We start from the raw sequence: 144,179 nt of genomic DNA, 5'->3' as shown, positions 1-144,179 counted from the left end.
AGAGAGAGAGAGAGAGAGAGAGAGAGAGAGAGAGAGAGAGAGAGAGAGAGAGAGAGAGAGCTAGGTGAAGATAGGGGAGGGGGGGGATATTAGGCGAGTGGTCCGCCAGGAAGAAAACAGGGGGGGAATAGTAAGGCCGAAAGGAGTGTGGACAGGGGGGGGTGTAGCGGCCTGTCAGGACTGGGGTGTGGGCAAACAGAGAGAGAGGGAGAATATTTGAAAGAGAGAGAGGGAGGATATACAATATCTATGGCGGCCCGTCGAAGGGTGTGACAGAGGCACCAAATGTCTTATGCGCCTATCGGGCCAAGTGATGCAATGGCAAAGTAGGAGAGAGAGAGAGAGAGAATATTGGCATAGTCGGCGGGCAGTAGGAGAGAGAGAGAGGGGTCCGTCTTCTGGCGATAATGGAGAGATGTGTGGCCAAACTGGCGGCGCCCCACTAGTGGTTAACCTTAGGGTGGGGGGTATGGGGAATGGTAAAGATCCTTTTTTGTTTTTTTTCTTTTCTCTTTTAGTAACAAGCCTTCCCTTCCTTACGGTGTGGTTCTCATGGTCACGGTTTCGAAAACGACCATCATTAGCCCTCCCATCTGGCTAGAGGCATTCATGCTTCTAGCCCTCCCTCTGCATCTTTAGTTGTGGAGTAAGAGGGTTCTCCCTCTTCTGGAATGTTTATCATGAACTCTAGATAAAACCTAAGAAAATACCTTTGCAGCCTCCATCCATTGACTCTAGTCTTGTGAATTCTCCTATCTGCTTCCATCAACTTATAAGTGCCGTTGTCATAGTGCCTTTTGACAATGAATGGTCCTTCCCATCCGGGTTGAAATTTCTTGTCCTTCCTGGTGTCAAATCTATTGTCGTATCTCGGCACTAACATACCCTTTTCCAAGCCCTTTTCTTTAAGCCCTTGATTGAAGGTGAGCTGGCGTCGTTTTGTCTGCACTGCATAGTGATTGATTGCTTCTTCCCTATGTAGTTGGAGCCTCTCCAGATCCAGGATGTGGTTTTGGAGATTTATAATTGGGCATTGTATCTGGCTAGCCAAGACTCGTAAGCTGGCTATCTGTACTTCCATTGGTAGAATTGCCTCCTTCCCATAAACTAGATGGAAAGGGGTGAAACCTAGTGATGTTCAGAACGTTGTTTTGTAGGCCCACAGAGCTGCCATGAGATGTTTATCCGAGTCTCTTGTGTGATTGTTCACTTGTTTTGTGATGATTTTGCAAATCATTCCGTTTACCTTTTCTACTAGGCCATTACACTGTGGATAGTATGGTGTGGAATGTCGGCGTGTGATGCCTAACTTCTTCATCAATTCTCCCACCAGATCGCCTCTCAAACCTAGTCCCCTATTTGATATTATCTCTAGAGGAGTGCCAAAACAGCAACAGATGTGATCAAAAATGAACTTTGCTACTTCTTGGGCTGTAATGCGGGTAGTGGCAGTTGCTTCTGCCCATCGAGTCATATAATCTACACCCACTATGATGTACAATTCACCTGATTGGGCCTTTGGTAAAGGACCAATTGCATCTATTCCCCATTTCTCAAATGGACCATATGAGATGATAGGAGTTTGTGGCTCATAGGTTAATGTGCGATCACTGGCCACACAAGCCTTGCATGTTTTACACCAATGGTGTACATCCCTGTTCAAGTTAGGCCAAGAATATCCTGCCTGTAGAATCTTCCTACTGGTGATATCTAGAGCAAAATGACCACCGTAGACACCATCATGGCAACTTGAAATTACCTCTGTGATCTCACTAGAGGTTGGCACTCTCCTGAGCATCTGATCCTTGCCCTTACAATACAAGTGGTTGTTTACAAGGTGGTATCTGGTAGCCTTCCTTACCAGCCACTGTTTCCGGCCTTTGGTGTACCCTTCCGGACATTCTCCTATATCTAGAAAGTTAATGACATCAAGCATAGCATCACTACCTTGAAAGAGGGGTAGTTTCAGTTTGATTGCTCCTACAGGAACGTCCTGTATTCTTTCTTTGGCTAGAGCATCTGCCTCCTGATTTTCTACTCTGGGGACATGAAATAGTTTCACTGCTTCAAAATTCCTTAGAAGATCCTTAACTTGGCGTAGTTGACCAAGTAAAACTCGATTTTTATAAACCCAAGTGCCGTATATCTGCTTTATCAAAAGCAAAGCATCGCCAAACACATTTAGGCGCTAAATTCCTTGTGAAATACATTGTTCCAACCCAAGAATTAGGGTTTCATATTCTGCTTCGTTGTTGGAGTGGGAGTGTAATAACTGCCCGATGGAGAATACTCTTTCTTGTTGTTCATTGAAAATGACAATGCCAGCTGCTGAAGACTGGTCCTTTGTATGCTCCGTCAAAGAATAGAGAGTGAGCTCTTCCTACCTTAGGAATTTCTACCATTGGTGTTTCTTCTTTTGGTTCCGTGTTGACCTTCAACTTCTTCTCATAATAGCAATGAGTAAGAATTCCCACTAAACTAGCCCTGGTGGAGTTTTCTACTTGCATGGTGTAGTCAAACTCTTTTAATCTCACTAGCCATTTAGAGATCCTAGATGAGACATCCATGTGTCGCATTACATATGAAAAAAATTCCTCCATTGTCAGGATTACAAAGGGTCTAGGCAGAAGATAGGAGCGGAACTTTGTGGTAGCAAACATTAGTGTAAGAACCATGTGCTCTAATTCGGTAAATCCCTTTTCTGACGGGGTCATGACACGACTAGATAAGTAAATAGGACGCATGAAAGAATTTTGGGGGTCCTTTTGCATTAGAACGACTCCGAGCGTATCACTTCCTACAGTAGGGTTCACATAAAATGGCTCGTACCACTTAGGGGGTGAAATGGTGGGAAGCTTAGCTAGGATTGCTTCACCTTGGTAAATTGCTGCTCATTTTCTTCACTCCATGAGAAGACATCCCTCTGGGTGACTTGTTGTAGAGGGAGGACCACTTGAGATAGCAAGTGAATGAACTTGCTTAAGTCTTACCTTCTGAAGGAAAGAAACCAACTGCTTAGCGGTGGTGGTCGATGACAAAGATACCAGAGCTTGAATCTTGCTAGGGTCAGCCTCAATCCCTTTTGCTGAAATTACATGGCCAAGGAGAGTGACCTTGCTTTCACCAATGTGACACTTATCCACGTTGAGCTATCCACCCAAGGTTTGCAAACTGGTTAATCCATCATAGACTCTGCTTAAATGGAGGGCTCGTGAACTATAGAGGAAAAAATCATCTATGAAAACCCATATTGACGTTCCAAAGTAGAGTTGGAAAACAAAGGTCACATAGCGCTGAAATGTGACTGGAGCGTTAGTGAAGCCCAAAGGCATCACTCTGTAAGCAAAGAATCCCCAAGGTGTGATGAAGGTTGTCTTCTTCAGATCTTCTCCCGCAATGCTAATCTAGAAGTATCCTGAGTAGCCATCGCACACTATGTATTGCTCGTGTCCCACCACTTCATTGAGAATTTCATCCTGGAATGGGAGGGAAAAGTGATCCCTCTTCGTGGCTACATCGAGAGGTTCTTTGGTGTGACTACTACTAGGGATACCCATTCTGAGTCTTCGACAGGGTAGATGAAACCTGCCTGTAGCAAACTCCTCACTTCTTTAAGTAGTGCCTCTTGTTGGATTACTCCAAGTCTTCTGAGCCTTTGCACCACGGGTTTACTATCTTCCTTGAGTTTTATGTGGTGTTGTACTACTGTGATTCGTGTGATCTTGTCATAGCCATCAATGAATAGTGTAGTGAAATTACTTAGCATGGAGACATATTCCTTCCTTTCTTCATCGGTTAACTCATTTGAGAGCATCCTCTGTAATTTACATGCATCCTCTAAGGACTGCGTACCTGATGGTTCCTCTTGGTTTGTCGGGGGTGTTTCAGATTGTGTCAATCTTTTTGGGTCTTTAAGAATGACCAATGCTACTGTCACTCCCGTCAGTGGTGGTTGTCTCTTCTTCTGAGGTAGACAAATAGTCGCTAGTGGACTCATCTTCTAAGGCCTCCAAGTTCATGTTGCGTTGCTTCCCAGTCCTCATATCATAGAATATGGACTTCCCTTTAGTGTCCTTCATCTCAATCATTCCGCTGCTCTAGTCTTGCTTAGGTTCCGTAGCCATGAGCCAGGGTCTCCCAAGAATGATAGGGTAGCCCTCCCCTTTGTGTGGCATGACAAATATGTCTACCTCCACTTATGTATTGACTGATTTTACTTTGACCGCATTCACAATGCCTACGCATTTCACTCTTACATTGTTTGCCATTTTGGCTCGGCAGGGTGCCGGTCTACTCACCTCTAGGCCTAGATGGTGCATGATTTTTCACTCATGATGCATATTTGCGTGCCACCATCTATGTATACGTTTGAGATTTGTTGCCCCTTGATGTGGGCATCCATAGTTGGTAGGATGTCGTCGAAATCCCTTCCAGAGATAGCCCCAACTATCCTTGGTCTTGATTTCTTGATACTCACCATCTTTGTTCATTGCCTCCTCATTCTTGGTGCAAGGTGGAGTAATTGGGTCCAAGTTATCTTTGGGCCCTGCATCAACACATCTTGAACTAATTCATAGGGTTTAGCATACTCACCTAGTGAGAAATCCATGATGTCTATCCTCTGTCGCGGTTTAGCTGCTTTCTTGGTAGACTCGGACTTCCCTTTCATTTTCTCTTCTCTTTGAGAGGCTTCCTTGTGCCTGGCACGCTTTACTCCCATAGCATCCACTTCTTCTACTTTTGCTTTCCCTTTGTGCTTCTCTTGAACTGATTCTTCTACCTTTTCCTTCCCTTTAGCCTCCAAGCTAATAACACTCACCGCTTGGTTAGCAGGTGGTGGGGGTAGTGCTGGAATGAGAGGTTGTGGTGGTGGTGGAGTTGTTGTGCAGGTGGTCGAAGGATCTGGACCGGTGGGATCGGCACTGGTTGCGTGGGTGGTGGTGTTCTTGCCCTTGGCGGAGAGATCTGATTCTGTCTCCCCCCTCCATTGAAATTCTACCTCCTTGGATGTGGGCAGTAGTATATACCATGGCCGTCTTCCCCGCAATTGTAGCAGTGGTACTCTTGGTTTTGCATTCTTTGTCCTCTTCCTTGTTCTAGATTTCTGACAGGTGCATGACCTTGCTGCACCAGATGCATTGATAAACTCTCTAGTTGGGTAGTGATGCGACTCAGCCGGTCTTGCTGCTCTTCTGATGCCTCTTGTGGTTGGGATCTATGATTGGCTGTTGCATTCACTGTTGAGAGAGAAGGAGAGAACACAGAAGTAGAACCCCAAAGTGTGTAGAATACACACATGAGATGATGTATATATAGAGGGGACCTGGGTGCCATATATAGAGAAGCCATATATTGAGTAGCTTCACATATAAGCTCAACACCCCCGCTCAAATAAGGGTCCCTAACTGTGGATGAAAAAACCCTTGGGGGATCAAGGAAAAAACCCATAGCTCTATATACACCCACCGTTATATTATAAAAATCATTGAATATACAAATGTTTACGAGGAGCTACATCACTCCTTTTACAATGAATGTTTTATGAGGAGTTACATTACTCCTATCAAATACAATAATGAATACAAAGGTTCAATAAAGAGGTGTAAAAGCTATCGATTAGCTTGTAATCAAAAGTGTCTCCGTGAATCTGCTGTGTAGCTTGTCATCAATATCGCATCACCAAACATGTCTTCATGTTGTCATCAATATGGCATCACCAAACATATCTTCATAAATCTTTTATTGTCACCAAGTTTGTCTTCATAAAATCAATTCTTTGATCAATCCTACATAGATCATAGACTCCAAAAAAATAAACATGTCATGAAAATTATTAGCATCGTTAATGAAATAATTACGTTCACAATGCCATAAGAGATGGTTCGCGACGCCACTCTTTTGACGACATATATACGCACAACAACATATGGTACATAAAGTATAAACGTAAAAGTACAAAATGTGTGATTACGTGATACAAATGATATGTGTATATACTACATAAAACAACATTTATCCATGTAGTGATCAATGAATACCATCAAAGTATTAACAAAATATCATCATTATGTCAATAAAAATGAATAAATGATCATGGTATCAACAAAAAGCATCATGATATCACCGAGAATACTCATTGTATCAACGAAACAACATCATGGCATCACCGAGAATAACCATGGTATCAACGAAATATCATCATGGCATCACCGAGAATAACCATGGTATCAACGAAACAACATCATGGTATCACCGAGAATAACCATGGTATCAACAAAACATCATCATGGTATCAATAAAAATCACCATGGAATCAACGAAATATCATCATGGAATCACCGAGAATAACCATGGTATCAACGAAATATCATCATGGCACCACCGAGAATAACCATGGTATCAATGACATATCATCATGGTATCAACGAAAATCACCATGACCAAAGTATTAACAAAACATTATCATGGTACCATCAAAATCACTATGGTATCAATGAGAAATTATCAATAAAACGACGTAAACTATATCTCTAAAAGAATAATTATACGAGAATCAATGAACGAGTATATCATATAACAAAAGATCATGTACCAACAGTAGCTCGATAGAATTTGGACGATCATCAACGGCTCGACTAAATCGGAACGATGTGTAACTGGCTTTTCTGCAAAGTTATAGACCACATCGATTCCAATCCCCATCGCGGGTAGTTTCTTCTGCAAAGTTGTAGAACACATCGATTCCGGTCTCTCACGCGGGTAGTTTCTGCAAAATCATTTTCAATAAGCAAAAAAATAAAAAACAAAAAACGGAAATTGCTTTTTAGGTATGTACGCAGTCCGCGAACGATAACTCAAAATCGATGCAGAATTTGAAAACACTTTCTTCTGCAAAGTTGTAGACCACATCGATTCCGATCTATTTCGTGGGTAGTTTCTGCAAAATCGTTTTCAATAAGCACAAAAATCAAAAACAAAAAGCGAAAATTTCTTTTCAGGTATGTACGCAGTCCACGAACGATAACTCAAAATCGGTGCAGAATTTGAAAACACTTTCTTCTGCAAAGTTGTAGACCACATTGATTCCAGTCTCTTTCGCGGGTAGTTTCTGCAAAATCGTTTTCAGTTAGCAGAAAAATGAAAAACAAAAAGCGGAAGTTGCTTTTCAAGTATGTACGCAGTCCGCGAACGATAACTCAAAATCGGTGCAGAATTTGAAAAAACTTCCTTCTGCAAAGTTGTAGACCACATCGGAATCTCACGCGGGTAGTTTCTGCAAAATCGTTTCCAATTAGTAGAAAAATCAAAAACAAAAAGCGGAAGTTGCTTTTCAGGTATGTACGAAGTCCGTGAACGATAACTCAAAATCGGTGCAGAATTTGAAAAAACTTCCTTCTGCAAAGTTGTAGACCACATTGATTCATGTCTCTTGCGCGACCATTACATGTCTTAACAAAGAAGAACATTAAGTATTTATGGATTGCTAAGGAACAAAATGCTTTTGACAAGCTCAAAGAGAAGCTTACCTCCCAACCGTGAACGATAACTCAAAATCGGTGCAGAATTTGAAGAAACTTCCTTCTGCAAAGTTGTAGACCACATCGATTCGGATCCCTATGGCAGATAGTTTTTGCAAAATCGATTTTGATCAGGAGAAAAATTGAAAACAAAAACGTTCTGCTCTGATACCATGTTGAGAGAGAAGGAGAGAACACAGAAGTAGAACCCCAAAGTGTGTAGAATACACACATGAGATGATGTATATATAGAGGGGACCTGGGTGCCATATATAGAGAAGCCATATATTGAGTAGCTTCACATATAAGCTCAACATTCACTGGGGTTGGTCGGACCGAGATTGTTTCCTCTGACTCGTTTACTCTTGCTTGCATGCGCAACTTCTTGTCTTTAAGGCGGGCTACTTCTACTGCCAACTCATATGTTGCAGGAAACCTTCCCTTCACCTTCTCTCTAAGCGACAACCACAGACCAGCAATGAAATGGTCCTTCTTTAGGAAATTTGGCGCTCCTTCGCCTTCCTCCAGTGAGGCAACCCATCTCTCCCATAAGTCCACAAACTTGGACTCGTAGGTGGCATACTCTAGCAGACCTCCCTGCTTCAATTCCATCATTAGCTGCCATAGCTTTTCTGAGGTTGTGCCTCCACCAAACCTCTTAACAAAGGAAGCCCGTAAAACATCCCATGCATTTTTGGTAGCTTGGGATAATGCATTGTGCCAGGACTTGGCCTCTACTTTCATCAGTAGAGAAAAATTTCGAAGTCGTGAAGCGTTGTCATCCTTGTTGGAAACCACGCAAGTAATGTCGAAATGATCCGAAAAGTCGGTGGTGATATCTTCTCCTTTCTTTGCACTAAACGTGGGAAAAGAAACACTTTCCATGGTAGTAACTCAGGAAATTACAAACCTTTTTCCTTTTTTTCTGTTTTTATATTATACTAACAATGGTAGCGGCTTTTTACAGAGTTGGGTGGATAGATTAAAACAAGATAAAGATAGAAAAATTAAAGGAATGGTGGTAATCCAATATGGGGAGAATGATAGGGTTTGGGGAATTAAGGATTTCTCCTAGCACCGCCGCACCGAATAGGTACACCATCTTCTGTTGGTATAATATTTTCTATCTACATAGATATTCACATGCATATGCTGCAGGAATCTGAATGGGAATGTTGTCGGCCTGTTTTTCATCATGCACAGAGGGTGGAGTACTTACTTATACTCTTACCGTGCCAGTGTTGATGAGTCGGTACATCCACAGGAGGTTGTCGCCTTTCATGGACTCTACCTTTCCTTCATTGGTCAGCACGTATGGGGTGATGGCAACGCGTATGACCACTCCCAGCCTTTTGGCTAGCAGCAACTGCAAATAATTACCTTACTCGGTGTGTTTCATGAATTCCACTCCATTCAACTGCAACTCATCTGCAGCCCACTGGGTTTCACCCGTGGTGGAGAGCTTCTTCAGGATAAGTTGTACAGGGAGAGGAGGAAGACCCTCTACCCGTCTTCCAAAACAGCGAGAGCAGTAGCCGAACTACTCTTCCTTGGGACATGGGACTCTTCTTACCACTTCTTCTTCAGGGTTGTCGAAGTGGATTGGTAGTACTTGCATGCGTCATGCAAATCGGTAGGCGACCTTCCGCCGCTTAGCTTCGGATGACTTCCTCTTTGGCAAGCTGGGTACGATCCGACTCTCTGAGCTTGAAGCACTTGCTTGGCCAGATGCTTCTCCCTTTGGGTTCATGTGTTTCGCGACAGGGTTAACCTTTTCTTACCTTTGGCTCGAGTAGCCCCTTTAGGCCATTTAGGAGTAGAGGTTATAACTTTGATTGCAGTTTCCTTAGAGAAGAGAGGCCTCACCGTTTTCTTTCCTCTTTTGATGTGGATGACTTCTTCATGAGAAATGTGGACATAGATGATTTCAGCCCCTTTGCTACCTTCGTTGTTGCTGGCACTCATTGACAATGTGTTTTGGTTGACAATAGTGATAGCACTTCATAGACCTCCAGCCTGATGCTCTCAATATGTGGTTAGAATGAGCAACACTAGATGGGGAACTTACCTCTTGAATAATGACAACACTACAACCTGGCAGTAGTACTTCAATGAAGGCGGCTAGTTCCTGCTTAGTCTCCTCCTCTTCCGTCCTCCAATTAGAAAACTTCTTCAGTCATTCGTCAATGATTGATGGCGTACGTCACTTTCAGCGTTGTAAACTGAAGGTTTCTTAGAATTCCTCCTTAGTGGGGACACCAAGTGACCGGAGCAAAGCGAGACACGAACCCCGATGGCCTCTAAAATGCCGGGAGCCGATGGCACGCCTCGAGCCGGTCACAGTAAAGCGAACACGGGGCACCACCTAGCTTTGAGCGGCTAGGACGCAGACCACGGTGATGTGGACATCGCAAACTTACACACACACACACACACACACACACACATAGAGAGAGAGAGAGAGAGAGAGAGAGAGAGAGAGAGAGAGAGAGAGAGAGATTGACAAATGACGAAAACCCTCGGGGGGGTGAGGGAGAATTATTTCTTGCAGTATTTACAATGACCTTCCTTCCGTTGAGGTGGCACACCGTGGTGATAGAGAGGTAGGGAGAAGAGATGGTGAATCTACTTGGTGCGTTCTCTAAAGACGACTCGATGATGTGAAACTTGCTACCAAGAAGGTGTGTGTGTGTGCATTGACCATTGGAGTCAAGAGGTGGACGTAGCTCTCTTCACATGGTGCGATTCCCAAAACTAACCATCACACATGGAGTCAAGAGGTGGACGTAGCTCTCTTCACATGGTGCGATTCCCAAAACTAACCATCACACAAGTCCCCTCCCCGTAATGCCAATAGTGTCCATTCCTCCCACTAAAGCTCTACCAAGTGCTAACCTCTCATGAACTGTCTCCCCCTCGATAGTGACCTCTCAGTGCCCTTTTATAGGTCTTGGTTGCTTGGAATAGGGTGCTCCGGATTTGATTAGGGTAATCTAATCGGGGAGACAAAGCAAGGCTGTGGGCCCAGTGTGGTTGACCCTTTCTTTGTCTTGGGAGTTATTAAAAATGAAAACCTCTAGGTGGGCCTTTGTGACCATCACCTAGAGAGAGGGAATTTACAAATTTGGAATTTTACAAGGCTTGGGTAAAAACTGAAAAATGATGATGATAACCTGCGGTTTACTAAAAATGGTGTCGTGGTCGAGTGTGCCAGTGAATGATAGCTTGCCGGTGCATCGGTGTAGTGCGTACGTCTTTTCGGGGTCGGTCGGGACATGCCTTCGGCGCCTTTGTTCTTTTCGTTGTTGGTGTTGCGTGATCCGGGTCGTCCTCCTTTCTTTCGTCGATGTCGATGACGTTTAGTTTCTTCTTCTTCTTTTGTATTTTTTTTCGGTGCGTGTGTATGTATGGGTGCATGTGGGCATGCATGTGTGCATATGTATGAGTGCGTAAGCGTGAGTGTGTGTGTGTGTGTATTTGTATATGTATGTGGATGCGCGAGCGTGCGTGGGAAGGGGGGGGGGTATATATGGTTATAGTATATATATATATATATATATAAATATATATTTTTTCTATTTTTTTCGGCGATGTTGTGGCGACGCAGAGACGGAGGGGGGGTGAGGTGAATGTGGTGAGAGAGAGGGACGCGTGCTCAGAGGTGTGTGTGGCGGTGTGAGCAGGATGGAAACACACAGAACCCTGGTACAGCCAAATGCTGTCAACGATAGCAGTGGACACAAGCGGGGCTATGTGGTCGAGCAGATGGAGGCCCAGGTGATAATGCAGCTGTGAAGTGCCACTGTGGTTACGTGGATCGGAAAATGTATGCATATGATCAATTTTTGGCCAAGAATGTGTTGCTAGACGCTAAATTGGATGGTGGCCTCATGTGTCCGAAGTGATGGTTTTGTGTGCCAAAATGTGGTGCTTGATGTGTTTTTCGAGTAGGTCCAGACGGCTCGTCAAACGGAGCCCGGATGCGCAAGATATGGCAAGTTGAAGTGGGATGCGTTTGTAAATCCTCGCCAGATTGGGCGGGCGCAAGTGGTTGGTCAAGGCGAGTGTGATATCATACACGAGAAGTGCTTGAGTTGTGGAGCACGCCGGTCTTTTCGGATTGAGAATTGGGCTTCTGGATGGAAAGTTATGGACAATCAAGTTTTGATAGGGGCCAGTTTCGAGGCGGTTGGGCCGCATTGGGAAACGTGCCATTTGGTGTTTTCTCGAGCTCACCAGGTGTCTGATGGATAGTATGCAGCATGTGATGCTAGTCGGAGTCGACGACACCTGAATCAAAGTCCAGAGCGTGTAGATATGCTTCGTCGAGGTCAGCAGTTCGTAGCGAATGTGGATGGTCGGAAGCTTTTTTTCCATGTTTGGGACATGCCATTTGAGGCCGTGAGGTGGTCTGAATGAAGTGGAGTTCGTGGGGTGTGGCTTGACAAGAAGAAGGTTCAACGAGTCTGTGCACGTGAAGCATCGGCACCATTGAAAATGAGTAAAAAAAAGAAGGAAAACCCATGAGCTATAAGTGTAAAAAAGGAAGGCTCTTGGAGTTTGGCTAGAAGGGATGCACAAAAAAAAAAAAAAAAAGAGGCCTTTTTTTGAAGATGAGCAATGGAGGCGTGCTGGTGCTAAAAAAAAAAGGTTTTAGAAAGTGGGAAAGGAAGGGAAAAAGAGAAAGAAGGTGAGGAGCAGCATTTTCGAAAGGGGCTTTTTTTTTTCTTCTAGGTTGGACTTGGAGAGGAAGAGAAGAAAAAAAGGGGTTTTTTTGGGTGCTCGCTCGTTTGTAGGCAAACAGGAGCTTGCGAGGAGTAGGAGCCATGGAGAACTCCGTGTAAGGCTTGAGCGGATCTCGCCCTTTTGTGATTTTTGACGATGAACGTCGATGAGCAGCGGTGGTTTTGTATAAGGCTTTTATGCGAATGAAGAAGGAGTCCCCCCCATATGAGAAATTGTGTCGTGCTTTCTCCTTCCTCCCTTTCTTCTCTGATCTACTGAGAGTGTGTGCGGTTGTGTGTGGCAGTGTGTCCCCCGACATAGCGTCTGCAAAGAGAGAGAGAGAGAGAGAGAGAGAGAGAGAGAGAGAGAGAGAGAGAGAGAGAGAGAGAGAGAGTGGTCTACGGGAGACAGCGATTGGCGTCATCTTGTGGGCATGGGTTGTGCGATGCCGTGTTAGTTTGTATGCATCTGTGTGAGCGCGTGTGCGCGTACGCTTTGGTGAGAAGTGCGAGTCGAAGGTGCTCGCCAAGTGGATTGGGGTGCTGTGTGTGCCGTGGGCTATAGGAGGCGTCGTGTTAGCGCACTGGGTGCGTCCCCCATTCCCCCTCTCCAACGCCTCTATAATGACCCGCCACACACTCTTGGAATGATACACGCACACACTATGGGGTACCACTCGGCTTACACAACCCACCTGGCCGAGACAGGGAACACACCGATGGAGTGAGAGGAGAGAGACTATCTGTTTACCCACTCCACACAGAGACACACACACACACACACCCAAAAGACCCAGCTCAAAAGAGAAGAATTTCTACTTTTTAGATACAACTGAGCTTGGGCCAACACCAGTGGGGCAAATAGCTCACACAATATGGGTAAAATATGCCAGATACAATCACAAATTGGAGCACAAGCTTTGCTCATAGGAGAAACTTACACAGCCAAAACAACAAAAAAAAGTAAGGAATTTGGCAAAATGGACAGTGCCATCACGTCCGGAACGACCCAAAACCCCAGTCTACAATGTCAAAGTGCTCAAATCCGACCTCGGATGAGCAATTTACGGCCTAAATAGGCTCCAAAATGGGCAAAACCACAATTGCAGCTGTTCCTCCTCTTCTCTCCATGTTTTTTCTAGTCTTCTCTCTGGTTTTTCAGTTCCCACACTTAGCTTTATTAGTTGTGTACCTTTGGCCTTTTAGTTGACCTCAAATGGACCCCGAACAGGCCAAAAACTGACCTCACAGTGCATAGTTGTCACCCTACTGTATCCATCCACACACCTAGCACTCAACTTTTTCCAATAATGCATCCCATCACCACGTGAAGCGGCCCCAAAAGATGGTCCTCATGATAAACTTTATGCATAATTATCACAAGAAAACAACCACGTTGTGTCCGTACTTATCCACATGCAAGTATTGACCCCATTCGGCCTCCTGGCACCACTTGATGCCACGTAATGCACCTACTTACCTCATGTCATCAGCCCGCGGATATCTTCCTCAATAAGTTTTACGCGCTACCAACTCCTCATTATTGTAGAAAAAACACACTAGTACTGGTGACGATGAAAATCCATGCACTATGTACATGTTGTACTACCTGTACACATGTGGGCCCCACGTAACCACCTGGCTTTGGAAAATGGGCAATCCTTTATTTGATGCACCATGCTTGGGTATGTACATATGCACAATCACTTCTTCCAAAAAACTCCTGACATAATTTGCCAATCCCCTAGCTTGCTAGAGCATTCGTGCTCAGCAATAGCAAAAAGAGATAGGAGACTCGCCGCGTCACAGGTCTCCTCATCCTTCACATACATTGCTTGCTCCACAAACAACTCATCTTGCTCCACCATCATTAACCTGGCATGATATAATTTAAGATGCAATCCATTTACCCTTGACTTATGTAGGATTCCATCCAAATTAGCCAACTGATATGTACCATTCGGAAAACACCCCACTACCTTGAAAGGGCCTTCCTACTTAATTTGAAACTTCTTTTGGAATGTGTTGTCCAGCTTACTGTTGTAGAGCAAAACCAAGTCATGCTTCTTGATACCCTTACTTTTGACCTTTTCATTTATCTTTGCCAAAGATTTATCCTGAATATGCCCATAATGTTCCAATGCACTCATCCTATCCAGCTGAAACTTCTTTTGGAATGTGTTGTCCAGCTTACTGTTGTAGCGCAAAACCAAGTCATGCTTCTTGATACCCTTACTTTTGACCTTTTCATTTATCTTTGCCAAAGATTTATCCTGAATATGCCCATAATGTTCCAATGCACTCATCCTATCCAGCTAAACCTCTTGTAACTATAAGAGCCTCTCTTTGAATGCATCACTAGGCGGCCCAAGCAACTTCTCTAACATCTTGACTGTAGGCAATTCTATCTCCACAGGCAATAGTGCTTCCTTTCCATATACCAAATGAAAGGGAGTAAACCCTGTACCTTTCTTCACCGAAGTACGGTAAGCCCATAATGCACTAGAAAATTCCAAATCCAAATTCTTTCCTTGATGCTCTATCACTTTTGAAAGAATTTGTACCAACTCACCATTGAATCTTTCATTCAAGCCATTACATTGCGGGTAATAAGGAGTGGTATGCTGATGCCTAATATTCATCTTCGCACATAAAAGGTCTAGCAGTTTAGCTCTAAATCCTGGCTCCTTATCCGAAAGAAGCTCTAATGGCACCCCAAACTTGCAACATATTTCATCGTACACAAATTTTGCCACATCCTTTGCAGTGATTTGTTTTACTGCTACAGCCTCTGCCCATCTAGAGAGATAGTCCACTGCAGTCAAAATAAAGCTTTTGCCCCTGCTTGTGATAGGTAATGGGCCTATTGCATCAATCACCCACTTTTCAAACACATCAAACACCATAATGGTTTTTCATAGCTCTGGCTTCAACACTCTCTTCCCAAATGCTTGACACCTATTGCAAGACCTACACCAATGGTGAACATTCTTGTGCAAATACATACGCCTCTTGCAGGATCTTATGCAAGGTGATCTTTAGAGCAAAATGGCCGCCACATACGCCTTCATGATTCTCTTCCAACACTCTGTAAAGCTCCTCCCGCAAGGTACACGTCTCAACACAAGATCAACCCCTTTTATGTACAAGACATCACCAATCAATTTGTACCTGTATGTTCTACGCACAAAACCATACTTCTTAGACTTCTGAATGTCCTTCGAAATGATTCCTATTAGAAAAAACTCCTCTTCTTGAGCCAAACTTTCCCGGACATGATAAAGAGGTAAATTGGTCCTCAACACAAATAGCACCCCAATCATGCTTTGAGATGCTTCATGTGCTTCTTCATTTAGAGCACATTGAATGTGTCTGATGCTCCATGCTTCAAACTTTTTTAATAGGCCTTTAATTGTGAAACACATTTCCTTCAATGAGGTGTTCTTGCTCTTCCACACACCCAGCACTTGCTTCACAACTAACAAGGCATCACCTTTTATGTTCAATCTTCTAATCCCATGCTTCAAACAAATGTGTAATCCGGCTTCCAATGTAGCATATTCAACCTCATTGTTACTATGCGCATCCAACTTGAACCCTCTCTTGCATACTAGTTTCCCCTCTTGATCATAAAGTGCTATACCCCCTGAACCTGCATCATGGCTCTTTCTGTATGAGCCATCAAAGAAAAACACATGTGCATTGCTGATCTATGGAACTTCTTCAACTACCTTTCTCACCACCGCTTCTTTAACAAGAGGATTCTCCTTGTAGGTCAACAAATCAGCTAGGGTGGCTGTCTTCCACTAGAAAAGAGAACTCAAACTCTTGCAGCTCAATTACCCATTTCTTGACCACATTTGACATGTTAGTGCCATTAATTGACTGTGGAAAAAAAGCGTAACTCGTCAAGAAAACAAAACTTCGTGGTAGCAAGTAATGACAAAATCGTCGACAAGAAAATACTACACTGGCCATCACTAGGTCTACTTCTAAGAACTTTCTCTCTGCTACCAACTTCACTCTGCTTGCACAATACACGTGCCTCATATAATGGCTACCCTTCCCATTTTGCAATAGCATGGCTCCAATGGAATCATTCCCCCTTGATGGATTTACATAAAACACTTTCTCCCAATCACGAGCCTGCATGGCTGACAACGCCCCTAACACCTCTTTCACCTCTTGAAACATGGTTTCACACTTGTCATCCCATTGCAATGGATGATACTTTGACAATTATTGTAATGGATAAAGGAGCTGTCAAGACAATGGAATAAACCGTGCCATGTACTTCAATTTGTGTATAAAGGTTGCCAATTTCTTTGTACTCGTAGGTGATGGAAGAAGAATAATAGACTTAACCTTGTCTGGATCAGCCTCAATGACATTTTCTGACACCATGTGGACCAATAACTTCACCCTTGGTTGTGCTAGGTGAAATTTCTTGGGATTTAGTTGTCCTCCACATTCATCATATCGAGCCAATACCATCTTCAGCTTCTCATGGTGTTCAGCCCTACTGCTATAGACACAGAAGTCGTCCATAAAAGCTTTTACACAACTACCAATGAATGGTTCCAATACCCAATTTGCTCTCTCTTGATAGAAAGATGGTCCATTTGACAACCCAAATGGCAATACCGTTGTCAGGAGTTTTTTGGAGGAAGGGATTGCGCATATGTACATATACATGCATGGTGCATCAAGTAAAGAATTGCCCATTTTTCAGAGCCAGGTGGTTACGTGGGGCCCACATGTGTACAGGTAGGACAGGGTGTACATAGTGCATCGATTTTCACTATTACCAGTACCACTGTGTTTTTTCTACAATAAGGAGGAGTTGGTAGCGCATAAAACTTCTCAAGGAAGCTATCCGCGGTCCCACGAAATGAGGTAAGCAGGTGCATCAGATGGCATCGAGTGGCGTCAGAAGGTCGAACGGGGTCAATACTTGCACGCGGAGAAGTATGGACACGACGTGGGCGTTTTCTTGTGATACTTCTGGAGAAAGGTCATCATGAGGACCTTTTTTTGGGGCCACTTCATGTGGTGGCGAGATGCAATATTGGAAAAAAGCTGAGTGCCAGGTGTGCGAATGATGCAAAAAGGTGACAACTATGTACTGCGAGGTCAGTTTTTGGCATGTTCGGGGTCCGTTTGAGGTCATCTAAAAAGCCAAGGGTGCCCAACTAATAAAGCTAAGTGTGGGAACTGAAAAAAAAGAGAGAAGACCAGCAAAAACGTGGAGAAGAGAGGAGGAACGGCCGCAGGTGTGTTTTTGGGGTTTTTGGAGCCTGTTTTGGCCGTAAACTGCTGATCCGAGGTCAGATTTGAGCACATTGACATTGTAGACTGGGGTTTTGGGTCGTTATGGACGCGATGGTGCTGTCCATTTTGCCAAATTCCTCCCTCTTTTTTTGTTGTTTTTACTGTGTAAGTTTCTCCTATCAGCGAAGTTTCTGCTCCAGTTTGTGATTGTATCTGGCTTATTTTACCCATATTGTGTGAACTATTTGCCCCATTGGTGTTGGACCAAGCTCATTTGTATCTAAACATCAGAACTTCTCCTCTTTTGAGCTGAGGTTTTTGGGTGTGTCTGTTTGTGTGTGTGTGTTTCTTTTGGCGCCCCCACGGAGGATCTTCTTCGAGTACCTTCTGCTTCGAGCTTACAGGTTACACGTTACAGGTTACAGGTTACAGGTTACGGGTTAGAGGCTACAGGTTACAGGTTACAGGTTACAGGGACAAGTACAAGTACAAGTACAGGTACATGTGATTCACATAGGTAGAGGTAGCTAGAGTACAGTGATATACTAGCAATGATGTCACTTGCAGCTGTTGTGGGTATGCATCAGTTTGAGCGCATTGTCTGTTGGATTGTACGTTACTTGTGGAAACTGTCATTGTACGCATTTGTGGAGCCATACTTGGTTGTATTTGGCAGTCCCAACCATTTCTCAGACTTGGTCTGGAAGATAGTCATTTCTGAGACTTGACTATACACGATTTGCATTAGCCTTCGTGTGAGGGTCGATAGCGTGAGGTTTTTATTGAGCTGGGGGATTCTCAAATGTGGAGATACTTTTGGTGATACAGGTAGCTGGAGCACCCTTTTTGTGACCTCGCCATAGGCTATGTACTAGTGAGTCCTATTTGATGCTCGGGTTCTATTGTTGACAATTTATGCATATATATACAGTCTATATTTTGGGTTCCTACTGCTCTACTTCTGGGGAAACTCTGTCAAAAAATTTCCAAGTTATGATGGCTAGTTTTTTGGTCTTTTGAGCCATTTATGCTGTTATGCTGGTGAAATTTTGGCAAAATCAGAGGTTAAGTCAGGTGTGCCTTCTTGGGAGCTTCATGGTTGGCTTTAATGGATGATCAAAATGGCCCTCAATTCACTCCATTTCATTTAACTCAAAGAATCCAGATAAGTGTTCATGTGTCCAGAAAGATTTTTTTCTAGCAGCGCATAGTCTTTATGTTCGGGCCAAGAAGATTACGAGAGATCTTGGAATGTCCTTTGCCTGTTGTAATTCCAATGATCAACTATGAAAACTCATTTGATGTGCATGTGTTTGTCCTTATCTAAAGTTGAGCTCCATTGAAGTTTCTGGGGATTGGGTAGTCAAAAGATTTGGGTTCTTGCACGTGTGCATTGTCTGTTGGATTGTACATTACTTGTGGAAACTGTCATTGTACGCATTTGTGGAGCCATACTTGGTTGTATTTGGCAGTCCCAACCATTTCTCAGACTTGGTCTGGAAGATAGTCATTTCTGAGACTTGACTATACGCGATTTGCATTAGCCTTCGTGTGAGGGTCGATAGCGTGAGGTTTTTATTGAGCTGGGGGATTCTCAAATGTGGAGATCCTTTTGGTGATACAGGTAGCTAGAGCACCCTTTTTGTGACCTCGCCATAGGTTATGTACTAGTGAGTCCTATTTGATGCTCGGGTTCTATTGTTGACAACTTATGCATATATATACAGTCTATATTTTGGGTTCCTACTGCTCTACTTCTGGGGAAACTCTGTCAAAAAATTTCCAAGTTATGATGGCTGGTTTTTTGGTCTTTTGAGCCATTTATGCTGTTATGCTGCTGAAATTTTGGCAAAATCAGAGGTTAAGTCAAGTGTGCCTTCTTGGGAGCTTCATGGTTGGCTTTAATGGATGATCAAAATGGCCCTCAATTCACTCCATTTCATTTAACTCAAAGAATCCAGATAAATGTTCATGTGTCCAGGAAGATTTTTTTCCAGGAGCGCATAGTCTTTATGTTCGGGCCAAGAAGATTACGAGAGATCTTCGAATGTCCTTTGCCTGTTGTAATTCCAATGATCAACTATGAAAACTCATTTGATGTGCATGTGTTTGTCCTTATCTAAAGTTGAGCTCCATTGAAGTTTCTGGGGATTGGGTAGTCAAAAGGTTTGGGTTCTTGCACGTGTGTTCGAAGGGGTTCTCAAAGCATTGTAACTTGGGTAGCCATGGCTTTCTCTTATCCGGAGTTTCATGGAAGAAGTGATGAAGATGTGGAAGATTTTTTGGAAAAGATGGAGGTTGCCTGCATTAGCAACCAGATTCATGACCTTGCGCATATGTTACGTCTTCCCCAAATTTGTTTGAAGAGTGATGCACGAGTCTGGTCCAAAACATTTGAAGAGGAGTTGCATGTGGCTGATCCACTTGTAAGATTGAGTTGGGACAATCTAAGGCATGGGTTGGAAGTGGAGTTTGTGAAGATAGAAGATCCTGACAAAGTGTGGCAAGAAGTACAAGGTTTGGTGCAAAAAGAAGGTGAGCCAGTAGATGCGTATGTACGTAAGTTCTCATTGGCATGGGAGCGGATGTGCAAGGCCTTAGCACCACAGGTACCCCCGCCTGACATGATGAAGAAGGACATGTTCTTGGCTGGTCTTTGGGAGAATATACGTTGGAGAGTGGAGCTAAAGAAGCCTAGGACATATGAAGATACACTAGAGGTAGCAAGGAACAAAGAGTGGAAGTTGAGGAAAATGAGCCAGTTAGGGGTGGATTCTTTGCCCATGAGGTTTGAATTTCAGCCTATAGAGTCTTTACAAGGTCGCATGTCAGGGTTTCATCATGAACCAGTGGTTCCTGTTACTACTCAAGTTATGCCAGCAGTGGTCACTACAGCAGTCCAAGATGATGGGCTAAGGAAAGACATGAGGCAAGTGGTAGATTTGATGAAGAATCTGAGTCTAAACATGCTAGGTCAAGTGGGAAATAATCGAGGTCGAGGGACGTTTGAAAATCAGCCAAGAGGTGAAGAACGTCCTAGGAATGGTGTTGGACAAAGCAATGGTAGGTACTGGAGGCAGACGCCCACATGTTATAATTGTGGAGAGTTGGGTCACATCAGCCCGCAATTTGATAAGCCACCAAGGATGGGGGGAGACATGTATCCATTGACAAGACAGGTGCTAACTAGGTCAAATGATTATGGCGTCGAAATTAAGGGAGACGAAGGAGCCAGTGGACTGACCCAGGAGGAAAAGGGAAAGACAAATGTGCTAAGTGTAGTCACCTTGGAGAAGGCATCAAAGCTAGAGGATATGTTAGTGATGCCTATTGGGAAGAGGACCACAGAGGATAAGGAAGGAAGAAGTGCCCCAGGTCCTAGTAAGAAGAAAGGAAACAACCATGAAGGCGAGGATGTCAAGGCCAAGAGGAAATGGAGAGCTCGTCGAAAGTTTCATGTTTTAGATTTTCCACTAGGGGATGGGCAATTAAGCTATGGCTTGAAGGAGGATCTGACGAGCAGGAAGTTAAATGTTACTTTTGGGCAGCTTATAGAGATGGTGCCTAAGCTAAAGCGACAGTGGAAGAGGATGGTTAACCCAATGGAGAAAGAGCCAGAGAGAGGTTCAGTAAAGGTGTTGGCAATGGATGAGCTACCAGACATTTGTCCAATAGTAGATGTGTGGCATAAAAGGAAAAATTTGGGACAAGGTTATGTGGATGGTGGAGCCCAAATATGTGTCATAACACACTCATGCGTTGAGAAGATGGGTCTCACAGTGGATTGGGTGTCAGGTTTTCGGATCCGATTGGCAAACCATCAAAAAGTAAAATGCTTGGGTGTTGTAAAGAGCTTAGAAGTGGAGGCACATGATGCAAAGGCAGTGGTTGATTTTCATGTGATGCCATCAGTGTTGGGAGCATATCCTATTATACTGGGCAGACCATGGTTATGTGTAGTGGGAGCTGTTCAAGATTGGCAACATGGTACAATTAGCCTGTATGGAAAGACAGGTACCAAGAAGCTATACAATATGGACACAAGGAAACGTTTAGAGGAGATTTATGAAGATGAGGATGGGTCTAGTGATGAAGACTATTCCACAGTGTCTGACGAGGACAATGATAGTACTACTAGCAGTGATGACACATATTCCCCAGTCACTCTAAGATCCATCATCTTGCACTGCTGTAGTGACCGCTGCCTTAGCCCATCATCTTGCACTGCTGTAGTGACGGCTGCTGGCATAACCTGAGCAGTAACAGGAACCAGTGTTTCATGATGAACCCCTGGCATGTAACCTTGCGAAGAGTCCATATGCTGAAATTAACACCTCATGGGCAAAGACTCTACCCCTAGCTGGCTCATTTTTATTAGCTTCCACTCTTTGTTCCTTGCCACCTCCAATGCATATTCATATGTCCTAGGCTTCTTTAGCTCCACTCTCCAATGCATATTCTTCCAAAGACCAGCCAAGAATCTGTCCTTCTTCATCATGTAAGGTGGGGGTAGTTGTGGTGCTAAGGCCTTGCACATCCTCTCCCATGCGAATAAAAACTTTCGTATGTACACATCTACTGGCTCACCTTCCTTTTGCACTAAAGGCTGCACTTCTTGCCACACTTTGTTAGGATCTTCTGTCTTCACAAACTTCACTTCCAATCGATGCCTTAGATTGTCCCAACTTAAGCTTACAGGTGGATCAGCCATACATAACTCCTCTTCAAATGCTTTGGACCAGACTCGTGTATCACTCTTCAAACAAATCTGGAGAAGACGTAACATCTGTGCCGAGTCATGAATCTGGTTGCTAATACAGGTAGCCTCCATCTTTTCCAAAAAGTCTTCCACATCTTCATCACTCCTTCCATGAAACTCCGGATAAGAGAAAGCCATGGCTACCCAAGTTACGATGCTTTGAGAACCCCTGCGAGCACACGTGCAAGAACCCAAAACCTTTGAGTGACTCAATCCCTAGAAACTTCAATGGAGCTTGTCTTTAGATAAGGACAAACACATGCACATCAAATGAGTTTTCATAGTTAATCATCGGAATTACAACAGGAAAAGGACATTCCAGTACCTCTCTTAATCTTCTTGGCTCGAACTTAAAGACTATTCGCTGCTGGAAACAAATCTTCTTGGACACATGAACATTTATCTGGATTCTTTGAGTTAAATGAAAAGGAGTGAATTGGGGGCCATTTTGATCATCCATTTACGTCAATCATGCAGCTCCCAAGAAAGCACACATGTCTTATCCTATGATTTTGCCAGAATTTCAGCAGCATAACAACATAAATGGCTCAAAAGACCAAAAAACCAACATAACTTGGAAAAATTTTGACAAAGTTTCCCCAGAAGTAGAGTAGCGAGAACCCAAAATATAGATTGTATATGTATGCATAAGCTGTCAACAATAGAACCCGAGCATCAATTAGGAATCACTAGTACTACATAGCCTATGGAGAGGTCACGAAAAGGGTGCTCCAGCTACTTGTATCACCGAAAGGATCTCCACATTTGAGAATCCCCTAGCTCAATAAAACCTCATGCTATCGATTCTCTCACGAAGGCTAATGAAAATCGCGTATAGTCAAGTCTCAAAAATGACTATGTTCTAGACCAAGTCTCAAGAATTGTTGGGACTACCAAATAAAACCAAGCATGGCTCCACAAAGGCATACAATGGTAGTTTCCACAAGTAACGTACAATACAAATAGACAATGCACTCAAACAGGCACCAAATGATGCATACCCATGGTGTCAGGATTTTTTTGGATCAAGGGATTGCGCATATGTACATACACATGCATGGTGCATCAAATAAAGAATTGCCCATTTTTCAGAGACAGGTGGTTACGTGGGGCCCACATGTGTACAGGTAGGACAGTGTGTACATAGTGCATCGATTTTCACTATCACCAGTACCAGTATGTTTTTTCTACAATAATGAGGAGTTAATAGCACGTAAAACTTCTCGAGGAAGCTATCCGCGGGACAACGACATGAGGTCAGCAGGTGCGTCAGATGGCATCTAGTGGCGTCAAGAGGGCAAACGACATCAATATCTGCACGCGGATGAGGACGGACACAACGTGGGTGTTTTCTTGTGAGAGTTATGCAGAAAGGTCATCATTAGGACCACTTTTTGGGGCCACTTCTCGTGGTGGCGAGATGCATTATTGGAAAAAAGTTGAGTGCCAGGTGTGCAAATGATGCAAAAAGGTGACAACTATGCACTGCGAGGTCAGTTTTTGGCCTGTTCGGGGTCCGTTTGAGGTCATCTAAAAGACCAAGGGTGCCCAACTAATAAAGCTAAGTGTGGGAACTGAAAAAACTGAGAGAAGACCTGAAAAAACGTGGAGAAGAGAGGAGGAATAGCCGCAGGTGTGTTTTTGCTCATTTTGGAGTCTGTTTTGGCCGTAAACTGCTCATTCGAGGTCGGATTTGAGCACTTTGACATTGTAAACTGGGGTTTTGGGCCGTTCCGGACGCGATGGCGCTGTCCATTTTGCCAAATTCCTCACTCTTTTTCTGCTATTTTTCTGTGTAATCTTCTCCGGTGAGTGAAGCTTCTTCTCCAATTTGTGATTGTATCTGGTATCTTTTACCCATATTGTGTGAGCTGTTTGCCCCATTGGTGTTGGCCCAAGCTCATTTGTATCTAAACATCAGAAGTTCTCCTCTTTTGAGCTGAGTTTTTGTGTGTGTGTGTGTGTGTGTGTCTGTGTGGAGTGGGCAAGTGGATAGTCTCTCTCCTCTCACTCCAGAGGTGTGTTCCCTGTCTCGACCAGGTTTGTTGTGTACGCCGAGTGGTTCCCCATAGTGTGTGTGTGTATCTTCCCAAGAGTGTGTGTCGGGTCGTTATAGAGGCGCTGTGTGTGTTTTCATCCCGCTCACATTCTTTTGGCGCCCCCATGGAGGATCTTCTTCGAGTACCTTCTGCTTCGAGCTTCGAGCTTCGGGATTACAGGTTGCAGGTTGTAGATTACAGGTTACAGGTTATAGGTTACATGGACAGGTACAGGTATAGGTGATTCACACAGGTACAAGTAGCTGGAGTACAGTGATATACTAGCAGTGATGTCACTTGCAGTTGTTGTGGGTATGCCTCACTTGGCGCCTGTTTGAGCGCATTGTCTGCTGGATTGTACGTTACTTGTGGAAACTGCCATTGTACGCATTTGTGGAGCCATACTTGGCTGTATTTGGCAGTACCAGCCATCTCTGAGACTTGGTCTGGAAGATAGTCATTTATGAGACTTGACTATACGCGATTTGCATTAGCCTTCGTGTGAGGGTTGATAGCGTGAGGTTTTTATTGAGCTGGGGGATTCTCAAATGTGGAGATACTTTTGGTGATACAGGTAGCTGGAGCACCCTTTTTGTGACCTCGCCATAGGCTATGTACTAGTGAGTCCTATTTGATGCTCGGGTTCTATTGTTGACAATTTATGCATATATATACAGTCTATATTTTGGGTTCCTACTGCTCTACTTCTGGGGAAACTCTGTCAAAAAATTTCCAAGTTATGATGGCTAGTTTTTTGGTCTTTTGAGCCATTTATGCTGTTATGCTGGTGAAATTTTGGCAAAATCAGAGGTTGAGTCAGGTGTGCCTTCTTGGGAGCTTCATGGTTGGCTTTAATGGATGATCAAAATGGCCCGCAGTTCACTCCTTTTCATTTAACTCAAAGAATTCAGATTAATGTTCATGTGTCCAGGAAGATCTTTTTCCAGCAGCGCATAGTCTTTATGTTTGGGCCAAGAAGATTGAGAGAGATCCTGGAATGTCCTTTGCCTGTTGTCATTCCGATGATCAACTATGAAAACTCATTTGATGTGCATGTGTTTGTTCTCATCTAAAGCTGAGCTCCATTGAAGTTTCTAGGGATTGGGTAGTAAAAAGTTTTGGGTTCTTGCACGTGTGTTTGAAGGGGTTCTCTATCCATGGCTTTCGCTTATCCGGAGTTTCATGGAAGAAGTGATGAAGATGTGGAAGAATTTCTGGAAAAGATGGAGGTTGCCTGCATTAGCAACCAGATTCATGACCCTGCGTAGATGTTACGCCTTCTCCAAATTTGTTTGATGAGTGATGAATGAGTTTGGTCTAAAGCATTTGAAGAGGAGTTGCGTGTGGCTGATCCACCTGTAAGGTTGAGTTGGGACAATCTACGACATGGGTTGGAAGTGGAGTTTGTGAAGATAGAAGATCCTGACAAAGTGTGGCAAGAAGTACAGGCTTTGGTGCAAAAGGAAGGTGAGCCAGTAGATGCCTACATACGTAAGTTTTCATTGGCATGGGAGCGAATGTGCAAGGCTTTAGCACCCGCCTGACATGATGAAGAAGGACAGGTTCTTAGCTGGTCTTTGGGAGAATATACGTTGGAGAGTGGAGCTAAAGAAGCCTAGGACATATGAGGATGCACTAGAGGTAGCAAGGTACAAAGAGTGGAAGCTGAGGAAAATGAGCCAGTTAGGGGTGGAGTCTTTGCCAATGAGGTCTGAATTTCAGCCTATAGAGTCTTTACAAGGGCGCATGTCATGGGTTCATCATGAACCAGTGGTTCCTGTTACTACTCAGGTTATACCAGCTGTGGTCACTACAGCAGTGGTCACTACAGTAGTGCAAGATGATGGGCTAAGGCAAGACATGAGGCAAATGGTAGATTTGATGAAGAATCTGAGCCTAAACATGCTAGGTCAAGTGGGAAATAATCAAGGTCGAGGGAGGTTTGCAAATCAGCCATGAGGTGAAGAAAGGCCTAGGAATGGTGTTGGACAAAGCAATGGTAGGTTTTGGACGCAAACGCCCACATGTTATAATTGTGGAGAGTTGGGTCACATCAGCCCGCAATGTGATAAGCCACCAAGGATGGGGGGAGACATGTATCCATTGCCAAAACAGGTGCTAACTAGGTCAAATGATTATGGCATCGAAATTAAGGGAGACGAAGGAACCAATGGACTGACCCAGGAGGAAAAGGGAAAGACAAAAGTGCTAACTGTAGTCACTTTGGAGAAGGCATCAAAGCTAGAGGATACATTAGTGATGCCTATTGGAAAGAGGACCACAGAGAAAAAGGAAGGAAGAAGTGCCCCAGGTCCTAGTAAGAAGAAAGGAAAGAGCCATGAAGGCGAGGATGTCAAGGCCAAGAGGAAATGGAGAGCTCGTCGAAAGTTTCATGTTTTAGATTTTCCACTAGGGGATGGGCAATTAAGCTATGGCTTGAAGGAGGATCTGACGAGCAGGAAGGCAGATGTTAGTTTTGGGCAGCTTATAGAGATGGTGCCTAAGCTAAAGCGACAGTGGAAGAGGATGGTTAACCCAATGGAGAAAGAGCCAGAGAGAGGTTCAGTAAAGGTGTTGGCAATGGATGAGCTACCAGACATTTGTCCAATTGTAGATGTGTGGCATAAAAGGAAAAATTTGGGACAAGGTTATGTGGATGGTGGAGCCCAAATATGCATCATAACACACTCATGCGCTGAGAAGATGGGTCTCACAGTGGCTGGGGTGTCAAGTTTTCGGATCAGATTCGCAAACCATCAAAACGTAAAATGCTTGGGTGTTGTAAAGAGCTTAGAACTGGAGGCATATGATACAAAGGCAGTGGTTGATTTTCATGTGATGCCACCAGGGTTGGGAGCATATCCTATTATACTGGGCAGACCATGGTTACGTGCAGTGGGAGCTGTTCAAGATTGGCGACATGGTACGATTAGCCTGTATGGAAAGACAGGTACCAAGAAGTTTTATAATATGGACACAAGGAAACGATTAGAGGAGCTTTATGAAGATGAGGATGAGTCTAGTGATGAAGACTCTTCCACGGTGACAGATGAGGACAGTGATAGCACTACCAACAGTGATGAGGATGCTGATGTTGCATTTCTTTTGATGGACAAAGAAATCCAGGAGATTGGCTTAGTTGCATTTGCGAATGAGGTTGAAGATGAAAGTGAAGGGCCTTATGAAGTGATTGAAGGGCTGATGCAAACCAAGGTTGAGTTGTCAAAGAAGCAGGAATTAATGACACAAATGATCAGTGGAGACCTCTCAGCTATGGAGAAGGACATATATTTGCATATGCTGACTAGTTTTGCTGTTTTGTTCATTACTTCATATGAAGAGATCAGAGGGTTCAAGGGTGAAGAGATGCATATAGAGCTGAAAGAAGGTGCTAAGCCAGTGTGGCAAAGGCTAAGAAGGATGGTTCAAGAGCAAATGGAAGCCTTGCGAGAAGAGGTGGACAAGTTGTTGAAGGCAGGGTTCATAGTCCCTGTGGAGACCACAGAATGGGTGAGTCCAGTAGTAGTCAGTCCAAAGAAGGATGGGAAGTGGAGGATTTGTGTAGATTTTAAACCCTTAAATGCAGCCACTAAGAAGAACCCATATCCTCTTCCATTCATTGATCAGATCTTGGATTCAGTGGCAGGTTATGAGAGGTACAGTGTGTGTGATGGTTTTTCAGGCTATTTTCAATTGAAGATTGCTCTTAAAGACCGCACAAAGACAACTTTCATTACGCCATGGGGCTGCTATTGCTACACAATGTTGCCGTTTGGGTTGTCAAATGGACCATCTTTCTATCAAGAGAGAGCAAATTGGGTGTTGGAACCATTCATTGGTAGTTGTGTTAAAGCTTTTATGGATGACTTCTGTGTCTATAGCAGTAGGGTTGATCACCATGAGAAGCTGCAGATGTTATTCGCTCGATATGATGAATGTGGAGGACAACTAAATCCAAAGAAATGTCATCTAGCATAGCCAAGGGTGAAGTTATTGGGCCATATGGTGTCAGAAAATGGCATTGAGCTTGATCCAGATAAGGTGAAGTCTATTATTCTTCTTCCATCACCTATGAGTACGAAGCAATTGGCAACCTTTATACACAAAGTGAAGTACATGGCACGGTTTATTCCATTGTCTTTGCAGCTTCTTTATCCATTACAGCAAGTGGCAGAGCATGATCCATTGCAATGGGATGACAAGTGTGAAGAAGTGTTTCAAGAGGTGAAAGAGGTGTTAGGGGGGTTGTCAGCCATGCAGGCTCCTGATTGGGAGAAAGTGTTTTATGTAAATCCATCAGTAGGGGATGATGCCATTGGAGCCATGCTATTGCAAAAGGGGAAGGGCAGCCATTATATAAGGCCAGTGTATTGTGCAAGCCGAGTGAAGTTGGTAGCGGAGAGAAAGTTCTCGGAAGTAGAGCTAGTGATGGCCAGTGTAATATTTCCTTGTCGACGATTTCATCATTACTTGCTACCACGGACTTTTGTTTTCTTGACGAGTTATGCCTTTTTGCCACAGTTAATTAATGGTACTAACATGTCAAATGTGGTGAAGAAATGGGTAATTGAGCTGCAAGAGTTTGAGTTCTCTTTTCTAGTGGAAGATAGTACAAGGGATACCCTAGCTGATTTGTTGACCTACAAGGAGAATCCCCTTATTGTTAAGGAAGAGGTGGTGAGAAAAGTAGTTGAAGAAGTGCCACAGATCAGCAATGCACATGTGTTGTTCTTTGATGGTTCATACAGAAAGAGCCACGATGCAGCTTCTGGGGGTATAGCACTTTATGATCCAGAGGGGAAGCTAGTATGCAAGAGAGGGTTCAAATTGGATGCGCATAGTAACAATGAGGCTGAATATGCTACATTGGAAGCCGGATTACACATTTGTTTGAAGCATGGGGTTCGAAGGTTGAGCATAAAAGGTGATGCCTTGTTAGTGGTGAAGCAAGTGCTGGGTGTGTGGAAGAGCAAGAACACCTCATTGAAGGAAATGTGCTTCAAAATTAAAGGCCTGATAAAAAAGTTCAAAGCATGGAGCATCAGACACATTGAACGTGCTCTAAATGGAGAGGCACATGAAGCAGCTCAAGGCATGATTGGGGAGCTATTTGTGTTGAGGACCACTTTACCTCTTTATCATGGCTGGGAAAGTTTGGCTCAAGAAGAGGAGTTTTTGCTAACAGGAATCATTCCAAAGGAGATTCAGAAGTCTAAGAAGTATGGCTTTGTGCGTAGAGCATACAGGTACAAATTGATTTGTGATGTTTAATACATGAAAGGGGCTGATCGCGTGTTGAGACGTGTACCTTGGCGGGAGGAGCTTTACAGAGTGTTGGAAGAGAATCATGAAGGCGCATGTGGTGGCCATTTTGCTCTAAAGATCACCTTGCATAAGATTTTGCAAGAGGGGTATGTATGGCCTAGTTTGCACAAGGATGTTCACCATTGGTGTAGGTCTTGCAATAGGTGTCAAGCATTTGGGAAGAGAGTGTTGAAGCCAGAGCTACGAAAAACCATTATGGCCTTTGATGTGTTTGAAAAGTGGGGGATTGATGCAATAGGCCGTTACCTATCACAAGCAGGGGCAAAAGCTATATCTTGACGGCAGTGGACTATCTCTCTTGATAAGAGGCTATAGCAGTAAAACAGATTACTGCAAAGGATGTGGCAAAATTTGTGTATGATGAAATATGTTGCAAGTTTGGGGTGCCATTAGAGCTACTTTCAGATAAGGGGCCAGGATTTAGAGCTAAACTGCTAGACTTCTTATGCACAAAGATGAAGATTAGGCACCAGCATACCACTCCTTATTACCCGCAGTGTAATGGCTTAAATGAAAGATTCAATGGTGAGTTGGTACAAATTCTTTCTAAAGTGACAGAGCACCAAGGAAAGAATTGGGATTTGGAATTGCCTAGTGCATTATGGGCTTACCGTACTTCGGTGAAGACAGGTTCAGGGTTTACTCCATTTCATTTGGTGTATGGAAAGGAAGCACTATTGCCTGTGGAGGTAGAGTTTCCTGCGGTCAAGATGTTAGAGAAGTTGCTTGGGCCGCCTAGTGATGCATTCAAAGATGGGCTCTTGCAGTTACAAGAGGTCCAGTTGGATAGGATGAGCGCATTGGAGCATTATGGGCAGATGCAGGATAAGGCTTTGGCAAAGATAAATGAAAAGGTTAAAAGTAAGGGTATCAAGAAACATGACTTGGTTTTGCGCTACAATAGTAAGCTGGACAACACCTTCCAAAAGAAGTTTCAAATTAAGTGGGAAGGCCATTTCAAGGTAGTGGAGTGTTTTCCAAATGGCACATATCAGCTGGCTAACCTGGATGGTGTTCTACATAAGTCAAGGGTAAATGGCTTGCGTCTTAAATTGTATCATGCTAGATTGATGATGGTGGAGCAAGATGAGCTATCTGTGGATCAAGCAGTGTTGGTGAGGGATGAGGAGACCTGTGATGCGGTGAGTCTCATATCTCTCTTTGCTGCTGCTGATCATGAATGATCTAGCAGGCTACGGGATGGGCAAATTATGTCAGGATTTTTTTGGATCAAGGGATTGCGCATATGTACATACACATGCATGGTGCATCAAATAAATAATTGCCCATTTTTCAGAGCCAGGTGGTTACGTGGGGCCCACATGTGTACAGGTAGGACAGTGTGTACATAGTGCATCGATTTTCACTATCACCAGTACCAGTATGTTTTTTCTACAATAATGAGGAGTTTATAGCGCGTAAAACTTCTCGAGGAAGCTATCCGCGGGCCAATGACATGAGGTCAGCAGGTGCGTCAGATGGCATCTAGTGGCGTTAAGAGGGCGAACGAGGTCAATATCTGCACGCGGATGAGGACGGACGCAACGTGGGTGTTTTCTTGTGAGAGTTATGCAGAAAGGTCATCATTAGGACCACTTTTTGGGTTGTTCGGGGTCCGTTTGAGGTCATATAAAAGGCCAAGGGTGCCCAACTAATAAAGCTAAGTGTGGGAACTGAAAAAACTAAGAGAAGACCAGAAAAAACGTGGAGAAGAGAGGAGGAACAGCCGCAGGTGTGTTTTTGCTCATTTTGGAGCCTGTTTTGGCCGTAAACTGCTCATCCGAGGTCGGATTTGAGCACTTTGACATTGTAGACTAGGGTTTTGGGCCATTCCGGACGCGATGGCTCTGTCTATTTTGCCAAATTACTCACTCTTTTTCTGCTGTTTTTCTGTGTAATCTTCTCTGGTGAGTGAAGCTTCTTCTCCAATTTGTGATTGTATCTGGTATCTTTTACCCATATTGTGTGAGTTGTTTGCCCCATTCGTGTTGGCCCAAGCTCATTTGTATCTAAACATCAGAAGTTCTCCTCTTTTGAGCTTAGTTTTTGTGTGTGTGTGTGTGTGTGTGTGTCTGTGTGGAGTGGGCAAGTGGATAGTCTCTCTCCTCTCACTCCAGAGGTGTGTTCCCTGTCTCGGCCAGGTTTGTTGTGTAAGCCGAGTGGTGCCCCATAGTGTGTGTGTGTATCTTCCCAAGAGTGTGTGTTGGGTTGTTATAGAGGCGTTGTGTGTGTTTTCATCCCGCTCACAACGGCAACTGCAAGTGACTCCCACTGTCAGTGTATCACTCTACTCCAGCAACCTGTACCTATGTGAATCACTTGTTTATGTACCTGTCCCTGTAACCTGTAATTTGCAATCTGTACTCCCGAACGTGAAGGAACTCGAAGAAGATCCTCCGTGGGGGCACCAAAGAATGTGAGCGGGATGGAAACACACAGAACGCCTCTATAATGATCCGACACACACTCTTCAAATGATACACACACACACACATTATGGGGCACCACTCGGCTTGCACAACCCACCTGGCCGAGACAGGGAACACACCGATGGAGTGAGAGGAGAGAGACTATCCGTTTACCCACTTCACACAGAGAGACACACATACACACATACCCAAAAAACTCAGTTGAAAAGAGGGGAATTTTTTCTATTTAGATACAATTGAAAATTTTGAAAAACTGCTTTTTTGCAAATTCTGCATCGATTAGCAGATATTTAACTTTTCGTGCTCTGCTATGCTAAGGAGGGTGATAGACAGAACAGAGAAGGAGAGAACTTTGATGGTTGTCTGCTCCAGCATAACCCATCAATTGAAGAAGAAGCAAGCTCTGGTTGTGCTGATTTTGGTGTTGTTCCCCCCTCCCCTATCTTCTCTTCCGCTTTGTTGCGCGATGTTTCTGGGTGTGTGTAGACAGGTGTGCCCTCCGAGGGTGTGATGTGCAGAGAGAGAGAGAGAGAGAGAGAGAGAGAGAGAGAGAGAGAGAGGAGAGAGAGAGAGAGAGAGAGAGAGAGAGAGAGAGAGAGAGAGAGAGAGAGAGGAGAGAGAGAGAGAGAGAGAGAGAGAGAGAGAGAGAGGTGATTGTGTGCAAGGGAAACAAAAATTGATGTGTTTATGGGTGTGAGGTAGATTGTGGTATGTGCTAGTGTGCGCATTGATTTGGGTGTACTTGCGAGTTCGTTTGAGAGAATTGTGTGTGATTCTGTGTGTCTAGGGGTGCGGGTTATCCCTGGGCTATAGAGAGGCAATCTTGGAGTGTGCTGGGTTGGTTCCCCCTTCCCCCTTTCCAACGTAGCCCCTCTCAAAACAAATAGTGGAAGTGGTCTCATATCTCATAATACGTAGGGCGTCTACAAATGTAATGCTCCTATCACCTTGGCTTTACGTGGCTAAGATGACACATCCTCTTAATTATCTAGGGACATAACATCACAATTGGCTATGGAAAGGTACGCTAGTCATGAGCAGATATTCGCTATCACAAAAATGTTGAGATGATGCGTCTGCGATTATTCATAATTCAAAGTGACACGTCTAGCAATTATTCTAGCAAAGTAGCATGCTTTCCTAGCCTCCCACCCTCATATTTTTACACATCTTGATGTTATAGATCCCACATCTCTGCAAGCAATACTATCTAGGTATTATCACCATGACGTTCTAGTAATTTCACTGCACACATGCATGAGGCATATTCTACACTAATCATGTGGTGCCCTCGTATTCTCTTTGACTTCTTAGTATTCTTGCTATTATATGAGTTGTGGAAAAGTCCTTGGTCATTATCATAGACAGAGGTAATCTAATATGGAGACGTAATCCCTCTCGAAACAAACGGTGGAAGCGGTCTCATATCTCATAATACGTTGGGTGTCCACAAATGTAATGCTCCTCTGGACTTGAATTTACCTGGCTTAGATGACACATCTGTTAAGTATAGAGTCTGACTTACCCCTTGTAATTTCTATGGTAAAAGTGTACATTTGTAAGGCGCCCATTATGAGGAGAATCCATCGTGCATGAAGGAAAATCACTCACCGAAAATAAAAATCACTCGCCGAAAACCAGAATTTTCACGGCCAAAAATCACGGGCAACTTTTTTTTCCTTCGTCGGAATATTTCTTTTTGCCGAAATATTATGGTGGGACGGCGGCCGGAAAGTGGTCGAAAAACGACCGTCGGTTGGTCGGTAGTCAATGGCCAGTGGCCGGTGGTCAAAAGTCAAAAGCCGGTGGCCGGTGGAGGAATTCAAAAGCATATTTTTCTACACAAGGGCAGCCACACATGGGCGGATTGGAGGGTCCGATTTGGACTTATTCACACAAGGATGGCTACACATGAGAGGGTAGCCCTTTTGGCCTATAAAAGGAGGCCATTTCTACACACATTTCATAGTGTGAAGTTGATGCAACAAGGTGAGTGTGAGGTGGTGAGAGTGAAGCAAGGCGGGAGCTCCATTAAGGGTATACTCCCTTTGTAAACTACTTCTTGTTTTGAAGTACTAAAGCCATTGAGTGGCTGCTTTCCCGTGAACGTAGCCCACATTGGGTGAACCATGTATATCGTGTGTACTCTCTCTCTCTCTCTACTCTATAATCTCTTGTGTGTGAAATCTATCTCTCTCCATTAAGCAATCTACTCAAATATCTATTTAGATACGTCATATTTCTCCTCTACTGGTATCAGAGAAAGGTTTGCTCCTAGCTAAATTATCTCAAGGAAAGGATTCGTTGAATTGAGTGGGAGTTATGGCGAAGGAAGGGAAGCTCAAGATTGATAAGTTCAACGGAAAAAACTACCAACATTGGAAGATGCAGATTGAAGACTATCTCTACCACAAAGACCTCTATTTGCCACTAGGCGGTCCTGCGAAGAATCCCGCAACAATGGAAGATGAAGCATGGATTTTCCTTGATCGAAATGCACTGGGAACAATCCAGTTAAGCTTGGCGTCAATGGTGGCCTTCAATGTTTCGGAGATGAAGACCACGGAGGACTTGATGAAGTCACTTGACGACTTCTACAAGAAACCATCGGCATCCAATAAGGTATTTCTTATGAAGTGCTTGTTCAATCTAAAGATGGTAGAGAATGGTTCAGTTGCAGAACACCCAAATGACTTTAACACAAATATGAGTCAACTTCGATCGGTGAAAATCAAGTTCGATGACGAAGTGCGAGCTCTCCTTATACTATCATCTCTACCGGATAGTTGGGACAGCCTTGTGATGGCTGTAAGTAATTCTATCTCTCGTACAAATACTCTTAAGTTTGATGATGTTGTGGGTATTCTCCTAAGCGAGGAAATGCGAAGGAGAAGCACAAGAGAATCATCAATTGCTGCACTATCAATGGAAACAAGAGGAAGGCCTCAGCAGATGTTCAAAAACCAAAAGGGTCGTGATCGCTCAAGAGGGAGCAAGTCACACACAAAGTCAGTTCTTGAATGTTGGAACTACGGCAAGAAGGGCCACGTCAAGAAGGATTGATGGACCAAGAAGAAGAAGGTGAGTGGGTCTCAAGACAACAAGCCAACGCCAGAGGCCAATGTGGCAGGTAAAGTAGAGCAAGATGCTCTAATTCTCTCATTAGACAATGTGTCTAATTCCTGGATAGTAGATTTCGGGGCTTCATTCCATGCAACACCACACAAGTAGCATTTCCAAGATTACACCAAAGGTAATTTTGGGTATGTATACTTGGGAGATGATGAAGCTTGTGAGATTGTCGGCAAAGATATAGTTTCTGTCAAAACTGTTAACGGAAATGAATGGAAGCTTAAAGATGTTAGGCATGTTCCTTCTCTTTGGAAAAATTTGATCTCTACGGGACAATTGGACGATGAAGGTCACAACATTGCATTCGGAAACAAATGGTGGAAGATCTCAAAGGGATCTTTGGTGGTTTCCAAGGGACAAAAGGTCGGTACACTTTACTAGTGTACTATTAGCACGCAACCTTCAGCTTGTGCATCAACTACAGAAGTTGACAGTGTGGTGTGGCACTACCAGTGTGAGCGGGATGAAAACACACACAGCGCCTCTATAACGACCCGACACACACTCTTGGGAAGATACACACACACACTATGGGGCACCACTCGGCTTACACAACACACCTGGCCGAGACAGGGAACACACCTATGGACTGAGAGGAGAGAGACTATCCACTTGCCCACTCCACACAGAGACACACACACACACACACCCAAAAACTCAGCTCAAAAGAGGAGAATTTCTGATGTTTAGATACAATTGAGCTTGGGCCAACACCAATGGGGCAAATAGCTCACACAATATGGGTAAAATAAGCCAGATACAATCACAAACTAGAGCAGAAACTTCGCTCATAGGAGAAACTTACACAGAAAAATAGCAGGAAAAGAGTGAGGAATTTGGCAAAATGGACAACGCCATCGCGTCCGGAACGGCCCAAAACCCCAGTCTACAATGTCAAAGTGCTCAAATCCGACCTCGGATGAGCAGTTTACGGCCAAAACAGGCTCCAAAATGAGCAAAAACACACCTGCGGCTGTTCCTCCTCTCTTCTCCACGTTTTTTCTGGTCTTCTCTCATTTTTTTCAGTTCCCACACTTAGATTTTTTAGTTGGGCACCCTTGGCCTTTTAAATGACCTCAAACGGACCCCGAACAGGCCAAAAACTGACCTCGTAGTGCATAGTTATCACCTTTTTGCATCATTCGCACACCTGGCACTCACCTTTTTTCCAATAATGTATCTCGCCACCACGTGAAGTGGCCCCAAAAAGTGGTCCTAATGATGACCTTTCTGCGTAACTCTCGCAAGAAAACACCCACGTTGTGTCCGTCCTCATCTGCGTGCAAATATTAACCTCGTTCGTCCTCCTGACGCCACTAGATGCCATCTGACGCACCTGCTGACCTCATGTCGTCGGCCCGCGGATAGCTTCCTCGAGAAGTTTTACACGCTATAAACTCCTCATTATTGTAGAAAAACAGAGTGGTACTGGTAATAGTGAAAATCAATGCACTATGTACACCCTGTCCTACCTGTACACATGTGGGCCCCACGTAACCACCTAGCTCTGAAAAATGGGCAATTCTTTATTTGATGCACCATGCATGTGTATGTACATATGGGCAATCCCTTGATCCAAAAAAATACTGACATAATTTGCCCATCCCGTAGCGTGCTAGATCATTCATGATCAGCAGTAGCAAAGAGAGATATGAGACTTGCCACATCACAGGTCTCCTCATCCTTCACCAACATTGCTTGCTCCACAGACAACTCATCTTGCTCCACCATCATCAATCTAGCATGATACAATTTAAGACGCAATCCATTTACCCTTGACTTATGTAGAACACCATCCAGGTTAGCCAGCTGATATGTGCCATTTGGAAAACACTCCACTACCTTGAAAGGGCCTTCCCACTTAATTTAAAACTTCTTTTGGAAGGTGTTGTCCAACTTACTATTGTAGCACAAAACCAAGTCATGTTTCTTGATACCCTTACTTTTAACCTTTTCATTTATCTTTGCCAAAGCCTTATCCTGCATCTGCCCATAATGCTCCAATGCGCTCATCCTATCCAACTGGACCTCTTGTAACTGCAAGAGCCTCTCTTTGAATGCATCACTAGGCGGCCCAAGCAACTTCTCTAACATCTTGACCGCAGGCAACTCTACCTCCACAGGCAATAGTGCTTCCTTTCCATACACCAAATGAAATGGAGTAAACCCTGTACCTGTCTTCACCGAAGTACGGTAAGCCCATAATGCACTAGGCAATTCCAAATCCCAATTCTTTCCTTGGTGCTCTGTCACTTTAGAAAGAATTTGTACCAACTCACCATTGAATCTTTCATTTAAGCCATTACACTGCGGGTAATAAGGAGTGGTATACGGGTGCCTAATCTTCATCTTTGTGCATAAGAAGTCTAGCAGTTTAGCTCTAAATCCTGGCCCCTTATCTGAAAGTAGCTCTAATGGCACCCCAAACTTGCAACATATTTCATCATACACAAATTTTGCCACATCCTTGGCAGTAATCTGTTTTACTGCTATAGCCTCTGCCCATCTAGAGAGATAGTCCACTGCCGTCAAGATATAGCTTTTTCCCCTGCTTGTGATAGGTAACGGGCCTATTGCATCAATCCCCCACTTTTCAAGCACATCAAAGACCATAATGGTTTTTCGTAGCTCTGGCTTCAACACTCTCTTCCCAAATGCTTGACACCTATTGCAAGACCTACACCAATGGTGAACATCCTTGTGCAAACTAGGCCATACATACCCCTCTTGCAAAATCTTATGCAAGGTGATCTTTAGAGCAAAATGGCCACCACATGTGCCTTCATGATTCTCTTCCAACACTCTGTAAAGCTCCTCCCGCCAAGGTACACGTCTCAACACGAGATCAGCCCCTTTCATGTATAAGACATCACAAATCAATTTGTACCTGTATGCTCTACGCACAAAGCCATACTTCTTAGACTTCTGAATCTCCTTTGGAATGATTCCTGTTAGCAAAAACTCCTCTTCTTGAGCCAAACTTTCCCGGCCATGATAAAGAGGTAAAGTGGTGCTCAACACAAATAGCTCCCCAATCATGCCTTGAGCTGCTTCATGTGCCTCTCCATTTAGAGCACATTCAATGTGTCTGATGCTCCATGCGTTGAACTTTTTTATCAGGCCTTTAATTCTGAAGCACATTTCCTTCAATGAGGTGTTCTTGCTCTTCCACACACCCAGCACTTGTTTCACCACTAACAAGGCATCACCTTTTATGCTCAACCTTTGAACCCCATGCTTCAAACAAATGTGTAATCCGGCTTCCAATGTAGCATATTCAGCCTCATTGTTACTATGCGCATCTAATTTGAACCCTCTCTTGCATACTAGCTTCCCCTCTGGATCATAAAGTGCTATAACCCCTGAAGCTACATCGTGGCTCTTTCTGTATGAACCATCGAAGAACAACACATGTGCATTGTTGATCTGTGGAACTTCTTCAACTACCTTTCTCACCACCTCTTCCTTAACAATAAGGGGATTCTCCTTGTAGGTCAACAAATCAGCTAGGGTAGGCCTTGTACTATCTTCCACTAGAAAAGAGAACTCAAACTCTTGCAGCTCAATTACCCATTTCTTCACCACATTTGACATGTTAATACCATTAATTAACTGTGGCAAAAAGGCATAACTCGTCAAGAAAACAAAAGGCCATGGTAGCAAGTAATGACGAAATCGTCGACAAGCAAATATTACACTGGCCATCACTAGCTCTACTTCCGATAACTTTCTCTCCGCTACCAACTTCACTCGGCTTGCACAATACACTGGCCTCATATAATGGCTGCCCTTCCCCTTTTGTAATAGCATGGCTCCAATGGCATCATCCCCTACTGATGGATTTACATAAAACACTTTCTCCCAATCAGGAGCCTGCATGGCTGACAACCCCCCTAACACCTCTTTCACCTCTTGAAACACTTCTTCACACTTGTCATCCCATTGCAATGGATCATGGTTTGCCACTTGCTGTAATGGATAAAGAAGCTGCGAAGACAATGGAATAAACCGTGCCATGTACTTCACTTTGTGTATAAAGGTTGCCAATTGCTTCGTACTCGTAGTTGATGGAAGAAGAATAATAGACTTAACCTTGTCTGGATCAGCCTCAATGCTATTTTCTGACACCATGTGGCCCAATAACTTCACCCTTGGCTGTGCTAGATGACATTTCTTTGGATTTAATTGTCCTCCACATTCATCATATCGAGCCAATACCATCTGCAGCTTCTCATGGTGTTCAGCCCTACTGCTATAAACACAGAAGTCATCCATAAAAGCTTTAACACAACTACCAATGAATGGTTCCAACACCCAATTCGCTCTCTCTTGATAGAAGGAAGGTCCATTTGAAAACCCAAATGGCAATACAGTGTAGCAATAGCAGCCCCATGGCGTAATAAAAGTTGTCTTTGTGCGGTCTTTAAGAGCAATCTTCAATTGAAAATAGCCTCAAAAACCATCACACACACTGTACCTCTCATAACCTGCCACTGAATCCAAGATCTGATTGATGAATGGAAGAGGATATGGGTTCTTCTTAGTGGCTGCGTTTAAGGGTTTAAAATCCACACAAATTCTCCACTTCCCATCCTTCTTTGGACTGAATACAACTGGACTCACCCATTCTGTGGTCTCCACTGGAACTATGAACCCTGCCTTCAATAACTTATCCACCTCTACCCGCAAGGCTTCCATTGGCTCTTGACCCATCCTTCTTAGCCTTTGCTGCACTAGCTTAGCACCTTCTTTCAGCTCTATATGCATCTCTTCACCCTTGAACCCTCTGATCTCTTCATATGAAGTAATGAACAAATCAAGAAAACTAGCCAGCATATGAAAAAATATATCCTTCTCCATAGCTGAGAGGTCTCCACTAATCATTTGCGTCATTAATTCTTGCTTCTTTGACAACTCAACCTTGGTTTGCATGAGCCCTTCAAACACTTCATAAGGCCCTTCACTTTCATCTTCAACCTCCTTCGCAAATGCAACTAAACCAATCTCGTGGATTTCTTTGTCCATCAAAAGAAATGCAACATCAGCATCCTCATCACTGCTAGTAGTGCTATCACTATCCTCATCTGTCACCGTGGAAGAGTCTTCATCACTAGACTCATCCTCATCTTCATAAAGCTCCTCTAATCGTTTCCTTGTGTCCATATTATAAAGCTTTTTGGTACCTGTCTTTCCATAGAGGCTAATCGTACCATGTCGCCAATCTTGAACAGCTCCCACTGCACGTAACCATGGTCTGCCCAGTATAATAGGATATGCTCCCAAACCTGCTGGCATCACATGAAAATCAACCACTGCCTTTGCATCATATTCCTCCACTTCTAAGCTCTTTACAACACCGAAGCATTTTACTTTTTGATGGTTTGCCAATCTGATCCGAAAACCTGACACCCCAGCCACTGTGAGACCCATCTTCTCAATGCATGAGTTTGTTATGATGCATATTTGGGCTCCGCCATTCACATAACCTTGTCCCAAAATTTTTCCTTTTATGCCACACATCTACTATTGGACAAATGTCTGGTAGCTCGTCCATTGCCAACACCTTCACTGAACCTCTCTCTGGCTCTTTCTCCATTGGGTTAACCATCCTCTTCCACTGTCGCTTTAGCTTAGGCACCATCTCTATAAGCTGCCCAAAAGTAACATCTGCCTTCCTGCTCGTGAGATCCTCCTTCAAGTCATAGCTTAATTGCCCATCCCCTAGTGGAAAATCTGAAACATGAAACTTTCGACGAGCTCTCCTTTTCCTCTTGGCCTTGACATCCTCGCCTTCATGGCTCTTTCCTTTCTTCTTACTAGGACCTGGGGCACTTCTTCCTTCCTTATCCTCTGTGGTCCTCTTCCCAATAGGCATCACTAATGTATCCTCTAGCTTTGATGCCTTCTCCAAGGTGACTACACTTAGCACTTTTGTCTTTCCCTTTTCCTCCTGGGTCAGTCCACTGGTTCCTTCGTCTCCCTTAATTTAGATGCCATAATCATTTGACCTAGTTAGCACCTGTCTTGGCAATGGATACATGTCTCGCCCCATCCTTGGTGGCTTATCACATTGCGGGCTGATGTGACCCAACTCTCCACAATTATAACATGTGGGCGTCTGCCTCCAAAACTTACCATTGCTTTGTCCAACACCATTCCTAGGCCTTTCTTCATCTCCTGGCTGATTTGCAAACCTCCCTCGACCTTGATTATTTCCCACTTGACCTAGCATGTTTAGGCTGATATTCTTCATCAAATCTACCATTTGCCTCATGTCTTGCCCTTGCCCATCATCTTGCACTGCTGTAGTGACCACTGCTGGCATAACCTAAGTAGTAACAGCAGCCACTGGTTCATGATGAACCCCTGACATGCGCCCTTGTAAAGACTCTATAGCTTGAAATTCAGACCTCATTGGCAAAGACTCCACCCCTAACTGGCTCATTTTCCTCTGCTTCCACTCTTTGTTCCTTGCTACCTCTAGTGCATCCTCATATGTCCTAGGCTTCTTTAGCTCCACTCTCCAACGTATATTCTCCCAAAGACCAGCCAAGAACCTGTCCTTCTTCATCATGTCACGCGGGGGTACCTGTGGTGCTAAAGCCTTGCACATTCGCTCCCATGCCAATGAAAACTTACGTATGTACGCATCTACTGGCTCACCTTCCTTTTGCACCAAAGCCTGTACTTCTTGCCACACCTTGTCAGGATCTTCTATCTTCACAAACTCCACTTCCAACCCATGTCGTAGATTGTCCCAACTCAACCTTACAGGTGGATTAGCCACACGCAAGTCCTCTTCAAATGCTTTAGACCAAGCTCGTGCATCACTCTTCAAACAAATTTGGAGAAGGCGTAACATTTGCGTAGGGTCATGAATCTGGTTGCTAATGCAAGCAACCTCCATCTTTTCCAGAAAGTCCTCCACATCTTCATCACTTCTTCCATGAAACTCCGGATAAGAGAAAGCCATGGCTAGAGAACCCCTTCAAACACACGTGCAAGAACCCATAACTTTTCACTACCCAATCCCCAGAAACTTCAATGGAGCTCAGCTTTAGATGAGAACAAACACATGCACATCAAATGAGTTTTCATAGTTGATCATCGGAATTACAACAGGCAAAGGACATTCCAGGATCTCTCTCAATCTTCGTTGCCCAAACATAAATACTATGCGCTGAGGGAAAAAGATCTTCCTGGACACATGAACATTAATCTGAATTCTTTGAGTTAAATGAAAAGGAGTGAACTGAGGGCCATTTTGATCATCCATTAAAGCCAACCATGAAGCTCCCAAGAAGGCACACCTGACTCAACCTCTGATTTTGCCAAAATTTTAGCAGCATAACAGCATAAATGGCTCAAAAGACCAAAAAACCAGCCATCATAACTTGGGAAAATTTCGACAGAGTTTCCCCAGAAGTAGAGTAGTAGGAACCCAAAATATAGACTGTCTATGTATGCATAAACTGTCAACAATAGAACCCGAGCATCAAGTAGGACTCACTAGTACATAGCCTATGGCGAGGTCACAAAAAGGGTGCTCCAGCTACCTGTATCACCGAAAGGATCTCCACATTTGAGAATCCCCCAGCTCAATAAAAACCTCACGCTATCGACCCTCACACGAAGGCTAATGCAAATCGCATATAGTCAAGTCTCAGAAATGACTATCTTCCAGACCAAGTCTCAGAAATGGCTGGGACTGCCAAATACAACCAAGTATGGCTCCACAAATGCGTACAATGGCAATTTCCACAAGTAACGTACAATCAAGCAGACAATGCGCTCAAATAGGCGCCAAGTGATGCATTCCCACAATAACTGCAAGTGACATCACTGCTAGTATATCACTGTACTCCAGCTACCTGTACCTGTGTGAATCACCTGTACCTGTACCTGTCCCTGTAACCTGTAACCTAGAACCTACAATATGCAACCTGCAACCTGTAATCCCGAAGCTCAAAGCTCGAAGCTTGAAGCTGAAGGTACTCGAAGAAGATCCTCAATGGGGGCACCAAAAGAATGTGAGCGGGATGAAAACACACACACAGCGCCTCTATAACGACCCGACACACACTCTTGGGAAGATACACACACACACTATGGGGCACCACTTGCCTTACACAACACACCTGGCCGAGACAGGGAACACACCTATGGAGTGAGAGGATAGAGACTATCCACTTGCCCACTCCACACAAAGACACACACACACACACACACACACACCCAAAAAGTCAGCTCAAAAGAGGAGAATTTCTGATGTTTAGATACAATTGAGCTTGGGCCAACACCAATGGGGCAAATAGCTCACACAATATGGGTAAAATAAGCCAGATACAATAACAAACTAGAGCTGAAACTTCGCTCATAGGAGAAAATTACACAGAAAAATAGCAGGAAAAGAGTGAGGAATTTGGCAAAATGGACAACGCCATCGCGTCCAGAACGGCCCAAAATCCCAGTCTACAATGTCAAAGTGCTCAAATCCGACCTCGGATGAGCAGTTTACGGCCAAAACAGGCTCCAAAATGAGCAAAAACACACCTGCGGCTTTTGCTCCTCTCTTCTCCACGTTTTTTCTGGTCTTCTCTCAGTTTTTTCAGTTCCCACACTTAGCTTTATTAGTTGGGCACCCTTGGCTTTTTAGATGACCTCAAACGGACCCCGAACACGCCAAAAACTGACCTCGCAGTGCATAGTTGTCACCTTTTTGTATCATTCGCACACCTGGCACTCAGGTTTTTTCCAATAATGCATCTCGCCACCACGTGAAGTGGCCCCAAAAAGTGGTCCTAATGATGACCTTTCTGCATAACTCTCACAAGAAAACATCCACGTTGTGTCCGTCCTCATCTGCGTGCAAATATTGACCTCGTATACCCTCCTGACGCCACTAGATGCCATCTGACGCACCTGCTGACCTCATGTCGTCGGCCCGCGGATAGCTTCCTCGAGAAGTTTTACACGCTATAAACTCCTCATTATTGTAGAAAAACACAGTGGTACTGGTAATAGTGAAAATCGATGCACTATGTACACCCTGTCCTACCTGTACACATGTGGGCCCCACGTAACCACCTAGCTCTGAAAAATGGGCAATTCTTTATTTGATGCACCATGCATGTGTATGTACATATGCGCAATCCCTTGATCCAAAAAAATCCTGACACCGGCTTGGACAGATGAGTGCCAAAGGAATGCAAATCCTTCAAACGAAGAAGCTTCTACTAGGTTTGGAAGAAGTGGACTTAGAGTTCTATGAAGATTGTGTTTATGGTAAACAAAAGAGGGTAAAATTTCAAAAATCAGGAAATAAAAGAAAAAATAAAAAACTTGAGTTGGTTCATTCTGATGTTTGGGGTCCTACAAGTACACCATCACTTGGTGGCTCATTGTACTATGTAACATTCATAGACGATGCGACTAGAAAAACATGGGTTTATGTCATGAAGAATAAGTCTGATGTGTTTTCCATATTTCAAAGGTGGAAAGCCTTTGTGGAGAATGAAATAGGTACCAAGGTTAAATGCCTCAAATTCGACAATGGAGGCGAAAATTGCAACCAAGCTTTTTAAAGATTTTGTGCTAGCAATGGCGTTCGGAGGCAAAGGAAAACCCCAAGGACACCTCAACAAAATGGGATTTCAGAAAGGATGAACAGGAAAATCATGGAGCGAGTATGAAGCATGCGGCTACATGCAGGCCTACCGCTTGAGCTTTGGGCGGAAGCTGTAAGTACGTCTGTGTACTTAATCAATCGATCACCCTCAACGGCATTGGATGGGGGAGTTCCAGAAGAGGCATGGACAGGTAAACCGGTGAGTTATGCATTTCTCAAAGTGTTTGTGTGTGAGGATTTCATGCACATACATAGAAGACTAAGATCAAAGTAGATGCAAAGTCCAAAAAGTGTTTCTTCATTGGCTATGGAGAATGTGACTTTGGGTATCGCCTATGGAATCCTGAAGATGGTAAAATCTTACGGAGTAGGGATGTAATTTTTAACGAACAAAATATGTACAAAGATTACTTGGAAAGAAAACAAACAAAAGAAACAGGTGATGAGTATATGGAGCTTGAGGACGGTGAAGACTCAAGGACTGCAAACGGTAACAATGTGCAACAACGTCAACCAAATGAGGAGCCTCAACCAATTCCCCAAAGATCTACAAGAGCAAGTAGACCTCCACAAAGGTTTTTTCCTTCCTTCAACCCTCTCTTGATCTCTAATTCTGGAGAGCCGGAATCATACGAAGAAGATATGCAACATGACTCCAAAGAAGAATGGACGAAGAGCATGCAAGTGGAGATGGACTCACTACATTGCAACCAAACATGGGGGTTGGTTGAGTTGCCTAAAGGTAAGCGGGCACTTCAAAACAAATGGGTATACAAGGTGAAGGAAGAAGAAGGTGGGAAGAAAAGGTACAAGTCTAGGCTTGTGGTAAAATGTTTTTCTCAAAAGCAAGGTATTGACTTCAATAAAATATTTTCTCTTGTTCTTGTAAAAATGAACTCAATTAGGCTTGTCTTAAGCCTTGTGTCTGCTCATGATTTAAATCTTGAGCAAATGGATGTAAATATGGCATTCCCTCACGATGACTTAGAGAAAAAAAATTACATGCTTAAACCAAAGGGGTATGAAGTAAAAGGTAAGGAGAAAATGGTTTGCAAATTAAAGAAGAGCTTGTATGGGTTAAAGCAACCATCAAGACAATGGTACTCGAAGTTTGATCGATGGATGTTGGATCATGGATTCACAAGATGCAACTCAGATCACTGCGTCTACACGAAGAATTTGGGAGATGGGAAATTCATCATCCTAATGTTGTATGTTGATGACATGTTGATTGCAAGTGCTAAAATGCAGGACAACAAAGACCTAAAAGAGGAGCTGTCTAAATATTTTTCAATGAAAGATTTAGGTGCTGCAAAGAGGATACTTGGTATGAAAATATCAAGGGACATGACGAAGAAGACAATAAAGCTATCTCAAGAGGATTACATCAAGAAGGTACTAGAAAGGTTTGCAATGCAAAATGCAAAACCAGTTTCTACACCTTTGGCTAGTCACTTTAAACTAACAAAGGATATGTGTCCAAAGACACAAGAGGAGATAGTCTATATGTCTAAAGTTCCATATGCTGCAGCGGTAGGTTCTCTAATGTATGCTATGGTCTGGACAAGGCCAGACATTGCACAAGCAGTGGGGGTTGTGAATAGGTTCATGGAAAACCCAAGTAAATAGCATTGGCAAGCTGTGAAGTGGATACTTAGGTATCTAAAAGGGACAATAACAAATGCTTTGTATTTTGGAGGAACTAATATTTTTCTAGAAGGGTATGCTGATGTAGATATGGCAGGTGACAAAGATACTCGAAAGAGCACTACTGGCTATGTATTCATGGTTGGAGGCACAACAGTAAGTTGGGCTTCAAAGTTGCAGAAAGTGGTTTCACTTTCTACCACGGAAGCAGAGTATGTAGCAATGAAGGAGGCAAGCAAAGAAATTACGTGGCTTCACAAATTCTTAGAAGAGCGTGGATTCAAACAAGACAATTGTGTCTTGTACAGTGATAGCCAAAGCGCTATCCATCTTGCGGAGAACTCAACCTTTCATTCAAGAACAAAGCACATTGAGGTGAGATATCACTTCATACGCACTCTTTTGGAAGAGGGACAGCTAAAGCTAGGAAAGGTGCATACAAGTGAAAATCCTGCAGACATGTTTACAAAGATGGTCAACAAGGAGAAGGTGAGCTTTTTCTCATCTTCAATCGACATTCAAGGATAAGAAGCAAGGATAAAACGCAGTCACATGTTTGGTTTGGAGATCAGTCTCTAAGTGGGAGAGTGTTAAATATGGAGCTTGATTTACCCCTTGTAATTTTCTGTGGAAAAGCGCACATTTGTAAGGCACCCATTATGAGGAGAAGCCATTGTGCATGAAGGAAAATCACTCACCAGAAATAAAAATCACTCGCCGGAAACCAAAATTTTCACAGCCAAAAATCAGGGTCAACTATTTTTTTTCTTCACCGGAATATTCCTTTTTGCCGGAATATTATGGCCGGACGGTGGCCGAAAAGTGGTCGAAAAACGACTGGTCGGTTGGCCAGTGTCCTACGGTCGAAAGTCCAAAGCCGGTGGCCGGTGGCCGAATTCAATGGCCCGTGTCCGAATTCAAAAGCGGATTTGTCTACACAAGGGCACCACACATGGGCGGATTGGAGGGTCCGATTTGGACTTATTCACACAAGGGCGGCCACACATGGGCGGATTGGAAGGTCCGATTTGGACTTATTCACACAAGGGCGGCTACACATGGCTGCCTCTCATAAGAGAGGGCAACCCTTTTGGCCTATAAAAGGAGGCCATTTCTACACACATTTCATTGTGTGAAGTTGATGCAACAAGGTGAGTGTGAGGTGGCGAGAATGAAGCAAGGTGGGAGCTCCATTAAGGGTATAATTCCTTTGTAAACTACTTCTTGTTTTGAAGTACTAAAGCCATTGAGTGGTTGCTTTCCTGTGGACGTAGCCCACATTGAGTGAACCACGTATATCGTGTGTACTCTCTCTCTCTCTCTCTACTCTATTATCTCTTGTGTGTGAAATCTATCTCTCTCCATTAAGTAATCTACTCAAATATCTATTTATCTACGTCATATTTCCTCTCAACATCCTCTTAATTATCTCGGGACATAACATCATGATTGGCTATGCAAAGGTAGGCTAATCATGAGCACATATTGGCTATCACAAAAATGACGAGATGATGTGTCTGCAATTAGTCATGATTCAAACTGACACGTTTAGTAGTTATTCTAGCAAAGTACGCATGCTTTCCTAGCATCCCACGCTCATATTTTTTCACATCTTGATATTATAGATCCCGCACCTCCGCAAGCAATACTATCTAGGTATTATCACCATGACATGCTTTTTGCACTGCATACATGCATTAGGTATATTCTACACTAATCTTGAAATTCCCTCATATTATCTTTGACTTCTTAGTATTCTTGCTATGATATGAGTTGTGGAAAAGTCCTTGGTAATTATCATAGAGGGAGGTAATCTAATCTGGAGACGTAGCCCCTCTCAAAACAATCAGCGAAAGTTTTCTCGTATCTCATAATATATATGTTGGGCATCTACAAATGTAATGATCCTCTGGCCTTCGCTTTACGTGGCTTAGGTGACACACCCTCTTAATTATGTGGGGGCATAAAATAATGATAAAGGTAGGCTAATCATGAGAACATATTGGCTATCACAAGAATGATGAGATGATGCGTCTGCAATTAATCATGATTCAAAGTGACGCATCGAGAAATTATTCTAGCAAAGTACGCATGCTTTCCTAGCCTCCCACCCTCATATTTTTCCACATCTTGATATTATAGATCCAGTGCCTCTGCAAGCAATACTATCTACGTATTATCACCATGACGTGCTTGTTGCACTACATACATGCAGGGAGGCATATTCTACACTAATCTTGTAGTGCCCTCATACTATCTTTGACTTCTTAGTATTCTTTCTATGATATGAGTTGTGGAAAAGTTCTTGGTCATTATCATAGAGGGAGGTAATCTAATTTGGAGACGTAGCCCCTCTCGAAACAAACAATGGAAGCTATCTCATATCTCATAATACGTTGGGCGTCTACAAACGTAATGCTCCTCTGGCCTTGGCTTTACGTGGCTTAGATGACCCATCCTCTTAATTATCTGGGGACATAAAATCATGATTATGCTCTTAATTATCTAACGTGTCCTCTTAATTATCTGACGTGTTTAGCAATTATTCTAGCAAAGTTATTTCCTCTTGGCAAGGCATGCATTTTCATAGGCCTTCAAATATTTTTGAAAAATATTGAAAATTACCACTAGCTCATAAGTGACACGACCACAAATTGTAGTGTGGATTGTGGACGTTCTAGTGTCCGATGCAATAGCTTAAAGCTTTCCCTAAAGGTGTGAAACTTGGATTATTAAATCGAGTGTGAATTTTTGACCGAGAGCACTCTTTTGCAGGTTTTTGCGTTGAGTGACCAGAGCACTCCAGCTTTTGCGGGTTTTCTATTGTTGAGTCGCTAACTCATCTTGCTACAGTGCTACGCGAGGGCTCGGATACTTGCCGCTTGGTGCTAGCTTCAATAGCTTCCACTGGCCAAGGTAGCGTGCACCCGCCCCTCATCAAATTGATAAGCATGCAGTTGCAACTTGCAAGCACAGGTCAGAACTCCAAATCTCTCACTCCCTCTTTGAAATTGTGTTTTGTGAGGATGTAGGTGGCACAAGTTCACCATGTATATTGTTTGGAATCGATGTCAATCGGGTGGATCTCTTGGATTTTTTCTGTCATGAATTAGATCTTGCGGAAAGTAATGCATTTATGTTTTGAGATTGTTTTCCATAATGTTTTTCTTGAAACGTTGTTGAGGCTTGGGACTAGCTAGGTATATGATGCATCACTTTGACCACCTCGTGATGGCCTAGGAACGTATAATAGGAAATTTTCTTTTCTTGGCATTCATTTTTTGTGTATATGTTCTGCTGGAAGGGGGATGAGTTTTTTTTGCTAGTAAATTGGCTTATAAAGCTTCTGTGATGCTAAACATGTCACAAATGTGATGATTAAAATTAGTTATGATAAATTTTCCAGTGCACAATTATACATGGATCGATATGCATCATTCTCTGGGTCACTCCCACCAAGTTCTAGCGCATTGGATGACAAGAAATTGGATTGGTAAATCCTAGATTGTGTGATACACATCCAATCATTATGTGACCAACACCGCACATCTTTTAAATTTCAAGATGAGCTTTTGAAAATTCTATTTGATGGATTGAATGTGAATGCACGGAAGAAAGAAAATAAGACCTCTCAAGCAAGGTCTCTTGCATCCCTCCTAGTTCACAAGCCGAGCAATTGGAATGGACAATTGGGGGGTAAGATCATTCCATGCAACTATTGCAAATGTACAAAGGGATGGGCATGGTGACTCCTCAGGAGTGTAAGCTTTGTGTTGGCACCGAGGAGATGTCCCATGATCCTCAAGTTTTTGCACCTAGCCTAAAGGACGTGTATGAGGGTACAGTTATGTGGTTGTAGTATCAAAGACAATCCATCATCTTTGGTACCTGATTGCAAAGAGTGTTGCGAGCGATGCCAACACTGTCAAAAGACTAGGAAAGAAATGATTTCTTTTCAATAATCTCGTTTTTGGATCAACTTTGGCTCTTTTGTGCTAGTGAGACATTTTTCCAGGACTTTCTAGCCATGTGGAGGGAAAGAGGACAATGGTTGGATAAGAAGGCATGTGACTATTCTTCACATATCAAAAAATTTTGGGACGGGGAAAAGACGAGGGTCTATCAAAAGTTTTGGAACCCGGAACGGTAAATTGGGAAGCACCTATGATATGTAGTAATGATCTTTGCAAGCAAGCTTACAGGAATTTTCCTAAGGAGTCTAGGAGCCCATAGCTCGTATGGAGTGATCCAAATGAAGAGTATCAGTTTGCATGCACAAAATTTTGTAAAGAAGTTCGTGCCAAGAGAAAGATGATACAGGTATAATGTCTATGATATATGGTGGATTCACACTCTATGCCTTTTGCTCGATGTAGTCAACTTACATTTTGTTTCTTTTTGTTGTTAAGGGGGATCCTCTAAATTTTGCTCCCGTGCTACATTGGGATTCCAAGCCGCATCTACAACAATGAAAGATAGTGTTGTAGTTGAAATAGTGGTCATGAATGGGGGCAAAAGATCAGTATTGAGATCTTTACTTGTGTTGTTTTTGCCTCTCTCGCATAGACACTTGGAGGTAAAGCATAATTATATACTTGGTGCATTCTTACATCCCTTACTTTTAGATCTTAAAAGATCTTATGTGGAGGGTTTTGATATGCATTATGCATATCCTTTCAATGATATCAGTGACAAAATACAAGGTGGGAGAGTCACATTAAGAAGCATGCTCATGTTATTCTAGGGAGATCACCCTACTCAATGTAAACTTGGGCAAGTTAAAGATGGAGGCATGAGTTTTTGTAGGCAAGACAAGGCAAAGGAAACACTTGTGGGTGACTACTATGTGTATGATGCAAACAGGTACCAAGGTAGGTATCCTCCAAAGAGGAGGCATGTGGAGAAGATGTGGAGTAGAATTAAAAAGTCGAAGAGATGTATGAAAAAGAAGAAAAAGGAAAACACCTTGAGAAAAGGAGGATTTTCCCGGGAGTCTAGACTGTGGAGACTCTATCACTTATATGGTTTTGACATTTCTAGAGACTTGGTCTATGATTCCATGCACATCTTGTCTCTTAACTTGTTTCAAAAATACGTAAGAAAACTGGTGTCAATGGCTTCTACATCCATGAAAGAAGAGATTGATAAGGCTATGAAACAGGTGGAGGTCAATTCCCAATAATATTTTGAATATGGACGATGGCCACGACATCGTTCTCGACACTACAAGATATTCAAAGCAGAAAATTGACAAAATTTCATCCAATGGTGTCTATTGCACATCCTGAATGTGGTCGATGGGATCTCCCAAGAGGATGTAGTTCTTGGAAAGATTCTCATTGATATTTGACATATCTTTTTTGGGTGTACGAGAGAGAAGGGATGGACCCAAGATGACATAAGAGTTTGTCGATCTCTTTTTCTTTCATGGCGCATCTTGTCGGAGGAGTGGGAGGGTCCAAATAGCTTGCATTTGGAACATGTTGCAGGTATGAGTCATTTTCAAGCTATTCTGAAAATCACATCAATCTCAAATGTATGTATCTTTATTAGGTTTGTGGGTTTTGTTAGGTAATGGTGAAATTATTGATTACATATTGAGACATGGGTCTCACGATTGCTTATGGTGCTTCTCTTTTGAGAGATGTGTTTCGGGCTACTTGAGTATACCCACCAATAATAAGTCGAATGAGATTTCTTATACCAAATTCTTTTGTTGTCATTTGTTGGCAAGGATTTGGAAACAATTCAATATTGAGAAGGATGGGGTGTGATGCTTTGATAGAGATAAGTATTTTTGCATTCCTTCTTGGTTTTTCCAGGGGGACATGAAGATCAAGATGCTCCTACAGGTTGCGTTGATTGGCATGAGAATTGTATTTTGTTAGCATCGTAAGAAGAGAAAGCCAAGGATGTTGGAATGCATGTTCTAGGCTCCTTCCAAGTAGTTGTAAAGGCTTGGTAGATAACAAGAGTCTTATTGTTGCTGGAAAGGAGAAGAAGTTTTTTATTCTTAGTGCACATGAGAGGGAGTCATTGCTAGTGGTTTACAAGTGGAAGGACGCACCTTTGCTTACTTTGGAGAATGTAAATGCTATGGGTGTTTTCTACTTCAACGCTTTTTTGCGTGGATGTAAGTATGCACAAGGTGATTATGTGGTTGTTTTAGACAAGCTATCTCAGTCATGGGAGAAAGAAGTAGTTTTTCATAGAGGATGTTTGAAGAAAATGTTTCTTCATGAACAAGAAGGAGAACTTCAGCTATTTATGGTTGTGGAATCTTTGGTTCAAAGCGTTTTCATCATGGACGAGGTAACAGGGATGCCTCTTGTACCCACAAGTGAGAGGACTAATTGTAACGACATGGTACAACCTCTTGCTTGGCTAAAGCATAAATTTTTCTGGTTAAGTTCTCCTATGAATGACATGGAGATAATGTATGAAGTTAGTGGGCATAAGGTTCGAGGGAGATTTGTGCGAAGAGGGAAGCCCGGTGATGTTCCACCGTGGCTTGAGCCAGGTGACCATGTCATTGCGCTCTCACATGACTGATGAATGAAGGATTCTTTTATTGTGGAAGTTGATGAGCATAAGAGAAAAGCCCTTCTTTTTTGGTTTGATGACAAAGAATCTGAAAATTTTTGGCTAGATTGGAAATTTATAGATACTGTGCTTCCAAGATCCACAAAGGTTATTCTTCATCTTGAAATGTTTTCACCCTTTTCTACTTTTCTTCTTTCATGTCAATATTCTAACTTTGTTCGTGTCTTCTTTTAGGATAGAGTGGATGAGGGTACTTCTTCTCAACATACTTCTCATAAGGTAGTTGGTCAATGAGTCATTAGGGCCAAAAACGACTCAAAAAGGGTTGTGTAAGGAATTGGTTAAATTACTAATTAGTAGAGCCGTTTATGGTCAAAATGGCTCCAAACTTGTCCGTTTTGGTCATTTAAAGCATACCTACGCAACCTAAAGAGTATCTAGATACATATCTCTAACTATTCAAAAAGATATCGTTTTCTTCACATTCCTTTGTGGCTCAGCTCGAAATTTGTTCTCATTTACTTCACTTGGCGGCAAATAGTTGTTTCCACTTTTGAATCACTCAATCTCTCTTTTTTCTCTGACCTTTCATGAGCTTTATCTCTTCTCTTCTTCTCTGATGTACCTTGTTTTGCTGCTACGTTATTTTCATTATACTTTCTTCTCCTTCATTACTTACAATGACTAATACATCTTCCATTAGTGATAACCGCAAGTTTCACTTGAACATTAAGCTAGTCCAAGAATATGCTACTACACGGAGTGTCTATCAATGACCAGTTACAACTGCAAATGAAGCACAACAACTTCGCAACGAGGGAATGAAACACATTGATATATGGACAGATGAGAGCTTCTATCCACCAGATCCTAACACTGGAAGGTATCCATATTTTCACACACCTCATGATTTGATGAGATTTGTTGGTGATGTGGTTGATGGATTACTAGGACATAGTTCTAATCTATCTCATTTACACATTGATCATACACATTACATTCAATATCTCAAAACTGTTTTGTCTTCAAATGCAACAAGAATTTTAGAGCTTGAAAACCAAATAACATCTCTAAAACAAGAAAATCACTAGCTTTAGACTTTAAAAGAAACTCCAATAGGATTAAGAGCATGAATAAAATGAATGAGAGATGTAGTAAACTTAACAAAAGGTTCAGACAAAGGAAAAAAGATTAAAGATTACTAGAGAACATGTGACTAGTCTTTTAGGATTTGATATATCCAATGTTCAAGAAAGGGTGAGATTTTTGAATGAGGTAATGAACAAAAGTGATATTTTGAACCTTTTGAAACTTCTTGAAAATCAAACTCACAAGAAATTGGTATTTCAGAATTTACTGAAGGATATGGGTTTACTGGTCCAACCTTCTCAAATGCAAGAAGTTTGTGACACAGTGGGGGTGAGTAGAAGGGGTTACAGGGCCATCTCTAAAACCTGGTTTCAGGTTTTAAAGTATTACAAGATTAAAGCTTTTGGGTTGCCTAGGCCTCACAATGTTGGGAAAGTTAGGACTCTGTTAAATGAAGAAATACCCGAACATTTAGGAGAGTACTATCATATAGAAGGAACGATGCCATATGAAAAACAGAAAAAAAATCTTCTTTTGAGTATAATGTTTTGAATAACACCTGGATGAGTATAAAAAATGTTGAATCTGCTATGGTGAGATACTATAATATGCAAGAAGTAGATTGTGAAGGAAAACTTATATTTGTTATGAAATTGGATGAAGCTCAAATTCAAAAATGACAAAAAATGGAAAGAGTATCCATATCCCTTATGAATAGAGCATTGGACTATATCCAGGGTAAGCTTGATTCCCCATACCACAAAACTCAATTAGAAATGGAGCTTTGGTGGATTGGAGCAGCTCAAATACCAGTAGAAAATCACGATACATTGAAATGGCTCTTTTTTGCAGACCGATATCCCTTCTGTTATACATGACCAAAATGCAAGTGAAAAACTCTGTGTAGATGGCATGTGTGACTTTTTTGTATAATGGCACTTGAGTACCGACCTAAAAGCATTAAAGTGCATGTTTGGTGTATGTGGAGGTGCCAATACCAAGTATCCATGTCTATATTGCATGGCAAGCACTGGAACTGAGGCAAGCTTTTCCATGCATGGGAACCCCCCCATATATCTTTGCCCTTTTAGCAAAATATTTCCTATTATATAGGTTACTTTTGATTTTTCTTTCCTTTTTCACAAAAGTTTTAGCCTTTATTAAATAAATAAGACTTATGCTAATCAATCACGATGTAGCTTAAATAAGTGAGCTTTCTTTGTTGATATCTCTTTTGACCTTAAATATTAAATATATATATTCTAAATTACATTATATATTTTAGTATTTTCTAATATATTTTTCATGTATATATATATTAATCCACCCTACCAAATATTTTATTCACTAGTTTTCATTTTCAAACCTCAACCCCACTTTCAAATTTCAATAATACCTCCATCTAGATGATTGCCAATCTTTTCAAAACTCTAGGTCATGTTTTCATACACATGAAGGAGCTTACACTTCAAGGCAAGAGAGAAGTCCACTCAAAGGGGACCACCAAAAGACTTTTGCAGCCACAAATAATACATTATTTGGCTGAATTTTTTAAGTAGAGAAGAACCCCGAATCTGAAAGAGCGTTCAACATGAAAGATGTAGCTCGTGATCTCAACTTTTAGCTCAATTTTTTTCAAAATTTTTGAAGTTATGAACACGGAGATATGATTTTTGTTGTGGACCCCAGTTTTCTCGTGTAATGGTGACACAGGCCATCCCCAATTTTCTTCCCTCTAGAATGGCTATGGTTCTACAAGTCTTCAAGCATGATTACAAGAGACAAGGCTCTTTTAATGAGTTCTTGGCAAGTCTAGAGTGATTCTATCACCATTTTTGGAAGATCCATCCTCATCAACAATTATCCACCTTTGACAATCTCTCTTGTAAATTTCTTACCTCCCTCTTCTCTCCCTAATAAGCTTATGTCTAGCCAAAGCTAGACTATTGTAAATATCTCCTATCCTCTTCATCCTACCCACATTCTCTCATCTTCTCTCTCTATTGACTCTGGTATTTTAAATAATGAGGAGACAAGATGGGAGCCACAGTCACATGCACCCCATTTTTCTAGTCACCAAAGTGGGACACTCACCTCAAATAGAAATATTGCTAAATCCTCTCCTCCTTCCCTATATAAGGAGGCCATGAGAGCTCGCTTGAAAAAAAACACACACACACACCTATCCATACACACTCTTGTGCTACATGCTTGTAGCATGAACCCTAATCACATAATCACAACACCATCATCATCACCATCACCATGCACAAAAGATGAGAACCACACCTCCACACCACTTGTAATTAAGGGTTGAAGGCACAATTTCAAGAAGAAGAAGGGTGGACACACTCATGATATTCCTCGCCATCAACTCCCATCTCTCCATTATGCCTCCTACGATCTTGTTCCCTTCTCATTTTCCTGCCATACGCTACCTATTGTATTCATCTTTTGCAAGCAATCAACACACTCCATCTTGGTGCCATACTTTGTGTCGCTTTGGATACATCTCATTGTGAGTATGGTATATGCTTGTTCCTTGCCATTTTTTTTTCTGCTTATGTTAAGGTGTGCGGATTCGCCACCACACACACACTCTCTCTCTCCCTCTCATATTCCTATCATCTTGCTACTTCCATCTTGAGGTGTGCGGATTCGTCACCTCTTGTATGAGAAATGAGCATACTTGCATGTATCCCTGACCTCGTTATCTTCCTTACTACATGCACGAGTAGCGAGCCCATTATCACTCACTCACCACTCCTCTCACCTTATTCTCTGACCACCCCATTCCACATTTGGACGTGGATCTTGAAATTGTTTTCCATGGCATGTTTCATTGTGTATATGTATGCGTCCTAGCTGCATATCTTGCTAGGTGGTGCCCCTATTGTGTATTTCCCATGATGAGGCCATTGTGCATAGTCATGGTGTAGAGGCCACCGGGTCTATTTTTTCATTTCCGCCTCTCAGAACAAAAGGATAGCTTACAGAACATGAGGTTGGAAAACCACCATCGAGAAATAGTGTGAACGTCATCGACTACCCATCGTCTTCTATGAGTTGGGATCCAAATCTAACAATAGATTTAAAAAATGTACATATATGTACAATGCATGCAGAGATTAGAATCTTGGACAAATTGCTTCGACTCCATCTTGATTATGCATATTCTATTAAGCCAAGTAAACTTGCAAACGAGTGCATAGAAAAATGCGAGGCTTTGCTCTCTCAAATGGGTTTTCATGGTGGTCAAGTGCATCGAAAAAAAGATCCTACTCTTTCAAAAGGAATGGGTGATGTTTTGCAAGATGTTTCAATGGGTGGGGTAAAAGCCAAAAGATTTTTTAGTAACCACGATAACAAACAAGTTGATGCTATGTGGAACTACTGGAAGGATCTTTGTGTAATAACAACCAATGTCAAAAGTAGACCAGATGTAGCCAACAAACGCATGGAAGTGTGGAAGAAGCTCGATAATTTTTTGAAAGTTTTGAAACAACAAGCTAGCTCTACTACTTATGCAGATGACATTAAAAAGACAATAAAGCTTTAAATAACTGCTATTATAGATGCTTGGGGAGAAAAAGACATCACATATTACTTGGTGAGTATTCAATTCCTTTCTAAAGTCTGGATAGTAATTTACATTGCATCCTATTGAGTTCAATTAACTTTTTTTAAAATTTTTAGCATATTCTATACCTGCATGGACCATATTTTGCGAAACAAGGACCCCTTGCAACATGGAATACGCAGGGGATGGAAAAATCTCACTATCAAGCGAGGACTTGTTTTTTCAAATGTACGAGAAAGTGAGGGGGACAAAGAAGGAGCAATGCACTAAAGAAATTATTCAATTGGTTCTATAGGAGGCAATTACAACGGATGAGATCAAACAGCCATGTTGCTCAACCACAGATGGAGATTAATGCTTCACTTTGAAACTTTGTACCAAATCTTTCTAAAGAGATTTAAATTCAAATAAGATATTTTGGTGCAAAAAATTGTCAAATTTACATCAGTTTTTGATTTTTTTCATATCTCTAGGCATGTCACCCCTATATCTCAAAAACTTTCTTCTTTTATAGCCCCCAAGAAGGTTGACATTTGTCTCCTTAGCTGCTGCTGCATAGCTAGAGTAGCAAAGAAAGTATCTTGCTCTTGAGGCATTGAATCCTGTAGCATATCCAAATATTCTAAGTGCTGTAGCTCTCTCACGTAGCATGATCTTGTTTGCATTGATTTGAAGGGGAGTGTACCCTAAAAACCATGACAATATCTTCAGGGCAAATATTGGCAACTCAGGATCTTTAGAATACTGCATGTGAAAAGCAAAGAAGGTGACACTATCCAATGTAGGCATGTAGTGCATGAGAGAGGAGGCATCCCTTCTTGAAGTGCCTTCTATTGCTTTCTCTCTTGAGCCTTTAGCTCTCCCAAGAAAATTGTCTTTGTCAAGGAGTTCAATCTGCAAAACAATACATAACATGAGTAATTAAAATAAACTTGAAAAAAAAGAAAGATTTCAGAAGGGAGATCAAGGTGAAACTAAATCTACTTTTTGCAATTAACTCATCCTCGGCAATGACTTTTTCTTGAAGGAGATTGCATGATCCAGTCATCTTTCTTATGTCAACTTCCTTTCCAATTTTTTTGAGCTTAAAGTCTTTGCCAAAATATTGGATGTCAAGATCAACAAGTCTCTTCTCAAAATCCTCATCTTTGAGGGAAGGTTTCTCCTCTTCCACACTTCTCATGCATAGAGCAAGTGCATCAGGTGTTGGAGCTATATATGGCTCACTCTACTGAACTTGGTCTCACCTATATATTTGTATCTTGTCCTCAATATGAATCAGTCTTTGGGAGCGTATATGGTGTGTCACTTGTCTTGTCTCTCTCTCTTTCTCTCTACATCTCAACATGGTATCAGAGCGGTAACGATCACGCGCAGATTCAATTCATGGTGACAACAGTATGTGTATGCGATTCGCATGTAAGATTAAAAATTGTTACAAATTTTATTTTTGAGCGTTGATTCTTGTTAACTGTGGTTGTTTTGTGTTAAGAAGAATATGATTAGTGTTTTATGTGGCGTTTACTTATAATCAATCTAATCGTTGATTACGTTTTCTTGTTAATGACACCCTGAACTTCATCTCAATTTTTCTTGCTGTTCTGCTCAAAATTTGGAGAAACGGGAAAAGCGCAATGGAGCATAGCACAATGGCACTTTTCATCCAAAAATTGTTCGTCTCCTCGAGCTCTTCGATTTGAGTTCTAGGTTTGCGTCAATCGGAGTTCGCAGCAGAAAGTTATGCTGTTTTTACTGCAATAGAGCTTGACGCAGCTTTCTTCGTCCTACTTCTTCGTGAAGCGTCCGCGATCGTTTTTCTTATTTTGACGTTAACTTTTTCGAGAAGATTTAGCTTTTTTCTATTCGTATTGTGGCCATCAATCTTGTGTCTCACGCCACTCTATTTTGAGGACTCGTTTATTATTAACGTCTCCTTTACCCTGTCTTTTTTGGGTGACGTCTCTCACATCTTTGGACGTTCCTTGAGCATCCTTCTTATGTTTATCGTTGACAGAATGCAATACTCATATCTCTCTCATTCTCAATTGCGGACTTCACCATATATGGTGTGTAGATTCTGCGATCTTATCTTATACGTCTTCTCGCAACAAGATATGGCTATGAATATTCTTGTCAACGGCTTTCCTTCTGGCCAACATTCTGTTCCTCCTTTCCAAGGTCAAGGATTTCCAGGCTGGAAAGCAAAGATGTTGTTAATTCTTGAAGGCGATGAACTCTCTGATGTTGTTCTTGGAAATCGTGTTTGTCCGCCTCAGCCTGTTGATACGGATAATGATAACGTGCTTATCACTGAAGGACCTATATTTGAAGATTAGAATGTTTCCTATACGGATTGGCAACGACGTGATAAAGCAGCTCGTCGGTATATTCTTTCTGCTCTTACTGATTCCCTTTTGCTTGATATGTATGAACTACCTACTTCCCATGACGTATGGAAGTACCTTATTGCAAACTTTCAGAAGAAATCTGTTACAGAAATACTTTATTTGAGAGGGTTGCTTAACAATTTACAATATGAAGTTGGTACTACCATGACGGGACATATTGAGTCTTTCAAATCTATTATTAATCAACTTGTTGCTGTCGGTGATCCTGTTCCACAAAAGCAACTGATTACACTTCTCCTTGATACGGTGAAGGACTCTTCTTATGATAACATTGTTACTATTCTCTCTAATAAAGATGGTCTTGATTTCGACCAAGCTTGCATGTCTTTAATTGAATACTCTCAACGTCAAGAACGTCGGAATGCTGGTCACGATACAGCTATGATTTCACAAGAGGAGACTAAGTCACAACAGATGGAAACCGCAGAGGTGGCCGTCGCGGTAATATTTTCTCTCGTCTCAAATTTCCTAATAAGCAATGTTCTTACTGCAACAAAAATGGCCATACTGAAGATGATTGTTGGGCACGTCAATATGATGAAGAACACAATATTACCACAAAACAACCACGTTTATCTAGAGACTCTTCTTCTTCTTCTTGTGAATATTGTGGACGATCTGATCATTCCACTCGTATGTGCTATAAGCGTCGATTCGACACAGATCGGAATAGAGCATATGCTACTGAACATCGAAACAACATTGTACCAGAAACAAGCTGCATCCTATGTTCAGTTGCTCCAGACAGAATACTTCATGTACGTGATGGATCACTTTTTATTGTCGATTCTGGTGCTACAGGAAATATGACATATCAGTCTAAGTGGCTCCATAACTATCATCCACTACCAGTTCAACGTGTTGTTTATCTTGCTGATGATACTACTTGTCAAGTAAAGGGTATTGGAGACTTATATCTTGGTACCTTATCTTCTTCCACTCAAATTTTGCAAGGAGTATTACATGTACCAGATCTTCAACGTAATCTTCTTTTAGTTGCTAGACTTGTTGATCTTGGTCTGTTTGTTGAATTTGATTATACCAAATGCCGAATTGAGAAATATGGACAGACTATAGCCACTGCTCCTCGAAACGGTAATTTATTTGAACTCTCTCTCAACGATGCTGTAGCAAATATTGTCACTGCTCCAGGTGATCATGATTGCAAAGTATGGCATCACCGTTTTGTTCATGCTGATTTCTCAAAACTCCTTGATCTTCAACGTCGTGATCTTGTTCATGGCATGGATCTTAAAGCCCATCCCCATATGGGAATATGTGAATTTTGTGCTCTTGGGAAACACAATCGTAAACCCTTTCCTCTTTCAAATGCAACTCATTCTCATGACATCTTGGATCTTGTTCATACTGATATATGTGGACCTCTACCTTCTTCGAGATCACAATATCGCTACTTCATTACTTTCATTGATGATTTCTCAAGGTATACGACTGTATTTCTACTTAGACAAAAATCTGAAGCCTTATCTATTTTCAAACAATTCCACAAGACTGCGGAACTTCAAACTGGTCGTCGCCTTAAGAAGCTTCGTAGTGACAATGGAGGCGAATATGTTTCTCGAGAGTTTGTGAGTTATTGTGCTTACACAGGAATTCATCATGAACACACTATTCCATATTTGCCTCAACAAAATGGTGTTGCTGAACGAAAGAATCGCACTATTCTCAATGCTATAAGATGTATGCTGATTCATTCTGGCTTATCTCGTGTTTTCTGGGCTGAAGCTACTTTGACAGCAACATTTATTCAGAATCATCTTCCTACTACTGCACCCTCTGGTAAGATACCCATCACAGCATGGACAGGTGACATTCCTTCTGTATCTCATTTTCGAACCTTTGGATGTATTGCTTATATTCATGTTCCCAAAGAAACACGAACAAAGCTTGATGCTCTTGGTCTTAAAGTTATTTTTATTGGATATTCTGACACTTCCAAAGGCTACAAATTCTATGACCCTTCCTCCAAGAAAGTAATTGTGAATCGTGATGCTACTTTTAACGAACAGCTTATGGGAGGCTCATGGTCCATGGATGATTCTGATGATACTAAATCATTGCTTCAGGCTTTTCCATTTCTTTCAGAAGATGAAACTCTTCCTATAGAGCAACTTTCCTCCTCACAACCATCCATTCCAAATGTTGCCAATGATGATATTGATATTTTTGTTGATCTGCCTATTGATTTTGAACATGGCTCATGTCATGTTTATGATGACGATATTGCTGATAATGCTTTTTCTACTTCTGAAGATCCCGTTACTTATGATGAAGCTATCTCTTCACCACAAAAGGATCAATGGCAAGAGGCTATGGAAGCAGAGTACGATTCTCTTATCTCTAAAGGTACATGGATACTAACTGAATTACCTCCTGGTCGTACAACTATTAAATGTAAGTGGGTGTATAAAACAAAAGTAAAAGCAGATGGATCTTTTGACAAGTTCAAGGCGCGTTTAGTTGCAAAAGGTTACTCCCAAGTAGCTGGTGTAGATTATCAAGAGACTTTTTCACCAGTTGTTCGCATTACAAGTGTTCGAGTTTTATTGGCATTTGCTGTTCAATTTGATTTAGAAGCTCATCAAATGGATGTGCGAACTGCTTTTCTTAATGGTGACTTGGAAGAGGAAATTTATATGGAACAACCAAAAGGGTTTGTTATTCCAGGTAAAGAAGACCTTGTTGCTCAACTCCATAAGGCACTATATGGTCTCAAACAAGCTTCGCGAGCCTGGTATACAAAATTTGATCTTTTTCTCACCTCTAAAGGATTCATCTCTTGCTCGTCAGACCCCAACTTATACATAAAACACCAAGGTAGCAGTTTTGTGATTCTTGCTCTTTATGTGGATGATACCGTCCTTGTTTCCAATGATTTGGGATTTCTTCAGCAAGTGAAAAATTTATTGTCTTCAACATTCAATATGGTGGATCTTGGAGAGATTCACTCTTGTCTTGGCATTCAAATCCAACGGAACCGTACAAAAGGTATTTTATTCCTTCGACAGTCAAAGTTTATTGCAGATACTATTCAAAAATTTGGTATGGAATCTGCACATTCAGCCAACACACCTTGTCTTGCGAGCTCTACAAAGAATACTTCTGACAATGGCGGTCAACTTGTCACAAATCAACCTTATGCTAACTTGATTGGATGTCTTCAGTTTGTTGGCATGAACACTCGTCCTCATATTCTGTTTGCTGCTAACTATCTTGGACAACATCTTGCATGTCCTTCTCTTAAGCATTGGTCTGCTGCAAAGCGTGTATTGAAATACTTGAAAGGCACTACAGATTTTGGTTTAGTCTATCGACGACAACTCACATCGGATTCTATGCAATCTCTTTCTCTTTTGGGTTACACAGATGCAGATTGGGCAAGCTCACATTTATCTATGCGATCTACTAGTGGAAATTGCTTCTTTATAAATGGTTGTCTTGTTTCTTGGACCAGCAAGAAACAACGTTGTGTTGCAGTTTCTACGACTGAGTCAGAATATGTTGCGGCATCACTTGCAGCTCGTGAGTTGATTTGGCTTCGACAAATGCTGGTTGATATTGGTCACTCTCCTCTTTCTAGCACACCCTTGCGGTGTGACAACCAAAGTGCTATTTGTCTTGCAAAAGACTATGTTCAACATAATAAGTCAAAGCACATTGCTATCCATTATCATTATGTCAGGTATGAAGTACGCAAGGGAACCATTATGGTTGAACACTGTCCAAGTGACCAGATGATTGCAGACATTTTGACCAAAGGCCTCAATGAGTCACGTTTCATCCTCTTGCGCTCGGAGCTTGGAGTTGCTTCGGCCTCACTCTTTCTAGATTAGCTTCTTTTCTATTGTAATAGCTTTGTACATATGACATTGTAATCTTTTAGGTACCATGCACTATGCACACTCCACATTTGCACCTTGTGATATCTAAGTCACTTGAATATTTGTACATAGATGCACAATTCACTTTCACATCATCACCACTGGTTCATATTTCACATTATATAGGGGCTTGGGTTTTTCCCTTGAACTCCCCAAGGGTTTTTTCATCCAAAGCTAGAGACCTTTGTTTGAGTGGGGGTGTTGGAGCTATATATGGCTCACTCTACCGAACTTGGTCTCACCTATATATTTGTATCTTGTCCTCAATATGAATCAATCTTTGGGAGCGTATATGGTGTGTCTCTTGTCTCGTCTCTCTCTCTTTCTCTCTACATCTCAACATCAGGAGCAAGAAGAAAATATTTATTGGATTTCTGAAGATCAAGTGCCAAAAACTACTCTTTTAACTCTTCTTCTGTGTCAATAAAATATTTGGCCACCTCAAAAGCTTCAAAAATGGTTGCAATACAATAGTCCTCCCTCATATTAAGTAGACATAGGATATGATGGAGAGGGATATACTCTTTTCATTGATATAGAAGTAGGGAAGGTTTGGAATAGTAAGGGAAGCCTCAGACACCTCTACCTCATCTGTTGGCTCATCAATGAAAGTACTAGCTCTAAATTGAGCCACATCAAAATTTGCACTCTCCTGCTTCTCAACTGCAACATCAATTTCCTCCTCTTCTATAATTTCACTTTTATCAAGCTACAAAACTGTGGAAACTGTTTAATTTTTTACCTCTTCATCTGTATCTTTCACTTCATCAGCTTTGCCTTGCATGTCAACTTTAGGGAACAAAAAGAAAAGAAAGGCAACTTCTTTTTGAACAAGGGTGCAAGGCTTTGAATGTAAATTGACAAGAAATGGTAGGTGGAAACAAAGGAAGACTTCTTAGAAAATCTTCCAAACCTCCTTGTTACTTTGCCTTTCTCAATTGAGTTGGTAGTAAATTCCGTTAGATGGAAATAAATCTTGCCATCTAAAACCAAACACTTGCCTTCAATAGCCTCTTCAAACTCTTTGAATTCTTCTAAAACAAAAATTCGTTCAAATTGTCTAGCAAGACTGCAAGATCAAACAAAGGGTTGAATATTTCATATGCTTTGGTGTACACTTCCATGTCACCACTATCCATCACAGCAACCAAGAGCTTCTCACTTGGACTATCCTCTTAAATCTCCTCCCGACCTTCGTTCATGGTATGGTTGAAAAAAAACCAAATCGGTGAAGCTAGCTAGGCACAAGGTGAAGGTCGACAAGCATGCACCAAAGTGATGGAGAGAGCAGTCCAAACCAAGTGATAGGGGTACGTTACACAACGTGCAAAGTCTTCCAGTCGCGTTGTGTGAGATCTATCTACTGGAGCCCAACAGAAGCGCGAACCAAGCGATAGAGGCCCCACCCAGAGTTTGCAAACGGGTACCCTCATGTCATGCGGGACGAAGAGACCTTGAGAGAACAAAGCGATGTGTAGAGTGGAGAGAGAAGTAAAACAAAGAAATTTTCACGTCGTGTTGGACCAATAAAATCACAACACCAACAAAAGTCGAGATCAAGCTTTATATAAGGTGCCAAAAATAATCGTTATGGACATGTGTCATCCATGCACACATGCCACGTGGCATGCTTCCAATGGTCGTCGTACGGATGGTCAGTTGTATAAAAAGCTCTCTCATGTGCTCATTTTTCACCTTCTGGGGCCCCAAACCACACATTCGCATCGTGTTGTACCTTCTAAACGACCCGCACATCCCCTTTTGGCTAGTCTTATCTCTTTCCTTAGGCATATTTCGATCGACCCCCACAACCCCTCCTCGCCCAATTTTTTGCACTTCCAGAGTGCTTCTTATTCCTATCCTATACGATGCGATACGAACAAGTTCTAGATTGTGGGTGACCCAGCTACCCCATTGTGCGAGTTCCTTGCCAAGGTCAACAGGTTCACATACGACGCGATACAGACAAGTTCTAGACTATGGGTGACCCAACTATCATGTCGTACGGGTGTCCTTCCATGATTCATTGCCAAGATCAACAGCTTCACATACGGCGCAATACAGACAAGTTCTAGACTTTGGGTGACCCGGCTATCGCGTCGTGCGGGTGTCCTTCCATGATTCCTTGCCAAGATCATTAGCTTCACATACGACGCGATACGAAAAACTTCTAGACTGTGGGTGACCGAGCTATCGCGTCGTGCGGTGTTTGGTACTTTTTGACCCAAATGACGAGGATGAAACAGACTACAAGAAAAGTCTACCAAGCCCCAAAAGATCCAGAGAAAGATGATTTAGAGAAAGAAGATCCAAAGAAACCACCTCCACAACCTCGTCAGAGGCCCACTGCTTGAAAAAGGTTGAATTATCAAGTCAAATCTTTAAGAGAAATAAGAAAAGCACAAAAGTCTACTTGTCTACTGATTCCAAAGCTACCTTTCATGAGAGTTGTCAAAGAGACATCAGATAGACTTGTGAGCATGATGAATATCAAAACTTTTGTCTCAATAAGGTGGCAATCTCAAGCTTTGATGTGCCTTCAGGAAGCTACTAAGGATTTTCTCATAGACTTTATGAATGATAGCTACATTGCACCTGCATTTTCTCACAGGGTCACAATTATGAGAAAAGATTTTGTGCTTGTGTCAAGGCTGAGGTAGAAGCTTGATAAGGCTCTTGAGCTTATTCCTAGTGAGGATCTTAAAGCCTTCCAGGGAGTAGAAAGATTCAAGGGTTGTCATTGAGGATGTTACACATGAGTATGAGACAAGAAAGCCCCAGGATATCAAAGCAGGAAAGGAGGTTGAGAGGGAGCAACACATGATATCAGAGGATGCTATCCTTAAAGAGCAAGCAAAAATTTTAAGAGATTCCAACTCTCTGCTTTATGAAAAAGTTACAGGCCAAATGGTGGTGGATGTCTCCTTGTTTAAAGATGATGAGGTGTACTTGGATATATTCCCTCAAGACACAAGTATGCTTGTAAACCCCAACATTGAGCTTGATGACAGTGTGCTCTTTATCTGTCTCAGGTATGTGTTGCCTCTTTGCTAATCATTAGTGCATGTGCAGGCACAAGGGCCTCATTGGGGGGTGTGTTTTTTTTTAAGGTGTCTTATGAGGGATCTTCCAGAGGCTATAGCTATGCAAATTTCCATACTTGACCCTCTAGTGACACAGTGCCTTTTTAACAAGCAAGGAAACCTTTCAAGTTTTTTTAGAGATTTTAACATGCTGACCTGCAATTACATAATATACCCCTATGTTGAAGGGTAAATCTTAACTCCTAACATGTTATTTTTAACATTTTGTGGTATTCCTAGCTAATTGTTATTTTTTGTAGAGGAAATTGGAGTCTTATTATCTTCAATCTTTTGGAGAAAGATATTATATTTATGAATTCATTGTCAAATATCCATGGGAGAAGTAAACTGTAAGTATGAAGTATGATCTATGCTTGATGGCCCATTGTTTTTGATTAGTAGCTTTTTGATTGATGTCTTCTTGTAGTGCTGCCAAACTTATTGTTGGTCACGTGAGTACCACAAATAAGAATTACAATATAGAAGGTTTCAAGCACTACAATCAAAAAGTTCCTTTACAAACAGACTCAACATCTTGTGGATGGAGGGTGCTTGCCAATGCATGGAGATATCTTGAGTCAAGGTGCAAGATGACTACACTCACTATAAGTGTGTGGCTCATATGCCATTGATTTATTTTAATTTCTTAACTATGTATGTATGTACTCATGTCCTTTAATTCCTTTTTCTATTTGTTTCAGTTGCATGACTATCTAGAGTCTTGGGTCACGTGGGTGAGAGAGAAGGCTGTTTCTATGGTTTTGGAAAGATCAATAAACCCAAATGATCCAGAATCTCCTTTGCCACCAAAGAAAGGTAGATCCACCAAGGGTTTGGATGCAAAGAAAATGGATCACAAGAAGAAAAGTCCTGCAAAGAAGATCCATATAAAGCTTACTCAAAAGTATACATATGCGGCGAGCGATATGAAGCGAAAGACTATGTGGTGATCACTTTAAGCATAAATACTAATTTAGGACATCAAAATAAAGCAAGGGGTGTATGCAAGATCACATGTTTCTTGTCAAGCACAACAGGGGCATTGAGTTGTTCTTGATTGGGGATTTTATAAATGGAGGCAATGGAATAGATGCTGTTCAACTTGATAAGGTCACTCGAATGAGAGTGATCAATGATGTGGATTTTTCTCACAAAAAGAAGTGCCTTTTACCAACATGTGCCATACTACACAAGTGATTCTTTCTACCCTTGCGCAATACCCAAAACAAGGTGATATATGAAATGAGTGACACCATTTTTTGAACTTGGTTTCTACAACCTAGCAAGGTTGGATGTGCACGACCATGGATGGAAATAGGGGATGTAGTATTGGTTGTAAGCAGCTCCTCCATGTCTACTCCATATTTCAAGTTTGTTGTCGTGTTCAATATAAATACAGAACAAAAAGCAGCTGAGATAGGGTTTTTGAGGAGAGATCCAACCACATATTATTGGAATGTTCAAGGAGAAAGTAAGTGGCAGGATTTGGAAACATGTTTGGAGGTGCTTCATGGATGGTCTCTAATTCAAAATGCCAATGATGCAAATTCCATGCCTACTTGTTTTAAGAAAGGAATAAGAAATTCTTCATAGGGTCACTCATTGGAGTGCTTAGTTTTTCAACCTTTAAAGACTTTGTCACTTTAGAAACCTCAGTTCAATGAGTAATTTTTGTAGATAGCAATTGGATACTCATTTTGGTGAAAATGGCCCCAAAGCGACCCACATTTTTTGTGACTTGTGTTTCTTATGTTATGGTTATAATGGGGAGCCATTTCTTGAAGCATAAAATTAAGTAGCCATACTTATCGCTTTGGTGTCACATGAGCCTTTTGATTGTAATATAGCACCAAAATTCCATGTGTAGTATACCATTCCCTCTTCCCCCCCATCCCCCCCCGCTCTCTCTCTCTCTCTCTCTCTCTCTCTCTCTCTCTCTCTCTCTCTCTCTCTCTCTCTCTCTCTCTCTCTCTCGTAACTAGAGGGAGAGAGAGAGAGAGGGAGAGAGAGAGATTTGTGCTCACCTAAAAGTAGAAAAGATTTGAAGCTATGAAAAGTAAACAAAGAAGAGAGATATATGTCATTATTTCTTGTGGTAATTATTTTAGAATTTAAAAACACAAGCCATGAAGACTAGATCATGCAAGACTTGAATTTGGTGTTTTTAAGCCCCAAACATTATTATCTCTCTACATTGCCCACCCGTATGAAGGAGAGACACCCCAACAGCGTCGCACACCCTATGGTGGCCATAGGAGGTCATGTTGAATCTCTCTACCACATCATCAAGCAATGTGAAGATGACTTAAATCATGCCGACATACTCTCTATTCACATGTTGAGTTAGAAGCCCTTTTGACATGGTGTCCTCAAGAAGTTGAGAGATTTGTGCATGTGTCAAGCCCTTTCCAAAGTTACAATATGGTGGTGGAGTATATCTTGAGAAGCACATATGCATTGGAATTGGTATAAAGAGAGACATCATTCCACGGAGAAACCACAGTGGAAGGAGCAGCCGCCACCTTAAACATCCACCTTGGAAGGAGAAAAAAATCATGCTCTTGACCTCCAATATGGGTGCTGGTATTTTCATAGGTTGTAGTTACACACAATCCTCATAAAAAAAAATTAGATGGTGAGAAAAATATCTATTGTGAAAGATAATTGCTTATAATTATTTAAGTGGGGCTCAAATAAGAGTGTCAAATTTTTACATATGAAAATATTTGATGAAAATATATGAAGGTTATGAATGTTTGAAAATTTTTCACACTGTTTATATTTGTATTAAGAAATTACCCTTGAAATGCTACTGGAAGGTAAGAAAATATACTCATTGCAAAAAAAACACTTGGACTTGCTTAATGTATAAATATTTACACATAAGAAAGTTACAAACTTTACCTACAAATTCTTTTTTCATTGCTATAAAAAAGTATATGTAATTTTTTCACTGTAAAAAAAGAGATGTAGAAAAATTTCATGTGTAAAAACCACAATATTTACATTCAAATGGCAAATTTTTGAGTCTAAAAAATGTTTTTCACACTCTAGAGTGAGAAAAGTGATATTTACACTCAATTTTCATAGGTGTAAAAATGTCTAAAACTTGTAGTGTAATTGTGTTCACGCAGACTTGACGTGCTTCACAGCTTCCAATTTACACACGCTCTTATCATATTGCAAATAAAATTTTGTAATTAGCCCTAGCTTCTAAGCCCACCCTCTCCTACTTTAAAGATGCTTTGGGAATGCATTGTCACATGCTTCCACAACTAACATAGAGTAATGGCCTTCAGTGCCTTCTGTGTCGAGCTATTAATCCTTCCCTTCGTGTCTACTAGTCCAGAGCATTATCTAACACGGGGTCATTAAGACCCAGGGACGGTGGGATCAACGGTCGCAGATGGGCTGCGAAGAACTTGAGGAGAACAGACTCAAGAGAAAATTGTTAGCGCAGTGACAAGAGTGATTGGATTTGGTGAGAATATGGTGTCTCATTGAAACACTCTAAAGATTAGTTTAAGACACTAAGCTAGGAGAGAAACCTACATATATATGCTAGGTAGGAGGCTAATTGATTTGATGTCCAACTTTCAAAAGTACACAACACCTAGCATCCATGTCAGCCTAATCTTTTGAAGCATATTGTTGTATTCCAATAGTCCTTGAGTCACAATCTCTTCATAAATTGATTTTCTTTCCCACATCAATATATAATTAGCACTAGTATGGCCGGCTGCATTCAGTGGCCTCTCTCTCTCTCTCTCTCTCTCTCTCTCTCTCTCTCTCTCTCTCTCTCTCTCTCTCTCTCTCTCTCTCTCTCTCTCTCTCTCTCTCTCTGTTCAGGTCACAAAAAGCACAATATTTCCCTCTCACTCATGAAGGATAACCTCGATATATTGATGTAGATAGATACAACGTCAAACCTATAGGTTGTACTATAAACACCCAAGCCCCCCTATTCTATAGGTGAATATGAAGGCACCTCCGTGCTCTTAGCCTCCTGCACACCATGTCGACAACCATTGATTGGATGTAGCTATAGGCTATCAAACCCCCACGAGCTAGGCCCTCGTTAATGGGCAATCCTACATCTTGCCGGGTGATCCAATTCTGGTCATTGTCATCATCACCTACAAAATGACATCGAAGTATTGTAGGTTGATCATACAAAAGAAACCACTTTTGGATCCGAAAACTTATTGAGAGCCGCTGAAGTAGATTTCCCAAAAGCTGCCGGCTTTTGAGGTGGCCTCACTGCCAAGCCTTCTTCAAGCTTCGCGGCTACACACACAAGAATGGAGCCTGCCGCTCGTTAAGGAAGAATCAGATGCCACCACTCATGACTCATGAGATATCGTCCCGAAGCCTAGTGATTAGACGTCATGATTGGAACAATAATTTCATATTGAATGACCAAAAAGATTTCTCTCACCCCCTTCATCATGTGTAGAGAGATACAACGTCGAACCTGTAGTTTGTACCTATAACACCCAAGTCTCCCTATTGTATAAGCGAAGATGAAGGAACCTCCTTTCCACAACCCCATATACTGAGCACATAGCTCAAGAGAGCAAGAAACCGAGCAGTTGCGTCATGCAAGTTGAGGTCCTACATAGTTTTTCCAAAGTGCTACACCCATCCATGCCAACACATGCGTGCACAGACACACACTCACAAAGATGCAATGCACCGTGCTGCCAATAGGAGGTGAAAATCTCCTAGGCAATGTTAGAGAGTGTCTCAGCTTACAATTGTGCCCCTTGGAAATTCAAAAATACTGGTTGTTGAGAGGAAGAGTAAATAGTTTAAAAAACGCATAGGGAAGGTGTAAAATAGCAAAATTTGGGACAAAATTTCCTCACTACGTTTAGCATAGTTCAAAGGATAGCTCACATTTCCACTTATTAAACATAGGTTGCACTGCAAAGGTAGGCCACATTCTCAAAAGGTTGCCTACACAGCACCATTACTAAGTTTTCTTAGAGATACAATGTTTCCCAATCGGCCACTACTTGTTGTTTTTGCCACTGCGACCATTAGCCATTGTTGCTCATCGATCATAGGCAAGGGCAGCTTCTTTTACTATGTCCAATGTGCCCAACCATAGGCCAGGCTTGTTTGAAGGATATTTCGGCTACCCCCTTGACCCCATGCCTCTACCTCACAGCCCTAAAGAGCTTCGTGGATGCAACTTGCATCATTAAGAACCCATTGGAGCTAACACTGTGAGCCCTGATTGTTCTTGCCACTGATTGTCCTTGCCAACGAATAGGAGCATGGGCTGAAGGAGAATGGATTAATCCTAATGGAGGATGAAAATACCTAATGGGTGTTAGTTTTGACGGGCATTGGACAGTACTTGGATATTGTGAGAAGAGACCCTCATCGAGCGATGCATGCCATTAACCATCCTTGCATAGTTGCTGCATGCTATTGTATGTTGTTGTTCATGAAGCCACCCATTGTTACCTTTTGCACGTTGCTGTATAGCACTCCACCTGCCCTATCTATATAGCTACTAAGGGTGCTTCCCTCTGCTAGACCCACTCACTACCTCCCACTTTCACCTCGTAGGCTCCTTATCTTCCTGTCGTTGGCTATGAGCTGCTATTGGAGCTGCCCTATGATACAATAGTCCATGTGGCTCATACTTGCCATTAGCCAAGACCACCCCTTCCACCTTGCAGGCCTTTTCCCCTCGTGATGATGCCTTCCGCCTAATTTGCCTCTTGCCAACGACAAGTATCCACCCCCATGACGACCCTTGCATCCTGCAGGTTTCTTGCATGGCATGCCATGGCACCCGCCTTGTGTAATGGAATTGATATTTTGTTATTTACTGCAGCTGATAGGTGAAAAATGCATATCTTCTCTATGGAATGTAGATAGGATAGCAGATTCATTATCGTTGTATATTAAAGAGCTCTTTGTGATCTATAGTCACTTTATGTCTGGGTGGAAAATGTGTATTCATTTTTTAGCATTCAAAAATCTATAAGTAAATACGTGCAAGAGGAAAATTCTCTCTCTTGCACGGGGGGAGATTGCACCCATTGTCTATGTTACTCTTTTTTCTCTCCTCTCTTCTCTCTCGCCGTACCGATGTAGCACTCCTCTCTCAGAGGTGCATTTTCATGCGCTCTTATGCTCTATCTTGCTCTCTATCTCTCTCTGTTTGTGTATAAGTTGTATTATGCATTGTGCGATTGGTCAGGTATGCAGATTCGTTTGTTTATGGTTAGTAGTGTGCTATTTGGGACATTTTGCAGGGCCACCTCATCTCCATTTGTAGCAGTGGTATCAGAGCGTAGGATATGCTCCAAAGATTAAAGATCTTGATCATCAACAACTAAGTAGTGCATTTTTGTAAATGGAATTTTTTTCTCTTCTACTTGCACATTCCTTTAATTGATTAGACTTGTCAAAATTAGTATTAATTATTACTGAACAACTCATAGCTCTTGTTTGATTGGATAATCCTTGAAAACAAGTGTACCTATTTTAATGCAGCATCAGAGGTCTTAGATGTTTAAGGGTATTTATGTCATAGCAATGTTAGATTGCAAAGTGGATTACACTAAGTATATAGAGATACATAAATTAAAAGAGAATGTATCTCCACATGATCAAGTCCTATGAACAAATTATATTAGAAGAAGAAGAAGTACCAGTAGAAAAGCTTTAATGTAGTAAAGTACTCCCATGGAGATCTTTAAGATCTAGGAGACCGAACTCTTAAAGTTATACATACCATATACCAACTATCTTATAATCTTAGTGAGGAATTCAAGAGACTTCTAGGCATCCAAGACGCTTCAAATGCCTATAGATCGAGTGGTTTGGAACCCAAAAGCTAGTAGTAGAGAAGACACCCTTTTACCATGTGGAAAAGGTGCCCAAAGAAATTATTTTTTTATTCTTATCTAAAGTGAAATGGATCCTGCACACCTTGAATTACCTCTCCCACATGTCATCCAATAGCGGCATCAAGACACAAGAGCATGCTCGCAATAGTTCAGTTGGTGCAGTAGAACGTGACAGATTCAACAATAAGTGCCACATGATGTGGCAAATGCTATGGGAATAACATGGTGCAAAAGGTGGGGCTATAGTTGAAAGTCACACAAGATGGAAGAATGGCTGCTAGCACCTACTACAACAATTATTCACCCTTAGCCAATTTTCATTGGTAGTCATATTATCAGGGTTTGGCAATTACGATTGTAGCCGCACCTGAACTTCCACACGTCACACAACTGCACTTGATGACTGTTGCACATGCACCAATACCACCAAAATCCCTTTTTGACTAGATAAAGTGGGGATGGCATCAAATAATTATTGCATGTAGTTGTCCACCATAGGAAATCGAGAGTCATGACCAACCAGAGAATGCCAAAAGCCACAATTATCCAGCCACAACACTCATATAGTTTCTGCTTAATCTCTCTCCCTCTCTCTCTCTGTCTCTCTCCCTCTCTCTCTCTCTCTCTCTCTCTCTCTCTCTCTCTCTCTCTCTCTCTCTCTCTCTCTCTCTCTCTCTCTCTCTCTCTCTCTCTCTCCTCTCCCTCCTCCCTCGTCAACAATCAGTCATCAGTGCATGCCAGTTAACCAACCACTCCCTCACTTTTGTGACATTTCCTCTTTTGTAGAGTATGAAACCACAAGTTGAGTCTCCCTACTACAATCAATTTGGTGGAAACTGCGTTCCGCGCAGGACTACCACAACCACCAATTTTCTCTCTCGTTACCTTTTGTTTCCAACGGCCATGCAACATCGACGTAGTTTTTTTCCTCGCTATCACCTTCCAACCAACAATCGACCTCTCTTTCTCTCTCTCTCTCTCTCTCTCTCTCTCTCTCTCTCTCTTCTTCTTCTCTCTCTCTCTCTTTGTGTGTGTGTGTGTGTGTGTGTGTGTGTGTAAGGTCTCCACCTGCCCTAGAAGAGGGTTACCTATGTAAAATTTTAAGTCTAATTATTAGTTTGGAAAAAGATGCTATTTTTGATGCTTTTGACCTTCTCTTGTATGGTCCTATTCATACGTTCTACAACTCCATTTTGTGAAGGATTGTATGGCGCAGTAAGTTCCCGATTTTATACCTTTTGCTTCACAAAAGTCTTGAAAAGCTTTGGAAATGTACTCTCCACCATTGTCAGTTCTCAAGCACTTCAGCTTCTGACCACTGTGATTCTCCACAAACTGCAAGAATGTTTTAAAGACCTTGAGCACCTCATCCTTGTGCTTCAAGAAGTAAACCCATACTCTGCGAGAATAGTCGTCTATGAATGTACATAAGTACATTGCTCCCCCTAGTGACAAACTAGGCATTGGTCCGCAAAGATCACTATGCACAAGAGCTAACCATTTGTCCCTACGATTCCTCTTTGATCTGTGCGGTTCCTGTGTTTTCTTACCATAAACACAATGCTCACAAAACTCAAAATCTTGAAATGAAAAGCCAGGCAAATAACCATAACAAGAAAGTATTTCCATTTCTCTTTTTCACATATGCCCCAGCCTATGATTCCACAGTGACACACTTGGCTGCTCAATCACATTAATTACATGGTTTTTAGCCTCTGAAACATGTAAAGTGTATAGAGTTCCTCACTTGCTGCCATGTGCTACGATCACCGAACCTTTGGAGATCTTCCAAGCGCCGTTCCCAAAAACTGTCACATAACCCGCATCATCCAACTTCCCTGTACTAATCAAGCTCTTTCAGATTGCTGGAACATTTCTGACATTCTTGATCCATAAACAAGAGCCATTCTGAAACTTCAATTGCACATCTCCCACTCCAAGTATGTCACAAACCTGCTCATTGCCAAGTCTGACATAATCTTTAGTAGCCACATATGATGTAAACCACTCTTTGTGCGGAGAAACATGTAAAGTGCCCCTAAGTTGATAATCTAATCAATCATAGCATGTCCATCCTCTGCAGTCAAGAAAACAGAATCAAAATTGCTTGTGAGGAAGATGTCACCAGCTACTATACCAAAATCAATGTCTGAACCAGATCTTGTGACATTCACCTCTTCAATCTTCACTGAAATCTTCTTTTCATCTTGCTCAGAACTCTTTGTTTTACCTTTTTCTTGTTTTCACTTCGTACAGTCTCTCTTCATGTGACCCTTCTTGCCACAATAATAGCATTCTATGTCATCCTTTGACTTCGAATCATGAGACTTACTTTGGTTTTGTGCCTTCTTACCCTTCGTCTCTTTAGACTGTTGTCTCCCTCGAATGACCAAAGTACTATTTCCTTTGCCTTTGTCAATGTTCTTCCTGTTCACTTCCTCTATGAGCAAGCTGCCTTCTACATTCGCACTTGTAAGACCTTCTGGCGCAACAGAATTACTTAATGTTGTGCAAAAAGTATCCCAACTGTCTAGCAAGTGATTAAGAGAAACATTGCCTTCACTGATATTGAGCTTATATGTGAAGCTACTCAATATATGGCTTCTCTATATATGGCTTCTCTATATATGGCTCCCAGGTCCCCTCTATATATACATCATCTCATGTGTGTATTCTACACACTTTGGGGTTCTACTTCTATGCTCTCTTCTTCTCTCTCAACATGGTATCAGAGCAGTACATTTTTGTTTTCGATTTTTCTCCTGATCAAAATCGATTTTGCAGAAACTCCCCGCTAGAGAGACCGGAATTGATGTGGTCTACAACTTTGCAGAATGAAGTTTCTTCAAATTCTGCACCGATTTTGAGTCATCGTTCGCGGACTGAGTACATACTTGAAAAACAGCTTCCGCGTTTTTTTTTTAATTTTTCTGCTAATTGAAAACAATTTTGCAGAAACAACTCGCCATGGAGAACGGAATCGATGTGGTCTACAACTTTACAGAAGGAAGTGTTTTCAAATTCTGCACCGATTTTGAGTTATCGTTCGCGGACTACGTACATACCTGAAAAGCAATTTTTGCTTTTTGTTTTTTAATTTTTCTGCTTATTGAAAACGATTTTGCAGGAACTACCCGCGTAAGAGACCGGAATCGATGTGGTCTACAACTTTGCATAAGAAAGTGTTTTCAAATTCTGCACCGATTTTGAGTTATCGTTCGCGGACTGCGTACATACCTAAAAAGCAATTTCCATTTTTTGTTTTTTATTTTACTGCTTATTGAAAATGATTTTGCAGAAACTACCTGCGTGAGAGACCGGAATCGATGTGTTCTACAACTTTGCAGAAGAAACTACCCGCTATGGGGATTGGAATCGATGTGGTCTATAACTTTGCAGAAGAAAGTTTCTCTAAATTCTGCACCGATTTTGGGTTATCGTCTCGGACTGCGAATATGTTTGAAAATCAAAATTTTACTTTTTGCTTTTGATTTTTCTCATAATTGAAAACTTCTCAATTATATTTTTCTTCATCAATCATATATTTGTTACTGACGTAACTTTGCTGCAGAAGCCAGTTACACATCGTTCCGATTCAGTCGAGCCGTTGATGATCGTCCAAATTCTATCGAGCTACTGTTGGTACATGATCTTTTGTTATATGATATACTCGCTTATTGATTCTCGTATAATTATTCTTTTAGAGATTTAGTTTACGTCGTTTTATTGATAATTTCTCATTGATACCATAGTGATTTTGATGGTACCATGATGATGTTTTGTTAATACTTTGGTCATGGTGATTTTCGTTGAAACCATGATGATATGTCATTGATACCATGGTTATTCTTGGTGGTGCTATGATGATATTTCGTTGATACCATGGTTATTCTCGGTGATTCCATGATGATATTTCGTTGATTCCATGGTGATTTTTGTTGATACCATGATGATGTTTTTTTGATACCATGGTTATTCTCGGTGATACCATGATGTTGTTTCGTTGATACCATGGTTATTCTCGGTGATGCCATGATGATGTTTCGTTGATACCATGGTTATTCTCGGTGATGCCATGATGTTGTTTCGTTGATACAATGATTATTCTCGGTGATATCATGATGCTTTTCGTTGATACCATGATCATTTATTCATTTTTATTGATATAATGATGATATTTTGTTAATACTTTGATGGTATTCATTGATCACTACATTGATAAATGTTGTTTTATGTAGTATATACACATATCATTTGTATCACGTTGTCGTGCTGTGACATGTACATAGTGGGAACGCATGCTACAAGATCTATCTTGTATTTTTTTAGATACATAATTATATTTCCTATAGTGTACATATGCATATTTAAGTATAATAATAAGCCTTCTATCTCATCCTATTATTTTTCTCAAGGGTAACATATCCTTACTTTACCATCAGAAAATACTATGGGAAAAGCATCAATAGCTCCGCCTCTTTAACTTGGGGCAAAAAGCATTGATTCTTTATTTCTACTATTTCATTATCATCTCACACCCTAGCTAGGTCCTATATCTAGGGTAAACTTGAATATATATATTCTATCTATTTTTTTTACTTTTCTTGTATTTCTTTTTAAATAGCTACTAGGAGAGAATCAAATCCTAGTGGGACACTAGGTGGCATGATTTCAAAGATACACTTATTTTAATGCATTATTGCAAGCATGATGAGAAATATGTCGGGAAATTTGCGGTCTTGCCAGGAAAGCACCGGGCTTATGGCTGTGAGAGTTTGTGAGAGAACTCAACAAAAACTATATGAAGGAGTTAAACCATAGATGCCATGAAGACTAGGGTTTGGAAAGAAGTGCAATCAAAGAAGACTCACCCTTTCTCTCTTGCACTCACACACACACAAAGAAAGAACGCAAAAGAGAATGTCAAAACAATACGAAGATAAAAACATCAAGGCTATGGTCATATCGTATCATGGGTAATATGAAAGGGTTAATGGATGAGTTAATGGCATTCAGTCTTGGCTGCCCAAATAGGCTACGAATTGTTCTTTGGAATTGTAGTTTTGTGCTTACCATAATATATATATTTTGTCTAGTGATTGGGATTAATTGTGTGTACAAATCCTCTTGTTTCATAGCAAGATAACTACGCTTACATCAAAAGAAAAATTATAGTCTATGAGAGGTAGTATGATGGGATCCGGTGATAGAAGTATTTCATTGAGCCTTTCAGGGCCAAAGAGAAACACTATACGTTGTTGAAAGTGTATTTTACGGCTAATCCATACGTTAATTCTAATAGATTGTACAGAGTGAAAGCGATAGAAATGATCATCATGTGGGTTATTCATCTAGGATAGTATGTGAGAAATGTAGATATGAGAGAAGTGAAGGGATGAGAAGTTTCCCTCCCAAGCCCTATTCTTGCCCGTAGGCAATAAGGATACTGCGGGGAGAGATGTACCTGTAGAAAAGAGAACCTAGAATTTGCAGAGAGGATGAATTACTAAGAATGAGAGAGATAGGCTTGGTTAAGGAGATGAGATTAGATACATATATATATATATATATATATATATGTTGGATTAAAGATGAAAATGAAAACAACAAGAAATCAAGAAAACATCAATGTAGAACACATCTTACTTAAAACCCTTTGGCACCATTTTTGATGGGAGAGAGAAGAAGAGTGAAGAATTCCACTTTGATTGATACACCAAGTGCAAGACCTTCTTTGATTAGAGTTGATCTTCCAAGGTTAGCTTGTTGCAAGAATGGCTAGTCTCCCTCTAGGAGAAAGTGTAGGCTTGGGCTTATGTTAATGGCTAAGTACAATTAGGCATTACTACCCACTCCCTCAAGAATTCCTCTCATCAATGGCTTGAATGCTTGAGTTCTTTCCAAGGAAGAAGAGGTCCTCTTTTATAGGTGAAGGGAACCCCCAAGGGTTTACACAAGAAGAGAGGAGCCAGTGTGAACAGGAATTGGAAAAGTTGGAAATGAGCTGCCCCTGCATGATGTGGGCAGACTGGGGTCTAGTATTTTGATCATATCTCCTCAACCGTGGCTCCAAATAAAAAAGTAAAAATATGGACAAAAACATCAGCTCATTAGCTACGATTTTCATTTTAAAATCGGTTTCCAATTCGGATTGGAACCTTGTGTAAAAATTTCATCAAAATAGGGTCCATTTATGGCAGCAAAAGTCTTCATATGGTCTTCTTAGCCTAAACTTTCATTTAATTCCAAAGGACACCTCATGCCATATGAAAGCATGACATTGCTCCTTGACAAAGTTTTGTAATCATGCTTGCAATAATGCATTAAAATAAGTGTATCTTTGAAATCATGCCACCTAGTGTCCCACTAGGATATGATTCTCTCCTAGTAGTTATTTAAAAAGAAATATAAGAAAAATATGAAAAATACATAGAATATATATATATTGGATTTTACCCTAGATATAGGATCTAGCTAGGGTGTGAGATGATAATGAGATAGTATAAATAAATAATCAATGCTTTTTGCCCCAAGTTAAAGAGGTGGAGCTATAGGTTCAGATGGTAAAGTAAGAATAGGTTACCCTTGAGAAAAATAATAGGATGAGATAGAAGGCTTATTATTATACTTAAATATGCATATGTACACTATAGGAAATATAATTATGTATCTAAAAAAATACAAGATAGATCTTGTAGCATGCGTTCCCACTATGTACGTGTCACAGCACGACATCCACCCCCTCTAAACCTGCACATCCTCCGGCATGTGCCAACCTCATGGTAACTTGTGAAAGCAATTGTATCCCCTGTCATCCCATGACGTCCTCCAGGATCATATGGATAACTCAAAAACTTGTATTGTACTAAGCATTGAGATTCTCCGCATCTTTTAATTTCTCTTGGATCAGAAGGAATTGTTATATACATCTGTCTCCAAAACATCTGTAACAAATCTCCATTATGCACAAAATCTTCATGATGTAGAGACATAAGTTCCTCATCCTCCTCTTCAAAAAACACTTCCTCGCTTCCTGTAATATACTTGAAAGATTTTTGAAATTGCACTTCAACCTTCTGACCAACCTGTAAATCCATATGTACCTCTTTCGCATAGAAGTCTGAATCTGCATCTTCATTCTCAAAAGAATCCTCTAGATAGCCTTTCTCAGCAACGAGAGAAACCTCAGAAATGTGCATGGTAAACCTGTCATCAATTCTCTCACCTTTTACCAAATACCTTTCCAGCTTTATAGCACAAAACTTTGCATACCTCTCAAATATGGTGTCTAATTCCCTTTCCAAATCATCCTGGTAGGTATGCTCCCGGTCACTTGTAACCGACTGCTCAAAAACCTCCTTGGAGTTAGTCTCTGACACAATATCTTCATCCCTTCTTCCTTTTTGACTCATCGCTAAATTATCTTCAACTGAATCATGTCTCCACTCATCTAGGGAGAACACTTCTTCATTACATGACTCTGGTGTCAGCATAGAGCTAGCATCCTCTTCTTGCTTCAAGCCATCACGATGTATACCCTTCATATCCATAGCAGATAGATGCTCACAAACATGCTTACAATTTATACCCTGTGACACAAGACCTAAATCCTTTTTATGCCTCAGATATTGTTTGCATACCTACAGGCAACCCTGTATAGTAGGCACTTTATGGCAAGCATCTTTATTTGCATCTTCACACAGATAAGAAATATCACCCCAATCACAGACCATATCCCAAGAGGTTTCTTGCTCTTCTACTCTATCCTCTGATGTCACTTCAACCTGTATAGCATAAACAAACACTTCTCTATCTTTGAGTTGTGAATCTTGAAGATTCATAGCTTCATCCGCAGAACCCAAATCCTCATGCAGAGAATGTACATCTGTCCTTCCTTTTGTTGGCTCTTTCTTCTTTCCTATTGTAGAATCCTCCATGAGTACTTCAGGTGGAGATGCTCCTTTTGTTGAGGGTGTTTGAGAAGGCATTGAGTCGCTTCTTCCCCCACTTCTAGAATCTCTTTTTGATGGTCCTTCATCAGCATTCTCACGTCTGCGCTTCTCTTCTACAATTGCCTCATTTTGTTGGCATTTTTTAATGTAGGCATGCACTGACAATGAGTCCACTGGATCATTCCATCCTGTTTCTAGACGTATGCAATCACCTGCTTCATGTAGAATCTCTTTTGTAAGGTTTCCCTTTTTAGCTAATTGCATGACATTTGGCCAAATTTGACCATGATGGTCACTCACTTCTTCATCACAAAAATGTTCAATTTTTACTCCATAAGTAGTTGCCTCAACTGAAGAGGTGGCATGCTTGGTTGCCATATCTTCAACTAAGGTTTGCATTCCCCCCTTCCCAAAGTTAGTTCTCAAGGGTAGACCTGCCTCTCTTAAGTGGATTTTACCATCCTTAAAAAAGACAACATCTTTTGACAAAGCATCACTAAAATCATCACAATCCCTTCTTACATGGTTTGTACTATCACACCAAATACATCTATTAACAAACCCTTCTTTGGGATACTGTGTTTGCCTAGGAAGTGGCCCTGATGGTTGGCCTTTTTCTTCAAGCTTTGCAAACTTCACCTTCAAGTCACGCATTCCCTTCACAAGCTCATCTAGCATGGACTCATCAAACTTAGGAGCGATAAAAGTAGGCTTTACCATTTTGTCAGAAGTTGAGGTGGAAGGACTTGTAGTGTTTACTACCATCTTGTCCCTTCTTCTTTGTCGTTTGGCAAGCAGTGAGACAGCACCTTCAACCTCATTCCACTCGGTCTTTAGTCCTTGCCCAGCATCTTTATCTTCAAGAAGAAGCTCCAAATTTTCTTGAAACTCTTCACCTACAGCTTGTAAGAAAAGATCTGTCTTCTCTGCATCTAGTGTGGCCCTTTCTGTCCTAGTGAGTTGTGCATAGCGCCGCTCAAATTCCCTAAGTAGCTCTGTTATTGATAGTCCTTGCTTTGTCTTGACTACCCATTCTAAGAATGTCCTTTTGGTCACTCTCTCAGAGTCCTCCATGAAATATTCCTCCTTTAAAGCTACTTTGAGTTCTTCCCAATTTCTCCCATGCCCATCTTTAATTGACCTAACATGCTCTCTAATTTCTGGAGCAACAACTAGCTCAAAGCTTTGAATCATCTCACCTTCTGACACGCGATGCAGCTCCATCTCCTTCACATACTCGCGTAAGTACTTGGTTACATCTTTGCCATTGAACTGATCCATTCTGTTGACGACCGCTTGTATGGCCTTCGTTGATGAAATCTCCCTTCTTTCAGTAGCATGTTGTCGTTGCATGAACATTGCAAATGCTTGAGACATTTGCATTGTTGCTGGGTCAAAATGCATACCCTGTTGCTCAACATGATCACACATGGTTACCGACAAACTCTCACCATAGCAGATTCGCGTCGGGCTCACCAAAAATATGTCGAAAAATTTGCAGTCTTGCCAGGAAAGCACCGGGCTTATGGCTGTGAGAGTTTGTGAGAGAACTCAACAAAAACTATATGAAGGAGTTAAACCATAGATGCCATGAAGACTAGGGTTTGGAAAGAAGTGCAATCAAAGAAGACTCACCCTTTCTCTCTTGCACTCACACACACACAAAGAAAGAACGCAAAAGAGAATGTCAAAACAATACGAAGATGAAAACATCAAGGCTATGGTCATATCGTATCATGGGTAATATGAAAGGGTTAATGGATGAGTTAATGGCATTCAATCTTGGCTGCCCAAATAGGCTACGAATTGTTCTTTGGAATTGTAGTTTTGTGCTTACCATAATATATATATTTTGTTTAGTGATTGGGATTAATTGTGTGTACAAATCCTCTTGGTTCATAGCAAGATAACTACGCTTACATCAAAAGAAAAATTATAGTCTATGAGAGGTAGTATGATGGGATCCGGTGATAGAAGTATTTCATTGAGCCTTTCAGGGCCAAAGAGAAACACTATACGTTGTTGAAAGTGTATTTTACGGCTAATCCATACGTTAATTCTAATAGATTGTACAGAGTGAAAGCGATAGAAATGATCATCATGTGGGTTATTCATCTAGGATAGTATGTGAGAAATGTAGATATGAGAGAAGTGAAGAGATGAGAAGTTTCCCTCCCAAGCCCTATTCTTGCCCGTAGGCAATAAGGATATGTTGGAATTAGGGTTGCAGAGAAACACACACAGCTTGGAGAAGACGAAGGAAGCTCAAGGCACACAATAAAGAGTGTGTTACTTAGTGTGCAATGGAAAGATAGATAGCCCTAGAGTGATGGGCGTATATACAATGCACGGGGGAAAAAACCTCCTAAAGAGGGAAAAAATGCCCCGGCGGTCCTAGTGTGTTCACACACATCACTACCACATGTATATGGTAACAAATCCCCCCTGGAGTGATGCGGTGAACGAGAGCTGGCACATGAGTAAAGGGAAGTGCCATGCCCTGAGGACAGGATCAGTCCACAAAGGGGAGTAAGCCCAAAGCTTTGCGGAAAGCTTCAAGCTTCTCACGAGACAATGCCTTTGTGAAAAGATCTGCAAGGTTGTCCTGTGTTGGCACATAAGCCAAGCTGATCTCTCCTGCTGAGAGCCTCTCCCTGACATAGTGGTAATGCACCTCAATGTGCTTTGTGCGAGCATGAAAAACTGGGTTCCTCGCAACTGCCAATGCGCTCTGACTGTCAGTGTAGATAGTGTTGGCAGTGTCCTGTCCAACACCCAAGTCAGCCATAAGGCGTCTGAGCCATACACACTCAACCGTAGCTGTGAAGAGTGCCCTGTACTCAGCCTCACAACTCGAAGTGGCCACAGTAGGTTGCTTCTTGCTCAACCATGATATACATGAACTGCCAAGCATGAAACAAAAACCACTTGTGGACACTCGCGTGTCAAAACAACCAGCCCAATCTGAGTCCGAAAAAGCATGTAAGTCTGGCGGCAATGATCCCCCCTTGGGATAAAACAAGCCAAGATGTAAAGTGCCACTAAGGTAGCGGAAAATCCTCTTGACATCCTGCCAATGCTTAGACCCTGGGCTATGCATAAATCTGCTGACCTGCGAGACTGCAAACTGAATATCTGGCCTCGTGTTGCATACATAAATGAGGCAGCCAACAGCAGTTTGGTAAAGAGTGACATCAGCAGGATCGCCAGCATCATGTAGACTCAACTTCAAACCTGTTTCCATGGGAGTGGCAATAGGTTTGCAATCCTCAAGTCCAAACTTACATAGCAATGTCTCTATGTAACTTTTCTGACACAAGGCAATACCACCATCACACTGCTTAAACTGTATACCCAAGTAATGATGCAACAGCCCCAAATCTTTCATCTTGAAAGTAGCATTCAAATCAGCCTTAAATTCAGCAATATGTCTCTCATTTGGTCCAGTGATCAGCAAATCATCAACATAAAGAACCACAATGAGAAATACATCATCCTCACGCTTTACATACAATGTGCTTTCTGTTGGACTGTTACGAAAGCCTCGTTTAACCAAATGAGTGTCAGCTTTCTCATACCAAGCACGAGGAGATTGCTTCAACCCATACAAAGCCTTCTTACATTTGCACACTTTGTCCTCTTGTCCTTTTATGACAAAACCGCGAGGCTGCGTTACATAAACTTCCTCAAATATGTCACCATTCAAGAAAGCAGTAACAATGTCTGATTGATGTACATCCCAACCAAAATGAGCTGCCAATGCACATAGAAAACGCACAGTAGTCATACGACAAGTGGGAGCAAAAGTCTCTTCATAATCTATGCCTTTTTGTTGTGCATAACCCTTTGCAACAAGTTGAGCCTTATGGCGATCGATCTCACCATCCGGCTTGCGTTTCAACTTGTAAACCCACTTCGTACCAATGGCCTTTTTGCCAGGAGGCAAATCACATAAAGTCCATGTGTCATTCTCTATAAGTGCATCATATTCTGATTTCATGGCAGCAATCCAATTTTCTGAATTCTGTGCTTCATCAAAAGACAGAGGCTCCTCAACATCATGTAAACTAGACACAGCCAAAGCATAACAATCTGATGCATAAGATGCATGGCGAGAGCCTGAACGAGTACGACTAGATAAAGGTGCATCCAATTTACTGTCACGCAAAGTGTGCACCAGCCATTTTGGCATACCTCTAGCCTGCTCATTTTCAGCCCTTTCCTCATCAAGTACATCATGTACATCTGCATCAGTAATAGGCTGTTCTAAAACATTTTCAAAAACCCCCATAGGCTGTACATTTGCCTCATTGGAACTTACATTCGTATTTCCACCACTGAAAAGAGGCAACAAAGTGTCATAAATGTCCTGTGAGCTTACATTACTGTCTCTAGTACATGACAGCAAGGGTTGAACAGAATCTTCCACAAACACTACATCCCGTGAAACCAAAATACGTTTTGTTTGCGGGTGATACAACCTGTAACCTTTGCTTTCAGCACTATAACCAACAAAAATACATTTGACAGCCTTATCATCCAATTTTCTGCGCTGCACTTGTGGCACCAAAGCATATGCCAAACAGCCAAAAACACGCATGTGCTCAATAGAAGGTTTTCTATCATGCCATGCTTCATATGGAGTAATAGACTGCAAAGCTTTCGTAGGACACCTGTTAAGTACATAGGTGGCACACATGATGGCCTCAAGCCAAAAAGAATGCGGCAAAGCTTGACTTTTGACCATACATCGTGCCATTTCCGTTAGTGACCTGTTTTTCCTCTCAGCAACACCATTTTGCTGAGGTGTATAAGGCACTGTACATTGGTGTTTTATCCCACGACTAGCCAGAAATGCATTAAATTCATGAGACATATACTCCCCCCCTCGATCGGAACGGAGGGTGCCCATAGTACATTTTGAGACATTTTCAGCCATAGCCAAAAATTGTTTGAAGCACATAAAAACTTCGGACTTCGCTTTAAGCGGAAATACCCACGCATGCCTGGAGTAATCATCAATGAAAGTCACGAAGTACAGGTAATTGCCCAAGGACGGAGTTTGCATGGGCCCACAAACGTCACTATGCACTAGCTGCAACCTGCATGTAGCCCTAACTGAACCATCCTTTGGAAACTTAGAACGCTGCATTTTACCCAGAATACAGCCTTCACAAACATGTTTGATAGGTGCTTCAAGAGGCGGCAAAGAAGCAACCATATCAGATTTCTGCAAACGCAGCAAACTGGCAAAATTCAGATGGCCAAAACGTGCATGCCAAAGTTTTGCATCTGAAATAGCCCTTGAATCTGCAACAGCATTTGCAAAATTTTGTCCACACTTGTCATACAAAGTGAGCTTATACAGCCCACGGCACAAAAGCCCAGATGCAACAATTTCATCACCAAAACTGAGATCATGAACTGTACATCTATCATCCACAAATTTGACTACAAGTCCAAGTCTAGCAAGTGCGGATACAGACAATAGATTCTTCTTGATCCCAGGTACATAAAGTGCATCAACAAGTGTGAAGGAACTGCCATTAGCAGCAGTGAGCACAATCTTTCCAACTCCCTGAACTGGATAAGAGGCGTTGTTGGCACAAGTGATTGAATTCCCATGAGGGACAGACTCGAGAGAGGTAAACAATTCACGATGTGAGGTAATGTGCTTTGTAGCACCACTGTCGAAATACCACACATGTGAATCTGCAGCAACTGACAAGCATGCATCATGGACAGCAGGATTGTAAGTGCACTCTGCGCTAAAAGCCCATTCTGCATCAACATCAGCATCACAATCTCCTTTCACAGAAGACTCAACAATGGCTGCATTTGTAGTGGAACCAGCATTTGCAGTGGAACCACCCTCTTTCTTCTTAGCCTCTTTGGCCTTCAACTTAGGACACGACTTGATCAAGTGATCATTGGCTTTACAATAATGGCAACGCATTTTCTTTTTGCCCTTATCACCAGAATTGCCAGACGAAGTGCTGCCAGCAGAAGCATTAGGAACAGAAATTTTGCCACTCGCAGCAGAACCATAAGAAGTGGCTGCATTACTGTTACCACCCTTTCTTTGAGAAGCAATAAAAGCCTGTTCAACTGCACGCTGCCTAGTCCTGTTTTTTCTAGAAAGTGACTCTTGCAACAGCAATGTGCATAATGCATCAAACTTGACAACTTCAGGATTTCCTTGGGTCATCAGTCTCCAAGTACTAGCAAAAGTCTGGTAGGAATCTGGTAAGGCATCAAGAACAGTCTGCACAAGGGAACTGTCAGAAATGACTTCACCTGCAGAAATGAGTTGCTCATTGATATCCTTGACACTAGCAAGGAAAGTGTCCATATCATCTTCCTCATGCATAATCTTCGACTCTAGCTCTTTACGCAGCAAAGCAATTTTAGCCTCATTGCGGCTTGCATAAAGACCTGCTAGAATATCCCAAGCCTGTTTTGCAGATTTTGCTGAACGGATGTGAGGAATAATGGTGCGCTTCACAGACAACGCAATCAATGCATGAGCCTGCGCATCCTTAACATCCCAACGAGCTTGTTCTGCTGTAGGCAAAACAACTCTAACAGCTGCAATCCTTGCAGCAAGACCTGCAACATCCTCAACATCGCCTACATCTTCAGAACCAGGACGTACATCAATGCCCTGCACAATGTTCCAGACACCTTTTGACACAAGAACATGTTGCATCATATAAGCCCACATAGGGTAGTTGTCCCCATCCAACCTGTCCTCAGCAGCAAACATCTTGAACACATCTGTGTTGTTGTTGTCAGCCATGGTAAATGCTGCACCTGATGTGAAAACTGCCCGAAAATAGGAGAAATGGAGCGGGAACAACTTGTGCTATATAGCACAAACCGTAGAAGACTATAAGGCACCTGTTATGCAGAAAACGGCAATGACAGAAAATCTGCACAAAATGACGAAATAGCCTGTGCAGTACTGCCCGTAGTGGAAACGGAGGCCGAAATGAGCCCAAATCAAAATTCTGAGCAGACCAAGCTCTTCGAGCTTTCCCAAAATATTTGTCGACCTGCGAACGCTTGCCAAAGCTCACTGAAATCGGAGAAAGTGAGCAGGCGTGTGCTGGAGCAGCTGGCGACTAAGCCCGGGAGGACGTGACTTGCTCTGATACCAATTGTTGGAATTAGGGTTGCAGAGAAACACACACAGCTTGGAGAAGACGAAGGAAGCTCAAGGCACACAATAAAGAGTGTGTTACTTAGTGTGCAATGGAAAGATAGATAGCCCTAGAGTGATGGGCGTATATACAATGCACGGGGGAAAAAACCTCCTAAAGAGGGAAAAAATGCCCCGGCGGTCCTAGTGTGTTCACACACATCACTACCACATGTATATGGTAACAGGATACTGCGGGGAGAGATGTACCTGTAGAAAAGAGAACCTAGAATTTGCAGAGAGAATGAATTACTAAGAATGAGAGAGATAGGCTTGGTTAAGGAGATGAGATTAGATACATATATATATATATATATATATGTTGGATTAGAGATGAAAATGAAAACAACAAGAAATCAAAAAAACATCAATGTAGAACACATCTTACTTGAAACCCTTCGGCACCATTATTGATGGGAGAGAGAAGTAGAGTGGATAATTCCACTTTGATTGATACACCAAGTGCAAGACCTTCTTTGATTAGAGTTGATCTTCCAAGGTTATCTTGTTGAAAGAATGGCTAGTCTCCCTCTAGGAGAAAGTGTAGGCTTGGGCTTATGTTAATGGCTAAGTACAATTAGGCATTACTACTCACTCCCTCAAGAATTCCTCTCATCAATGGCTTGAATGCTTGAGTTCCTTCCAAGGAAGAAGAGGTCCTCTTTTATAGGTGAAGAGAACCCCCAAGGGTTTACACAAGAAGAGAGGAGCCAGTGTGAACAGGAATTGGAAAAGTTGGAAATGAGCTGCCCCTACATGATTTGGGCAGACTGTGGTCCAGTATTTTGATCATATCTCCTCAACCGTGGCTTCAAATAAAAAAGTAAAAATATGGGCAAAAACTTGAGCTCATTAGCTACGATTTTCATTTTAAAATCGTTTTCCAATTTGGATTGGAACCTTGTGTAAAAAATTCATCAAAATAGGGTCCATTTATGGCAGAAAACGTCTTCATATGGTCTCCTTAGCTTATACTTTCATTTAATTCCAAAGGACACCTCATGCCATATGAAAGCATGACATTGCTCCTTGACAAAGTTTTGTAATCATGCTTGCAATAATGCATTAAAATAAGTGTATCTTTGAAATCATGCCACCTAGTGTCCCACTAGGATATGATTCTCTCCTAGTAGTTATTTAAGAAGAAATATAAGAAAAATATGAAAAATACATAAATTATATATATATTGGATTTTACCCTAGATATAGGATCTAACTAGGGTGTGAGATGATAATGAGATAGTATAAACAAATAATCAATGCTTTTTGCCCCAAGTTAAAGAGGTGGAGCTATTGATGCTTTTCCCATAGTATTTTCTGATGGTAAAGTAAGAATAGGTTACCCTTGAGAATAATAATAGGATGAGATAGAAGGCTTATTATTATACTTAAATATGCATATGTACACTATAGGAAATATAATTATGTATCTAAAAAAATACAAGATAGATCTTGTAGCATGCGTTCCCACTATGTACGTGTCACAGCATGACAGAAAACAACAACAAATCAAGAAAACATCAATGTAGATCACATCTTACTTGACAAACCCTTTGGCACCATTATTGATGGAGAGAGAAGAAGAGTGGAAAATTCCACTTTGATTGATACATCAAGTGCAAGACCTTCTTTGATTAGAGTTGATCTTCCAAGGTTAGCTTGTTGCAAGAATGGCTAGTCTTCCTCTAGGAGAAAGTGTAGGCTTAGGCTTATGTTAATGGCTAAGTACAATTAGGCATTACTACTCACTCCCTCAAGAATTCCTCTCATCAATGGCTTGAATGCTTGAGTTCCTTCCAAGGAAGAAGAGGTCCTCTTTTATAGGTGAAGGGAACCCCCAAGGGTTTACACAAGAAGAGAGGAGCCAGTGTGAACAGGAATTGGAAAAGTTGAAAATGAGCTGCCCCTGCATGATGTGGGCAGATTGGGGTCTAGTATTTTGATCATATCTTCTCAACCGTGGATTCAAAGAAAAAGTAAAAATATGGGCAAAAACTTCAGCTCATTAGCCACGATTTTCATTTTAAAATCGGTTTCCAATTCGGATTGTAACCTTGTGTAAAAAATTCATCAAAATAGGGTCCATTTATGGCAGTAAAAGTCTTCATATGGTCTCCTTAGCCTAAACTTTCATTTAATTCTAAAGGACACCTCATGCCATATGAAAGCATGACATTGCTCCTTGACAAAGTTTTGTAATCATGCTTGCAATAATGCATTAAAATAAGTGTATCTTTGAAATCATGCCACCTAGTGTCCCACTAGGATATGATTCTCTCCTAGTAGTTATTTAAAAGAAATATAAGAAAAATATGAAAAATACATAGAATATATATATATTGGATTTTACCCTAGATATAGGTTCTAGCTAGGGTGTGAGATGATAATGAGATAGTATAAATAAATAATCAATGCTTTTTGCCCCAAGTTAAAGAGGTGGGGCTATTGATGCTTTTCCCATAGTATTTTTTGATGGTAATGTAAGAATAGGTTACCCTTGAGAAAAATAATAGGATGAGATAGAAGGCTTATTATTATACTTAAATATGCATATGTACACTATAGGAAATATAATTATGTATCTAAAAAAATACAAGATAGATCTTGTAGCATGCGTTCCCACTATGTACGTGTCACAGCACGACATCCACCCCCTCTAAACCTGCACATCCTCCGGCATGTGCCAACCTCATGGTAACTTGTGAATGCAATTGTATCCCTTGTCATCCCATGACCTCCTCCAGGATCATATGGGTAACTCAAAAACTTGTATTGTACTAAGCATTGAGATTCTCCGCATCTTTTAATTTCTCTCGGATCAGAAAGAATTGTTATATACATCTGTAACAAATCTCCATTGTGCACAAAATCTTCATGATGTAGAGACATAAGTTCCTCATCCTCCTCTTCAAAAAACACTTCCTCGCTTCCTGTAATATACTTGAAAGATTTTTGAAACTGCACTTCAACCTTCTGACCAAGCTGTAAATCCATATGTACCTCTTTCGCATAGAAGTCTGAATCTGCATCTTCATTCTGAAAAGAATCCTCTAGATAGCCTTTCTCAACATCGAGAGAAACCTCAGAAATGTGCATGGTAAACCTCTCATCAATTCTCTCACCTTTTACCAAATACCTCTCCAGCTTTATAGCATAAAACTTTGCATACCTCTCAAATATGGTGTCTAATTCCCTTTCCAAATCATCCTGGTAGGTATGCTCCCGGTCACTTGTAACCGACTGCTCAAAAACCTCCTTGGAGTTAGTCTCTGACACAATATCTTCATCCCTTCTTCCTTTTTGACTCATCGCTAAATTATCTTCAACTGAATCATGTCTCCACTCATCTAGGGAGAACACTTCTTCATTACATGACTCTGGTGTCAGCATAGAGCTAGCATCCTCTTCTTGCTTCAAGCCATCACGATGTATACCCTTCGTATCCATAGCAGATAGATGCTCACAAACATGCTTGCAATTTATACCCTGTGACACAAGACCTAAATCCCTTTTATGCCTCAGATATGGTTTGCATACCTACAGGCAACCCTGTATAGTAGGCACTTTATGGCAAGCATCTTTATTTGCATCTTCACACAAATAAGAAATATCACCCCAATCACAGACCATATCCCAAGAGGTTTCTTGCTCTTCTACTCTATCCTCTGATGTCACTTCAACCTGTATAGTATAACCAAACACTTCTCTATCTTTGATTTGTGAATCTTGAAGATTCATAGCTTCATCCGCAGAACCCAAATCCTCATGCAGAGAATGTGCATCTGTCATTCCTTTTGTTGGATCTTTCTTCTTTCCTATTGTAGACTCCTCCATGAGTACTTCAGGTGGAGATGCTCCTTTTGTTGAGGGTGTTTGAGAAGGCATTGAGTCACTTCTTCCCCCACTTCTAGAAGCTCTTTTTGATGGTCCTTCATCAGCATTCTCACGTCTGCGCTTCTCTTCTACAATTGCCTCATTTTGTTGGCATTTTTTAATGTAGGCATGCACTGACAATGAGTCCACTAGATCATTCCATCCTGTTTCTAGACGTATGCAATCACCTGCTTCATGTAGAATCTCTTTTGTAAGGTTTCCCTTTATTAGCTAATTGCATGACATTTGGCCAAATTTGACCATGATGGTCACTCACTTCTTCATCACAAAAATGTTCAATTTTTACTCCATAAGTAGCTGCCTCAACTGAAGAGGTGGCATGCTTGGTTGCCATATCTTCAACTAAGGTTTGCATTCCCCCCTTCCCAAAGTTAGTTCTCAAGGGTAGACCTGCCTCTCTTAAGTGGATTTTACCATCCTTAAAAAAGACAACATCTTTTGACAAAGCATCACTAAAATCATCACAATCCCTTCTTACATTGTTTGTACTATCACACCAAATACATCTATTAACAAACCCTTCTTTCGGCTACTGTGTTTGCCTAGGAAGTGGCCCTGATGGTTGGACTTTTTCTTCAAGCTTTGCAAACTTCACATTCAAGTCACGCATTCCCTTCACAAGCTCATCTAGCATGGACTCATCAAACTTAGGAGCGATAAAAGTAGGCTTTACCATTTTGTCAGAAGTTGAGGTGGAAGGACTTGTAGTGTTTACTACCATCTTGTCCCTTCTTCTTTGTCGTTTGGCAAGCAGTGAGACATCACCTTCAACCTCATTCCACTCGGTCTTTAGTCCTTGCTCAGCATCTTTATCTTCAAGAAGAAGCTCCAAATTTTCTTGAAACTCTTTACCTGCAGCTTGTAAGAAAAGATCTGTCTTCTCTGCATCTAGTGTGGCCCTTTTTGTCCTAGTGAGTTGTGCATAGCGCCGCTCAAATTCCCTAAGTAGCTCTGTTATTGATAGTCCTTGCTTTGGCTTGACTACCCATTCTAAGAATGTCCTTTTGGTCACTCTCTCAGAGTCCTCCATGAAATATTCCTCCTTTAAAGCTACTTTGAGTTCTTCCCAATTTCTCCCATGCCCATCTTTAATTTCCCTAACATGCTCCCTAATTTCTGGAGCAACAACTAGCTCAAAGCTTTGAATCATCTCACCTTCTGACACGCGATGCAGCTCCATCTCCTTCACATACTCGCGTAAGTACTTGGTTACATCTTTGCCATTGAACTGATCCATTCTGTTGACGACCGCTTGTATGGCCTTCGTTGATGAAATCTCCCTTCTTTCAGTAGCATGTTGTTGTTGCATGAACATTGCAAATGCTTGAAACATTTGCATTGTTGCTGGGTCAAAATGCATACCCTGTTGCTCAACATGATCACCCATGGTTACCCACAAACTCTCACCCTAGAAGATTCGCGTCGGGTTCACCAAAAATATGTCTAGAAATTTGCGGTCTTGCCGGGAAAGCACCGGGCTTATGGCTGTGAGAGTTGGTGAGAGAACTCAACAAAAACTATATGAAGGAGTTAAACCATAGATGCCATGAAGACTAGGGTTTGGAAAGAAGTGCAATCAAAGAAGACTCACCCTTTCTCTCTTGCACTCACACACACACAAAGAAAGAACGCAAAAGAGAATGTCAAAACAATACGAAGATGAAAACATCAAGGATATGGTCATATCATATCATGGGTAATATGAAAGGGTTAATGGATGAGTTAATGGCATTCAATCTTGGCTGCCCAAATAGGCTACGAATTGTTCTTTGGAATTGTAGTTTTGTGCTTACCATAATATATATATTTTGTTTAGTGATTGGGATTAATTGTGTGTACAAATCCTCTTGGTTCATAGCAAGATAACTACGCTTACATCAAAAGAAAAATTATAGTCTATGAGAGGTAGTATGATGGGATCCGGTGATAGAAGTATTTCATTGAGCCTTTCAGGGCCAAAGAGAAACACTATACGTTGTTGAAAGTGTATTTTACGGCTAATCCATACGTTAATTCTAATAGATTGTACAGAGTGAAAGCGATAGAAATGATCATCATGTGGGTTATTCATCTAGGATAGTATGTGAGAAATGTAGATATGAGAGAAGTGAAGAGATGAGAAGTTTCCCTCCCAAGCCCTATTCTTGCCCGTAGGCAATAAAGATACTGCGGGGAGAGATGTACCTGTAGAAAAGAGAACCTAGAATTTGCAGAGAGAATGAATTACTAAGAATGAGAGAGATAGGCTTGGTTAAGGAGATGAGATTAGATACATATATATATATATATATATATGTTGGATTAGAGATGAAAATGAAAACAACAAGAAATAAAAAAAACATCAATGTAGAACACATCTTACTTGAAACCCTTCGGCACCATTATTGATGGGAGAGAGAAGTAGAGTGGATAATTCCACTTTGATTGATACACCAAGTGCAAGACCTTCTTTGATTAGAGTTGATCTTCCAAGGTTATCTTGTTGAAAGAATGGCTAGTCTCCCTCTAGGAGAAAGTGTAGGCTTGGGCTTATGTTAATGGCTAAGTACAATTAGGCATTACTACTCACTCCCTCAAGAATTCCTCTCATCAATGGCTTGAATGCTTGAGTTCCTTCCAAGGAAGAAGAGGTCCTCTTTTATAGGTGAAGAGAACCCCCAAGGGTTTACACAAGAAGAGAGGAGCCAGTGTGAACAGGAATTGGAAAAGTTGGAAATGAGCTGCCCCTACATGATTTGGGCAGACTGTGGTCCAGTATTTTGATCATATCTCCTCAACCGTGGCTTCAAATAAAAAAGTAAAAATATGGGCAAAAACTTGAGCTCATTAGCTACGATTTTCATTTTAAAATCGTTTTCCAATTCGGATTGGAACCTTGTGTAAAAAATTCATCAAAATAGGGTCCATTTATGGCAGCAAAAGTCTTCATATGGTCTCCTTAGCCTATACTTTCATTTAATTCCAAAGGACACCTCATGCCATATGAAAGCATGACATTGCTCCTTGACAAAGTTTTATAATAATGCTTGCAATAATGCATTAAAATAAGTGTATCTTTGAAATCATGCCACCTAGTGTCCCACTAGGATATGATTCTCTCCTAGTAGTTATTTAAAAAGAAATATAAGAAAAATATGAAAAATACATAAATTATATATATATTGGATTTTACCCTAGATATAGGATCTAGCTAGGGTGTGAGATGATAATGAGATAGTATAAATAAATAATCAATGCTTTTTGCCCCAAGTTAAAGAGGTGGAGCTATTGATGCTTTTCCCATAGTATTTTCTGATGGTAAAGTAAGAATAGGTTACCCTTGAGAAAAATAATAGGATGAGATAGAAGGCTTATTATTATACTTAAATATGCATATGTACACTATAGGAAATATAATTATGTATCTAAAAAAATACAAGATAGATCTTGTAGCATGCGTTCTCACTATGTACATGTCACAGCACAATAGAAAACAACAACAAATCAAGAAAACATCAATGTAGAACACATCTTACTTGACAAAGCCTTTGGCACCATTATTGATGGAGAGAGATGAAGAGTGGATAATTCCACTTTGATTGATACATCAAGTGCAAGACCTTCTTTGATTAGTGTTGATCTTCCAAGGTTAGCTTGTTGCAAAAATGGCTAGTCTTCCTTTAGGAGAAAGTGTAGGCTTAGGCTTATGTTAATGGCTAAGTACAATTAGGCATTACTACTCACTCCCTCAAGAATTCCTCTCATCAATGGCTTGAATGCTTGAGTTCCTTCCAAGGAAGAAGAGGTCCTCTTTTATAGGTGAAGGGAACCCCCAAGGGTTTACACAAAAAGAGAGGAGCCAGTGTGAACAGGAATTGGAAAAGTTGAAAATGAGCTGCCCCTGCATGATTTGGGCAGACTGGGGTCCAATATTTTGATCATATCTCCTCAACCGTGGCTCCAAATAAAAAAGGAAAAATATGGGCAAAAACTTCAGCTCATTAGCTACGATTTTTATTTTAAAATCGTTTTCCAATTCGGATTGGAACCTTGTGTAAACAATTCATCAAAATAGGGTCCATTTATGGCAGCAAAAGTCTTCATATGGTCTCCTTAGCCTATACTTTCATTTAATTCCAAAGGACACCTCATGCCATATGAAAGCATGACATTGCTCCTTGACAAAGTTTTGTAATCATGCTTGCAATAATGCATTAAAATAAGTGTATCTTTGAAATCATGCCACCTAGTGTCCCACTAGGATATGATTCTCTCCTAGTAGTTATTTAAAAAGAAATATAAGAAAAATATGAAAAATACATAGAATATATATATATTGGATTTTACCCTAGATATAGGATCTAGCTAGGGTGTGAGATGATAATGAGATAGTATAAACAAATAATCAATGCTTTTTGTCCCAAGTTAAAGAGGTGGAGCTATTGATGCTTTTTCCATAGTATTTTCTGATGGTAAAGTAAGAATAGGTTACCCTTGAGAAAAATAATAGGATGAGATAGAAGGCTTATTATTATACTTAAATATGCATATGTACACTATAGGAAATATAATTATGTATCTAAAAAAATACAAGATTGATCTTGTAGCATGCGTTCCCACTATGTACGTGTCACAGCACGACATCCACCCCCTCTGCATGAGGATTGGGGTTCTGCAGATGAAGCTATGAATCTTCAAGATTCACAAATCAAAGATAGAGAAGTGTTTGGGAATGCTATACAGGTTGAAGTGACATCAGAGGATAGAGCAGAAGAGCAAGAAACCTCTTGGGATATGGTCTGTGATTGGGGTGATATTTCTTATCTGTGTGAAGATGCAAATAAAGATGCTTGCCATAAAGTGCCTACTATACAGGGTTGCCTGCAGGTATGCAAACAATATCTGAGGTATAAAAGGGATTTAGGTCTTGTGTCACAAGGTATAAATTGCAAGCAGGTTTGTGAGCATCTATCTGCTATGGATAGGAAGGGTATACATGGTGATTCCTTGAAGAAAGAAGAGGATGCTAGCTCTACGCTGACACCAGAGCCATGTAATGAAGAAGGGTTCTCCCTAGAAGAGTGGAGACATGATTCAATTGAAGATAATTTAGCGATGAGTCAAAAACGAAGAAGGGGTGAAGATATTGTGTCAGAGACTAACTCCAAGGAGGTTTTTGAGCAGTCGGTTACAAGTGACCGGGAGCATACCTACCAGGATGATTTGGAAAGGGAATTAGACACCATATTTGAGAGGTATGCAAAGTTTTATGCTATAAAGCTGGAGAGGTATTTGGTAAAAGGTGAGAGAATTGATGAGAGGTTTACCATGCACATTTCTGAGGTTTCTCTCGATGTTGAGAAAGGCTATCTAGAGGATTCTTTTGAGAATGAAGATGAAGATTCAAACTTCTATGTGAAAGAGGTACATATGGATTTACAGGTTGGTCAGAAGGTTGAAGTGCAGTTTCAAAAATATTTCAAGTATATTACAAGAAGCCTGAAAGTGTTTTTTGAAGAGGAGGATGAGGAACTTAATTCTCTACATCATGAAGATTTTGTGCATAATGGAGATTTGTTACAGATGTTTTGGAGACAGATGTATATAACAATTCCTTCTGCTCCGAGAGAAATTAAGAGATGCAAAGAATCTCAATGCTTAGTACAATACATGTTTTTGAGTTACCCATATGATCCTAGAGGAGGTCATGGGATGACAGGGGATACAATTGCTTTCACAAGTTACCATGAGGTTGGCACATGCCGGAGGATGTGCAAGTTTAGAGGGGGTGGATGTCGTGTTGTGACACGAACATAGTGGGAACGCAAGCTACAAGATCTATCTTGTATTTTTTTAGATACATAATTATATTTCCTATAGTGTACATATGCATATTTAAGTATAGTAATAAGCCTTCTATCTCATCCTATTATTTTTCTCAAGGGTAACATATCCTTATTTTACCATCAGAAAATACTATGGGAAAAGCATCAATAGCTCCGCCTCTTTAACTTGGGGCAAAAAGCATTGATTCTTTATTTCTACTATTTCATTATCATCTCACACCCTAGCTAGGTCCTATATCTAAGGTAAACTTGAATATATATATTCTATGTATTTTTTATACTTTTCTTATATTTCTTTTTAAATAGCTACTAGGAGAGAATCAAATCCTAGTGGGACACTAGGTGGCATGATTTCAAAGATACACTTATTTTAATGCATTATTGCAAGCATGATTACAAAACATTGTCAAGGAGCAATGTCATGCTTTCATATGGCATGAGGTGTCCTTTGGAATTAAATGAAAGTCAAGGCTAAGGAGACCATATGAAGACTTTTGCTGCCATAAATGGACCCTATTTTGATGAATTGTTTACACAAGGTTCCAATCCGAATTGGAAAATGATTTTAAAATGAAAATCGTAGCTAATGAGCTGAAGTTTCTGCCCATGTTTTTACTTTTTTATTTGGAGCTACGGTTGAGGAGATATGATCAAAATACTGGACCCCAGTCTGCCCACATCATGCAGGGACAGCTCATTTCCAACTTTTCCAATTCCTGTTCACACTGGCTCCTCTCTTCTTGTGTAAACCCTTGGGGGTTCCCTTCACCTATAAAAGGGGACCTCTTCTTCCTTGGAGAGAACTCAAGCATTCAAGCCATTGATGAGAGGAATTCTTGAGGGAGTGAGTAGTAATGCCTAATTGTACTTAGCCATTAACATAAGCCCAAGCCTACACTTTCTCCTATAGGGAGACTAGCCATTCTTGCAACAAGCTAACCTTGGAAGATCAACTCTAATGAAAGAAGGTCTTGCACTTGGTGTATCAATCAAAGTGGAATTATCCACTCTTCTTCTCTCTCCCATCAATAATGGTGCCGAAGGGTTTCAAGTAAGATGTGTTCTACATTGATGTTTTCTTGGTTTCTTGTTGTTTTCATTTTCATCTCTAATCCAACATATATATATATATATATGTATCTAATCTCATCTCCTTAACCAAGCCTATCTCTCTCATTCTTAGTAATTCATCCTCTCTGCAAATTCTAGGTTCTCTTTTCTACAGGTACATCTCTCCCCGCATGCGCAGTATCCTTATTGCCTACGGGCAAGAATAGGGCTTGGGAGGGAAACTTCTCATCTCTTCACTTCTCTCATATCTACATTTCTCACATAGTATCCTAGATGAATAACCCACATGATGATCATTTCTATCGCTTTCACTCTGTACAATCTATTAGAATTAACGTATGGATTAGCCGTAAAATACACTTTCAACAACGTATAGTGTTTCTCTTTGCCCCTGAAAGGCTCAATGAAATACTTCTATCACCGTATCCCATCATACTACCTCTCATAGACTATAATTTTTCTTTTGATGTAAGCGTAGTTATCTTGCTATGAACCAAGAGGATTTGTACACACAATTAATCCCAATCACTAGACAAAATATATATATTATGGTAAGCACAAAACTACAATTCCAAAGAACAATTCGTAGCCTATTTGGGCAGCCAAGATTGAATGCCGTTAACTCATCCATTAATCCTTTCATATTACCCATGATACGATATGACCATAGCCTTGATGTTTTCATCTTCGTATTGTTTTGACATTCTCTTTTGCGTTCTTTCTTTGTGTGTGTGTGAGTGCAAGAGAGAAAGGGTGAGTCTTCTTTGATTGCACTTCTTTCCAAACCCTAGTCTTCATGGCATCTATGGTTTAACTCCTTCATATAGTTTTTGTTGAGTTCTCTCACAAACTCTCACAGCCATAAGCCCGGTGCTTTCCTGGGAAGATCACAAATTTCTCGACAACGTAATCACACATTTTGTACTTTTACGTTTATACTTTATGTACCATATGTTGTCGTGCGTATATATGTCGTCAAAAGAGTGGCGTCGCGAACCATCTCTTATGGCATTGTGAACGTAATTATTTCATTAACGATGCTAATAATTTTCATGACATGTTTTTTTTTGGAGTCTATGATCTATGTAGGATTGATCAAAGAATTGATTTTATGAAGACAAACTTGGTGACAATAAAAGATTTATGAAGATATGTTTGGTGATGCCATATTGATGACAACATGAAGACATGTTTGGTGATGCGATATTGATGACAAGCTACACAGCAGATTCACGGAGACACTTTTGATTACAAGCTAATCGATAGCTTTTACACCTCTTTATTGAACCTTTGTATTCATTATTGTATTTGATAGGATAGGAGTAATGTAACTCCTCATAAAACATTCATTGTAAAAGGAGTGATGTAGCTCCTCGTAAACATTTGTATATTCAATGATTTTTATAATATAACGGTGGGTGTATATAGAGCTGTGGGTTTTTCCCTTGATCCCCCAAGGGTTTTTTCATCCACAGTTAGGGACCCTTATTTGAGCGGGGGTGTTGAGCTTATATGTGAAGCTACTCAATATATGGCTTCTCTATATATGGCACCCAGGTCCCCTCTATATATACATCATCTCATGTGTGTATTCTACACACTTTGGGGTTCTACTTCTGTGCTCTCTCCTTCTCTCTCAACAACTGAATCTAGAAAGACTATCTCATGTGCTCTTAACTGGCTGAAAATTGTGTGAAATTCTTTGAGATGATTTGACATAGCTGTCTCTTCCTTCATCTTCAAATCCACCAATTTCTTGATCCAGTAAATTTGAGAAGCAGCACTTTGTTTCTCATACATACCACATAGCTTTTGCCATACGCCATACGTTGTAGTCTATTCTGCTACGTTGAAGTAAACATTTTCTACCAGTGTCAACATGATTGTGGAACAAGCTAACTCGTCAAGCTCTTCCCACTCATCTTCAACCATACCTTCTGGTCTCTCCCCTTTGAGCTTTGGCTTCACTTGTTTTTTTTGCACCAAAATCTGCCAAATCTGCTTCTTCGAGAATGGAAAGTTTGTGCCATCCAACTTCTTTATGCTGTAAAGAGTATCACTTGAGAAGATGCCATGTCTGCCAAACTGTTTACTCCTGGGAAAAATCCGGCAGAGTTTCCCCTTTAAACTGGCCTCTATACACAATAAACAAGATGAACACCTCTCCTCAAGAACTTTCCGTATTTTGAAAATTTTTGACAGAGTCACCCCTGTAAATTGAGATTTGGAAACCAAAAAATAGCTCAAAAAAAACCATAAATAGATAACTAGTGACAAATCTAAACCTATGTGTAATATGCTATCCTGTAAGCATACACTGTCTCCTGTCTGAGCGATCACAGAACCTGTATCTGTCTCAAGACTGAAACCTGAACAATGCCTTAACGGCCTGTCGCATAAGATGCAATCTAGTGTCTACACAAAGTCATACATCCTATGGGATAAAAGTCTCCAAAGAGGATGCGTGTAGAAGGAAACTCCAGCAACCTAATCCACCTCACACTGGGTAACCTAGCCCCCAGTGCTTGGCTTTAGAAAACCTCACACACGACCCTCTCAGATGGATCAACAAAATGCCAAGAACAAGCATACATCCTATAATAGACCAATCATTGTCATATGACCGCTAATGTGGTCTGTCTGCTAGCGTGACTCACAACTAGCAGAAACACAATCACAGTACAACAATCTGCAATACATGCTAGTGGTGTCAAGCCGTCGTATGGCCACACCTCCCGTGGAACCTGGCAAGCACAAGAAGTAGCAATGCAGAGTGCAATATATTTATCTGCTGATATAAATATATGTACCTGCTCTATAGATGATGCTTTGAAGACTAATGAGTGATGTATGTCGATGCCGATATTGATGCCGACCACCTCCTGCTTACCAATCTACACAAGACGGGTTTCTTTGCGGTTGAAACCTATCTTTTGATGTAGTGCTCAGAACGAAATTCTCAGAGCATAAACATCTTTGAAAGGGGGGTAAAACCCCAGGGCACCTACTGGAAATACTCTCGGAATACCGAGAGTGAAAATTCAAGCTTCCGATCCAGAATCTTCGTGAAAAGTGCACGCGTGCATGATTACGCAAAAATGCATTGAACCTTGCTCTGATACCAATTGAAGTCGTGGAGTGGAGCTTAGATCAACTCACACACACACACACACACACACACACACACACATACACAGTCAAAGAGATTACACAATACGTACAGAATTCATTGAAGGGTTGTCTCCCAAATCTTATTATTCACACAAGCATATGTGACTATATATACAAAGAGTTAGTGATAAGCGAGTTAGGTGGGCGGCCGACCATATCCGTATAACAGGCCACTTGGGCTTTAATCCCAATAGTATGCATGGTCATGGGTATGCATAGGCATGTAACCCCATCATGTCACGGCCATGGGTCATGTGTATAGGTAGTCTTGTGCCAAGTGTTGGGTCAAGTGTGGGAGTGTGGCATGGAGGCTAAGTATGGACTAGAGAGGTGTATCACTTAATTAGGTAAAAGGGGACACCTCTAGTGGTTAGTGAGAGTCTTGTGACACCTCTAATTCTTCTTCTGGCAAGAGGGGGCGAGCAAGCCTTGGCCATCAAGAAACCCCAGAAGGCTATATAAGGAGCATTCCCACCCAATTTTACACACAATTCCCAAGACAGTGCAAGGAAGTGTTGCTGCTAGATCAATCTTTTGTGAAGAATTTCTACATCACATAACACACAAAGGAGATATTAATTAAGGGTAATTTAATTATATTTATGTTAATTCTAATGCTCCATAGTCTCTTTTCTCTAGAGGATTCCTATGTCGAGCTTAGTTATGCTAGCTCGCTATGTCATTAAATAATCTAGTCAAGAAAAAGGCACTGAGTTTACTTCTCCTCTTGGAAGATGAGAATAGGACCGATAGTACAAAATTACGCTTCCCCTGTGGGGTGAAGCTAGACTCCTTTTCACTGGTGGCTTAGACTCAACTCACTAAGTGATGAGAGACCATCCACTGGTCTTCTTTTTCTTCTTAGTCAATTTTTGTTTGCTTTCGTATAGGATCTAGCAACCATCAGGTATCCTCTAGTTTTGTCATGGTGAGATGGGGAGGGGACCTCACAGTAGGTAGTAGAGCCTAGGGTATAGAGCCTAGGTTAGTTTGGAAAAATTTCGTATTGTCTGAAAATTTTAAAAACAAAAAAAATTGGTTAGTTAATCCAAGGCTTATGCGTCGATATTTTAGGAAGATCCTGTGGTTGAATATTGCAAGTTCCAAGTCTTTGAGCTTATTTATGAGAGTGCTTGTCATTCTCCAAACTATCTTTTTCGATGGAGCGAGACGGAGCTATTGATGAAGGCTCACACTCCTCATTCGACTCGGATAGATAAAGGCTGGGAGCTCGAATAGAGCAATGAAGGCGGGACTTATTACATCAACGCTTGGAATATGGGATGTCTTACCACAGATTTAAAGAAACTACACTGGGTAGAGGAACTAAGAGTGATTCAATTGTACTACTTCTTGGGTACAAACTCGAGTATCACTGTTCCCACTTATCCAGGAGGCACGGGGAAACCCCTGAACGAGTGGGTATGGGATAAATGGTGGAGATAATTCCATATCGAAGGATCAGAACTTTTTTTATCCTTAAGGATACCCCTAAGAATATGGATCTTGTAATTTACTTCCCGATTCCAAATGAGTATAGAAACTATTATACCAATCAGTTTAGAAGATTGTAGAAATGTGACTACAAACACCCATCGTTTGTATCACAATATTCCAAGTCAGTCAGCTATGCGGATTCTTTAGAGGCTGCAAAACTTTACAATAAGTTAGGATGAGATACCCTAAGACTCTTTTGTAAGGCCATCCTTGTACATATTCACTTTATGAATAAAATACCAAGTCTTTTGAATTGAGTATCTTGATCTTGTGTCTATTCTAATGTTAAATCTTAGCTATGTGACAATTCTTTAAAATTTTCAGTCTATCGATCTTATGAAATCATGTAGGTACCTACTTCTGCTCTTTATACCGCGGTTCAGGAGAAAAAAACTTATTCTCAAGCAAGCGCAACCCCCCAAATTCAAAGGTGAAGGGGTTAATGTGGAACGAGATGCAGAGGTGTGGATCAAAGCCATGGAGGATTATTTTGAAGCTGTGGGAACTCATCCGCAGAATCAAACTATGCTTGCCATGTTCCGACTTATCGGAGATGCCAAAACATGGTGGAAACAACATTGCCAAGACTCAGACATTGTTGGATCTTCTCAGTCATGGGAAGAGATTAAGATTGCAGTGACCAAATGCTACTTACGGTCAGCACATAGGGCCATCAAAATGACTGATTTTTTCTCACTCAAGCAGCTATCCTAACTGTAGAGGGATATTACTCCAAGTTTGTGACTTCAAAGAGATATGCCCCCAGGATGACCTTGGAACAACAAGTGGCCAGGTTTTGTCAAGGCCTCATTGAACTATTGAACAATAGATTGGAAGCTCTTAGACCAACAACATTGCAATATGCTTTTCTAAGAGCCAAGCTGTTGGCTGCGGAAATCATGAAAGTTTCTCAGGGTAGAAGAAATTACTTAGCAATGAAGAGAGCCACAAAGAATAATTGGGATAATAGACCGGCAAAATTTTCTTATCAGGATCGTCCTGTGGTAGCTAGTTCAACCGATACCAAATTTCCCAATGTGCGATGTTATGACTGCCATGAGTATGGCCATTATAGGAACAAATGTCCCAAGAAGACGCATGCATCCGGTGCAAATGCAGTACCTCTCAATGCCAATTGAATAGGTCAACCAAACAATCCTAGAGGTCGAGGAAGACGAGGCAGAGGACGAGGACATGGTGCAACTCCTAGGGCTAATGCTGTAGTTGGACAACCGAATATAGGTGATGAAGTAGATGAAAGGGCAGTGCTGCATGCTTCCATATATAATCCCGGTTCTTGTGAGCAATTCGCCATAATTCAAGATCCTGGAATACGCCAAGGTGATAAAGTTGAATTCCTCATAGACTGTGGAAGTACGCATTGTCATAATAATCAATATCTAATTCTCCTAAATGATTTTGTCACTTTAAAATGATCATTTAATATGACGAAGTGCCAGGGGAGAAAAAGCTAGAATATTGGTTAAGTTAGCAGACCGGCCACAGTAGGGATCCAAAGGAGGGAAAATAGGGATCCAAAGGGGGGGTGATCTACAAAAGATCTATGTGCAACAATGGGCTTAACCGACCTTAATGTTCAGCCCATAAGGACTTCCAAAATTCAAAGGTTGTGTCCAAAGGTCAACGTTAGCGAAAATTGGATGCTTTGTGTGTGTCCCAAAAGTCTTTGCCAAGCCCTACATAGGATGGGACGAGCCCAAGAAGTAGGGGACGAGAGAGAAAATCACACACACACACACACAAGCTCCCTTTGCACACAAGGGGAAAGAGGGACACATGTCATCTCCCTAGCCCAGATGCCCACAAGGTGTACTCAAATCCTATTGCATGGCCTTGGAGGTGGACCAATGAGAATTAGTCTAGCGTAAATCTAGTTTAATTAATTTAAAAACACTTAGTAAAATAACCAATAAGAATTAAGCTCTCTAGAAGACTATTGGGACAGTCTCCCAAGGGGACCAATGAGCATTCAGCAGCCCAATGGATTGTCTGATTCCTATTGGCCAGGAGGCAAAGGGGTCCAATGAGAGTTTAGTTGAATTATTAGATTACCTAAAGCTCTTACAAAAGGGGACAGGGGGACGCATGTCAAAAGGATATCACTTATGCTGCTTAATTGTCATTAGCTAAGCCTGGGGAGGTCCAATAGGATGCTAGCATGAGTAATTAGCAAGGGGGGTCGACCAAGAGAGAGAGGGGGCTGATTTTTGCAAGGCATTATTGACACACACACTCACACAATCAATGTGTGAAGTAAATAAGACTCTCTCTCCTTCTCAAGATTTAATGGAAAGCTTATCACCTACTCCAAGCTTGTGAGAAGGTAGGCCTACACCAATAACTCTTGGCTTTGTGATGCAAATCCAACCAAGAGCCAAGATTCAATGCATGCTCATCTCCTTTGCTGTGCTAATTACTAAGATAAGCTATGCTAATATGAGTGATTATGTGAGGAGATGTACATCTTTCTCGTAAGAATACTCCTTCCTCTCAATCTACTCTCAAACACCGCTAGCTCTCACCATCTTCGAAGGTGTGTAAGGTCTTGGGTCTGAGACCGTGAGGGAATTGATGTTGTCTTTGATAAGTGTTTTACATAGTGCATGAAGTTTCCATCTTCATTGCATTAGCTAGTATGGAAGGAACACAAGAAATTGTATTGTAAAATGTCTCTCTTGATGGGAGAAACCATAATACAAAGCCTTTAGGAGGGGGGACCGGCTCCATGAAAATCCGGTCCTCAATTGTTGTCAATTGCTTAATTTCTCTCTCTTTTGAAGTATTGTTCATGATATCTAACTAGGTGTTATGATTTTTGTTGCTTTCTCCACCCAAGCACTCTTGTTGATCTCATTAGGAATCTATTCTAATGAAATTCTCACTATGTTCATGCTATTTTCCGCTATGCACAAGTTACTAGGCCATTATATGTTACATTGGTATCAGAGCACAAGGTTTACCTTTTTTTGTTCAAGAAGGGAGGTCCTCAATCTAGATATAAATGGTTGGAACTATTATTTGCATGTGAGTAAGTAGATAGGGATATTTCAGTCTTGCAGTGCGCTTGCCTTTGTGCAGTTAACGGGGCATCACCGTCGCGAGCTATGGTCTTAATAGTGGAGTCCTACGGGGCTTGCCTACGGCTTAACCACTATTGAGCTATTAGAAGCTTGACAGGAGTCGGTGCTGTTTTGGTGTTGAACGACCCTCTCTTCTATTCCTTGCAATTAATGGTATTCGAGCCATGGGTATAGTAGCTTGACTGTTTTTTCTAAAGGAATAAAGAGGAGTAGAAACTAGGGCTTGAAGTGCCAAAGGAAACCTAAAAAGTTTACACCTAAAAGTTGTGAGAATGGCTGACAATAGTAAATAGAGTGAAATTAATGTTGATAACATTGATTTTGCTAATGAGCAAGCTACTAATGATGCCCCAATGCTTGTTAACTATCTTGTTTCTAGGCTTCAACAAGCCATCGGCAATCCATCCCTTCAAAGTGAAGTGCAACGGCAACTTCATGCTCATGGGATTCTCCAAGCTCCCCACCATGACGAGAGAACACCTAGGAAGCCTCCTTGCGAGACTTCCAAAATAGGTCTCTTTCTGATTTGGGAAGAAGAAGAAGATCCCTATGAAGGGATCATAAATTTTCTCCTTGATGACGCCTCTCCTTCTCAAAGGAGAACTCAAGAGATTCCACCGAAGGAATGAGAAAGAAGTGAGGCTCCCGCCACCTCGACGGAGATGGCTCCACGAAGACGGCGGGCTAAACGCTCTCCATCACCTCCAAAATGGAGAGGACCATCGCATACTTCTCCACATCATACTTCAAAGAGGTATGACAAAAAGCAAGAGAAGAAAAATGGAAGAAAGAGGACACCCTCTTCTCCATCTTCTTTATCCTCTTCCTCTTATGAAAGTGGTGGTCCAGACAGCGAAGATGAAGGCAAGAAAAAGGCAAGAAAGAGGTCACCCTCTTCTCCACCTTCCTCAAATTCTTCATCTTCTGAAGAAAGTGATGGTGCAACCTTTGAACCATCAAAAATAAGAGGCCATAGGAAATCCTATGCCGCGTGGAAGAGGTCATCCAAGCTCAAGAAATTCAAAGAGGGAGGGAAGAGCATCTCTTTCCTTACCTATGATGGCACTTTTGGTGCTACGGACAAAGCCTTTATCCAACAATTTGATGCGGTATTCCAAGATGAGGGCTTCACAGAATCCTCTAAGCTATGCCATGTATCTATGCACTTTCAAAAGTCCACCAGACAATGGTGGTCTAGCCTACGGGCCAACGGTGAAGCTCCACAAACATGGAAAGCTTTAAGAGCTTCCATTATGAAGCAGTTTTTGGCCACCGATGCCAAAGACAAAGTACTCACTGAATGGTGAATCTTAAAGCTCTCTCCCTATGAATCCAATCGCAAATATGTAGAAAAGTTTTGGGATCTACAACTCAAAGCCACTATCTTCAAAAAGTTAGATTTTGGAGAGAAAAAGCAGCAATTTTGTGTGGGCTTAACCAAAGAAATGGCGGAGTATGTCAACTCCCAAAGGCCACGCACCATATGGGCGGTAATACATCATACTATGGTGGCCTCTCGAGTAAATTTCCAAACAGGGGCTAAGAGGAATTCTAAGCCCCCTAAAAACAAGGGTTCCAATGAGCCTAAGGGGAAGGACAATGTCCAAAAGTCTCCTAAGGACAACTCCAACAAAGCTAAAGAGAAGGGAGTTTATAAAGGAAAAAATAAACTCTCTCCCGAAGAACTTGAGCGGGCGTTAATGCAAGGATAACCAATGTTTCAAGTGCGACGAACAAGGGCATGTGTACTGCAATTGTCCCCAAAAGAACAACTGCCATGATCCTCCTAGAGCTACCCTGGTCAAAATCCAAGAGGAGGAAACTCACCCCCACAAAGGATCTCCTCTATGCCATGCTTGGGGAAAGGTAAGAGAACATCATGCTTTTATTCTCTTTGACCCCAGTTCTACTCACAATTTTATATCTATAGAGTTGGCCACCAAGGTAGGCATACAAGCCTACGAGATGGGAGATGTCCTACCCGCAGATGGTGCTTTCAAGGGGCAAGAAGCTTTAGTCACTTCCTTAATCGAGAAATTGAGGCTCCATGTCCAAATCTATGTGGACAAAGAGGACTTCTTTATCTCTCCTCTCAAGCATGAGGATGTAATCCTAGGGGCACCGTGGTTTGATCTCATGGCTGCCAATGTTAAATTCCCTGAAAGGAGAATTTCCTTTACGTTCAGGGAAAAAGATATGCATATAGATGCTAAGGAAATGGGTAACACTATACCCATTGTACATACTCAAGCTTTCAACAAGTCAATAAAGAGCTCTATTTTCGTGTACATGATTTTTGTGAAAGATTCTCAAAATGAACCTAATGTTTTAGCAAAAGAAAATATACATAACCAAAAGGAATTAGAGTTATCCAATTTTCTCAAGGGGTTTCAAAATGTCTTTATTGATGACATCCCTTGTGAGCTACCTCATAAATGAGGTAATGATGACCAGGAAGTTCTTCCAGGAAGTTCGCCGCCTAACAAACCTCCTTATAGAGTTTCTCAAGCTCAACAAGAGGAGATTATGCGGCAAGTGCATGAGTTAGTTGAGAAGGGCATGGTTAGGCCTAGCTCATCTCCATTTTTTTCTCCTGTGCTACTAGTGCAAAAGAAAGACGGCACATATCGTATGTGTGTCGACTATAGAACACTAAATAGGATCACTATCAAGAATAGGTTTCCCATTCCATGGGTAGAAGACCTATTTGATAAGCTACAAGGGTCCACCTACTTCAGTAGGATTGACCTAAAAAGTGGCTATCATCAAATAAGGATAGTTGATCAAGACATTGTAAAGATCACATTTCGCACTACGTTTGGTCTTTACGAATACATTGTCATGCCGTTTGGCTTGACCAGTGCACCAACCACATTCAACCGCTTGATGGAGAAGCTATTCAGGCCTCACCGAACCTTTAATGGAGTGTTATTTCATGATATCATCATCTACTCTAATTCATTAGATGAACACAAGCGACACCTCCAGGTAATATTTCAAGTTCTAAGAGAGAATAAACTTTATGTTACTTGAAAGAAAAGTGAATTTTTCTTATAAGAGATTCAGTATTTAGGTTACATTATCTCTCAAGATGGCATCCAAATGGATCCATCAAAGTTAGAGGTAATAAAAGGATGGCCTAAACCAAGGAATCTTCATGAGTTAAGAAGATTTATAGGTATGTGCGCATACTATAGACGCTTCATAGAAATGTTTTCACTAATAGCAGGACCATTACATGACCTAACAAAGAAAAACTTTAGGTACACATGGTCTGCCAAGGAGAACAATGCTTTCAAAAAGCTTAAAGAAAAGCTTATCTTTGAACCTGTGCTTACACTACTGGATCTCTCAAAGCCATTTGAGGTCCAATGTGATGCTTGTGGTGATTGCCTTGGAGCTGTTTTTCTTCAAGAAGGGCACACCATAGGCTATGAAAGTGGAAGACTTGACCCTGTTGAGCAAGATCTAGGCATATATGAAAAAGAACTCCTTGCAGTTCTACATGCCTTAGACTCATGGAAGCACTATTTATTGGGGACTCCTTTCATTCTACAAACAGATCACCAAAGTATTATAGTACTTCATGACGCAGACCAAGCTCTCCAACAAACAAATGAGGTGGGAAAATTTTCTTTCGCAATTTCATTTTCATATTGCTCACATTGCTGGCAAGCATAATCAAGTAGCTGATGCACTCTCAAGACGGCCGAGAGTGAATGCGGTTTCCATAGCAACTCAGAATGATCTATCTTCTATGATAGATGAGTATGCTATTGATCCCGATTTAAGAGATGTGATTTCAGCTCTTGAACTAGGGAATAAAGAGGAACCATTTACTTTACAACATGGTTATCTTCTCTATGGCAATAGACTATGCGTTACCAGCTCACTACCTGAGAAAGTAATGTATGAATCTCATGCTCCTCCTTATGCAGGGCATAGAGGGATTCAGTCTACCCTAAAGGGGATTGAAACATATTTCTATTGGCCTACCATGAAAGCAAACATGCCAGAGTATGTTTCTAAATGTGTGGTATGCCAAAAGATGAAGTTTGATAGAGGGAAGAAACTTGGATTGCTTCAACTTTTGCCAATCCCTAATTCTCCATGGGAGAGCATATCCATGGATTTTATATTTGGATTGCCTAAGTCTATCCATGGGAATATGGGAATATGGATGAATCTCATTTTATACCTATCAAAAAGACTATCAAAGCCCATCAAATGGCAACCCTCTTCATTTCACAAATTTTCAAGACCATGGCTTGCCAATGTCCATAGTGTTGGATAGAGATCCTAGAATCACCAGTAATTTCTAGAAGGGTCTCTTTGAGAATTTAGGAACAAACAGATGGCCAAAGTGAAATAGCTAACCTAACAATTCTCTATCTACTAAAATCCTATGTAATGGAAGTAAATCAAAGATCCCAATGGGAGAAGTACTTACCCTTAGTGGAGTACGCATACAATAACAATGTACATACTTCCACGGGGAAAGCACCTTTTGAGGTAATAGAGGGAAGATCAAAAAGTCCCTTGCTACTTAAGGTACACGGGAAGATCTTTGTTGCAGATGAGTATAGCTGAGACCTACAAGAATCTTTCCAAAAGATTAAGGATGCTATCTCTATCTCATAGCAAAGGCAAAAGGCTACTGCTGACAAGCACAGAAGAGCCCAAGACTTTAAAGAAAATGATTGGGTCTTACTCAAATTTCCCAAGGCTCGATTAAGGCACATGATGGGCAAGAATCCTATAGGACACCAAAAGTAATATTCTAAGTTAGCAAAAAGGTACTATGGTCCCTTCCAGATGCTTAGGCCAATCAATGAGATGGCCTATCGACTCAAGTTGCCCAGTCATTGGCTCATACACAATGCTTTCCATGTGAGCCTATTAAAGCCTTACAAAGGAGAGCCACCTCAAGAACTAACTATTGAAGACCCTCCGGATATCGAGGACCAAGAAGAGGTGCTGCAGCCCGAGTCCATTCTCCGACGTGAAGACAAGGTACTAAGAGGCGGTAATACTATCTGACGATATCTTATTAATTTTTAGAATTATCCTTTTGAAGATGCTAGATGGATGCAAGTCATACAATTAAAGGATAACCTAAACCTTGTCAATTTTTACAATGCTTTCCTAGAGTAAGCAAATGTAAAAATGTTTAAAATGAACAAATTTTTTGTCTTATAAGAGTCTCTTTTTCTTTATTGTGCACAAAAATAAAGTAGTATGCATGCTTAGATCAAGTCTGCGGAGACAATGTCTCCCGAACACCAAGTACAACTTGTCACTCTAATATGGAAGATTGATAGGACTAATGTGCAAACATGCTTGTGGTAGCCTCAGGCTCTCAAGTGCCAAATGGACTAGTCATCCATTCTGGAACGATTTCGTAGGGTAACCTAGGGATCCTCTACCCGCTAAGAAAAAGGACTCATGAATATGCTTTATCTTCTCTACACCATAGTCGAGGATGACTATGATTTCAAGAGAGAGGTAATGTCATAATAATCAATATCTAATTCTCCTAAATAATTTTCTCATGTTAAACTAATCATTTAATATGGGCAAGTTCCAGGGGAGAAAAAGCTAGAATATTGTTTAAGTTAGCAGACCGGCCACAGCAGGGATCCAAAAGGGGGGCCATTTGCAAAAGATCTATGTGCAACAATGGGCTTAAAAGACCGTAAGGTTCAGCCCATTAAGAAATCCAAAATGCTAAGGTTCCAAAATTGAAAGGTTGTGTCCAAAGGTCAAATTTAGCAAAAATTGGATGCTTTGTTTGTGTCCCAAAAGTCTTTGTCAAGACCTACATAGGAGGGGCCGAGCCCAAGAAGTAGGGGATGAGAGAGAACTCACACACACACACACAAGCTCCCTTTGTACACAAGGGAAAAGAGGGACACATGTCAGCTCCCTAGCCCAGATGCACACAAGGTGTACTCAAATCCTATTGGATGGCCTTGGAGGTGGACCAATAAGAATTATTGTAGAGTAAATATATTTTAATTAATTTAAAAACACTTAATAAAAGAACCAATAATAATTAAGCTCTCTAGAAGATTATTGGACAGTCTCCCAACGTGACCAATGAGCATTCAGCAGCCCAATGGTTTGTTTGAATCCTATTGGCCAGGAGGCAAAGGGGTCCAATGAGAGTTTAGTTGAATTATTAAATTACGTAAAACTCTCACAAAACGGGACAGGGGGACACATGTCAGAAGGATATCACTTATGCTGCTTAATTGTCATTGGCTAAGCTTGGGGAGGTCCAATAGGATGCTAGCATGCGTAATTAGCAAGGTGGGTCGACCAAGAGAGAGAGGGGGCTGATTTTTGCAAGGCATTATTGACACACACACTCACACAATCAATGTGTGAAGTAAAGAAGAGTCTCTCTCCTTCTCAAGATTTAATGGAAAGCTTATCACCTACTCCAAGCTTGTGAGAAGGGAGGCCTACACCAACAACTCTTGGCTTTGTGATGCAAATCCAACCAAGATCCAAGCTTCAATGCATGCTTATCTCCTCTACCATGCTAATTACTAAGCTAAGCTATGTTAATATGAGTGATTATGTCACTACAAGAGGTTGTGTGCTCTTGTGACGCTCTTAGCGGCGAAAATACACTGGGTTTTTATAACCCCTGGCGTCGCTATAACCGTCGCTAAAAGCGTCGCTACGAGAGCGTCGCTATCTGCGTTGCTATAGGCGTCGCTATAGCCGTCGCTATAGGCGTCGCTATATAGCGACGCTCATAGCGACGCCTATAGCGACGCAGATAGCGACGCTCTCACAGAAGAGTATAGCGACGCATATAGCGACGCTACAGAGCCATAAATAGCGACGCTTATAGCGACGCCTGAGAGAATATTTTTTTGGTGGCAGGGCATTGAATGCCCTGCCACCCATCAACCATATTGTACTTGATTCACTTTTTAAAAAAAGTGCAAAGGTAAATAATAGATCCAAAATAGTCACCCACAAGACGCATTGTTTGCAAAATTGACAATTGTACACATCATAGACAAACTGAATTGATTGGCAAATGTAATAATGACAATTGTACAACATCATAGGCATAAAGAATTGATTGGCAAAAGGAATTGCGGTGACAAATGTAATAATATACATGGTTCAAAAAGACGTATAAAATCCGTCTCATGATACATAAGCTATGAGAAACCCTAAACTAATGCTATCTAGCTACGGCTAAACTGACGTTGTCTAATCAGACGTCTCATCGCGTCCAAGCGGCGTATCTGTCGGATTCTGCAAAAAAAGACAATAAGACAGTTTTCAGTAAATATAAACATATAACGACATTTATAAAACAATACAAAAAATAAAAAAGAGTAAACCGTAATACTAACCATGCCGCCGCGAGAACTGAGAATGTCCATCAGGGCGTTTAAGCCCTTCCTGCCTGCGTACTTGCGCTCGTACGGTGTGGGATCACGTCCTGTCATCGACCACTGTCAAAACATACAAAGATTTCATTATGTTAGAACTAAAAAACTCATAAACCCTAAACTATCGAACATGCATAAAGAGCAATGTGAAAAGACTTACAAAATCGGCCTCAAATGATGCCCATCCACCGCTCCCCAAGTGGTGCGAGCTCCCTGCCTCTACTCGCGCTCTGGCTGCATCCTTTTGTTGCTTCCACTTGTCGGGATTCTCGCGCGCTGCTTTCTTCGCATTCTTCCAATCTTCTTTGGCCAGCCAATCTGGCCTATTCCACCCATTCTTGATTGCTTTTTGCACTTCGGAACGCTTGTGTTTGCAGTATTCGCGCATTCGAATCTTCATCAGGTCTTCATTGAAGCGCTGATCCCGTGTTGGAACGGGAAACTCATCATGAAGTATGCTGATGACTCTGTTTTTTAAATCACTTGGTACTTCACTCCATTTGTTTAGTATATAGTGTCTAAACAGCTGAGAGCAAAGACCACGCATGCGCGAGATCACCTTCTTGCCGTCATCATCCATGATGATGCCGCCGTTGATGTCGACGGAGTAAGGCAAGCCCTCTGGCCGGTGACGCGTGAACCTGGGTGTCCCGGCAGGGGTCTCTAGCGGCGTGTCGATGGGGGTACGGACATCAGGTGTCTCCATCGGCGTCTGGGCACCGAAGCGAGGAGTGTCAAGTGGGGTGGCTCCTGGCGGAGTAGGTAGAGGTGTGTAGCTTCTAGGAACAGTCAGCCGTGCAAAACCTGGCGTAGACGGCGATGCTGTGGCTGGTGTGGGGGCGGGCAAAGAAGGGGAGGGTAAAGAGCCTCGTCGAACACGAGGCGGTGTGGAGGCATCGGTGGCGGAATCCCCACAACAACCGCCACCGCCACCACTAGAGCGCCGGTGTCTAGACGAGTGTGACGCTCGTCTCGTCGACGCCGAAGCTTCGGAGCGCGCCGAATGCTCCGAAAGAGAGGGAGATGCGGATGGTGTAGGAACGCGCGATGATGCGCCAGAGCGATGACGCTCCACGTACCACTGTCTCTGCTGCGGTGACAAAGAAGAAAGAAACTCCTCATCATCCATACCTGCATTAAACACACGAATATTTAAACTTAATATTGAATGAATAGAGTAGACAATGACGCAAAGACCATTAAATACAATGACGTAATGACGCATATAAATACAATGACGCAATGAATCGAGTGGTAGAAGAGGCAAGTCGAAAACTCAGAATTTTCAATCAAAAGATGTGAGCGCGAGTAGAAAAGAGCGTTACACACCATGGAAGCTACTTAGAGAGCTAGAGCTTTTACAGCACGGAGCAAAATTGTTCAAATACAATATTTGTGGCTTTAAGAGATCTCTCTCTCATCCTCGCATAACTCAGCATAACTTCCTATATCTATATAGAGCTCTCCGTTTAAACACATATCCTCTGTTTCATTTTGTAGCTCCTCTGCATGCACCCCATATAGAGTAGTAGCATCTTGATGCTCGTCTGGCACCACCGCAGCGGCTTCTGATTGAGCATCTTCTCTGATCTCCTCCATTGATGTCGTTGTGATTGGCACATGGTAGCCTTCATACGTCCTTGCACTACGAGGGGCTACCTCTATGACGTACCACCAGTTTGATGTAGACTTTGTAGGATGAAATACTACCTGCCAGAGCCACATAACTTACATGAGAGCTTTCAAGCACATAACTTGTAAAAGGGGGATGTTAACTATTTATATACTTACTTGTTCACAATGCTCGGGTAGTACGAAAGTGTCTCTTAGGTCAGTCCATTTCTTAGTAGAATCCACCTCAAGAAAACTAGACTCTCCTCTACGCACAGTAGCGTTTCGACCCTCCATGATTATCTTGAACCATTGCACGTCGAACAAGTCGACAAAAAATCCTCTGTAATCGATCCTCAAAATCTCTTGCAGCGTGCCGAAGTAAGTGAGTTCCGCCACCACGGGATCTGCATCAGAGGAACGTCGTAAAACACTTTTTGTCGATTCGTTCCACCCTAAAATGTCGACCTTTACACCATGCTGCTGTGTATGACTTATACTACAACGAACAAAGATTATGAGTGGCCGTTCAAACGTTTATAAATAAAGTCACTTGCTAGTCGTACATTGCAAACTTACCTTGGTCGCGCAACCCCGAGAGTACTCCCACTCTTCTTCAGTCACTTCGTCACCGCATTGTTGTGCGCTTTTCAATTGGTTGTGCAACCATCTTAAGCTCATGAAGGTTGGTAGGCTCTCCAGAACCGCTGGATAGTGCATCGGTGGTCGTCTTCCCCGTCTCCACTCGATTCGTGCCCTTTGTCGCTCTTGCTTTGCATCCTCATATTGTGAAATCCACTTTTGCATCACTGGATTGTGAAGCATGCAAAATCGGTTGATTTTAGCCTCTAGATCTTTCGTCATCTTCTTCTCAACACCGAGATTGCACATGACAATCCCAGATATGCGCTCATCATCTATGGTTCGCCATAGCGTGTCCCGGGATTTATCAAATCCGTCTAGCCACTCTCCAATGTACACTAGGGACTCTGATACCAACCAACCTTCTGCCATGCTACCCTCCGGACGTGCCTTTTGACGCACATATCCCTTAAGCGTTTTCATGAAACGCTCTAAGAAGAACATCCATCTGGAATGAACTGTGCCAGCTATTTCCACCTCATCAACTATGTGAATAAGAAGATGCACCTGAATGGTTAGCATTGTAGTAGGAAAATGTTTCTCAAACATGCACACAAGCTCCGCAGCATTTAGTTTGGCGAATGGTATGGAGTCTACGTCGATCTCCTTTTGTGAGATCCATTGCACCAGCTTTGCAAGTTTGTAGATTGTGTTACGGATGTCGAGAGACAAACATCCCTCAATGGCAACCGGTAAAATAAACTGTAAAGTATGTGCAGCAATGATATTAAAGTCCACATTTTATGCAATGATATTAAAGTCCACTATGAACGTACCTAACACATTTTATGCCAATCGTGTGACTTCAAACCGGTAAGCTTTCCTTCTTTAGTAAAACACGTTCGGAGCGAGTGCATTACGCCAGTGGGGGTCCGCAAAGATCGAATGGCCTCTTTTACTTTGCGTTCTTGGGCTCCTGTGAAAATCCATGGTGCTTTAGGAAGTTTTATCGATCCATCAGACGCTGTTTGCGGCCAATATTGCTCCATACGATCCACATTTCTAAGGTCAACTCTGGCTCCCAAAGTATCTTTCTTGCCGGTCAAATGGTCCCATAGTAGATTACCCACATTCTTGAATATGTGCATTGGATCGAGCAAGTGATTGATCACGAGTCGGGGCCAGTATGGTAACTCGTACCATAGAGATAGTCTCTTCATCCCTGGAGGCAATCCGTCATCGCACATCTCCTTCTGCTCTAACCATGCTTGTGCAAACATCCTTGGTGGCTCTCTTCCCAAAAAGCCGTCGCGTAACACATGATTCTCCGGAAGATACACTTGATGACCTTCGTAGATTTGCTTCTTCAGTGAGGGTGCCCTACGTGCATTCAGTCTAGGTCCACATGTGACACATGCTCTGTATCCGCTTGTTTGAAGCCCTGCATGTATACACATGATAATAGATCAACTATGGGGAAAAACAAGATTTACAGTGTCTTAGAGAGGAGTGTCAATAGATCACCTGAGCATTCTGTTAGCCCGGGATAGAAGAACCAGGAGTGCTTTCAATCTAGACATACGTGCTCCATTATACAATGATGTATCGGCTTCACTTTTCATATCATCATAGATAAGCCTTTCTGAATCCATGATCGTCTCGATCATTTCATCAATCTCGGGCTCAAACATTGCCTCGTTGGGAATGTGCTCTGCATGATCATCCCCCGAGCTGTCAGAGGCTATATCTTGTGGCCTCACATATGCTGCTTGACCAAAGCGCCTGCGAATACGTCTATTGGGTTGCAAGATTGCTGCTTGTTGGCCAGCGTCAGAGTCCGACGAGTTATAATTGGCAACAACTCGATCTATAATAGATGGATCGAACTCGCCAAATTCGCGAACGTGCTGCAAAGAAACACGTCTTGTCCGTCACACAGCATGCTTGCATTGATTACAAGGACATAAGACCCTCGTTGAGAGATAGGTGTTTCGGTTGGACGGTCCCACATCCTCGTCGCTACTCATAATGAGGATAAAAAACTTATAACCTAGACAACAAATTTAATATTCTATTGGCATTCTTCGTCTTATCTCTCTCTCTCTCTCTCTCTCTCTCTCTTTACCTCACATTCTCTAGTCATGTCCAATCCCCGCACACCTCGGTCTAGAGGTGCACGGAGATCAGAACCACCGGGTTATAATCTCGTCTTTATTGGTCAATACCTATATTTGTGGGTACAAGAAATCTAGACACCCACGTCTACATGATACTGCATGTAGTGGACAAAATCCCTTTGCCTCTTCTCTAGCTGTAGCACTTCACTTCATCTTAACATCTTTTCACAGTAGATCTTTTCACTGTTCGTCTAACTCTAAACCCTAAACCGTAAGTAATTCTTGCGTGGACTCGATCTAACGTAAATAAGCGTAAATCTAAATAAACGTAAATCTAACTAAAAATAAAGCTAAATCTAATTTAACGTAAGTCTAATGACTAGAGGTTGTCTAGATGGTCATTGTGTCGGGGATGTAGTGACTCTTGCCGCCCTGAAGATCCACCTTCTTCCCTATCTTCTGAAGACATTTCACCAGTACTTTTGGATCGACGGAGCCCACCATGAGTGAAGGCAGCAATACCCTATATTCCATTGAGGGCTTTCTTCACCCGCTTCATGCAGGCATCGCAGTCTATGGAGACCCGCATCTAATCTAATATAACGTAAATCTAAATCTAGCTTAAATAAACGTAAATCTAGTTAAAAATAAACCTAAATCTAATTTAATGTAAGTCTACATATAACCTAATCTTTAACGTCTTTTAAGATAGTTTCCTACGACGTTATAACTCTCTTCTTCCTGTGTGTGTGCGCGTGTGTGGATGTGTGTGCCAATAAAAAGAGATAAATGGTATAACCTTTCTATCACCCATGCCAAGTATGATAGATTGATTATGCCATTTCTCTCTTGAATAATAGGTCTTCAGTTCAACTCCTCGTCGGCTAGATCTTTAGGTCTTTTAATTTTAATTAGTTTCCTACGACGCTCCCTTAGTTTCTCTTTCTTTCTCTCTCAATGTGTGTGCGTTTTTTTGGATCGTATGCATGTTTTCTTTCTCTTTTCCTCTCTCAATGTGTCGTTTTTTGTTTATGCATGTTCTCTCTCTCTTTTCCTCTCTCAATGCGTGCGTTTTTTGTTTATGCATGCTCTCTCTCTCTTTTTCTCTCTCAATGTGTGTGTGCATTCTTTGTTTATGTATGTGTGTGCGTTTTTGCACTCTCTCTCGCTCTCTCTCTCTCTCTCTCTCTCAAAAAAACTATGTGTGTGTGTGTATGTGTGTGTGTGAGAGAGAGAGCGAGGGAGAGAGAAAGAGGGGAAGGGAACATGAGAATGAGGAGAGGGAAGGAGCATACCTGGCTCTCCTTCCTCTCCTCGTGTGTGTGTGTGTGTGTGTGTGTGTGTGTAAAAGAAAAAGAGAGAGAGAGAGAGAGAGAGTGAGGGAGAGCGTTACCTGCTCTTTGCTTGAGGGCGCCGAAAAACTCAGATCTGAGATCTGAGTTTTTGGGCGCGCTCGTTTATTTTTTTTACCCCAGCTGGCGTCGCTATGAGCGTCGCTATAAGCGTCGCTATGAGCGTCGCAAATTTCTTTGTAAATTTGCGACGCTCATAGCGACGCTCATAGCGACGCCGGGAAATTTTTTTTTTGAGCGTCGCTGTGTGAGCGTCGCTAATGTGAAGAGCCTCTTGTAGTGTGTGAGGAGATGTACATATTTCTTGTAAGAATACTCCTTCTTCCTCTCAATCTACTCTCATATCCCGCTAGCTCTCACGATCTTCGAAGGTGTGTGAGGTCTTGGGTCTGAGACCGTGAGGGAATTGTTAAGTATGGAGCTTGATTTACCCTTGTAATTTTCTGTGGTAAAAGGGCACATTTGTAAGGCCCCCATTATGAGGAGATCCATTGTGCGTGAAGGAAAACCACTCGCCGGAAACCAAAATTTTCACGGCCAAAAATCAGGGGCAATTTTTTTTCCCCTCGTGGGAATATTCCTTTTTGGCGGAATATTATTGCCGGACGGTGTCCGAAAAGTGGTAGAAAAATGACTAGTCAATTGGCCGGTGGCCGGTAGTCAATGGCCGGTGGCCCATGGTCGGAAGTCAATGGCCAGTGGTCGGTGGCCGAATTCAAAAGCGGATTTGTCTACACAAGGGCGGCCACAGATGGGCGGATTGGAGGGTCAAATTTGGACTTATTCACACAAGGGTGGCTACAAATGGCTGTCTCTCATAAGAGAGGGCAGCCTTTTTGGCCTATAAAAGGAGGCCATTTCTACACACATTTCATAGTGTGAAATTGATGCAACAAGGTGGGTGTGAGGTGGTGAGAGTGAAGCAAGGCGGGAGCTCTTTTAAGGGCATAATCCTTTTGTGAATTACTTCTTGTTTTGAAGTACTAAATCCATTGAGTGGATGCTTTACCATGGACGTAGCCCACATTGGGTGAACCACATATATCGTGTGTACTCTCTCTCTCTCTCTCTCTACTCTATAATCTCGTGTATCTAAACCTGTCTCTCTCCATTAAGTAATCTACTCAATTATCTATTTAGCTACGTCTTATTTCCTAACAAGAATTGATGTTGTGTTTGTTGATAAGTGTTTTGCATAGTGCATGAAGTTTCCATCTTCATTGCACTAGCTAGTATTGAAGGAACACAGGAAATTGTATTGTAAAACGTCTCTCTTTATCGGAGAAACCATAATACAAAGCCTTTTGAAGGGGGACCGGCTCCATGCAAATCCGGTCCTTAACTGTTGTCAATGGATTAATTTCTCTCTCTTTTGAAGTATTGTTCATACTATCTAACTAGGTGTTATTCTTTTTGGTGCTTTCTCCACCCAAGCACTTTTGTTAATATCATTAGGAAACTATTCTAATGAAATTCTCACTATGTTCATGCTATTTTCCGCTACACACAAGTTACTAGGCCATTAAATGTTACACGCATTCATTTCTATCTCCTAGATGCATGAGAAAGTTAAAGCTAAACCAGTACCCTGCAAATAGACTAGTAGTAGAACTAGATAATGGGAAGGAAGTGTTATCTCAACATTTCGCAGGCTTGATAGATTTTGAATTAGGGGGTTATGCTACTTCTGTGCAGTTCCGTACTTTACCTTTAGGAATTTATGAAGGAATTTTAGGAATGGACTGGTTGAAAAAGAACCAAGCCCATATTCATTGTGCTTAGGGAAACTTTACGTTCACAGATAGCTTTGGGAATGAAGTTCTAGTCCAAGGGGAAAATGGGATACCCAAGGCTCATTTAGTTAAAGCCAATAGACTTCTAAAGGGACTTAAGAACGGACAACAGATTTACGTTGTGAATCTTAACAAGGTGGATCAATTAGATCCAAACTTTCACTGAGAATGGTTGAAGGAATATGTAGATGTTTTCCTAGAAGACTTGACCAATCTGCCACCGTATCGTGAAGTAGATCATGAGATAGAAACTATACTAGGATGTGAACCTGTTTCTAAGAGACCATACAAAATGTCGTTACATGAAGCTATAGAACTTAAAGAATAGCTTAGGCATCTGATTGAGCAAGGGTTCATTAGACCTAGTACTTCTCCTTGGGGTGCACCAGTTCTTTTTCAAGGAAGAAGGATGGATCTTTGCGGCTATGCATAGATTATCGTGGACTTAACCAAATGACTATCAAGAACAAGTATCTGATCCCGAGAATTGACGGATTGTTGGATAGACTCCATGGATCCAGGATCTTCTCAAAGATTGCTCATCGGTCAAGATATTATCAGATCAGAATCAAAGAATCATACATACCGAAGACAGCTTTTAAGACTAGGTATGGGCATTATGAATTCACAGTTATGTCCTTTGGTCATACTAATACACTTGCAAGCTTCAATTGACTATTGCAGGATATCTTTAGACCTTACTTGGATGACTTTCTCCTAGTCTTTTTGGATGATGTTTTGGTTTACTGTAAAGACAAAGTAGACCATGAAAGACATGTCATGAAAGTGTTGGAAATTTTACGTCAGCATCAGCTTTATGCTAAGGAAAGCAAGTGTACTTTCTGTACTCCCCAAGTTAGTTACATAGGTTTCATTATATCCACCGATGTAATTTCACTAGATCCCAAGAAGATCAAGGACATAGTGGATTGGCCTCAATCTTCTTTTGTCAGTGAAGTCAGAGGATTTCTTGGAATTACATGGTGGTACAAGAATTTTGTCAAAGATTATGCTCTTATTGCAACACCTTTGATAGGACTTCTTAAGAAAGGAATGCGAATCGATTGGAGAGCAGAGCACAAAGCTAGTTTTACTGAGTTAAAGAGATATTTGGTGTCTTATCCTATTCTAAAGCTTCCAGATTTTAGTAAGGATTTTGAAGTTGTGACCGACGCCAGTAGTCTTGCCTTAGGAGGAGTTCTTACTCAAGAAGGGAGACCACTAGCTTTTACCTCTCGCAAGCTCAAAGATCATGAGTAAAAATATCCGACTCACGATCTAGAAATTCTCGTTGTCATCCATGCATTGAAGCTATGGAGACATTATCTTTTGAGTCACAAATTTCAGCTAGCTACCGACCTGCACAAGGGCTTAAAGTGGATCTTTACGCAACCTAACCTCAACATGAGACAGAGGCAATGGATTGAACTTCTTCAAGAGTACGATTTTGATATCAAGTACCAACCTGGGAAGGACAATGTAGTTGCAGTTGGACTCAGTCATAAGTGTTTCCTCAATGCTATCTCTATACCCAATAATCCTATTCTAGAAAGTATCAAAGCGTGAAGCAAATTTTTTTGAGGCTCATGATAGCCCGACTTCTAGACACCCAGGGTATATAAAAACCTTGAATGCAGTCAGAAGAAGTTATTTTTGCCCAACAATGAAAGGTGATGTTCTTCGTTACGTAAAGCAGTGTTTATCTTGTCAGAAAATTAAAGTGAAATGAATCAAGCTTCCCGGGGAACTCAAACCTCTTGATATACCTCAAATGAAATGAGAGTGTATCAGTATGGATTTTGTCACCGTATCACCTTCTGTTAGAGGCTACGATTCTGTATTTTCCGTTTTTGATATGCTCACTAAGGTGGCTCACTTGATACCTGTCAAGATGACCTACATTGCTTCTCACATTAGTAAAGTTTTCATCAAGGAAATCTTTAGACTTCACGGTTTACAGAGAAGAATCGTCAGTAATAGAGATGCGAAGCTTACTTCAAAGTTTTGGACTTTTGTTTTTCAAGCAATTGGTACTCATCTATGCTTCAGTATAGCATATCATCCTCAAAGCGACGGCGGGCAGACTGAAAGGGTGAACCAAGTAATCGAAGATATTCTTAGAGCTTAGTTCATAAGAGCCAAGGAAATGGATTCAATATCTTCCTTTAGTAGAATATGCTTATAATTCTTTTGATCATAGAAGCATAGGAATCTCACCATTCAAGGCACTGTATGGGCAAGACTGTATAGCTCCAATGAAATTTTTTGATCCAACTATTAAAGTGGAGGCCTCAAAGAAAATGTTAGAAGACATGGAAGCACAGACTAGAGCAACTTGCAAGGATATTCAAGCAACTCAGGACAGACAAATGCATTATGCAGACAAGAAAAGATATGAAAGAACTTTTAAGTTAGGGGATAAAGTATTTCTCAGGGTTAGACCCAAGAGGAGTAATCTATCCTTGGGAAAATTCAAGAATCTTAGCCCAAGATACTATGGACCTTATGAGATTGTAAAGGTTGTAAGTGACCAAGCTTACAAGTTGCAGTTACCCTCAAACCTTAAATTTCATGACGTTTTTCATGTGAGTTTTCTTAAAACCTATATTCCCATTCCCGATCATCTTGTCGATGCAGAACAAGTTGCTATTCCTACTCAAGGCGTTCTCGAGCTACAACCTGATTACATCATTGAGACACGGGAAATAAAACTAAGGAATAGGAACATCATCACACATCTAGTCAAGTGGAAGGATTTTCCAGAAGAAGATGCCACGTGGAAATATCAATTAACACTTCAAAAGGATTACCCAGACTTACCCTTGAGATGAGGGCATCTCAATTATTTCACGTTCGATAGAATGTAAGGTCTCCACCTGCCCTAGAAGAGGGTTACCTATGTTAAATTTTAAGTCTAATTATTAGTTTGAAAAAAGTTCTATTTTTAGCAAGTTTCAGTGATCAGATGTCATTTTTATGTTGTGATCCTTGTAGAAATTTTAATTATGGTCAAATTCATTTTTTGTAAAAAAATTCCAATAATCGAAAGTTTTTGACCCCCGGCACGGTCTAGGGTCGACCCGCTCGTCAAACTGTGCACGGACCCAGATTTCCTTAAAAATAGGGTCTGGATGTCGAAAGTTGCTATTTATGGCAGGTAGTCATATCTATTACTTGCAGGTGTGTCTCGAGCTAGCAAGTTTCAGAATTGAATTTGGGTTAGTATAGATCAAGCTAGCCTGAGGTTAGCATTTCCTAAGGTATATGTATGAGGATGTGCATGCCTGGTCATGGGTATGCATGGGCATGTAACCCCATCATGTATGGCCATGGGTCATGTGTATAGGTAGTCATGTTCCAAGTGTGGCATGGAGGCTAAGTATGGACTAGAGAGGTGTATCACTTAATTAGGTAAAAAGGGACACCTCTCGTGGTTAGTGAGAGGCTTGTGACACCTCTACTTCTTCTTTTGGCAAGAGGTGGCGAGCAAGGGAGGTATGGGCAAGCCTTGGCCATCAAGCAACCACAGAAGCCTATCTAAGGAGCATTCCCACCTAATTTTACATACAATTTCCAAGACTGTGCAAGGAAGTGCTACTGCCATATCAATTTTTTGTGAAGCCTTTCTACATCATGTTGGGTGGAATGTAAGGTCTCCACCTGCCCTAGAAGAGGGTTACCTATGTAAAATTTTAAGTCTAATTATTAGTTTGGCAAAAGATGTTATTTTTAGCAGGTTTCAGTGATCAAATGTCATTTTTATGTTGTGATCCTTGTGGAACTTTTAATTCTGGTCAAATTCAATTTTTGTGAAATAAATTCCAAAAATGGAAAGTTTTTGACCCACGGCACGGTCTAGGGTCGACCGGCTCGTCAAATTTTGTATCGACCCAGATTTCCTTAAAAATAGAATCCGGATGTCGGAAGTTGCTATTTATGGCAGGTAATCGTATCTATTACCTGCAGGTCTATCTTGAGTTAGCAAGTTTCTGAATTGAATTTGGGCCAGTATAGATCAAGTTATCCTAAGCTTAGCATTTCCTAAGGTATGTGTATGGCATGTATGAGGATGTGCATGCATGGGTATGTATGAGCATGCAACCCCATCATGTATGGCCATGGGTCATGTATATAGATAATCCTGTGCCAAGTGCTGGGTCAAGTGTGGGAGTGTGGCATGGAGACTAAGTATGGACTAGAGAGGTGTATCACTTAATTAGGTTAAAGGCGACACCTCTAGTGGTTAGTGAGAGTCTTGTGACACCTCTACTTCTTCTTTTCGCAAGAGGGGGTGAGAAAGGGAGGTAGGGGCAAGCCTTGGCCATCAAGAAACCCCAGAATCCTATATAAGGAGCATTCCCACCCAATTTTACACACAATTCACATTACAGTGCAAGGAAGTGTTGCTGCCAGGTCAATCTTTTGTGAAGCCTTTCTACATCACACAACACAAAAACGAGGTGTTAATTAAGGGAAATTTAATTATATTTATGTTAATCCTATTGCTCCATAGCCTCTTTTCTCTAGAGGATTCCTATGTTAAGCTTAATTATGCTAGCTGGTTACATCATTAAATAATCTATTCTCTATTATATGTGGGGTATGCTTTCCATCCATTGATTGTATTTCCATTTTCGGGTTAAGGAGCACCTTGCTTCTTAAAGATAGTTAATTTTCCTTTAATTAAGCATGAGTTTATGCATATAATAATCATTGCCAGTTATGCATGTTGTGCATAGTTATGTTGTAGAGCTCTTCACCTATGATTCTCTAAGATATGGTGAGACTTTTTGTGCACCCAAATTGAGGATTAATCAAGGAATTGAACCCTTGATTTTACCATAAAATTAGGACATGATTATGAGACTTATTGCATACAAAAAAAGAGGTACAACTAGGGTATTGTGTTGCATTAGTGTATTGTGTATGATTTTGTGGAAATTAATCATCTATTATATTGTGTATTTGCATGGTTATAGTCTACCATTGTATGTTATAATGATGCATCTAATTAGTACATTAATCTTGATCTCATGTTGCATACGAGGGAAGTTTTGGTTATGATAATATTAGGATGAGTTTATGAGTAATTAAGGCATATTCATCTCGTTGCATCCTTGAGTTAGCTTGCATACTTGCAATTGTGAAGGCTTGTCATTTAATCTAGCATTATGTGTAAGAATTAGGTTTTTTCTTGTCAAGTTTTCTCATTGGTTGTTGTGGGAATTACACCTAGTATCTTGTTTCAACCCACAAACACTTAGCAAGCCGACAAGTACCTCAGGCTTGGGTAGGATTCCCACCTCGAGGTCAGCCCTAGCTTGCCTAAGGTCAAAGGACTTCTCTGACTCATTAGCATATCTATGTACATTCTCTTTTCCCTATAGGTGAAATAAATTCTTCTTTCTGGGAACTTCATGTTGGCAGCGATGCGGTTGAACCCAAGTGCCCCTAGGATAGCATGCTCATGTTGGCAACCATGTTGTGCTTGCACCATGGTGCCCCTAGAATAGCATCCTCATGTTGAAGAGGAGAGATAAAAAAAGCCTTTTTTGTTGACATAACTTTGTACATCAAGCCTCAACTTCCCAATCAAGGGAGTAACGGAGGCTTGTTGTCCTTTGAAAGCTGCACTAGTAGTTACAGTATCTCCCATCTCAAAAGCTTGAATGCCCAACTTAGTGGACAACTCCGTTGATATGAAGTTGAGTAGAGCCAGGGTCAAAGAGAACAAGGGCATCATGCTCCCTTACTTTTCCCCAAGCATAGGAGAGGGCTGAGACTTTGCAATGAGTATCCTCTTTTGGATCTTCAACCATGGAATCTCTAGGAGTGTCATTGCGTACATTTCTTTTAGGGCAAGAATGATAACCATGTCTTTGCTCCCCACACTTAAAGAATTTATAGTATTTATGAAAGGCCTCTAATTCATTCAGAGAGAGCTTATTTTTACCTTTGTAAGATCCTTTCTTCTTGGCCTTGTTGTTGTTGGTGTTGGTCTTGCCTTAGGAAGATTTTTGAGCATTGATCTTCCCGTTAGCTTCATTTCGGTCCTTGTTTTCCATGGGCTTGAAATTTCTCCTTGAAGCAACCATCGTGTACTGGATGACTTCGGTGAAAGTGCTAGGCTGTTGTGAGTTGACATATTCGGCCATTTCTTCAGGTAATACCGCACAAAATTGTTGCTTTTGTTTGGAGAAGTCTATCCTTTGAAAGACTGTAGCCTTTTGAGATGTAAATCCCAAAACTTATCTACATATTTGTGGATGGACTCGTTGAAGAGAAACTTCAAGCTCCACCATTCGGTAAGCACTTTGTCCTTTGTATCGCTTGCAAGGAATTGCTTCATGATGGAAACTCGTAGAGTTTTCCATGTCTTTGGGGCTTCACTGTTGCCATGAAAAGGCTAGCCCACCATTGACAAGCAGATTTCTAAAAGTGTATAGGCTACATGGTGTATCTTGGAGGAGTCTGTGAAGCCCTTGTCTCAAAAGGCCACATCAGATTGCTGGATGAAGGCCAATACTTTGCTGGTGGCACCAAAGGTGTCATCATAGGTGAGAAAAGAGATAATTTTTCCTCCCTCTTTGAATTTCTTGAGCTTTTGAGACCTTCGCAATGAAGGGTAAGTTTTTTGATGTCCTCTCCTCTTGTATTCTCTAGGAGAATAACTATTTCTTTCATAGGATGAGGAGGAAGGTGAAGAATAAGGAGAAGAGGGTTACCTCTTTCTTGACCTTTTCTTCCTTTGTTTTCTCTCCTCCCTTTTGGAGTGATGAGGAGAAGGACTGTGTGTTCACAGTTTCCTCTTGGGAGGAGTTGGCGATAGTCTAGACCGCCATCTTCATGGAGCCACATCTTTAGAGGAACTTAGGGATTTGCTTCTTTCTTGTTCTTTGGATTCCTCCTCCCTTATGGGAGAAAGTCTTCTTTTGGGAGTCTTATCAAGAGACCTCGTAAACTCTCTCCTCTCTTGGAGAGGAAGGGAATTCCCATAAGCACGAAGTTTTTGGGTAGCTTCGGCTTTCAAAGTAGGGTTTCCCATAGCTTGATGCAACCTAGTAACAAGATAATTGATAAACATTGGGGCATCATCATTAGCACCTTTATGTGAAGAATCAAAGTTATTAATGCTCATTCTACTCTCTTGATTATTGTCAGCCATGATAACTATACTTATGTGTTTACTTAGTGTATCCTTTGGCAATTCAAAAACTTAGTTGCTACTCCTCTTAGCCTTTGAAAATAAGCACTTGAGTATCTACACCCACGGCAGCTTGAATTGGTTAATTATAGAGAGTAGAGGAGTGGGTCTAGCATAGAAAAATTACCAAGGGATAGCTCCTTTGGGACTTCTTATGGCTCAATAACGGTAAACCCGTAGGAAAGTCTAAAAAGACCCCATGATTAACTCCAAACGCCTCGACCTACAAACCCTTGCCTGCCCGCAGACACTACAAGGTGAGTCAAGGTGATCAACATTGGAAATCACTCTTGATGGTGACCAAAATATACAAGAAAAACCATCAAAAACCCAAAAACTCCAGCCACAAAAGACCACTCTCAAACCCTTGCAAAGCCTTCACCAAAATCCACTCTGTTGGACTCTTTGGAGTAGCGCCAACCCTAATGGCACCAATACAAGGTCACATAGTCTTACAGAAAGCCGCACCTTCTTCCTCAATTCCTTGCACACACACATCCATGGAAACCTCAGAACTTCCATAGACTCTCCCAAGTGCAAAATTGAAGAGAGAAAGCTCTCATTCACTCCTCCATACACTCGAAAACAGGATGGGAACGCAACGGGACTGCACTAGACCACTTGTAGGAACCCTGCTTCCTTCCCCACACAGAAAGGTGAAAGTGCCCAAAATTGTCTTCCAAAATGCTCCTTCAGCCCAAGAACTCATGGCAGCGTCACTGATGTGGCACTTTGATGCCTTTTCACACCTTTTTTGACCTTTTTTTTAACCTTTTTTGGCCCAGTTTTGGCCAGTTTTGACCCTTGGCAGGCATTTTTCGCAGGAATTACCCCAAACAGACTCCAAAATTCACCAAATTTTGCACGCTTGATCCTCGCAACCCAAATCATATTTCCACATCCCCACATTCCATTTTTGACCACTTCTAGGGCAATGCACGTATCACCGCAGATTAGGCGCCGCAAATAGATAGTTATCGCATGTGTCAAACTTCTCGAGCGGGATGAGAGTACCCACACTTTTCACTTGCATTATTTACATTCTAGAAAGCTCAAACACATTATATAGAGCCAAAGTAAGACACCTAGAACCATATCCAAGGCCCCGATATCCTATCCAGGCATGTACGTATGCTCGACTGCCGACACGCAAGCGCGCATATTTACAATGTGCATACGTTGCACCTTTTTTTGAATTTGAAACCACTTTGAAAATATCCCAAATGCATGTATTTACATATTTTTGTACATATGACCATGCATATAAATGCTACTTTGTACACGCAAAAAGGGGTCTATCATCATTGCCCACCCTCTAGGTAGAGCATTTATGCTCAACCAAAAGACTATTTGCATCTGGAACCACATCCCTCGCAAAATATTTCTTCAATCTACAACCATTTATTCTGTAGCGCAAACGTTCACCAGACAATTTTTCCAACTCATAGGTGCCATTAGAAAATACATGCTTCACTCTGTATGGACCCAACCATTTGTCCCTCAATTTCTTCGAAAACGTAAAATCCAGGCGAGAATCATACTTCATCACCAAATCTCCTTCTTTGATCTCTTTCTCTGGCAGCCTCTTATTCATTTTCTCCATCCTTGTCTCTGCTTGTTGAAGATAATAATCACTGGCTTTCTCTCTATTCATTCGCAACAACTCTAGAGAAAGAATTCTTTCTTGTAGCTTGTCATTATGCTCACCTTGCATTCTGCACAAAAACTTCAAGTCATCCAACTGCACTTGTATGGGATTTCTCTCTATTCATTTGCAACAACTATAGAGAAAGAATTCTGTCTTGCAGCTTGTCATTATGCTCACCTTGCATTCTGCACAAAAACTTCAAGGCTTTCTCTCTATTCATTTGCAGAAACTCTAGAGAAAGAATTCTTTCTTGCAGCTTGTCATTATGCTCACCTTGCATTCCACACAAAAACTTCAAGGCATCCAACTGCACTTATATGGGCATAAGAGCTTCTTTTCCATAAACAAGTTCATATGGTGTAAACTGTGCTGACACTCTATAGGCAGTTCTATAAGCCCACAAACACTTTTCCAAGTCCAAGTCCCACTCTTTAGGATGCTCTCTAGCATACTTTGATAGCATCTTTACAATTTGACCATTACAGTTCTCAACCAACCCATTGCATTGTGGGTAGTAAGGAGAAGAATGCCTATGCTGAATTTTCAATTTCTCCATGAGAGCAGAAACAAGTTTTCCCCTAAACCCTGGTCCAAGATCAGAAATGATAACCATAGGAGCTCCAAACCTGCAACACACATGTTCATATAAAAAAGAGGCCACTCTTCCTGCTGTTACATCTTTTACTGCTCTTGCCTCAACCCATTTTGTCAAATAGTCCACAGCCACAAGGATATACCTTTTGCCATTGTTGGTCCTCGGCATTGGACCTACTGCATCTACTCCCCATTTTGCAAATGCATCAAAAGACATTATAGCTTTCTGAGGCTCAGCCAAAAGCTTTAGATTTGCAAGCACTTGGCATTCATGGCATGACTTGCACCAAAAATAAGCATCTCTCATCATAGAGGGCCAACAGTAACCTTCTCTTAAAACACGAAAGACAACCTGATCCTTGCCTTGATGGCCTATTTCTTCATGGCAGTGCTCCAAAATCAAGCCTATCTCTTCTTTGTACGACACTTTTCTCAAAATGTTATCCTTTCCATAAAGCATGAGATCCTCACCTACTGATATGTAGTTTCTTGGTTTTGCAACTATTCTCTGATGCCGAACTTTTGACATGCCCTCTGGACATTGCCCTTTACCAAGAAATACTTCTACATCTTGCAATGATTCCCTTCCTGCATACAAGGCTTCCTTGACCTTTAAAGGAGCTACCAAGGCATCCAACTTGTCCCTAGCCAACTCATCAGCTTCTTTATTCTGCTCACGAGGAACATGCTTAAACTATATCTTCTCAAACTCATGCAAAAGCTTCTTGATGCCATAGAACCACTTCTTCAAATTGTCTTTCTTAACATTCCACAAACCAAGCAACTGATTCACGACTAGCAATGCATCCCCTTTTGCAATGACCCTCTTCAGTCCAAACTCAACACACTGATTCAACCCAAGGAAAAGCGTGAGGTACTCGGCCTCATTGTTACTTTCAAATTCATCAAGATCGTAAGCTCTAGAAAAGATTGCATCGCCTTTTGGGTTCTTAATAACTACCCCACCACTTGCCTTTTGAAGAAATTTCCTGTATTCACCATCAAACATCATTGTATACGCATCTGTAATATCTACTTCCTCTTCATGATCATCCTTGTCATCCCTTGGGTAAGATGGAAGCTCCCCCCCTTATGTACCACTATGTCTGCCAAGTGAGCTTTAACAGAATGATTCACTTTAAACTCAAACTCATACTCATACTTTGAAGCTCCAAAGTCCACTTTAAGATGCGCTTGCTAGGCTTCAAATGTTGTACTACATCAGGCAAAAGATTCGATGTGGTGAGCACAGAGAACTTTTGGGGCAACAAATAGGTTTTGAGCCTTCGAAAAAAGCAAGAACCAAGGCAAATACCCAATGTTCCATTTCTGTGTAGGAGAACTCGCTTACATTCTTCATCTTGGTCTCAAAATAAATTGGCTTGAAGTTCCTTCCTTGCTTTTGTAAGAGAACCAACCCAAAAGCTACTGACCCCACACTAATAGATACATAGAAAATCGACTGCAAGTCAGGAGGACTCGCTGTCGGTAAAGCACACAATACCTCCTTGATGCCATCAAAAGCCTGTTGCATGTCTTCATTCCATTCAAACCCTTGAACTCTTTGACTCAATTCTGGAGAGGATACACGTACTGACATAGCATCCAGAAAAAACGTGACAAGTACCTGAGCTTATGCACAAATGATGCTCAATCCTTTGTGTTGTTGGGCGGATCCATAAGCAACAAAGCCTTACCTTTCTTTGGGTCAGCTTCTATTCCATTTTGGAAAACCACATTTCCTAGCAAATGGACTCTGGCATGAGAAAATTTACACTTCTTTGGGTTGAGTTGCCCACCCTCTTGTTGAAGCCTTTCAAAACTCAACCTCGGCTTCTCCAAATGTGTGACCCTTGAGCTATAACACCCAATGTCATCCATGAAAACACGAATGAACTTACCCAAGTAGGGACCAAACATTGTATTCATCCATCCTTGAAAGGTATCATATGCATTAACCAACCCAAAAGGCATTCTTTTGTAGGCAAAACAACCCCAAGGAGTAATGAAGGTCATCTTCAATCGATCTTCAATCGCTATCAAGATCTGAAAGTAGCCAGAAAATCCATCCATGATTGAGTAACGTTCATGACTTGCAACCTGATTGAGGATTTCATCTAAAAAGGGTAGTGGATAATGATTCCTTTTTGTGGTAGCATTCAAAGGTTTGAAATCGACACATATCCTAAATCTTCCGTTCTTCTTGGGCACAATAACAACTGGAGAGACCCATTCAGACTCCTCCACTCGAAAGATGAAATCTGCTTCCAAAAACTTCGTCACCTCTTCATGAAGTGCCTTCTCATGAATGACCCCCAACCTCCTAAACTTTTGAACCTTTGGCTTGGCACCTTCTTTTAGATTGATTCTATGCTCGACTCCTTTAGCTCCTTGCAACTCTGTATATTCAGTGGCGAATAGCTTTGGAAATTCCTTGAATATGTCTTCATACTCCATTTTTTCTTTTTCTATCAAGTCCTCTCCTAGCATGCTCCTTACATTCACTTTGGCAGGCTCTACAATTCCTTTTGGACTATCCTTCTTCTCCTTGACATTCACATCATGCATCGATGCTTCCTTTTCAACACTTATCCCAAAAAGATGAAGACATGATTGCATCAATCCTTCCTCTACACTTTCTTCTGATGTCGTAGACAATGGTCCTTCCTTTCTCTTGGTCGGAGATGGTGATCAAGCTCGTGACCCAATCCTGCTTAGCACCAAGGGTTATAAGCCATGGCCTCCCTAAAATGATAGGATAAGCATTCTCACCCGCTTGCATCACGTAGAAATCAACCAAGCACTCAATCCCCAAGACTTTTATCTTCACATCTTTAGCTATTCCAAGACACCTTGCCTTTTTGTGGTTGGCCATCCTCATACAGATCAAAGCATTCACTGACATCTTAACGCCTGCCTCCTTCATGATAGCCTCGGTCATGACACACACCTGGGCACCACCATACACATATGCTTGCACTTCTGTCTTCTTTCCCAGCATAGCTTCAACTATTGGCACCATATCCACTCGGTGACCAACCCTCAAGGATGACACCATGCTTTGATGCTTTTCCTTCTTGGAAGGAAGCCGTGTACTCACACACTTGGTCCACTGCCTCCTCAATTTAGCATTCAAAGCCACCAACTGACCAAAAGATATATTTGCCTTTTGATTTCGTATGTCGTCAACAATATCATAGTCTACAACACCTTGGCCAAGGAGGTAGTCCTTTGGACCAGTTTTCCTTCTTCGCCGCCTCTTGCTACTTTCTGGTTTGTCTTCTACCTTAGCCTTTCATTTCCTTGCTCTTGTTTCCCTCTCTTCTTCTGTCTCTTTCTCCCTATCATGTCTAGCTCTCTTATTGGCCAAAACATTCACATCTTGATGCTCAAGGGTAATGATGTTGATAGCTCTACCTTCTCCATTTCTAGGCAACAGTTGTGGTGGTTGTCATGGCGGAGGTGCTTCTAGTGCCCAATCTTGATGATTTTCTTCTATTCTTCCTCGACCATGTCCATATAAGGGGTATATTCCTTCTCTCTCTCTTGGTGGTTCAGGACAATCAGGGGCGTAGTGACCCTCTTCATCACAATTTTATTATCTTCCTTGTAGCCTTCGTCCCCTACCTCTCCCAGCTGGCCGCTCTTCTCTTTGGTTTCTATTTATTATGTTAATTCTTAATTCTTGCAACTGACTGGCAAGATCATGTAGAACCCGGGCTGTAAGAGGATCTGGACCTTGAACCACTTGCTCCACTCTATCATTCGTTGTCACAAGGACCATTGGTTGCACCACAACCATGGCTCAGTATGTATCACGCCTTGCTCCCACCTTCTCTTGATCTTCTTGCTCTTGGTCTCGACAATTTCAGCTCTTTCAAATGTAGCAGGCTCATCTTGATCGACCTTCTCCCTTACACTTGGATGGAGACAATCCATAAACTAACGTACTTTAAAGAAATCCCCTGGAGGTACTTGGGATGCCCCCTCTAATTGAACCCAAATCCCTTTGAAGTGTTGCAAAAACTCTTTAAAGTTAGCATGAACATCTTGCTGCAAACCTCTCAATTTGATTGTTGCTTCTGTTGCGGTTAGTTTCTTTCCAAACCCGTCAAAAATTGCCAGCTTCACCTGCTCCCATGTTTCTTTTTTTCTTCCTCTAAACCTTCAAACCACTCCGGAGCTTCTCCTTTGAGCGCAAGAGAAAATACATGAAGCTTGGATTCGTCATTCACAATGTGCATACCAAGCGTATGCCACTCGAAATCCGCAATCGAGTCCTTCACATCCTCCTTCCCTATGAACACTGGTCGACTATAAGCCATCTCTTCGGAGTCGCTTCTCCCTTGCGTGAGTAACTCCACAAAAGTTGAAGTCTTGCACCTAAACCAAACCACCACTTTTCTTCAATGAAGCTCGAACTTCACAGCAAAACCGCTTCACGTGGGTGCACAACCGGCAAATTTCCGCTCCCCAGCGGGATCGCCAAAGGATGATGGAGAAAAAGATGTCGTGCACACACTCACACACCCAGAAAACTCAAAACAATACAAGGAATCTACTTAAATTCCTCACCTCACTCACCACCACTCAGAAGCTCCCTAAAAATTCTACCCACAAGCTCAATTCAAACTCCAAACGCCTCGACCTACAAACCCTTGCTTGCCCGTAGACACTACAAGGTGAGTCAAGGTGATCAACATTGGAAATCACGCTTGATGGTGACCAAAATATACAAGAAAAACCATCAAAAACCTAAAAAATCCAGCCACAAAAGGCCACTCTCAAAAAATTGCAAAGCCTTCACCAAACTCCACTCTGTTGGACTCTTTAAAGCAGCGCCAACCCTAATGGCATCGATACAGGGTCACATAGTCTTGCAGAAAGCCGCCCCTTCTTCCCTCAATTCCTTGCACACACACATCCATGGAAACCTCAGAACCTCCATATACTCTCCCAAGTGCAAAATTGAAGAGAGAAAGCTCTCATTCACTCCTCCATACACTCGAAAACAGGACGGGAACGCAAGGGGACTGCACTAGACCACCTGTAGGAACCCTGCTTCCTTCCCCACACAGAGAGGTGAAAGTGTCCACAATTGGCTTCCAAAATGATCCTTCAGACCAAGCACTCACGGAAGCGTCACTTCTGTGGCACTTTGATGCCTTTACACACCTTTTTTGACCTTTTTTGGCCTAGTTTTGGCCAGTTTTGACCCCCGGCGGGCATTTTTCTCAAGAAAAACCCCAAACGGACTCCAAAATTCACCAACTTTTTCACGCTTGATCCTTGATACCCAAAGCACATTTCCACATCCCCACATTCCATTTTTTACCACTTCTAGGGGGATGCACGTATCACCGCAGATCAGGCGCCGCAAATAAACAATTACCACATGTGTCAGACTTCTCGAGCAGGATGAGAGTACCCACACTTGTCACTTGCATTATTTACATTCTAGAAAGCTCAAAAAAATTATATAGAGCCAAAATAAGCCACCTACAACCATATCCAAGGCCCTGATACCCTATCCAGGCATGTCCGTATGCTCGACTGCCGACACACAAGCACACATATTTACAATGTGCACACGTTGCACCTTTTTTTGAACTTGAAACCACTTTGCAAAGCTCCCAAATGTATGTATTTACATCTTTTTGTACATATGACCATGCATATAAACGCTAATTTGTACAAGCCAAAAGCGGTCTATCAACGTTAGCAGATGAATAAAGAAGTGTTTTCCACACATTTTTGCCAATGGTTGTAATATGCACAACTTAAACTTGGTGCTGAAGGATTGGTACACTAGTGAATAAACCACATGGTTTACCAAAATAATTGACACAGCGCGCCCAGTTGTGAAATTTATCTTGAAACGACAAAGAGTGCTCGATTTGTACAGAACACGCATGTCAGTGATGTTGAAACTTCCTGCTGAACTCGATTTTGCACGTATTTTTATACATTGGAATCACATCTCTACAATAAGTGCACTCTGATTAACACTTTCAATTGTATGGCCTTTGATGAATGGCATCTTGAGCAAAAAGAAAAAGTGAAAGAGAAAATTACATGTCTACGTTGTCCGAATGTGTGCGGTCTAGCTCAGAAGGTGCAAAACCTCTAGCAGTGAGAGTTCGTGAAGAGAGTCACAAACACTTTATGAAAAAGCATTTGTGGAGAAACACCAACCCTCTTTCTAAGGGTGACTGAAAATCTAAGAGGGTTCGTGACAGCAAAGTCACAAACCCTCTTTCCTATCGTGCTTGGAAATTGCTTGTTTTCGTAGTTGAGATTATGATGAGAGTATCATCAAATACAATTCAATTTCACTTAAAAAGACCATTCAAAAACACTAAAGCTTCAGCCATGAAACCTCTATGCTCATACAAGCACAAATCTCAATCAAAACCCAAACCTCTTTCATGATATCATGTAGTCGCAACCCCAATTACATAGTCATAGCACCAAACAGTAGAAAGGAATGCACGAGATTCAACCTTCACGGTGATGATTTTTTGATCTTGCAGAGATTTATGAGCTTATAAATTGAAGCCCACACACCATTTTGATAAGGGGAAACCCTTATGCACTCCCTCACAAGCTCAAATACAAGATCACAAACAGGCGAGATTCCAACACACATAGATTGGGCAACCATGGAAGCTGCACAATAGAGAAAATTTGCAGGTTTTTTCTGTAAAAAAAAACCCCTCTCTCTTACCCATGGAAATATGAGCTGATATGTCAAATTTTGGGCCATTTTGCCACTTTGGACCAAAACTAAGTCATTTTTGACTCAAAAATGCCATTTTTTATGCGAAAAATCCATAACGAAGTCAAAAAAATCCCTAAATTTATGGGATCACTTTCATAAGCATAAAAATCATAGATAAACATCATTTCTCATCAATATACCATTTTGGGTCACTTTTTATGTGATTCTATAATGGTGCGTGTTAGCTGCTATTTTTGGTAGTTTTTGCTCGCATCACTCTTTATAGGCGAGATGAGTGTGCCACCATGAAACACTTGGAGTATGTACATAATAAAACCAAAATAGGAATTCTATCAAGTGGATAAGCACACAAAGGTGCCACATTTAGGGCCACAACTCCCCGGGTAGGTATGTACATGATAGCGACCGCAGTAGCCGCTTCAACATATATCACAATATTTAGATGATTGCTTCTATTTTCATGCATCAAGAAGTGTCAAAAGTGATGTGAATGTTTTTATCTCACACAATGTACGTGCCACGGCAGGACATCCACCCCCTCTGAACCTGCACTTCCTCCCGTATGTGCCACAACAACATTCGTTAAGTATTAAAATTCATGGCCAAATGCCACATCTTCACTCTCATCCTCAATTCGCATGTAGTTAGACCCATCATCTTCTTCACTATATTGTGCATCAAATGGATCAACATCCCCTCTTCTTTTGAATAATTGAATTCTTTTTTCTGCAATGAGAATTTTCATTTCTATCCCATCTAGTTCACGCAAGCTGTAAGTTGCATTTCCATGCACATGTTTGACAATTTAAGGACCAAACCATCTCTTTGCAAGATTCCTTATTGTAGAGTGTTGGTTTTCAAGGCTACTATCATACACCAACACCCAATCACCTTCTTCAATGTCTTTTGATCTAAGACTATGCCTCTTGTCAAATCTGTCTTTGTTTTTCAACCTTGCATTTCCATGCACATGTTTGACAACATGAGGACCAAACCATCTCTTTGCAAGCTTCCTTATTGTAGAGTGCTGGTTTTCAAGGTTACTATCATACACCAACACCCAATCACCTTCTTCCATGTCTTTTGGTATGAGCATATGCCTCTTGTCAAAAATCTAACTTTGTTTTTCAACCTTGCATTCTTTAGTCGAGCTTTTGCAAGCTCAATATCTTCAGGCCTTTTTTTCCAATTGTCATATGTGCAATGCAAGAAGGTCTTCTGTACTCATTCCATCTTCCCATGGCAATACATTCCATGTAAGAACTACATCTTCAATTGGCATCATCGGTTTTTGACCATACATTAATTCAACATTCATATAGCCAGTGACTGAACTATGTATTGTACGGTCAACCTACAATGCAAATGGTAGTAGCCATGGCCAGCTAGTTTGATGCCCATCCTAGAGAATAATTCTCTTGCTTCATCAACATCCAATTCTCCTCTATCTGCAGTTATCTTTCCCACACATCAATAGCGATAGATCACATCTTCAAGAAGGAATTTACATATAGCTCGTGTACTCTTTGTCCTCAATGCACGCCCTTCAACTTGATTGGACAAATCTCTCTTGCAAGCACTAAGTACCTCATTTTCCAAAGTCCCAAAGGCATTGTGACCAAGTTCACAACCCATAAGTAATGCATGGCCAATGGATAAGTAGGTTGTAGTCCATCATGATGCCGCACATTTGAATACATTTGGCATGTCACACAAGAATCCACAAACTTAGCCACATCCTTATACATCCTTTTCCACCAATACCTTTTTTTACCTTGACAAATGCTACCCATACACCTCGATGTCCCGCCCATAAACTTTCATGGAACTCCTTGATGATTTGTCATTGAGTAAACTTATTGCATACTACCCGCAATGGTGTTCCAACTCTTCAATTAGGATGATTCCGTAAGTAGCCATCTCTCAAGAAGTATCCATATTCTTTTCTACTTATCCTCTTGAATTCTTTCTCAGTTCAATCATTCTGCTTTTTCATAGTACTTAAGTAGTGAGCTATCAAGAGCCATTCATCCTCGTGTAGTTCCTCTGAAAAGGACTCAAGTGAAGACACAAAACATGCATGCCTACTCTTTGCATGATCAATAATGTAAAACTTTGTGCCTACATCATGTCCTATTTTATCTTCATACCTTGCCCTAGATAGAATATCTGCCATTGGATTGTCTTTCCTTGCAATATGCTTGAACTCAAGATTCAAGGACTTTATGTACGCTATCCATCGCAACATTGCAATATCAGGAGTCAAACAGTTTGTGACCATTCCAAGAAGAGGCAAACAATCAGTTTTACAACCACTGATGCCCTTATCAAGTACTCCTTGTCACACCTCAATGCTGTAACCATCCCCCATAATTCCCTTTCACTTGTGCATAATCTCGTTGGCAAGAGCTCAGAATCTTGGCTCCAAATCTCACCACATACCTTTCTCCTTCATCATCATCTTGCCCTACTGCCCATCCTATCTCTATAAGACTCGTCTCCACTGTCACAATGACAGGTCTCTCACACGCATAGTCTATCTTTCTCAAGGTTGGCGATGAAAGAAGTAGCTTCTTTAGCTTTCTCATGGTTTTTGTGTGCTCTTCTTCCCATTGAAACTTATAAATCTTTCTCAACAACCTATAAAGAGGATCTGCTACATTTGCATAAAGTGGTATCCAAATAAGATAGAAGACGCACGCACCAAGAAATATTCAAAATTCAGTTATATCTCTACATGTTTTTGCTTGCATCCATGTTTTTTGGACAAGGTCTTCTACCAGATGGACCACACATATGCCCCACAATCAACACTTCATTAACTCCAAATACAAATTTTTGTCCTGACAGGGTAAGATTAATTTATTCCAGCCTTGACAAAATCTTCTCAAAACCTTTGATATGGTTTGTAAAAAACTTATGGCACCCCCTTGTATCCATAGCTTCATCTTTGTCTTTGTCTTCACATCATCAAGAAATGGCATTGTGATTTGAGGTATGAAGTCACGTAGAACCTTGTTCATCCCATTCGTCATATGTGCAACTGAATTCATTGCTCCTTGAGGTAAGTATACACATCCTTACTAGTCCCAAAAGTGTTTTCATAGTTTTTAAATCTCTGCTCTCAACATCTAGCTAAAATTGATCGTACCCTAAATAGAGATCCCCCATTGAGTAAATTGACCTGCTTGCAAATGCCTCTGTAAATGAATTTCACTATAGGTCACGTACCCACATTCTTGATGGTAACCTTGTTTACAAGTTTCATATCTTGTATGAATTGCAAAGCTCCATTCCTCTTAGGCACAATGAACCACCTGTTTGAATATGGCACACAAGAAGGCTCCAAGATACCCATAGTAATCTTTTCATTGAGTAGTTCTATTAGCTTTGGCAAATGTGCTTTCGAAACCGGAAATGGGTTTAGATTCCAAGGTACATGAGGGATAGTGAAGATCACCATAGGTGCAACAACATTAGGATCAACACACTATATCTCACGTGTCTAGAAAGCAAAAGCCTTACCATGTCTTGAAAGCATTTCTTTAAAACTCTTCTTCTCTTCTTCTGTTAAAAACTCCTCACAACCAACTTTTATCTCTTTTAGGGATTTCATTGTGAACTTGTGTCCAATTATTTTTGGACCCCTGAGATTTGGCTGCAAAGAGGCTTTTTCTAACATGTTTGTGCAATCTGATTGTAAAGGTAAGTCCACTGGTCTCACTTTCTTTGCCACCGTTTTGTACTTGGTCTCCACATGCACTTCCGGTCCTTCATTAGCATTAAAATCTTTCTGATCTTCAAAAGCCTCAATCACATCATACATTTACATAGAGCATACTTCCACAATGTGGGTTCCATCTTAAATGCTAGAGTCCATTATAGGCTCAAGCTCAAGCATAGTATCTACATGAGAAACTTGTTCAAAGAAACCTAAAATGCATTCATTATCCTCTATGAAACCATTTTCTTTCATGTATTTCTATACGTTATATACATATTATCATGCACTTCTTTCCATATCCTCAAGCTTCATAAAACATCTTGAACCATGATCTATTAATAATTCAAAACCTGTAGAAAAAGATTCTTCTAGATTTGGGTCAGGCAAAAATCTTTTTCTTCTTGTACCAGTGCAATGCTACTTTACAATGGTACATGGCCAAAACCCCTTGTCTCCCTGTACTCTTTGAACTCTTTGTTCGCTTTTGGTAGAGGATACTCATGAAGACTATTGAGGTTCCTCTCGTGATTCACACACACAATAAAAAATTTCACAGCTCGCTTCCCATCTTTCATCTTTACCCTAGCATAAGCAGAACCATCATCCAAGACCTTTGTTTCCATGAAAACGGCTGTTATGTATGGCTGCCCAAGGATAAGAGGATAGGTAGACATCTCCTACACAAAGAAGTTCTGCTCATCCTTCACATTACGAATCATCACTTTCACATTTGGACAAGCCCCATACAACTCTCCTAATGAGTTATTTGCAGATCTAATCATCCACCCATGGTCTGTGTCTATCGGCCACTTACCCTTCGTGTAAAGACTCTTGGACATAAGATTGATCTCAGAGCCATGATCTATCAATGCAACATATGGCTCCTCAAGATCACTGACCTTGACTAAAGTTTCTATTTAGCTCTTGCCCAATGAATTTTGGAGTAGTGGGTTCTATTGGAGGTTCATCTTCATCATCATCATCATCATCATCTGCAAATCTAGCATGTGCATCTCTTTGAGAATACTAGTAGCATCCTACTACACTATCATCACAATCACTCTATTGGACATGTATCCCATGTGCCTTAAGTGACTCCCCTTCACCCTCAGATTGTCGAGGAATAGACTCAGTGAGAGTTTGACTCTTTCTTTTTATAATATCTATAATTTCTTCATGAAAATTTCATTTAGCAATGCGAAGAACTTCACCCAAGGTAAACTCAGCTTTGCTATTCAAAATCCATTCCTCCAATACCTAGTTTAATTTTGTGGCAGCTTCAATGTCAGATTGTAGTTTGTATGCAGGGCCTTTTGCTTTGGCTTTTCTTCTTCCTATAGATGTCTCCTCCATAGGAATCTCATTAGGAGGAGGCACATGTGGTGGAGCCTCATAGGAATGTTCTGGATCCTTTCTTCCTCCGGCTCTTGTAACCCTCTTCGAAGTAGAAGTATGTGCATCTCCATTCTCACGGTTACGCTTCTCTTCCACAACTGCTTCATTGTTATAGTGTTTTGCAAGATAGGCATGCACTAATAAAGAGTCCACAGGGTCATCTTTACCTACTGTATGGCGTATGCAATCACCAACTTCATGTAATACCTATTTAGCTACCTTCCCTTTTTTGGCTGAGGCTACTGCATATGGCCACAAGCTATCAACCTTCTCAAAACAATCTGGAGTAGACTTTAACACTTTCTTTGGAATTAGCTCTATTTTTGCCCCATAGGT

The 144,179-nt window shown here is 41.4% G+C and overlaps 1 pseudogene; it reads left to right on the top strand.

Annotated features, from left to right (window-relative positions):
- Positions 1-51,951: 51,951 nt before the first annotated feature.
- LOC147442323 (uncharacterized) lies at positions 51,952-105,698 on the top strand (annotated as a pseudogene).
- The last annotated feature ends 38,481 nt before the right edge of the window (positions 105,699-144,179 follow it).

This window comes from Adiantum capillus-veneris, chromosome 14, assembly GCF_014529385.1.
Source record: "Adiantum capillus-veneris isolate H3 chromosome 14, ASM1452938v2, whole genome shotgun sequence".
In the NCBI taxonomy this organism is placed as follows: Eukaryota; Viridiplantae; Streptophyta; class Polypodiopsida; order Polypodiales; family Pteridaceae; genus Adiantum; species Adiantum capillus-veneris.
The sequence above is the reverse complement of the archived record's forward strand: the minus strand, read 5'-3'. Positions and strand labels throughout refer to the sequence as shown.